Here is a 144179-nt window from a genome sequence, read left to right on the forward strand (position 1 = left end):
CTCCCACCAGCCTCCTCTGGCATGGACATCACATATAAACTACCAACTGCGAGAATAAACAGCTTTAGGGAGTGTATATATAATATATCATTACAACAAATGGTTTTTGTGGTTTCTCCCTCTACTAGTCTCTAGAAGCAACAGAGTGTACTCCATCTAGCACGCTGACCTTTCCAACAGCCAAGCCTTCATGAAATATTCATAGATGCTGTTGATGTATTAGGATATGCAAAATACGGCCTTTTTTCACTGGCACTCAGCACAAGGCAAAACCATCCTTGAGGAATCATGGTAAATGCTGCATGAGCCCTGTTTGAGAGTTATGCTGGCTTTGATCAGATTCTGAACCTTTATATACAAAATGAAATAGAACAAACAAAAGCATTGAATGTCTCACATGGACGGCCTCCAGATTAGAATGAATCATTTAAAAACTAAGCAGGACAGATGGATTTTTTGAGCAGGTTTTCTTTCGTTTTTCTTCTTGTAATACCTGATTATTGGTTAGGAGGAGAGACGGGAGACGGCCGAGCACCATTACAGAATCGCTATTCATACAATTAGCAAAAAACGACATGTGGAAATATGATCCATTTATTTTCCCCCTGTTTGAGGTAGGAACATTCATTTTACTTCATGTAAATCCTGTTGGGGCAGACAAGAATGGTTTTGGCAAAAAATAGAAAATAGAAATGGTAAGAAGCAGGCTTTATGAGTTAAGACACTTTTGAAACAGAACTAAGGTTTGAAACAGAACTAAGGTTTGAAACAGAACTAAGGTTTGAAACAGAACTAAAATGTCAATCCAGCTACATAATGCAGTGACCTAAATGTATATCAAATCAACAGTTGCGAGCCCTGGTGTGGATGAAGTAATAGAGCAAAGTAAATGGTTAAAAATAAACATTGTACAAGACTTTTGGAATATACTCAAGTTCCAGTGTGTTTATTAATTCAATATCCACATAATTGCCCGCTCATTAAAACTCATTTAAGGGATAAAATAAAGACATTGCTCAGTTCCAATACCCATAAAACCATTCCAAGAGAACGAAACACTTGGACACCTGCCCCAGATCATCATTAGGGAAAAGGGTCTAAAGGGCTTTTTCTTGATTGTAGGTCAAATATCATCATCATCAATTCAACCAGGGTGATTCATTCTTCTCTGATCTCAAGACAAATCCCTCAACTCCTCCAAGATGATTGATTTGACTTAGTATCTTGGTCCAGCGACTGATGCTTTTTGTTTCCTTACAGGGTCCTGTTCTATGTTCTCCTTACAAGTCCCTCCCTCCCTGATTCACTTGGCTTCAAGACGTTTTCTCCCGACTGAACACAACCCTGGGTCGTGATCATTAGGGCAAACCGTAGCAAACCATTTTTCAACAACAAACGTAAATCTGTCTTCTTATTGGACAAGTCGAGGTAGTTCCTTTTGTTTTTCAACCTTCCTTTGGGTGCCAACTGAACATGCCTCTGGTTTACTGTGTGGCATAGTTGTCCCCTCCAGCCCCGCCTCCAGCAACACCCACCAGCATGTTGTTCTTGGGGGAGCAGCTGTCTGGCTCCATGGTCATCACCCTGACAGAGTACCCATGAGTCTCCGCTGCCCAGGAGCGGTCCAGGTCCACCAGGCCCATGCACTGTTTACCTGGAGGAGAGGGGTCAAAGAGCACAGTGATGATGTCCCTGATTGAACAATAATGGAGTTCCTTTATATTCCACACACTGGCAACTAAGAGGTGAATTGCAGTGCAGAGACACAGTACATAACTACAACAACTGACAGAAGGCCCCCAGCGTCTCACAGTAGAATTGTCTTTGTTCTAATAATTCGAAGAATTTGCCTTCATATTACTACGGATAAACAACGTGAGTCCTTTGTGGATAACACCCTTAGGCCTCTTCTGTACAGTAGCAGCCTTTCATTCAGTTTATTGAGGCGGAATAAGAGATGAAGACATTCCACCAGGATCTGTTCATCTTTCCTTATATGACCCTCATTCTCAACATTCTCCTGCAGACGCTTCCTAGACCGGCCTCTTCAGTACCAACGACTCTCTTCTTGCCGATTAGTACTTTGGGATCACTTCCACTGACACTCTCCTATCAAAGCTTGCTTTAAAGGCAAAAGCCCACTAACCACATTACGCTGCTCAGTGGCTCTGAAGCAGACCCAGACAGACAACAAACGCGTCTACAGCACTCGAGTCTCAGACGGACCGACGCTCAGATCTGACAGGCTCGGGGAATAAGGAATAAGATCAAAGACGGTAAGTGTGAGTTGAGGAGAGGTTGAGGAAGGGGTGTCTTGGTGGCGACAGCACCCCGCCAGCGGAATATTCCATGACAGGAAGTGTCAGGTAGGGAACGTACGAGGGCGGTTCAAAGTGAAAACACAACGGGGAGTACCTTCACTAATTATTCACAAGTATTGAATGTGCTGGTATAGAATATGTTTTGCCTTTAAAATCAAGATGAATAAGATTCTATGGAAAGGGGGCCCTGATCCTAGATCAGCAAGACTACTCAGAGGCACTTTTTAAATATGGACCCAGGTACTGAAGGGAGTATCAGTTTGATGGAGATATACAATAATATCCCCTTTGACTTTGCGGTCAACATGAATCGGTGCCATTATGGAAAAAATGACATTAGTGGCCTGTTTGTGTTAAAAGGTGCTCATTTATTTGGGGGTCAATTGTTAACACAATGTGTGTGTGTGAGTGACAGTGTGTCACCTATTAAGCGTCGTTCTGAAGGCAGCTGGACAGCTGTCTGGTCTGCGAAGCGGCAGAGGATCATGTGCTCCTAAATGGAGGGAGAGCAGAGAGAGCGGTGAAGGGAGAGCACAGAGAGAGCGGTGGAGGGAGAGCACAGAGAGAGAGATGGAGGGAGAGCACAGAGAGAGAGATGGAGGGAGAGCACAGAGAGAGAGATGGAGGGAGAGCACAGAGAGAGAGATGGAGGGAGAGCACAGAGAGAGAGATGGAGGGAGAGCACAGAGAGAGATGGAGGGAGAGCACAGAGAGAGAGATGGAGGGAGAGCACAGAGAGAGAGATGGAGGGAGAGCACAGAGAGAGAGATGGAGGGAGAGCACAGAGAGAGAGATGGAGGGAGAGCACAGAGAGAGAGATGGAGGGAGAGCACAGAGAGAGAGATGGAGGGAGAGCACAGAGAGAGATGGAGGGAGAGCACAGAGAGAGAGATGGAGGGAGAGCACAGAGAGAGAGATGGAGGGAGAGCACAGAGAGAGAGATGGAGGGAGAGCATAGAGAGAGATGAAGGGAGAGCACAGAGAGATGGAGGGAGAGCACAGAGAGAGATGGAGGGAGAGCACAGAGAGAGATGGAGGGAGAGCACAGAGAGAGATGGAGGGAGAGCACAGAGAGAGATGAGGGAGAGCACAGAGAGAGAGCACAGAAAGAGAGGTGGAGGGAGAGCACAGAGAGAGAGGTGGAGGGAGAGCACAGAGAGAGGGATAGAGAGAGAGCACAGAGAGAGAGATGGAGGGAGAGCACAGAGAGAGCGGTGGAGGGAGAGCACAGAGAACACAGAGAGAGAGAGATGGAGGGAGAACAGAAAGAGAGATGGAGGGAGAGCACAGAGAGAGAGATGGAGGGAGAGCACAGAGAGAGGTGGAGGGAGAGCACAGAAAGAGAGGTGGAGGGAGAGCACAGAGAGAGGTGGAGGGAGAGCACAGAGAGAACATAGAGAGAGAGAGATGGAGGGAGAACAGAAAGAGAGGTGGAGGGAGAACAGAAAGAGAGATGGAGGGAGAGCACAGAGAGAGAGAATGTTAACTCAAACTCACAGCTACAGCTAAAACTCATCAGCTGACACACCAATATATGCACACAACTAAGTTGCTTTGGAAAAAAGCATATGCTAAATGGCATATTTATTAAATGTTTTATTTACACAGACTTCAACCAACCACAGCATTAGAATGTTTGTTCCAGGTTTTCCTGAAAGTCATACTGTACATCATTAGAGCCACATCTCTGACCTCTGGGAGGATGAGTCTCCTTCCTGCTCTTACTACTTCCTAATTATTCTTCCGCAGAAGGTAAAAACACCAAAACCCAGGGAACAGTAGGCATCTTCTCATGTCTTTCTTTATCCACCATCTAGTCATCTTCTACACCTCTTTTTCTACAACCCCCAACCCCAGGAGGACACTAGTTATCCTCTAGCTCTAAGTGATTCCATTCTTCACTGTGGAAGGATCAGGACAGTACCGTCCTAGCCACGGTTCAACCACTCTGACTCAGCGCCAAGCACCAATACCTCACATCATTAGCGTTGTATTACAGCCACGGAGTGCTATCTGTCATGGTGCTCCGCTGTCAGTCTGTTCAACTAGCTCAGGGGGGAAGGAGTTCACACCCGAGACTGTGATTGGTTGGTCCACTGTGTTACAGTAGCAGTGAAATGCCATATTGGTTTCTGTTAGGCCAGTGGCTGTGTTGGTGGCTAAGGTCTTATAGTGAGGTGAAGAGGAAATTCAGCAACTCTGAGGACAACTGAAGTTGATGAAAAAAATCTTCATTTTGGCCTTCATCTGGGTTTTAGAGTGGAAATAACGTAGTCGCAATAATACAGCCTCTCTTCGCTAAGACGAGGAGCAAAACACTAAAGGAAGCACCAGATCAATAAAAAAGTGGTCAGAGTAAGCAGATGCTAAGCTACAGGACTGTTTGGCTAGCACAGACTGGAATAGCACAGACTGGCTAGCACAGACTGTTCTGGGATTCCTCCGATGGCATTGAGGAGTACACTACATCAGTCGTTGGCTTCATCAATAAGTGCATCGATGACATCGTCCCCACCGTGACCGTACATACATACCCCAACCAGAAGCCATGGATTACAGGCAACATCCGTCCGCACTGAGTTAAAGGCTAGAGCTGCCGCTTTCAAGGAGCGGGACTCCAACCCGGAAGCTTATAAGAAATCCCGCTATGCCTTAAAACGAACCATCAAACAGGCAAAGCTTCAATACAGGACTAAGATTGAATCATACAACACCGGCTCTAACGCTCGTCGGATGTGGCAAGCCTTGCAAATCATTACAGACTACAAAGGGAAGCAAAGCCAAGTGCTGCCCAGTGACACGAGCCTACCAGAGGAGCTAAACTACTTCTATGCTCGCTTCGAGGCAAATAACACTGAATCATGCATGAGAGCACCAGCTGTTCTGGAAGACTGTGTGATCACACTCTCCGCAGCCGATGTGAGTAAGACCTATAAACTGGTCAACATTCACAAGGCCAGACGGGTTACCAGGACGTGTACTGTGATCATGCGCTGACCAACTGGCAAGTGTCTTCACTGACATTTTCAACCTCTCCCTGTACGAGTCTGTAATACCAACATGTTTTAAGAAGACCACCAACGTGCCTGTGCCCAAGAACACTATGGTAATCTGCTTAAATGACTACCGACCCATAGCACTCACGTCTGTAGCCATGAAGTGCTTCGAAAGGCTGATCATGGCTCACATCAACACCATTATTCCAGAAACCCTAGACCCACTCCAATTTGCATACCGCCCCAAAAGATCAACAGATGATGCCATCTCTATTGCACTCCACACTGCCCTTTCCGACATGGATAAAAGGAACACCTATGTGAGAATGCTATTCATTGACTACAGCTCAGCCTTCAACACCACAGTGCCCTCAAAGCTCATCAATATGCTAAGGACCCTGGGACTAAACACCTCCCTCTGCAACTGGATCCTGGACTTCCTGACGGGCTGCCCCCAGGTGGTAAGGGTAGATAACACATCCGCCATGCTGATCCTCAACACAGGGGCCCCTCAGGGGTGCGTGCTCAGTCCCCCCCTGTACTCCCTGTTCACACATGACTGCACGGCCAGGCACGACTCCAACACCATCATTAAGTTTGCCAATGACACAACAGTGGCAGGTCTGATCACCGACAACGACGAGACAGCCTATAGGGAGGAGGTCACAGACCTGGCCGTGTGGTGCCAGGACAACAACCTCTCCCTCAAAGTGATCAAGACAAAGGAGATGATTGTGGACTAAAGGAAAAAGAGGGCCGAGTACGCCCCCATTCTCATCGACATGGCTGCAGCGGAGCAGGTTGAGAGCTTCAAGTTCCTTGGTGTCCACATCACCAACAAACTAACATGGTCCAAGTACACCAAGACAGTCATGAAGAGGGCATAACAAAACCTATTCTCCCTCAAGAGACTGAACATATTTGGCATGGGTCCTCAGATCCTCAAAAAGTTATACAACTGCACCATTGAGAGCATCCTGACTGGTTGCATCACTGCCTGGTACGGCAACTGTTCGGCCTCCGACCGCAAGGCACTACAGAGGGTCGCGAGTACGGCCCAGTACATCACTGGGGCCAAGCTTCCTGCCATCCAGGACTTCTATACCAGGTGGTGTCAGAAGAAGGCCCTAAAAATTGTCAAAGACTCCAGTCACCCTAGTCATAGACTGTTCTCTCTATTACCACACGGCAAGCAGTACCGGAGCGCCAAGTCTAGGTCCGAGGGGCTTCTAAACAGAATCTACTCCCAAGCCATAAGACTCCTGAACACCTAATCAAATGGCTACCCAGACTATTTGCAGCCCCCCCCCTCTTTTACACCGCTGCTACTCTCTTTTATCATCTATGCATAGTCCTACTACCTACATGTACATATTACCTCAACTAACCAGTGCCCCCACACATTGACTCTGTACCGGTACCCCCCTGTATATAGTCTCACTGTTGTTATTTCACTGCTGCTCTTTAATTACTTGCTACTTTTATTTATTTTTCTTATCTGTATTTTTTTAAACTGCATTGTTGGTTAGTGGCTTGTAAGTAAGCATTCTGACTAATAAAAAGTGATTTGATTTGACTAAAGGAATTAGTTGAAAATGAAATAGAATCGTTAATCATATTGTGATGATTCGGCACAGAGGGAGGTTTAGAGAGAGAGAGAGAGAGAGAACTTGTATGTTAATTGCCGGAAAATGAATCCGGTTGCTTAAAATGGAATATTGATTTCTCTTTCCAGACAGCAATTACGCGATCAACTATGTGGCCAAGTTTCTTTGTCAAAGTTTCTTTCAAACTAGACAGAAAAAACAGAGATAAATGACACACACGACTTTCCACCACATACCCTAAATTCAGTGTAAAATACACCAGCAGTATTTTAAGATGGGGAGAAAAATGATTCTTTCATCTGTAAACTAAATCTTTTAAGACCTTGGATTTCCTGCAGAGAATAGACCATTACCAAAATATACTGGTAGTAGTCCGTTTTCAGACACATCAACTGTCACGTTCCACTTGTCATGGCAAGGCCCTATAGCAGGCCTCCGTTGATTAGAGCAGTGAGAGGCCATACATCAGGGATCATTGACTAGATTCAGTCGCGGGATTCTTTTTTTCTTGAGTAGATGGTCAGGGGGCTGGAAGATAATTACACATCATTGGTAGACTATAAAATGTACTGCAAGAAGCCCAAGTAGATACACTAACGTTTGGGGTCACTTAGAAATGTCCTTGTTTTTGAAAGAAAAGCAACATTTTTGTCCATTAAAATAACATCAAATTGATCAGAAATACAGTGTAGATATTGTTAATGTTGTAAATGACTATTGTAGCTGGAAACAGGTGATTTTGTTATGGAATATCTACATAGGCATAGAGGTCCATTATCAGCAGCCATCACTCCTGTGTTCCAATGGCACGTTGTGTTAGCTAATCAAAGTTGATCATTTTAAGGCTAATTGATAATAAGAAAATACTTTTGCGAAGTTAGCACAGCTGAAAACTGTTGTTTTGATTAAAGAAGCAATAAAACTGGCCTTCTTTAGACAAGTTTCTGGAGCATCACTTCATTAAATAGTACCTGCAAAACACCAGTCTCAACGTCGACAGTGAAGAGGCGACTCCGGGATGCTGGCTTCTAGGCAGAGTTCCTCTGTCCAGTGTCAACGTCAACAGTGAAGAGGTGACCCCGGGATGGCCTTCCAGGCAGAGTTCCTCTGTCCAGTGTCTGTGTTCTTTTGACCATCTTAATCTTTTATTTTTATTGGCCAGTCTGAGATATGGCTTTTTCTTTGCAACTGCCTAGAAGGCCAGAATCCCGGAGTCACCTCTTCACTGTCGACGTTGAGACTGGTGTTTTGCAGGTACTATTTAATATAGCTGCCAGTTGAGGACTTGTGAGGTGACAATTTAATGTTATTTTAATGGACAATGTGCTTTTCTTTCAAAAACAAGGACATTTCTAAGTAATCCCAAACTTTTGAACGGTAGTGTATATTTGACTAAACATAATCATTTCAAACCTTGCTTACATTTGTTAATTACCACATACAGCACATGGCCTAAAGTATGTGGACACCTGCTGGTCCAACATCTCATTCCAAAAGCATTCATTTGGAGTTGGTCCCCCCCTTGCTGCTATAACTAATAGTTGTACTAGTTCCCATTCTGACAGACACCTTGTTAAGTTCGCTGATGACACTGCCTTGATCAGCTTGTTGCATGATGACGAGGAACATCATGGCCTGGTCCTAGATTACTTTGTAGAGTGGTGTGAGGAATCACACTTGGTTCTCAATACCAACAAAACCAAAGAGACGTGCATAGACTTCAGGAAGCGTATAACACCTACCTCCGCAACATCTATCAGAGGTCAGAACATAGAGATTGTAGAGGAATACAAATACCACGGTGTCCTCTTGGACAATAAGCTTCAGTGGAGTAAATATACAGACCTGATCTACAAAAAGAGCCAACAGAGACTGTTCTTTCTCAAAAAGCTGGGATCTTTTAATGTAGACTGTACTATACTGACTATTTTGTACAAATCTTTCATTGGGAGAATTTTATCTTTTTGTATTGTTTGTTGGTTTGGCAATGCCACTGTCAGCCAGAGAAATATGCTGAGAAGGATTATCACCACAGCAAGCAAGGTACTTGGAGTCAAACAGACAGGCCTGGATGAGATCTTTAAGGTCAGGGCCCTCCCTCCCCAAGGTACTTGGAGTCACACAGACAGGCATGGATGAGATCTTTAAGGTCAGGGCCCTCCCCAAGGTACTTGGAGTCAAACAGACAGGCCTGGATGAGATCTTTAAGGTCAGGGCCCTCCCTCCCCAAGGTACTTGGAGTCAAACAGATAGGCCTGGATGAGATCTTTAAGGTCAGGGCCCTCCCTCCCCAAGGTACTTGGAGTCAAACAGACAGGCCTGGGTGAGATCTTTAAGGTCAGGGCCCTCCCTCCCCAAGGTACTTGGAGTCAAACAGACAGGCCTGGATGAGATCTTTAAGGTCAGGGCCCTCCCTCCCCAAGGTACTTGGAGTCAAACAGACAGGCCTGGATGAGATCTTTAAGGTCAGGGCCCTCCCTCCCCAAGGTACTTGGAGTCAAACAGACAGGCATGGATGAGATCTTTAAGGTCAGGGCCCTCCCTCCCCAAGGTACTTGGAGTCAAACAGACAGGCCTGGATGAGAGCTTTAAGGTCAGGGCCCTCCCTCCCCAAGGTACTTGGAGTCAAACAGACAGGCCTGGATGAGATCTTTAAGGTCAGGGCCCTCCCTCCCCAAGGTACTTGGAGTCAAACAGACAGGCCTGGATGAGATCTTTAAGGTCAGGGCCCTCCCTCCCCAAGGTACTTGGAGTCAAACAGACAGGCCTGGATGAGATCTTTAAGGTCAGGGCCCTCCCTCCCCAAGGTACTTGGAGTCAAACAGACAGGCCTGGATGAGAGCTTTAAGGTCAGGGCCCTCCCTCCCCAAGGTACTTGGAGTCAAACAGACAGGCCTGGATGAGATCTTTAAGGTCAGGGCCCTCCCTCCCCAAGGTACTTGGAGTCAAACAGACAGGCCTGGATGAGATCTTTAAGGTCAGGGCCCTCCCTCCCCAAGGTACTTGGAGTCAAACAGACAGGCCTGGATGAGATCTTTAAGGTCAGGGCTCTGCTCAAGGCTCACAAAATCATTTTAGACCCAAGCCACCCCCTGTACCGTGTTTTATTGGTATGTAACTGTTATGAAAGTTGTATTGGCAATTTTGTTTTGTATTTAAACGCCACTTTAAACGTGTACATGACACTGCAACAACATTTCCCCATGGGGACAATAAAGTCAGTAATAACAGCCTCCGCTCTGGGCCGGCAGGTAGCCTAGTGGTTAGAGCGTTGTGAATCCCCGAGCTGACAAGGTACAAATCTGTCGTTCTGCCTGAACAAGGCAGTTACCCCACTGTTCTCAGGAGGCTGTCATTTTAAATAAGAATTTGTTCTTAACTGACTTGCCTAGTTAACATAAAAAATAAGAACTATTCTGGGAAGACTTTCCACTAGATATTGCTGCAGGGACTTGCTTCCATTTAGCCACAAGAGCATTAGGAGGTTGGGCACTGATGTTGGGTGATTAGGCCGGCTCGCAGTCAGAACTCTAATTCATCTCAAAGGTGTTCGATGGGGCTTTGTGCAGGCCAGTCAAGTTCTTCCACACCTATCTCACCAAAACTATTTCTGTATGGACTTCACTTTGTGCAAAGGGGCATTGTCATGCTGAAACAGGAAAGGGCCTTCCCCAAACTGTTGCCACAAAGTTGGAAGCACAGAATCGTCTAGAATGTCACTATGCTGTAGGGTTAAGATTTCCCTTCATTGGAACTAAAGGGCCCGAACCATGAAAAACATCCCCAGATTATTATTCCTCCTCCACCAAACTTTACAGTTGACACTATTCATTGAGGCAGGTAGCGTTCTCCTGGCACCTGCCAAACCCGTTGGACTGCCAGACGGTGAAGTGTGATTCATCAGTCCAGAGAATGTGTTTCCACTTCTTCAGAGTCCAATGGCGGCGAGCATTACACCACTTCAGCCGACGCTTGGCATTGCGCATGGTGATCTTAGGCTTGTGCTCAGCTGCTTGGCCGTGGAAAACCATTTCATGAAGCTCCCAACAAACAGGTATTGTGCTGATGTTGCTTCCAGAGGCAGTTTGGAACTCTGTAGTGAGCGTTGCAACCGAGGACATATGATTTTTACGCAATACGCGCTTCAGCACTTGGCGGTCCCGTTCTGTGAGCTTGTGTGGCTTACCACATCACGCCTGAGCCGCTGTTGCTCCTAAAGGTTTCCACTTCATAATTACAGCACTTACAACTCTAGCAGGGCAGAAATTTGACAAACTGACTTGTTGAAAAGGTGGCCTCCTATAACGGTGAGCTCCTCAGTAAGGCCAATGTTTGTGTGGCTGAAATAGCCAAATCCCCTAATTTGAAGGGGTGTCCTAATACTTTTGTATATATAGTGAATGTCTCTCTATTATGTGTGGGAACAATTTGGAACAGATTTCCAAAATTAAAATCACTTGGAGCTGATTTAATGTTGTTTTTAAAGTCTTAAGTCCCCAAAAAAATATATATATATTTTTTTTTATTCAGAAAACTTGGGGGCCAAATAAAATCAAATGCGGGCCAAATTCGGCATGCGGGCCGGCAGTTGGGGAACCCTGCCTAACATCATTAAGATATTATGATGTCATCATCTCCTACCAGTTCAGTGCACTGTCAGTGTCAAGTGATAAGACTTAGGCCCTGTTCTGATACTCTGAAAAGGCATCCTGTCTTCCTTGAAGTAATTACTGATCTGACATAGGGCCTTGCTTTTACTACCAAACATTGATGACTCCAAGGAAGGGAGTGAAGTAAGGATGCATCTGTCCTCCTGTGCGGCTTCGTTGGTAGAGCCTTGCAACAACAGGGTTATGGGTTCGATTCCCACAGAGGACAAGTACATCTGCTAAATTACTCAAATGTACATTTGGAATAGTATTTGAACTTCCGCCGACCTCAATCAAGACATGAACTTAGTCAACATTCAGTCTCTTGACCGTCGATCTACTCATGATGATTAATGATGTGTAATGAATAGCACTAAAAAAAGTTGTATAAATTATTATTAGTATTAGTGGTATTGTAACAACGTAGTTCCTGTTAAAGCTGGTTTTAGTTCCCAGGATACATTCAGGATAAATCAACAGGAGAGCTATTTCTGAGGTCAGATAGTTTATTCTCTCTACCTCCCCTTCTCACTCTCTCCCCTCCTCTCTCTGCAAAGAGTCAGCGAATGGAAAAGAACATGACTAGGACTACACTTAAAATTAAACCGTGTATGTGTTTTGCATCTAAAACAGGGCTCTTCTGGAGTCTATTAGGTTTTCAGTAATGATATATATATATATATAAATAACCTCTTGTAATTCCTGGCAAGGGAGCAACAGCTTTCAGCACGAGTGTAAATTATAATGTTTTATAACTGAGGGGTCAAACCTGTTGTAACATGTGTAGGAGAACACTGTTCGCAATCACGTTAAATAAAAAAGACTAATTAAATCTGACTTAGTTCAATCTTCGCTGCTGATATGATATGCATCCAAACAAATAATACATTGCGTGGGAAATCTAACCCTCATTTGAAATGAATTGAACCTACCTTGTAACTCAGTGTCTCCAGAAACCTTTTGCTGCAAAAAAAGAGAGAATTTGAAAGAAGTGAGATATTTTGGGAATAATGCTTAGAGAAAAGACCATTCAAGTGTAAAAACTTTTCAGTAAATCTGCACATTGTGCTTTTCTGTGGGACAACTATTTGTATTGCATTGTACTAGTGTCTATTGTTTACACTGACATTCACATACTAAGTCCACCTTCTTTTGTCTTGATAAGTCATGACAAACTATCTTCTGATGATAAACTCCATACGTGACAAAAAACCAAAACAATGCTCATTTTGAGCAAGTTCTTTATCCGACGTCCTGGGAAACAGGCAGTTTGATTGTGATGTTAAAGAGTAGCGAGAAAGAGCTTAAAGCTAGCTAATAATCAACACGGCACCAAAGGTCACGTCACGTCACGGACACTCAGTTGAGGACTCTAATGTTTCACTTGGCCGGCTATAGCCTCTCGGTCACATACTCCATAGCTACGTACTGTCAAAATGATGTACACACATCCTGAGCAGGTGCGGAATATAAAAAACGCAGGTATTCTGCAGACAACACTTCAACACTTGGGGATTTAAACTTGATATGTTGACTCTTGGTGAAAGTTTGTCTTCGGGACCATAACCTGAGGATGAACTAGTTAAGGCGGTGGTGTAGTGCAGAGTAGCATGAATACTGACACTGCTACAGGGCCTGCCTCATATCTAGTAACAGCCTTTAGCTATGCCAGTAGCAATGATATACCACAACCTTCAGTGCATTCTCTCTTTAGAATAACATGTTTTGTGGTCATTGAGGCCTTTGTGTTGTCAACATGTCATGCATCCTTCCTCCTAGTTCTCATACCAGCCACTTCACACACCAGTCAGTCAGAGTGCTGTCATGGCAACAGGAACAACAGTACAATAAACTAGCTCCTACATTTTTCTCCCTCTCCCTTCTGTTCATGCCCTCAAGCACAATTCACACTCTTCGGATCGTACCTCAGCCTAGGAAAATATCAAGGCATCAAACGCATAAGTTATTTCGGCTCGGCCCCAGAATGAAATGAGCAGAAGACATTTTCGGAGTGATCAGTGATTCGTGTTCGCCAACTTATTTGGTTATGCAGTGTTTTTTTTACCCTGTCATTTTGTGACAGCAGCCCTGTACTGAAAGATCATTATCCTAATGCTGATTGAATGGACTGAATGAGAGAGCAGGGTGACACAGAAGTCGTAGATGCTGTGGAAGAGAACATAAGCCAGAGACCAACGCAGATAGAGGAGGCAGAGAGGTACAAATGAAGATGGAGAGACCGGTGGAGCGAGAGAGAGGGAGAGAGAGAGAGGCAGAGAGGTACAAATAAAGATGGAGAGAACGGTGGAGCGAGAGAGAGGGAGAGAGAGAGGCAGAAATGGTGTGAGATACAGTCGATAAAGATAACAGAAGAAGATGGGTAAGGAGGCACACGATAAAGACAACTCAGACAGATCGACAGACATTGAGACAGAGAGACAGGCAGAAAGACATACATTGAGACAGACAGGCAGACAGACCTCCTGGGGAAGGTGAACTTCAGTGTGTTCTGGACGAAGCCGTAGCAGCAGGGGCTGACCACGAAGGTCGCTCCCGCCTGGATACACTGCTCTACCACCATGTCTGTCGCAACGCCACACGCATGGAGGGCCACCTGGAGACACACACACACACACGTTAAAACACAGGCACACACATTCACACACGTTAAAACACAGGCACACACACAAACGGTCACACAAATTTGTTAAATATTACCTAATCAGAACACCCTCTTTCTCTGCATCCATCGCATCATCACGGTACGATACACCTCATTGGAAAACATCTATCAAAACTAACCCTGAGTCAATAGGGAAAACAAACCGAACCGTTTGGCGAAGAAAAAAAAACCTCACTGATTAACTAGTTAAAGAAGCCGTTTGATGCTGAACGTGTGGAGTAAACAAACTTTTGAGTCGTTTAGCAGTGGCGGCACGGAGGGACCGGGTTTCCTATTGAGCAGGTAAACTGTGCCTGTTGCTCTGCATCTCAATACACATTACCAGAGGAGTGGTTAGAGGATGCTGGGTGGAGAGAGAGAGAGAGAGCAGTGGAGAGAGAGATGGACAGAGAGAGATGGAGAGAAAGAAATGGAGAGAGAGCGACGGAGAAAGAGCGATGGAGTGAAAGAGACAGAGAGAGAGATGGAGAGAGAGAAATTGAGAGAAAGAGACGAAGAGATAGAAATGGAGAGAGAGAGACAGAGATAGAACCTCTGGGACTCTACTGTAGCAGACTGTTTTCCTAATATCCTTGTCCTGGAGGCCCACTTCAAGTCGATATCCATTAGTACAGTGTTAGATGATCCGTTGACAAATTGATTCCAGAGTGTTAGTACTTTCTGAAATACATCAGATAAGCGGCATGGTTGGGGTACTCGAGGAGAGGTTTGGTAATCACTGGATTAGTAGATGTTGATAACTCTGAGGAGAGCCTCTTCGACTGAGAGCTAAGACATTTCCATCCAAATCCCATAACATCTATGGTAGGTGGACTTGAGCACCAGGAACCATGTTTAGTTGGGATTAGGTTGGACCAGGGCCATGTATTTAGAGAGTTGGGCCAATGAGGTTTCTGCATTATGAAGCATTTACATGACACTTCAACATTCTATGGCAGCCATGTTAGCTCCCCATTAACATTACAGGCGGAAAATGTAAACAATGCTATGTAACTATCTGAATGTCGAGAACTAGAACAAAATATATAACATATAACTAAATATTATGGCTCTGGGTAGTACTTATCAGCCTACTGTTACTACATGTAATTCTCAATCAGCACCCTAGCATTGGAGCCCAGTCAGAAACACTAGCTAGCTAACTCCTAAGTATTTCTCCAACGTCATCAGCTCTGAATGGAGGATTCAAAATGAGGTGTTGGGAGAACTTCAAAAAGATCCCCAGAGACAAAGTTCGAGATACTACATGTTGAGTCGGCCACGTCCACGTACAACAGATTCTGTTCAATGTGCGAGACAGCCTCTTCCAAGACTTAAGATTCGAATTATAGCAAATCGCTAGAGAGCGATTAACGACCATTCTTTCAGGATGAACGTCCCCCAACGTTACATTAAGTCCACATCACATGTATGGTGGCAGGCTGACTGCTGTAATCCATCACAGCTCTAATATATACCACCTGCTCCTTCACATCCATGTCACAGCTTGGCTTTTCTCTGTGGATTCTGACATTTCCCCAACTAGAAAACCGCAGACAGATTTTTGTATACGCTCTCATTCTGTGGTCGCGGCAGAAGGCTTCAGAACACCTCAGCCAGGCTTTTCCAGGGAGAGTTGGACGAGCTCCTGAGAAATGCACTGCAGCCTAGAGATTTAAGGGACCTTAATCGTCCTGTTGTTTGGCTGCCAATGTAGCGCCGGAGCATCTCTCCTCCCCCCGCCACCCCCCGACCACACTGGGGCCCTGCAGTACCTTGGCCTGGGTTGGCCCGTCTTTGGCATGACTATCTGGAGGCATCGTTCCAGTCACGTAGGGGAACTAGAAGATAGGTACTCTATAGAGGACCAGAGTGCTGGAATGTTAGATGCAACTCTTTAAGCCAGGGTTCCTTAGTCTTTTGTACTGGAGACATACTGTAGATTCAGGTTTTCATTCCAACAACATGGCAGCATCTCGTTAAACCTATTTTACCAGTGAAGGGGAAATCCCTGTAAAATGGATGTATTGAGGTCAGTATAGGCAAAGTATCAGAAGTAGAATGGCCGACAACAGCAATACCACCAAGACCACCAGCGACTTCAGCACGTGCAGCGTCAGCAGAAAAGAAAAGATTAAGAGTGGAAGCTAGTAGCCACATATTGGGAACACATTCCGCGGCATCCTTCTGCCTTTTTATCGTCGGCCATCTTGGAAGCTATCCCTCCTCCTTGTAGTAATGTGATAAAGATGGAAGTCCTTCCTACCAACCAGACCAGAGGAATGTTGTTGTTGGCTGTTTTGCATTTCTGAGGAGGAAGTTCTGCATACAAATTCCAAATGTATTCTTTGTTCTTGAAACACTTGGAGGGTACTACTCTGTGTGCTTGTATTGGTTACTTACTCAAGAGGGAATGTTGCAAAGGAAAACACAGACACACCATGTGATTATACAAGACTAAAGAAACAATTGGAAAACTAGACTAAAGAAAGGAACTGTCCACGTGGGGAGAGCCTGTTTCCATTAAGCCAGAGGCTTCTGTGGAGGCCGGTATCAATTATAGATTAATGCGAGCCGATAAAGGATTGAGGATTGTTTGGGAAAAAGCACTCTTTATTAGTCTCACCCATCTTTTGAGGGGTGGGTGGGAGGAGATCTTCTAGAAGATTCTGGTCCACAATATTTTTGTTCCCCCTCTCATCTTTGCATGAATACAACTTCTCTTCCTAATGAATAACAACAGGCAGTGGGCTGAAATATGAGCTCTGAAACTCATTATTCACAGCTAATACATCCTGGTCCACACACACACACACACACACACACACACACACACACACACACACACACACACACAGTCTCAGAGTGAAAAAAAACACTTCACGGTTAACCACGGCAATATATCACACCCCGTGTGCATCGGTGCTTATTACCTCTGGTATTGAATTAACATTTTTCCCCGGTATTACTTTCTACACATTGTGGATCATTTGCACTCTTATCAAATACTGTATCATAAATGATGTACTTGTCAGGGCTATAGGGGGCTCTGTCAGTGATGAGCAGAGATAACCTACCTATCGTACCTACCGCACAGAGCAGCTTTGCTTTGACTCCCACGGTTCTAGTCTACTCAGAACCTAAAACTAATCTACCCTTGCTGGGTGGAGAGGGCTAGGGAGGGAGAGAGAGGGGGAAGAGAGAGCGTGGTGGAGAGGGCTAGGGAGGGAGAGAGAGGGGGAAGAGAGAGAGTGGTGGAGAGGGCTAGGGAGGGAGAGAGAGGGGGAAGAGAGAGAGTGGTGGAGAGGGCTAGGGAGGGAGAGAGAGGGGGAAGAGGGAGAGAGAGAGTGGTGGGGAGATAGAGAGGGGGAGAAAGCAGAGAGTGAAAGAGGAGAGAGAATGAAGGGAGAAAGATGAATAGATACTGCGATAGAGAGAGGAAGAGGGAGTGAAAGAGAAGAGAGAGAATGAGAGAGGGAAGATGAAGGGACAACACCGAAGACTGACGCAGCTCCAGATCAGATTTTCTCAGCAGTATCCAGACGTTACGCTCCACTACTCTGTTCCTCTGGGGACCTGGCTCAATGTTTCTCCCCAAGGAGAGGAGTGGTGGTGAGGTGTAGGCCTCAGCCATCACTCTAGTACAAGGAGAGGAGGGATACACTGGTGGATATTCTATGAGATGAGATCTGTGTAGGACAAACCCTCGTCTCCAACAGCGCAGCTCTGATGCCAAACTGATTACACACCTGGCCCGGCACACGCCTTGCTCTTCCAAAATGAGAGCGCAAGCCTCCATGGCTAAGAATAGGGAACAACCTAATTAGCCTGAGTAAATGACTATCTAGGGCTATAAATAGAGTCATGTATAATACTGTGATTATTCAGCATGATGGGCTGCACCTGGGGGTGAGGGAGTGGGCACTAACTGACAGCACTAAATAATATGCCGTGCATACACACAACGGACAGGTGCACACGCACGTACACACACACGTACACTCACTACATGGCTGAGTCCACACAGATAGTGTTAGAAACTCTGGGCGATTAAAAAGTTTAAACTCCTCTGCAGAAAACCAGGGGAATTGTTTCTCAATAAATCTTTCTCCTTAATGCATAAACACTTGCCAAAGGTCTCTCCACCTGTGTGTGAGGGTGTAGAAAAACATTCCCTGACAACAGTAGATACCAAACACACTCCCCAACCCACACAGTACTGTGGAGAGGGTCTCCATGAAGTGGCTGGTCTGGACCTGTAGCTAGGCCCTAGTTCTAATAACAGCAGGTATAAATATACCTTCTATTGGTGCCACAGACAGAGATATGGGAGGAGGAAGCTTTCAGCACAATATACACTATATATACAAAAGTATGTGGACACCCCTTCGAATTAGTGGATTCAGCTATTTCAGCCACCTGTTGCTGACAGGTGTAAAAATCGAGCACACCGCCATGCAATCTCCATAGACAAAATTGGTAGTAGAATGGCGTTACTGAAGAGCTCAGTGACTGTCATCATTTGCACCGTCATAGGATGTCACCTTTCCAACAAGTTAGTCCGTCAAATTTCTGCCCTGCTAGAGCTGCCCCGGTCAAATGAAAGTGCTGTTATTGTGAAGTGTAAACGTCTAGGAGCAACAACGGCTCAGCCGCAAAGTGGTAGGCCATACAAGCTCACAGAACGGGACCGCTGAGTGCTGAAGCGCGTAGAAATCGTCTGTCATCGGTTGCAACACTCACTACCAAGCTCCAAACTGCCTCTGGAAGCAACGTCAGCACAATAACTGCTTGTTGGGAGCTTCATGAAATGGGTTTCCATGTCCGAGCAGCCGCACACAAGCCTAAAATCCCCATGCGCAATACTAAGCGCTGGCTGGAGTGGTGGAAAGCTCATCGCCATTGGACTCTGGACCAGTGGAAACGCATTCTCTGGAGTGATTAATAACGCTTCACCATCTGGTAGTCCACAGACTAATCTGTATTCGGCGGATGCCAGGAGAACGCTATCTGCCACAATGCACAATGCCAACTGTAAAGTTTGGTGGAGGAGGAATAATGGTCTGGGGCTGTTTTTTATGGTTTGGGCAAGGCCCCTTAGTTCTAGTGAAGGGAAATCTTAACGCTACAGCATACAATGACATTCTAGGCGATTCTGTGCTTGCAACTTTGTGGCAACAGTTTCAAGAAGAAGAAGAAGGCTCTTTCTTGTTTCAGCATGACAATGCCACTGTGCATAAAGCGAGGTCCATACAGAAATGGATTGTCGAGATTGGTGTCAAGATCGCTGTGGAAGAACTTGACTGGCCTGCACAGAGCCCTGACCTTAACCCCATCAAACACTTTTGGGATGAATTGGAACACCGACTGTTATCTAGGCCTTATCGCCCAACATCAATGCCCGACCTCACTAATATTCTTGTGGGTGAATGGAAGCAAGTCCCCGCAGCAATGTTCCAACATCTAGAGGAAAGCCTTCCCAGAAGAGCGGAGGCTGTTAAAGCAGCAAAGGGGGGACCAGCTCCATATTAATGCCCATGATTTTGGAATGAGATGTTCGACAAAGAGGTGTCCACATACTTTTGGTCATGTAGTGTAGTGTACCTTCTATTGGTGTCACAGACAGAGAGATTGGAGGAGGAAGCCTTCAGCACAATGTCTGTCTAGTCTGAAACTCTCTACGATGACTCACTGTCTGAACACCTCGTAACATAATATACCTGGGAGAATAGATGGACATAGAATACATTTGACATTTTATTTTCAAAAAGATATCACTGCAGATACTGAGATGAGCGAGATGCAAGACTTGGCTCACACACAGTATCTGCACACGTTCGCTTCACACATTCACAGTGGAGAAGTTGAGCCTGGCCTTCAACGCTCTTAGTTGTGGAAATACACCAACTACGCTGTTTCTTTCTGCATCTACGTCATATCACAGTCTACCTTCAACATCATGTTTGACCTCTTTTAGGGAGGGACTGATAGACAAATATAAACCTCCTGGACCTCAGCCTGGGGGATGCAGGGAGAAACAACAAGCCTGAAGTACAGTACAGATTCTAGTCTGAATCTCAGCTATGATGACTCACTATCTGAACATCTAGTAACATAATGTACTGGAAGGAGAGACGGCCATAACGTGATTTACATTTAAACATTATGTTTCACATATTTTAGAGACATGATATACTATAACATAATAGACATTTAGTTTTCCAATCAATTATTATGAACGATGATCTGACACTTGATAGTTAAAGGTGAATGTTTTCATTGTATCTGTCCCTATCAAATAAATACATGATTAACACCAACACTTAGCATCTAGGTTTAATACACACTCAGGCCTTACAGTTCATTTGGGACGGGGGAGGTTACTTCCTGCCCTGGTTAACCCTGACTGAACTCTGACCTCACCGTGATGAGTGAAGTGACACAACGGGGAAGTTAGCATCCAAGCTGGTTGAACCAAGCTAATGAATTCCTAAATCAAACAAGCACCTGTTCTGTGGCCAACACAAGCAGATCAAAATAGACCTGATAATAGCGTAATTAACGACAACTCGTTTAATTTGGGACTAATTAGGCAGTTCAGGTCGTTAGAGGGCCGCTGTTATTCGATTCTGGCAGGAGAGGAGAGGAACTGAAATACACTGCGGGAGACCCACACACACACACACACACACACACACACACACACACAGTAAATTGTAGGCTCTAATCTCATCTGGCCCACAGACTGTGTGGAGGAGAGAGCAAGTGAAGTAACTTAGAACTGCTGTAGCAGCGGCTCGCTGAGTGAAATAAACCACAATCACTATTATCTAGCACAGCAAGGGAGACTTGTGTGTGTGTGTGTGAACGAGCAACAAAACACACATACACACACACACTGGCTGATACAGATGCAAACGAGTCAACTGGCGGAGTTAGATGATTCATGTGGTCAAAATGAGAGGTCAACGTGATAAACGGTGCAAATAGCTGGGGAGTTGAAACATTGTGCCTTTATGATAAACATTTTCCTCTTCCAAACGGTTATTCCTTCTAACCTCTGCCTGAATCGCACATATTGCTCCTACATCTTTTGGCAGGGTGTTTGTTTTCGCTCCACTTCAACGCTCTGCAAAGTAAGCAATTAACAGGAAAATGTGTTTTCTTTTCAAAGTATTGGAGGAGGAGGCCGGGGAGAAAAAGGTACTTCTAATGAAAATGGAGCACGGAAAAGCTTGGTCGTAATGTTCTTCTGATAGAATCCTCAGAGAAGGGAAGGACACGGTCCCCAATATAATCAACTGGAGAACAGAAATTACCAAAATAAGCAGTAAAAAGTTTCTCTCTCAAACGTTCAAATGTGGGCTAAACTTATCCCAAAATAAGTCCCAGTTCTGGTAAATCATTCGAAATCCATAACTGAACAAAAAAGGAATCCTGCTTCTCTACCCTGTGACAATGTAGATAAGACACTTTGAGAGCAGCAAGGCTGTGGACGATTCCTTTCGTGTGCAAACTGAGTATTCTCTCAAGTGTCACATTGACAACTTGAGAAGATGAGCCATCTAGAAGTACTGGTGAAATCAACCCGTTTGCTAAGCTGTACAGTAGTAAGTCTCATGGTGCACAGTAAGTACGTCAGGTAAAAGACATGGAATGAGCTTCTATATTAATGCCTGTGTAGTGAATATGAATGTCTCAGCGGGTTAGACTAGCATAGTTCTGGCAACACCTTGTTGTGGGTTTGATTTCCTTATAGGACTCACAAACTGCATGTACGTGCCACTGTCAATGTCGACAGTCCTGTAAAAGCATCTGTTAAATGATCAAACACAAGTTGTAATATTCATCTGTACTCACCCCTATGTGGAAGGGTCCAGTGAAGTAGTCCAGGTTGGCCTGGATGAAGCCTATGTTGGTCAGGCCCAGTTCAGCACTCCTCACCTTCCCTCTAACCAGAGACTCCTCCTTGTTCTCTATCAGGATCACCTGCAGTTAACCACACAAGATGACCTCTTACATTTAGCTAATCAACTCGGGTTCTCTGTATGCACGCATGACTAATTCCCTTTGGATAAAAATGTCTGCTAAATGGCATATTATTTATTTATATATTATTACCTCTTACACTTTTCTAATCTAATGTTACTCTTAGTTGACTCTTACCTCCAAGGTTATGAATAGCTTACTGGACAGCTATAGGCTAAAAGTCTAAGATTTATTTGGGAATAAAATACAACTCTACAGTGTAAAATAATTAAATTCTCCTACTAAGACTGCTATTTGTAAAGAAATGAATGAGATACGACATGCTCGAAAATCAAAAATTCTCTGGAAAAACACAACACGAATGTGTAACTCTGTATCAATTATGTCAAGCCACCCTAATGCGAGCAAATGGCGAGCTAGTTTCAACTTGGTAGACAAGACAGTAGTTTGAACGTTCAACCTACCTGGCAGTCGGGCAGCGTGTGAGCCAGAACGATCCCGACGTGGCCCTGGAAAAACGCAACACGGAAAAAGACAAGACAAATACATACAGAGGAAAAACAAAGCTCAAAGAGAAGCCGAGCACATCAAAGGGCTTGTGTGATCAGTAGCGGCCTACCGCTCTGTCCATTCCAATATTGACCCATTACCCACCCAGTCAGTGCTACTGCTGTGAAGTGTACTGTACACTCCCTTCATCACTCCACTCCGTCTCCCTCCTGTCTGTCTGTCTGTGCATGGAATAACAAGGGTTTTCAAAAAGAGAGAGGGGAAAGAAGAAGAAATGCACCCTTTCATCCTGATTTCTGACAGACAGACTAATGAGGACAGAGCGACAGAGGGGGATGGAAGGATCGAGAGACGGACCGAAGGACTGACGGACGTACCCCTCCGCTGCAGAAATCTACCACGGTGTCCCCCGGTCGGGCCAGCTCCGTCACCATGGCGACCAGGTTGTTCAGCTGCTGCCGTTTCCTCGCGGCGCGGACGTCAGACATCTTCCCTGCAGACAGAGCTGAAGATTCAGTAAAAAGGAATGGTGTGCTTATGCAATATAATTATAATATATGCCATATTCATCAGATGCTATAATATTGGTGTCCCCAGCGGGAATCGAACCCGCGAGCCTTCACTAACTTATGTAAGTCTCATATAAGTGAAATAAGAAGGTATTGGATGGAATGTTAATATCAACATCTTCATATCTGTACAATACCAGAAGTATTTGCTTAGTTTCAATGTTTGTGTCACACCCTGACCATAGTAAGCTGTTTATTCTCTGTGTTGATTGGGGCGGGACAGTGACTTGGGTGGGTCATCTAGGTGAAATGTATGTCTATGCTGCCCTGATATGGTTCCCAATCAGAGGCAGCTGTTTATCGTTCTCTGATTGGGGATCATATTTAGGTAGCCATTTCCCCATGGTTATTCGTGGGATCTTGTCTACATTTAGTTGCCAGAGTGCACAACAGTAGCTTCACCTTTCGTTTGGTTGGTCGTTTTTGTTCAGTGAGTTTCGGTTGATTAAAATATGTGGAACTCTAGGCACGCTGCGCCTTGGTCTACTCCTTTCAACGAACGTGACAGTTTGACTGGAAGATGAATCAACATTATCCAGTCACAGTACGGTCTATTCAGGTGGGACATATTTCCTGTTCTCCTTCAAACATGTTTGAATTGCTTTCTTTCTTCTACCCTTTCTTTCTGTCTTTTCATTTCAGGAAGGAACCTTCATTAAAAAAAACTTTTATTACCCAGGAAGATGCTCTCTTTTCTTCATATGAGTGCAGAAGTGCCAGACAGCGTTCCTATTTCATGTGTTCCTGCTTTGAAGTGCACAACATTGTCACACTGTGTTTTACAGGCAGAGAGCTATGATGATACAGTACATGCCGTAATCCAGCTACAAGGGCCACTCATCATCATCCCTACATCAACAACAGTTTCTACCGGCCAAGTGCAAAACACAATTCAACAGGGTGAAACAAAACAAGCGACAGAGCCAAAATGGAGTGAACTTTTCTGCTACTGCAAAGAAACAGAGCCACTTTAGTGGTATGCAGCCTCGCAGGATGTACGTGATTAACGCAATACACATTTCTATCCCCGTGTTCCTCCTCATCCAACTCCTGTCTCTCGTTGGCGGCGGTGAGCCAAGCGTGGCGTGAATCTGCGGTACCGTTTCTGGCCCATAAATCTTGAGTGATGATTGCTTCGTTTACCCCGGTGCCATGCTATGATACCCGCTGGAATATCAGAAACACATTAATGGTGGCCTTCCCTTCTCTCCCCAGATCACTGCCGCCTCCGCAAATTGATATACGGGCGACGCATACACACACACACACACACACACACACACACACACACACACACACACACACACACACACACACACACACACACACACACACACACAGGCGGCTGGCTGAGAGAGAGAGAGAAGCGACGACAGTAGCGGCGGGGTACGCCTATATTCTCGTCACGCTAATACAAATAAGGAATTTCACAGCCCTTGCCCTCGCCATCGTTATTTACCTCGCACCGCTTCATATTAAACCGGCTCCCAGGAGTACAAGACAATGGAAAAAGCAAAGAGAGGAGCACGTCAAAAACCACGGGGTGGTATTGACCAGGTAGCAGCAGCAACTTTTCATTTAGCTGAGTTATTCAGATCCACGTCTGTTCTCGGCTAAATAGCCCGGCCTCCTGTGAGGCCTCCTGTGAGGCCTACTATTGAGCGCTTTTATGCCGTCGGATTGGAGGAGCACTTCAGGGTCTTAATTGACAATTGCCTTGCGCGGTGGGATGACAGCTGAAAGAAAACGCGCTGAAAGCCGAATGATAAACCTGGGACGTGACGAGTGGTACAATGCAGAGAGATGAGATGAAGGCAGGGTGAGTGTGTGAGATACCGAGGGGCCAAAGCCCAACAATAAGGCTGACATGAATGATAGTGTTTTATGAGAGGCCAAGTACAGAGTAGAGACGTGGCTCTGGGGCCAGTTCAGTAGGATTCAACACTACAGAGTATTCAGGTAAAAATGCATTGTGTAGAAGAGCCATTCCTCTCTTTCATGTAGAATGGGGAATCATGTTAACTCTACACAAGACATTTCTATCACCACTATTCGGGTACGGGTCTGTGGGATGGTAGGAGAGGTCATTTCGTGGCTCACCAACAGCCACTCCACTGTAAGCATGAAAGTGTTGATGAAGAGGGGGCAGCACTAGACAGAAGTAGAGAGGCTATTGTCCAGTACAGACAGAGACCTGGACCTGGGTCTTTCATCCTTCTTTATCCTCCTCTCATCTGCAGCAGAGAGGAGTGACAGTGACCCACATGGCCCAGGCTGAATAGCCGTAATTGTGCAACCAGCAACTTCCATTCTGCAACACCCAGCAACTTACACACAGCGAACCGTTCTCACACAAATAGAATGAGAATGGAAAGAAACTTTACAAGTAGGACAAATATAGTATGAAATAGCAGTGAGTGTTTACTAACGTAGTTATTACACTGTAGTTTGGCTGATGAAGTTGTGATTGTGTTTTTGCCTTATTTACAGGTGAATTAGCTAAAGGGTATTGAGGAACCACAGCAAAGTCCAATTCCTAATTTAGAGAGATAAACACACAGGCTGATCTATTACACTGTTCTGTGGCTGGTTTCCTACAATGTCAGCACGTATCACCGAGATCATTCACACACACACTTTATGCAGCCGGGGGAAATTACCTAACGACTCCTATAAGTTTACCCATTAATCTCCCTAATCAAGTGTTAATTAAAAACCTTAAAGGACATATCAATTTCAAATCCTTAGCTTGTAAGGAAGCACTAATCCTATCATTTATTTAATTAACTCTGAACTACTGGTACTCCAGTAAGGTTGCATGGTGCACCTGGTAGCCTGAAGTGATTGGCTAAGGACAGAGTGTCTGTCACTCTGCACTACTATGTCTATCAGTGCTGGAAAGATGTAATATCATATCAGCATGATGTCAAGTGCTATCACTCAGCAGCATGTACTCGGTGTTATACCAATGGCATGTCTCCCAGGAACTGTGTTTGTGTGTGTGTGTGTGTGTAAACTCTGTCATCATCAGCTCCAGTTCTAACCCCACAGGGGATTATGCTACTCTGTTACAGGGAGGGGAGACTTCCGATATGGAACACCACAAGATTCCCAGTGCTCTGGATGGAGATTACGACAACAGGGTAAGGTGAGGCAGGGTATGGCAAGGCAGGGTAAGGTAAGGCAGGGTATGGCAAGGCAGGGTATGGCAAGGCAGGGTATGGCAAGGCAGGGTATGGCAAGGCAGGGTAAGGTAAGGCAGGGTAAGGTAAGGCAGGGTAAGGTAAGGCAGGGTAAGGTAAGGCAGGGTAAGGTAAGGCAGGGTAAGGTAAGGCAGGGTAAGGTAAGGCAGGGTAAGGTAAGGCAGGGTAAGGTAAGGCAGGGTATGGCAAGGCAGGGTAAGGTAAGGCAGGGTAAGGTAAGGCAGGGTAAGGTATGGTATGGCAAGGCAGGGTATGGCAAGGCAGGGTATGGCAAGGCAGGGTATGGCAAGGCAGGGTATGGCAAGGCAGGGTATGGCAAGGCAGGGTATGGCAAGGCAGGGTATGGTAAGACAGGGTATGGTATGGTAAGGCAGGGTATGGTATGGTAAGACAGGGTATGGTATGGCAAGGCAGGGTATGGCAAGGCAGGGTATGGCAAGGCAGGGTATGGCAAGGCAGGGTAAGGTAAGGCAGGGTATGGTAAGGCAGGGTATGGTATGGTAAGGCAGGGTATGGTATGGTAAGACAGGGTATGGTATGGCAAGGCAGGGTATGGCAAGGCAGGGTAAGGTAAGGCAGGGTAAGGTATGGTAAGGCAGGGTATGGTAAGGCAGGGTATGGTAAGGCAGGGTAAGGTATGGTAGGGCAGGGTAAGGCAGGTTAAGGTAAGGCAGGGTAAGGTAAGGTAAGGTAAGGCAGCGTAGGGTATGGTAAGGCAGGGTATGGTAAGGCAGGGTAAGGTAAGGTAAGGCAGGGTATGGTATGGTAAGGCTGGGTAGGGTATGGTAAGGCAGGGTAAGGTATGGTAAGGTAAGACAGGGTAAGGTAAGACAGGATAAGGTAAGGCAGGATAAGGTAAGGCAGGGTAAGGTAAGGCAGGATAAGGTAAGGCAGGGTAAGGTAAGGCAGGGTATGGTAAGGCAAGTCAGGGTAAGGTAAGACAGGGTAAGGTAAGACAGGGTAAGGTATGGTAAGGTAAGTCAGGGTAAGGTAAGTCAGGGTAAGGTAAGACAGGGTAAGGTAAGACAGGATAAGGTAAGGCAGGATAAGGTAAGGCAGGGTATGGTAAGGCAGGGTATGGTATGGTAAGGCAGGGTATGGTAAGGCAGGATAAGGTAAGGCAGGATAAGGTAAGGCAGGGTAAGGTAAGGTAAGGCAGGGTAAGGTAAGGCAGGATAAGGTAAGGCAGGATAAGGTAAGACAGGGTATGGCACAGGAAGATCTCCTTAGTTTGTTTTAGGAAGAGGACCGTTGGGAAGTTGTGAAGAGGGTCATTTAATTTCAGCAAGCCATGACACCCACCATCTCAGATTGCACTGAAATGGTTTCTGTAGTTAGAAACAGATAAGACTATTTGATTTATCTTTGAACAAAATAATGTTTCAGGAATGCTAAAATATCGGTTTCTAACTACAGAGAAATGGTGTTGAAATAGTCTTTCTAGTGATTTTTGAGGTGGAACGACTCAAGGGCAAAGCAGACACACCCTGGGAAGGGCGAAGCGCCAGCCCTATTTATAACTATCTAGGACCTCAGGCGTTTTCCTGGTTTCCTTCGTCCCTTTGTTGACAGAGGCTTTTTGGGTATGCGTGAGCACACCTGAAACATTCTGGCTGGAGTTGGAGGCTGCAGCGAGAGGGTGTATAATTAATTTTAGAATGACGGTTGTAACAACATGGCTGCATCCCATTCACGCCCTGAGAATTTTAAATGGGAGTTTTTATTTAAGGTTTCCGGATCTAATAACCCCTAAACAACGGCTGCTCGCACTAATTGCGGTTGCTTGGCTGCCTACTTAAGACTAACAAGTGCTAAAATAGCCTTATACACCTGTAGTTACAATGCTCTCTCCCTTGTGGTTGTGCACTCCAAAAAAAACAAGCAATTCCTTATCAGTTAATTAATTCACTCTGTCTGAAATAGCCTACAGCCTTCAGCCATTAATCCAATCAAATACTGCTTCTAATAAAATAGAATACAATATTCCTGGTGTTCTGGTTTAGTGTGATAACGAGTTGATATTTTCCTGTCGTTTTCCCAGCATGCACCAGGTCATGATTAGTGCACATGCTGGACTGGACTGTGGTACACCCAGCCAAGACATCTCCTTTCCCATGAAATGAGCCAAACCCCATCCCACACTCTCTTCCAATTCCCCCCTCATCTCTGAAATTAAAGCTAGACATTTCACTCTTTTCTTGTTTTGGCACACACTCAGGGTCAGGCTGGGCCTCTTACGTCTGCTCTGAAAAATGGGTCAAGATTTGGACACCCAGCTTGACTAAAAGCCTCACAAACTCGCTTTCAAAGTCCGGGAAGCTCATGAATAGCAATGTCTGTTTTAAAGGGTGGCCCCGGCACCGCATCTCATTAAACCAATCGATTGAGATGATAAATAATACTGGTATAAATCAGCTGTAATAGCAGGTCTCTCTGTGATCTGAGCTACCTGTTTTGCTGCAAAGGATTTACTCACAGCCTAGTCAGAGAAAAACATTGCATCGACACAAAATATGACACAATAGTGATTACTGCTACTGCCTTGCAAGGAGAGCTCTGCTAACACTGTGGAAGTATAGGTTTGGTCAGCCAGTACATGTTATATAGATTTCCCCATGTACAAACCCTCCTAGCAGACAATAGGAATGTATGCAGGCTTTATGTTGACTACAGATCCAAGCATGCTGCATAACTATGATGATTCATGCTGCTTAATCTGAATGAGGGCAACCAAAGGTGACGAATACCTGAGGGCTGCATCACGTCAGACTATGCTGCCAAATAAGATTGGGTGTCGGTTGTCAGGTTGGGGTTGCCAGGTTGGGTACAGGTTATTAGGTTGAGGGCAACCTCCAAAGGGAAAACATGCCTGGACTGTAAAATACTGTAGTTTCTGGATGCTCTGTCTATGCAAGGTGGTTTAGTAGAAGCCATAATAATATGGTGGTTCTTGAAAACAATGGTAGGTTACTCAACCATCTTCGTTGTAATTCCGGAGGGATTGTGGAGTGAAAGGAGGACAATCTACATATTGATTTATGCACTCCCCCCACAGCTACATTCCTATTTGGTTTCAAATTCAGAGCCAATTTAGAAACCAGTCGCAGCAACAACAGTGAAGTATATCATCAACAGCCTGCGACTGTCATCAGGCGAGGGCTCAAAACAATCCAAAGCCGACACCTGTGTGACAGGTGGGACCACATCCCACATTCTACCACTGACTTCATCTCTATCATTATCATCCATCTTATGGACACAAGGACAGAAGAAAAGACAGTGAAAGAAAAACAGACACCGCAGTGACTTCGAAACACAATCTTACGGTCGGAACAGACGTTCTCATTTAGACTCACCGAAGAGGCATTTATGGCAGGTACGTGCTTTTGGGAAAGAAACAACTGCTTCCATTGTAAAAACAGAGTGACAGACAGAGACATTACTAAACTAGCATAAGTCAGTCGTAGCACAGGAGCTAGCCTATAGCATAGAGCCACTAGCATAAGTCAAATGCGTAGTACAGGAGCTAGCCGATAGCATAGAACAATCTGTTGAGCAGAGTGTGTTGTGCAGCCAAAACAACAGTGGAGGAGATGAGGACAAGGGCAGCCAACCAGAAGCCACCGTCGCCGCAACATACTACCCAGAAACCCTTTCTCCTCTAGTGGAGCAAGATGGAGGTCATCCAACGGAGAGGAGCGCGGTCACAGTCAGTCACGTACGCTCGGCGGCAGTAGAGACGGATGTGTGTGTGGCCACCCACAGAGACAGTGGCCACCCACAGAGACAGTGGCCACCCACAGAGACAGTGGCCACCCACAGAGACAGTGGCCACCCACAGAGACAGTGGCCACCCACAGAGACAGTGGCCACCCACAGAGACAGTGGCCACCCACAGAGACAGTGGCCACCCACAGAGACAGTGGCCACCCACAGAGACAGTGGCCACCCACAGAGACAGTGGCCACCCACAGAGACAGTGGCCACCCACAGAGACAGTGGCCACCCACAGAGACAGTGGCCACCCACAGAGACAGTGGCCACCCACAGAGACAGTGGCCACCCACAGAGACAGTGGCCACCCACAGAGACAGTGGCCACCCACAGAGACAGTGGCCACCCACAGAGACAGTGGCCACCCACAGAGACAGTGGCCACCCACAGAGACAGTGGCCACCCACAGAGACAGTGGCCACCCACAGAGACAGTGGCCACCCACAGAGACAGTGGCCACCCACAGAGACAGTGGCCACCCACAGAGATCCACCACTTTGTTTATTGTTGCTGCTGTATGAAATGCAAAGTCAGTCCTCTGTCTTCCTCCCCCTTGACTTGACCCCCTAGACGTCATTCTGATCACATAGTGGGTTAGCTAGTACACCTGTTTGGTAAGTGTGATGGGATCTGATTGCGGGTCTCTTTCTGAAAGACGACCCCTGTTGTTTAACCTTAGACTGAGTTCTGCTATGTGAGCAGACTAGCTGAGCAGTAACAGGGTTGCTGGTGGTGTTGTATGTTTTTGAGAAAGAGAACTTTGCCATAGATCTGTTCTTGGTGGTGATAATGACAACTGGGCAGGCAGCCAGAGAGGACAGCCAGAGTGAGGCCTAGGGGATTCTTAGCCTTGGATGGATGCCAGGGGGGGGGGGGGGGGGGTCACCTTTCCCAGTAGGGCCTCCCTGCTGGGGTTATCTAGTCAGGCGAGCCTGGGGATCCACGGGGCCGGCCTCTGGGCTGACACACTGACAGGCGAGCAGGATCCCTGCTGGCTTTTTTTCCTGGCACAGAGCCTTTATTTTTTCCTTTTCTGATGCCATAGCGCTGTGACGGGCCTATGAGATGCAGCGGAACTCTGACGGGGCCCTATCAGATTGATCAGAACATAAACAGTGGGTAGCCTCGCTAGGGGGCCCTGTGTTTAGATCACAGGGACCTGGATGAGTGCTCCCACCACTACCGTCAGAGAGAGGAAGATGCTGGTTCAAAGACAAAACAGACTGGGCTGACATAAGTATGCATACATAAATAATTTAAGTAGGCTAACAATGCATATAGGCTATATTATTCCTTCTACGTAGCCTATTCATATTCATCAGCACTGATCACGTCAATGTAAAAACAGGAAGCATGTAGCACAACCATATATAATCGCATAAAAACAGCATACATCCAAGTCAGCTTTAAATAAACTAAGCATGGGCTATATTCCTTTAATATATTATTTGCAAGCACTAGGCCTACTGCTCAAGTCAGTGTTCCACAGGAAGCACACATTATATCCATGAGGAAAATTACACTTTAAAAGTGTAAAGTTGTTCTATCAACTTGGCTAAGTGATATTTCAGGGTTTAGAGAGAGACCTTTATAACACTTTCACGCTCAATGCCCAAGAACAGATTTTTCACACCACACAACCACTTAAGTCAAGGTTAACAAGCAGAAGAGAGTACTACGCCGACATTAACAGAGGCAGAAACACTGAAAAGCTCACAGGGGCAGGCTTGGGCAGTATACCGTATATACCGGGGTATTTGGAAAAAGTCTAAACTCTTAAGTTTTTCAATACATGTGGATATTTGTAGCTACTTTTCAAGTTATTAGCTGCAGTCAACTTGTGCAAATACGTTAGGAGATGAAGCAGATTGTGTTCTTCAATTCACCCGTCACATTATTTGACATTATGAGGCTTACCGTAGTTCCCCAGAGCAGTTGAGCCAGTCACGTGTTTGTTTGTAAATAGCACAACGGGAGAAAGCAGGAGCCGGGAAGTCCATAGCATTCTATATCTATCGGCGAGTCTGTTGTGCGTCGCGCATGAGGTGATGAAGTTACAATTTAGTAGTGAATTGTATACAAGTGTAACTTATAATGGCTTTCTGCCAAAAGTCAAAAGAGAGCTCTGGATGAGTTCTGTACAGCTGCCATTTTTTCTCCTCCATTCTTCTCCCATCTGCTCCATGTACACATGCAGGCTTCTCCTCCATTCTTCTCCCATCTGCTCCATGTACACATGCAGGCTTCTCCTCCATTCTTCTCCCATCTGCTCCATGTACACATGCAGGCTTTTCCTCCATTCTTCTCCCATCTGCTCCATGTACACATGCAGGCTTCTCCTCCATTCTTCTCCCATCTGCTCCTTGTACACATGCAGGCTTTTCCTCCATTCTTCGCCCATCTGCTCCATGTACACATGCAGGCTTCTCCTCCATTCTTCTCCCATCTGCTCCTTGTACACATGCAGGCTTTTCCTCCATTCTTCTCCCATCTGCTCCATGTACACATGCAGGCTTCTCCTCCATTCTTCTCCCATCTGCTCCTTGTACACATGCAGGCTTTTCCTCCATTCTTCTCCCATCTGCTCCATGTACACATGCAGGCTTCTCCTCCATTCTTCTCCCATCTGCTCCATGTACACATGCAGGCTTCTCCTCCATTCTTCTCCCATCTGCTCCATGTACACATGCAGGCTTCTCCTCCATTCTTCTCCCATCTGCTCCTTGTACACATGCAGGCTTCTCCTCCATTCTTCTCCCATCTGCTCCTTGTACACATGCAGGCTTCTCCTCCATTCTTCTCCCATCTGCTCCTTGTACACATGCAGGCTTCTCCTCCATTCTTCTCCCATCTGCTCCATGTACACATGCAGGCTTCTCCTCCATTCTTCTCCCATCTGCTCCTTGTACACATGCAGGCTTCTCCTCCATTCTTCTCCCATCTGCTCCTTGTACACATGCAGGCTTCTCCTCCATTCTTCTCCCATCTGCTCCATGTACACATGCAGGCTTCTCCTCCATTCTTCTCCCATCTGCTCCTTGTACACATGCAGGCTTCTCCTCCATTCTTCTCCCATCTGCTCCATGTACACATGCAGGCTTCTCCTCCATTCTTCTCCCATCTGCTCCATGTACACATGCAGGCTTCTCCTCCATTCTTCTCCCATCTGCTCCTTGTACACATGCAGGCTTCTCCTCCATTCTTCTCCCATCTGCTCCTTGTACACATGCAGGCTTCTCCTCCATTCTTCTCCCATCTGCTCCTTGTACACATGCAGGCTTCTCCTCCATTCTTCTCCCATCTGCTCCATGTACACATGCAGGCTTCTCCTCCATTCTTCTCCCATCTGCTCCTTGTACACATGCAGGCTTCTCCTCCATTCTTCTCCCATCTGCTCCTTGTACACATGCAGGCTTCTCCTCCATTCTTCTCCCATCTGCTCCATGTACACATGCAGGCTTCTCCTCCATTCTTCTCCCATCTGCTCCTTGTACACATGCAGGCTTCTCCTCCATTCTTCTCCCATCTGCTCCATGTACACATGCAGGCTTCTCCTCCATTCTTCTCCCATCTGCTCCATGTACACATGCAGGCTTTTCTGAAGGAAGAGCAGCATCACAACTTTGTTCATTTGCACAATTTATCTTGTTCACTTTCACTTGTAATTGTCCACACTCACCAAAAACGACATTTGGTAAGTTACTAGCTATGCTTGTATAACTTTATGAGCTGGATTTGCCTGTCTTTGCAATTCGTTTATTTATTTGTTTTCACTTTTTTTTGCTCGTTAGCATTTAGCTAGCTATGTGATTTCGCAATTAGTTGGTGACAATTTTGTTTGCATTATGGTAAAAGAGGCCTAATGGGCTTTCTTGCATTTTTAGCACCCCCTTGTGTGCTATACTGATAGTACAGTAAATCCCAGGATGAGAGAATGACGGTAATATGTGAAAATCTGGATTCCGCCCAAGCCTACACAGGGGTAGAGTGGGGACTGCTTCATCCAAAATCGAGGATGAAGAATTCAACTAGCCAGGGTGAGGACTTGCATCGATTTCCTGCCTGTTAGCAACACATGTGCGTAGCCATTGAGATGGAGTTTCGATCGCCTTGTAAAAAAGACACATTCGCAAACCCAGTGATGGAAATAACAGACTGCTCATAAAAGACCTACAGGAACAGCATGCATGTAATCCAACAGTTAAAACTAACCTCAGACTTGCTCCTAAAAGGCATTGGCCAATTTTGGCCTCAGTCCAGGAGAAATATCAGGGTGGATATTCAGAGTGTTTGTGAGAGACCGTTGCAAATTTGTCACGCTAATTGCTGAGCAAAAACCCTGTGAAGGGTGGAGATAATCCATTTAAGAACGGTCGAGTCAAAAACTGAAATAGCCAAGCCAAGGCTTATTTTGTTGTATATTAACAAATAGTAGCTCGACCAATGTCTTTGTGCAACAGGTGTGCTTGTCTTCCAAACGCTGTGTTGCAGGCCCATGCTCAAATCTACAAGGATACAAAATAAATTACTTTACATCTATTAACATTCCAGAGCTGAAGCAAGCAAGAGCCTCCTTGAAAGATGCAGAGAGAAAAAAATCTCACAATCCAAAGCCTGCTGGAGGAGGTTTGTGAATGACCTATGTTATCCAAGGAGCAGAAGCTTTTACGTAACAGTCAAAATGATTCTGTGAATTGTGTGGAAAACAAGCTTGAGCACAACTACCGCTGACAGAATAGTCACTGCCTGCTAGATTTCCTTAGCCTACACGCTATGACAAAACATTTTCCATAAAACCCTGTTCCCACACCAGTATAAAGTCAACCAAGTTTAGGTCTAATTACGTAATACAAACTTAAAATTACACCCAAATTATCTCCATTCATTGTAATTCAAGACCCCCCCCCCCCGTACATTTCGAAGCAGCCAGCCAGGCATATTTTCCTTGTTTGTTTAGCTTGGGTGGTGTTGGCAGCAGGAGCCGCTTGGGCTTGCTGCCTCTAGAAATAATAACCGTCGCTGAGCAGAGACAGATAAAGACTTGTTAAAGAGAGTTGTACTGTTTTTAAAAGACACCTTCAACACCCCCGTTATATGACAAGTCCCTTACAGACGCCCAATGTTTCTTTTAATGGACGCCACAATATCTAGTCGGCAGCTACTGATTATCACCTTGGCATTCCCACAAAACCCTTCGCTCTCTCTACTCCTCGGCCATTTGAGATTTGAAATGGCTTGCTTAGTGAATATTGATGTGTATATTGATGTATATGCAGGACTCGCCTGAGAAAGAGGCCTTGGTCTCAGCATGACTGCATGTGGAAATAAAGGTTAAATAAATTGTGTTGGCACGGTAAAAACGCTACCCACGGGAGCGAAGGTTCTCACCTACTTACAACCATATGGTCGTTATTAGGAGAATCTATGAACCAGGAAGACAAAAAGAAAAACTATCTTGGTCAATCTCGAGGGTGTGTTGATGGCAATCTACGAAGGCGAGGAAATACGTTTTCACAGCACTCCCCTGGGAAAGTGTGATGATTTAACCAGAATCACAGACATTCTGAAAGCACTACACTACGAGGGACACCATAATGGGTAGTGGTGATACAGTCCAGTAGATACTGTAGATGTGCAAATCTGACTATGGACAGTCACAAACCCACAGATCTTAGCACAGCAATCAAAAGTGGTGCAGAACTACATTTTCACAGCATTCCTCAGGGAAAGTGAGATGTTTTAACAAGAATCAGACATAAATTCCCAGAAAGCCCTAGTCTGAGGGACACCGTAATGGGTGCTGTGGTGATTCAGTACATACTGTAGATACAGGCTGTAGATAGATACTGTAGCAATGGGAAGTCCACTATGAGAAGCCACAAACCCACAGACCATAACTGCACTTGAGCTTCTGAGGCATGTGAAACAGCTTAACGCCAACCAATACATAACAATGGAAGTATTACCTATGATTTAGATAACGGGGTTAAAGACCCTGTTAACTGTTGTACTGGTTTGGAGAAGCACACATTTACACTCTTAAACACGGATGAGCACAATCAGAGAAAAGATGATCATTCCTGCTCGGAAAAGCTAAAACTGTTGACAAGTTGTCATCGGAAAATGTTTGCTTTCGCACATGTGCTTTAGTCAGTGAAACGTTTCAGTGTCGTAGGATGAGAAAGTGGTGAGAAGAAAACAAAAAGGTAACTGAAGTAAAAGGAGAAATAGCTTCTCACCACGCATCTCTCAACAGCTTGGGAATGTCTGTCAAAACATCGACGGTTTCGTTCCGCTTTAGCCAACGGCACCGTTAAAAAGAAACATTTTACAATCTACACTTTGACACAAGTGTAGGAAAACAAATCCTCTGTGTCCCTGACTGTGTAGGTGGCAAAACAATATTCTGGGAATCACAAACGTCTTACAATTAGAATATGGAAAACATGATTGCACTTAAAAACATTTATTGATATCGCTTCTTCATGAGAAAGATTACAAAAGACTAAAAGGATAACAAGACTGGATTGAAGGGCGAGTTGAGAAATTGAAGATATGCTCAAAACAATTATTTACACCATCCCATCTGTTCCAAACAACACTCTCACTAACAGCAAATCTTCCAAAACTGAAATGAGCTGCTAGCTAAATCTGGAACAATGTATATTTTCTCAGGTTTACTGAGGCTGTTTTTGTTGTACATTGTCCCTGCTCAAAAAAACTCTATAAATAAACCCAATAGATACAACTCAATAAATAAATAAACCCCTTCATCCCATCAATGCCCACCCAGACCTGGGAAAAACATCACCATTACCCACAGATCCTGTCAGCTTTACTACAGTAACCCCCTGTGTGTTTTGTTTGGGGTACATTCATCCTTTAGCAATCTTTGGCTCTGTTCTTCATCGCCCTAGATGTCAGTCAATGAGTAAGTGGCGCGATGCTGCAGTCTTTATAGAGACCAGTAACCTTTGGGAATTTCCCCAAAACCCCAGGCAGCCGGTGGAGGCTGTGCTGAGCTAAGCTCTAACCCCAGGATCAGAGAAGGCTGGCTGGGCTCCAGACCCTGTCCTCCTCCCCTCCCTCCGCTGGCTGGTTCTCAGACGGGAAAGGCCTTGGCAAGGCTGCTAGATCCAGAGCCCCTCTGCTGGGAGAGATAAAGGGATTCTGCCACCGCCTCCGTGGTCATTAAACCACCCATCAGGAAGAGACATGGCTGCCCAAAGTCAAAGACAGATGAAGACAGAGTGAGCTATAGGAAGAAAAAGTTGCTCAGGCCTGGCTCTCTCAATCTCTCCCCTCTGTCCCTGAAGTCTTGTGGGGGGGCACTCTGGCAGGCCTCTTCTATTCTACCTCCTGTCAGGCTCTCTCCCTCGCTCCCTCTCTTTGCTCTCCCTCTCTTTGCCTGAATTCATTAGTCCTTTAGCACACACATTTGATATCAGGGAATGAGCCACTTTGTCTGGATACCGACCGATTTCCTTATTAGGAACCTACATTTCTAAATGCCTCGGCGACGTCTGAATATAATTTGTTTTTAAGGCAAGCCAGCCGGGGATAATGGCCAATTGGTCACAAATGCTACATGGTGCCCTTTCAATAATTATAGAAGGGGATTTGGATGAATCAGTATTCCAATACAATGTGTCGCCAGCATACAAAAGGGGAGAACTTTAAAAGGAGACGCCATTACTCAGTTTTCTTGCACTTCCTCCATCCATAAATGATTTCCCATCTTTCTCAACTCGTTTCTGTTGGAAACAAAATGGCCGCCAACTTGAATTCTCAGTGCAACAGAAGGAAACCAGCCAACTTCCTGAAAAGGAAGTTCCTTAGTTAGAGAATGTTCTATCCAAACTGAAGCTGTGCAGCCAATCACCTTTCACGCCTGTTGCTGTTATGGAGACGAAGGCTCTAGCAGCTCCATGGAGAAGTGACATCTGTTTGTTTTCAGATCCACTGAGCCGCATGCAGATGTAGACCTGTTTCACACTCCTAGACCAAACCAACAGGTATCAATTTACACACACACACACACACACACACACCTTGTGACAACACACCCCTATCGGTGCCTCATCGGGACAGCAGTGTGGTGGCGTGAAGGAAGACCAAACTCAAAGGGAAGTGAAGGTGTGGATATAACACACACACACACCTCAAACATGAATGAGAGAACATCCACACACAGCCCATTGTTCTAGCCTCTCTACTGTGCCGAGTATGGGGGCGCCAGCAACCCCTCAACCGCAAAAACCCATCTAACCACGTTTTTGAAACCGTAAAACATTGTCATAGAGCCTTTGCAATTTAGCACCACTGAAGTTCAAACCCAAGACATTCAACACACATCACCTGTTGCATTGTTCTTCTTGCCTGTCGGTTTGAACCAAAGACATTTTTTAAAACTAGGCAAGTCAGTTCAAATTTACAATGACGGCCTACCCCAGCCAGATAGTGCGCCGCCCTATGGCACTCCCAATCACGACCGGATGTGATGCAGCCTGGATTCGAACCAGGGACTGCAGTGACTACTTTTGCACTGAGATACAGTGCCTTAGACCGCTGCGCCAATCGGGAGCCCACACATCACCTGTTGCATTGTTCTTCTTGCCCGTCTATGAGATTCACAATAACAACGCTGTAAGTTTAACCCTGTTAAATAATGTGAGGAATGCTAGAGACGACACCAGTTTGTGGAGGGGTGAGAGATGAAGGGAGGAAGGGAGTGAGAGAACTCGCTCCGACACTGCTGACGCCAGTTAGAAGGGGAGAGCAAGCACAGCATCGAGACAAGGAGTAATAATACATGGTGTGATTGGCGCAGTGTGTCAGAGCGACGTATGTGGGCTGCTAGAGAGGAGGGAAGGAGAGAGAGAGTAAGAGAGGGGTAGAGAGAGTAGAGAGAGAGAAAGAGAGAGAGAAAGAGAGAGGGGTAGAGAGAGGAGACAGAGAAGGGTAGAGAGAGGAGAGAGAGAGAGAGGGATAAGGAGAGAGGGGTGGGTAGAGAGAGAGATTGACAAGAGGAGACAGAAAACATGCGCCCCTCGCTCTTTTTCGCTCTCTCGCTTTCACACACACATACACACACACACTTTCTTGCTGCAGTGTGCCATACTGTGAACCTGCTGAACTCACACAAACCCCTCCTGCTGGTCTGTGACATAAATAATGTAAGTAACATAAATAAGGTGAACTGTTGCTACAGTTACCAAGGGATAAGTCTTAAACAACGGCATTTCTTGAGCGAATCAGCTTTACCTCAAAGAAGGCGGCTCCAGTAGTACTCTTTAGTGTGGCATTAGGCCTCCACCAGACACGTAGTTCTACTCAGGCATGCACTGGGATTCCACTAGGGATGGAATCATGACAACTGCCTGGCTTGAGTTGGGCCTTGGAGAAATGTCCACAGACTGGTGGCATTTATTTCCATACCTATCTCATTTTTATGTCTCTGTGTCCAGTTTGAAGGAAGTTGAAGCTATCTGTGCCGGTGAACTTCTAGTCATTTCGCTAACGCAAATGCCGCAATGCCTTGCAAAACTTCCTTCAAACTGCACGCAGACATAAACATTGTATCTTTGAGTACATCGAAGTCTGGGTAAGAAAAAAAGGGCTTAATTGCCCAGATCTCACACTATCCCTTTAAAGCTACAGTACCAGTCAAAAGTTTGGACACACCTACTCATTCAAGGGTTTTCCTTTATTTAAAAAAAACTATTTTCTACGTTGTAGAATAAGAGTGAAGACATAAAAACTATGAAATAACACATATGGAATCATGTAGAAAACAAAAATAAGTGTTAAACAAATTAAAATCTATTTTAGGTTCTTCAAAGTAGCCATCCTTTTCCTTGATGACAGCTTTGCACACTCTTGGCATTCTCTCAACCAGCTTCATGGGGAATGCTTTCCACATATGCTGAGCCCTTGTTGGCTGCTTTTCCTTCACTCTGCGGTCCAACTCATCCCAAACCATTTCAATTGGGTTGGGTCATTATCCTGTTGAAAAACAAATGATAGTCCCACTAAGCGCAAACCAGATGGGATGGTGTATCGCTGCAGAATGCTGTTGTAGCCATGCTGATTAAGTGTGCCTTGAATTCTAAATAAATCACTGATAGTGTCACCAACAAAGCATCCCCACAACATCACATCTCCTCCTCCATGCTTCACGGTGGGAATCACACATGCTGAGATCATCCTTTCTCATACTCTTCGTCTCATAAAGATGCAGTGGTTGGAACCAAAAACTCAAATTTGGACTCAAGACCAAAAGGACAGATTTCCACCGGTCAAATGTCCATCGCTTGTGTCTCTTGGCCCAAGCAAGTCTCTTCTTCTCATTGGTGTCCTTTAGCAGTGGTTTCTTTGTTGCAATTTGACCATGAAGGCCAGATTCAGGCAGTCTCCTCTGAACAGTTGATGTTGAGATGTGTCTGTTACTTGAACTCAGCATTTATTTGGTCTGCAATCTGAGGTGCAGTTAACTCTAATGAACTTATCCTCTGCAGCAGAGGTAACTCTGGGTCTTCCTTTCCTGTGGTGGTTTTAAAAGAGAGCCAGTTTCATCATAGGACTTGATGGCTTTTGCAACTGCACTTGAAGAAACTTTGACATTTTTCATATTGACTGACCTTCATGTCTTAAAGTAATGATAGGCAGTCATTTACCTTTGCTTATTTTAGCATTTCTTGCCATAATATGGACTTGGTATTTTACCAAATCTTCTATATACCATCCCTACCTTGTCACAACACAACTGATTGGCTCAATTAAGAAGGAAAGAAATTCCACAAATTAACTTTTAACAAGGCACACCTGTTAATTGAAATGCATTCCAGGTGACTACCTCATGAAGCTGGTTGAGAGTATGCCAGGAGTGTGCAAAGCTGTCATCAAGGCAAAGGGTGGCTACTTTGAAGAATCTCAAATATGCCTTATATTTTAATTTGTTTAACACTATTTTGGTTACTACATGATTCCATATGTGTTATTTCATAGTTTTGATGTCGTCACTATTATTCTATAATGTAGAAGATAGTCATAATAAAGGAAAACCCTTGAATGAGTAGGTGAGTCCAGACTTTTGACTGGTACTGTATGTTCTGGATGAAAACCACAGCTTGATGCTTTTATTGTCTGGTGGCTGTAAGATACAAAACGAGTTCAGACAGTGTCAATGATATTCATCACATATAATCAAGGAAGTAGAGACAGCAGGGAAAAGGACTTTTGTAAAGTCAAAATAAATGCAGATTTTCGGAACGCGACACTTTGGTTGGTATGTGTTTTTCAAGACGACACTGCTTTACAAATTGGTTTGCAGGGAACTCGACAGTTTCGCACAAATAATTTATTTTGATCGTAGTGTAGAGGATAATCAGGAGCTCATCATCTCACTTCTCCAGACACAGTGGGCCTCGATTGGCGCGACACGTAGGCGGACCGAAATTGGATACTTGAAAGTGTGAATGTGAGCAATGAAATGATTTACTCTTCACTCAAAACATAATGTTGTCACAGACCGGCACAATCTCAAAGTATTTTTTTCCCATTAGTCCACTGTTGATAATGTTTTACATGTCAGCAGTCAAGTTTTCAAGATCTTGGAGTTTCAAGAAGCAAAGTGTCACCGGCCACATCCTCATGATGATGCAAAATGCATGATTCATTAGAAATAAATACCAAAAGATAGTGGATTTCCCCTTTAAATAAGAGAACTTTATCGATTGTCTGTTTCACGTACTACTACTGTACAATGCTATTGATGTTATCATGGAAATTTGTACAATGAGCACAAATTATACAAACAGACTCAAAGCCTCTCTTATGTTCATTAGAATCCTCTGTTGGTTGAAGAATCGTCTGTTTGAAACCACAACAGACGGAAAGAGATGAGGAAGCTGTCTCTTTTGGGTTAATGCCTCGGAGTCACTCACTCAGAGTCACAGCGGGTGTCCAGACAACCTTGGAGAATCATTAATCAAGCAAATAAATGGTTATGTGAGCTAGGAATTATGGGTAGAGAGAGCCGGAGTGTGACCACAACAGAGAAGACCTATAGTTATGGAGCTGGCACCACTGGTACCGACCATTAAAATAGGAGGTTTTCATGATGAGAACAAGTGACAGGTCTTAAAAAGGGGGGGAAAGAGGTCTTGGCGTGAGGAAAGGGCAGCACCTTTCTGTGTGACCTTCTGTAATGAGCAGAATGACAGCACTTATTCACACATTCTGACACACAATTATAATTATCCCTTTAGAATCTGTGAGAGGTCTTGGCATAAGGGGAGAGAGAGAGAGGTCTTGGCATAAGGAGAGAGAGAGAGAGGTCTTGGCATAAGGAGAGAGAGCGAGAGGTCTTGGCATAAGGAGAGAGAGCGAGAGGTCTTGGCATAAGGAGAGAGAGAGAGAGGTCTTGGCATAAGGAGAGAGAGAGAGAGAGAGGTCTTGGCATAAGGAGATAGAGAGAGGTCTTGGCATAAGGAGAGAGAGAGGTCTTGGCATAAGGAGAGAGAGAGAGAGGTCTTGGCATAAGGAGAGAGAGAGGTCTTGGCATAAGGAGAGAGAGAGGTCTTGGCATAAGGAGAGAGAGAGGTCTTGGCATAAGGAGAGAGAGAGGTCTTGGCATAAGGAGAGAGAGAGGTCTTGGCATAAGGAGAGAGAGAGAGAGGTCTTGGCATAAGGAGAGAGAGAGCGGTCTTGGCATAAGGAGAGAGAGAGCGGTCTTGGCATAAGGAGAGAGAGAGCGGTCTTGGCATAAGGAGAGAGAGAGCGGTCTTGGCATAAGGGGAGAGAGAGAGAGGTCTTGGTATGAGGAGAGAGAGGTCTTGGTATGAGGAGAGAGGGGTCTTGGTATGAGGAGAGAGGGGTCTTGGTATGAGGAGGGGTCTTGGTATAAGGGGAGAGAGAGAGAGGTCTTGGTATGAGGAGAGAGAGGTCTTGGTATGAGGAGAGAGGTCTTGGTATGAGGAGAGAGGGGTCTTGGTATGAGGAGAGAGGGGTCTTGGTATGAGGAGAGAGAGGTCTTGGTATGAGGAGAGAGAGGTCTTGGTATGAGGAGAGAGAGGTCTTGGTATGAGGAGAGAGGTCTTGGTATGAGGAGAGAGGGGTCTTGGTATGAGGAGAGAGAGAGAGAGGTCTTGGCATAAGGAGAGAGAGAGCGGTCTTGGCATAAGGAGAGAGAGAGCGGTCTTGGCATAAGGAGAGAGAGAGCGGTCTTGGCATAAGGAGAGAGAGAGCGGTCTTGGCATAAGGGGAGAGAGAGAGAGGTCTTGGTATGAGGAGAGAGAGGTCTTGGTATGAGGAGAGAGGGGTCTTGGTATGAGGAGAGAGGGGTCTTGGTATGAGGAGGGGTCTTGGTATAAGGGGAGAGAGAGAGAGGTCTTGGTATGAGGAGAGAGAGGTCTTGGTATGAGGAGAGAGGTCTTGGTATGAGGAGAGAGGGGTCTTGGTATGAGGAGAGAGGGGTCTTGGTATGAGGAGAGAGAGGTCTTGGTATGAGGAGAGAGAGGTCTTGGTATGAGGAGAGAGGGGTCTTGGTATGAGGAGAGAGAGGTCTTGGTATGAGGAGAGAGAGGTCTTGGTATGAGGAGAGAGGTCTTGGTATGAGGAGAGAGAGGTCTTGGTATGAGGAGAGAGAGGTCTTGGTATGAGGAGAGAGAGGTCTTGGTATGAGGAGAGAGAGGTCTTGGTATGAGGAGAGAGAGGTCTTGGTATGAGGAGAGAGAGGTCTTGGTATGAGGAGAGAGAGGTCTTGGTATGAGGAGAGAGGTCTTGGTATGAGGAGAGAGAGGTCTTGGTATGAGGAGAGAGGGGTCTTGGTATGAGGAGAGAGGGGTCTTGGTATGAGGAGAGAGAGGTCTTGGTATGAGGAGAGAGAGGTCTTGGTATGAGGAGAGAGATGAGAGAGAGGTCTTGGTATGAGGAGAGCAAGGTCTTGGTATGAGGAGAGAGGACTTGGTATGAGGAGAGGGCAGCACCTTTCTGTGTGACCTAAGGAGCAGAATAACAGCATTTATTCACATATTCTGACACACAATTCTAATTATCTTCATGGAGTCTATGAGAGACATACTGTAGTTTTCTTTCAAATGAAAGTGATCTACAATTACATTGCTGCTGGCATAAGGCTTATGATGCTTCAGATTACAGATGCCACTTCTAAATCACAACAAAAAGGACTGAGGCATAACCTGTAACCACTTTAGGGTGCTGACTATTTAGTGAAATAGTTTTCTTTCAACATTTCTCTCTTACAAATGACGTTTCTATGATCACTTTAAAGACATTAGGCAAAACCATTATTACTTATTTCAGCTGGCTTACTTTCTAGGGGAGAGTGTCTCCGTATACCCCAAAGCTCACAGTCTCAACATGCGACAATTGGAAGTAATTAATTAATCATGAGTCTAGACTGGTGAGAACAGAGTAACCTAAACCCTCTGAACGCTTAGGGGAGCTCCAGGCAGTTTTCCCCTCCATCACTGTGAAGAACAAGTGCTTATTGAGCAAAACAAAACTGGGAATCGGAAAGAGGATGAATATTCATGATATGACATTCGCGGGGAGCAGACGATGATTCCAAACGCACACAACCCGTGGTGCTGCGTTCAAATGTAGCCGTCGACTCAAACCTCAAACGGTTTCAACAAACAGTGAAATTCGGTTGAAATGCCCCTGAAATCCACCTCAAGGGAACCGGTTGTGGTTGAACTGCCCCTGAAATCCACCTCAAGGGAACCGGTTGTGGTTGAACTGCCCCTGAAATCCACCTCAAGGGAACCGGTTGTGTTTCAACTGCCCCTGAAATCCACCTCAAGGGAACCGGATGTGTTTCAACTGCCCCTGAAATCCACCTCAAGGGAACCGGATGTGTTTCAACTGCCCCTGAAATCCACCTCAAGGGAACCGGATGTGTTTCAACTGCCCCTGAAATCCACCTCAAGGGAACCGGTTGTGTTTCAACTGCCCCTGAAATCCACCTCAAGGGAACCGGTTGTGTTTCAACTGCAATCCCAGAAATAAAATGCCAATTATCCACCTAATTGGGTGTTTAAAACCTTGGAGTCTCTTGTTGCTCGGTCCTAGTTGTATTGTATTGGGATCTTTAAATAGCCCATTTAAAGCCTTAGAATGAGTTTAATTCATTGAATATGGGTAACAAAATGGACCTTTTCACATTTACCCCTGAGACTGGTTTGGCAGGAGACGCCTGGGGACGAGCACCTTTTGACAAGTATCTGCCACGTAGGCAGAGTTCCTCCTCTACCTCCCTCTCTCTCTCCCTGTTCCCTTGTCACTCACACCCAGAAAGAACCCCCACATCCCATCCACCGCACACCCAGAGACAGACAGAAATATATATGAGCGCACACCACACACCGATGCACACACACAAACTCAACACACTCACACACGGGTAGATAGAATAATACACACACGTGCAGGCCCACACACCTTCTGACAGGGGAGTCATTCTATGTTCCCAGTAACACAGACTTCACCCCAGGGGCCCTCAGACGGACAGCTCTCTGACAAGTGATGATCAGACAGACTCCTCTACTCTCAGGCAGGTTGAGCCTTAGACCAACTGTATAACAGCATAATGTACAGAAGAGTGTGTGTGTGAGAGAGAGAGACTACCCATCGCAAAGATTGGCTGAGAATTGTACATTCCTATCTTAATGTGCATTGGGCAAGTTTTAATGGTGGTGGAAAATGTCTGTGAAAACAAGCGATAATACAGTATATTCAGAAGGGACATAATCTACACACACAGTCTGTTGGTGATTGCTGCTAACATCTCCGTCAAACTGACAGCATCTCAGCCCATTCTAAATATGGGCTTTTCAAAGAAACGTATTCATTCTTTATCAACTGTCAGGCAGTCTTCCTTCAGAGAACTCCCATATGTGACTACCTAGACTCAGGCAGTCTTCCTTCAGAGAACTCCCATATGTGACTACCTAGACTACACTAACTCCTACCTGTTTATGCTGTATAGGTTTTATGATCAAAACAGAGATGAATATGATAGATATTCCCTTGGAAAATCCATAACAAGCATCCAACCGTAGCAGCAATCAAGAGTTATTTTCTGGCCGGGTCTATACCAATACATTGCCTTTGATATGTCTTCCTGCAACACACATCACAGGAGGTCCTAATAGCCATGCCGTATGACTAGTTTGGTAGCTCATATCACAAGGTGTGCATCCCAGATGTGAAAATACTCATCGGGTTCTTCACAAATTCTCTCAGTATGTATTGGACTAGATGTGAAAGCGTGGGCTAAGACAAGTCTACTGTTCTGGAGCTAAAATGACAAAACAGAGGATGTTTTTCTTTGCGTGGGTGGAAGGAAACTTTGCTGAGATTAAACATTTTGGTGGAAAATTTAGTCAAATACTGTCCCATCTCAGGTCCAGCTGTTAGAGACTTGGGACTGTTTATATATAACCGATGGGCTAAAAACTGTAGCGATCAGCTCAAGAGGGGTACTGTTAGGGTCGTTCCACATTGGAGTCCATTTTGGGTAGTGTGTAGAGGTCGACCGATTATGATTTTTCAACGCCGATACCGATTTTTGGAGGACCAAAAAAAAGCCGATACTGATTAAATCGGCCGATTTATGTATATAAACTCAGCAAAAAAACTTTCCTTTTTCAGGAACCGGCCTTTCAAAGATAATTCGTAAAAATCCAAATAACTTCAAAGATATTCAATGTCAAGGGTTTAAACACTGTTTCCCATGCTTGTTCAATGACCCATAAACAATTAATGAACATGCACCTATGGAACCGTCATTAAGACACTAACAGCTTACAGACAGTAGGCAATTAAGGTCACAGTTATGAAAACTTAGGACACTAAAGAGGCCTTTCTACTGACTCTGAAAAACACCAAAAGAAAGATGCCCAGGGTCCCTGCTCATCTGCGTGAACGTGTCTTAGGCATTCTGCAAGGAGGCATGAATACTGCAGATGTGGCCAGGGCAATAAATTGCCATTTCCGTACTGTGAGACGCCTAAGACAGCGCTACAGGGAGACAGGACGGACAGCTGATCATCCTTACAGTGGCAGACCATGTGTAACAACACCTGCACAGGATCCAAACATCACACCTGCAGGACAAGTACAGGATGGCAAAAACAACCGCCCGAGTTACACAAGGAACGCACAATCCCTCCATCGGTGCTCAGACTGTCCGCAATAGGCTGAGAGAGGCTGGACTGAGTGCTTGTAGGCCTTGTTGTAAGGCAGGTCCTCACCAGACAACAACGGTCGCTGGACCAGACAGGACTGGCAAAAAGTGCTCTTCACTGACGAGTCGTGGTTTTGTCTCACCAGTTGTGATGGTCGGATTCGCGTTTATCATCGAAGGAATGAGCGTTACACCGAGGCCTGTACTCTGGAGCGGGATCGATTTGGAGGTGAAGGGTCCGTCATGGTCTAGAGCGGTGTGTCACAGCATCATCAGACTGAGCTTGCTGTCATTGCAGGCAATCTCAACACTGTGCGTTACAGGGAAGACATCCTCCTCATGTGGTACTCTTCCTGCAGGCTCATCCTGACATGACCCTCCAGCATGACAACGCCACCAGCCATACTGCTCGTTCTGTGAGTGATTTCCTGCAAGACATGAACGTCAGTGTTCTGTCATGGCAAGTGAAGAGTCCGGATCTCAATCCCATTGAGCACGTCTGGGACCTGTTGGATCGGAGGGTGAGGGCTAGGGCCATTACAGCCAGAAATGTCCGGAAACTTGCAGGTGTCTTGGTGGAAGAGTGGGGTAACATCTCAAAGCAAGAACTGGCTAATCTGGTGCAGTCCATGAGGAGGAGATGCACTGCAGTACTTAATGCAGCTGGTGGCCACACCAGATACTGACAGTTACTTTTGATTTTGACCCTCCCCTTTGTTCAAGGACACATTATTTGATATGTTAGTCACATGTCTGTGGAACTTGTTCAGTTTATGTCGCAGTTGTTGAATCTTATGGTCATACAAATATTTACACGTTAAGTTTGCTGAAAATAAATGCAGTTGACAGTGCGAGGACATTTCTTTTTTTGCAGCGTTTATTTGTAATAATGACAATTGCAACAATACTGAATGAACAATGAACACTTATTTTAACTACAGAAACTAAATCAATTTAGTCTCAAATAAATACTGAAACATGTTCAATTTGGTTTAAATAATGCAAAAACAGTGGAGAAGAAAGTAAAAGCGCAATATGTGCCATGTAAAAATGCTAACTTTGAAGTTCCTTGCTCAGAACATGAGAACATATGAAAGCTGGTGGTTCATTTTAACATGAGACTTCAATATTCCCAGTTAAGAAGTTTTAGGTTGTTATTATAGGAATTATGACGTGTCAACTATTTTTCTCTACACCATTTGTATTTCATATACCTTTGACTATTGGATGTTCATATAGGCACTTTAGTATTGCCAGCCTAATCTCGGGAGTTGATAGGCTTGAAGTCAAACAGCGCTGTGCATCAAGCATTGCTAAGAACTGCTCGCAAACGCAGTAAAGTGCTGTTTGAATGAATGCTTACGAGCCTGCTGCTGCCTATCACCGCTCAGTCAGACTGCTCTATCAAATCATAGACTTAATTATAATAAACACACAGAAATACGAGCCTTTGGTCATTAATGTGGTCAAATCCGGAAACTATCATTTCGAAAGCAAAACTTTTATTCTTTCAGTGAAATATGGAAACGTTCTGCATTTTATTGAAAGGTTGGCAAACCGAAGTCTAAATATTGCTGTGACATTGCACAACCTTTAACGTCATGTCATAATTATGTAACATTCTGGCAACTTAATTACGGTCTTTGTTAGGAAGAAATGGTCTTCACACAGTTTGCAATGAGACAGCCGCCCCAAACTGCTGCATATACCCTGACTCTGCTTGCACTGAACGCAAGGGAAGTGACACAATTTCCCTAGTTAATATTGCCTGCTAATACGCAGTTTTAAAAATATATACTTCTGTGTATTGAAAGAAGGCATTGATGTTCATGGCTAGGTACATTTGTGCAACGATTGTGCTTTTTTCGCGAATGTGCTTTTGTTAAATCATCACCCATTTGACAGAGTTGAAGTGGGCTGTGATTCGATGGTAAATTAACAGGCACCACTTTGATTATATGCAACGCAAGACAAGCTAGTGTCTGTATGTAGCTTCGCTACTTTTATAGCCTCACTACTGTATATAGCCTGTCTTTTTACTGTTGTTTTATTTCTTTACTTACCTATTGTTCACCTAACACCTTTTTTGCAATATTGGTTAGAGCCTGTAAGTAAGTATTTCACTGTAAGGTTTACACCTGTTGTATTCGGGCGCATGTGACAAATAAACTTTGATTTGATTTAGTTAACCTAGTAATATCATCAAACGTGTGTAGTTAACTAGTGATTGTGAAGATTGATTGTTTTTTACGAGATAGGTTTAATGCTAGCTAGCTCCTTACCGTGGCTCCTTGCAGCCACAAGGTTCTTTTTGATGTAGCACTCCCGTAACAGGTGGTCAGCCTGCCACGCAGTCTCCTCGTGGATTGCAATGTAATCGGCGTCCAAAAAGGACGATTACCGATTGTTATGGAAACTTGAAATCGGCCAGGCCGATTAACCGGTCGACCTCTAGTAGTGTGTCACCTCATTGTAACATTGTCATAAAGAGCACATGTTAAACTTTTCCCATTTCAAGAGGTTCAATTAAATAAAGTGGTTATATTAGGTTCCAAATAAAGTAACAGGGAATAGTTGTATTTAAAAAGGAATAGTTTCACCATATTCAAATAAAGTAACAGGGAACAGTTGTATTTAAAAAGGAATAGTTTCACCATATTCAAATAAGTAACAGGGAACATTTTTTTTTTTTTTATGAAGTTTTTGGGCCTCCTGTGCTTGCGGCGTCCCATAGGGCGACGCACAATTGGCCCAGCGTCGTTTGGCTCAGCGCGCTCTAGGGACTCATTGTAGCAGGCCGGGCGGCTATTATTTCACCTTTATTTAACCAGGCAGGCTAGTTGAGAACAAGTTCTCATTTACAACTGTGACCTGGCCAAGATAAAGCATAGCAGTGTGACACAAACAACAACAAAGGGTTACACATGGAATAAACAAACATATAGTCAATAACACAATAGAAAAATAAAAAAGTCTATATACAGTGTGTGCAAATGAGGTAAGATAAGGGAGGTAAGGCAATAAATAGGCCATAGTGGCGAAATAATTACAATTTAGCAATTAAACACTGGAGTGATATATGTGTAGAAGATGAATGTGCAAGTAGAAATACTGGTTTGCAAAGGAGCATAAAAAAAAAAATAACAGTATGGGGATGAGGTAGTTGGATGGGCTATTTACAGATGCAGTGATCTGCGAGCTGCTCTGACAGCTGGTGCTTAAAGTTAGAGAGGGAGATATGAGTCTCCAGCTTCAGTGAACCAAACAAGGCAACAGTAAACATGTCATCCCCAACGAATGATGCAGCTGTGGGGGACAATAATAATCTTCAGAAATGACTGTCAAAGCAACAAAATAACTAGGGCTTTACAATGATGGTGAAAACTTGGAGACATTTTGTGGTTAAATGGGTTCAAATCTTCCTTCAAGTCGCAGTGTGCGCACAGAGGGAGGTTCGTGCTGTTGTCAAAGCAACCGCACCACATTTAACATCGGTACTTCACCTCCACTTACACCTTCACTAAGCCAACACCCCCACCCTGACAACACCTTGGCCTCCACTTACACCTTCACTAAGCCTACACCCCTGCCCCGACAAGACCTTGGCCTCCACTTACACCTTCACTAAGCCTACACCCCCACCCTGACAACACCTTGGCCTCCACTAACACCTTCACTAAGCCTACACCCACACCCTGACAACACCTTGGCCTCCACTTACACCTTCACTAAGCCACCACCCCTGCCCCGACAAGACCTTGGCCTCCACTAACACCTTCACTAAGCCTACACCCCCACCCTGACAACACCTTGGCCTCCACTAACACCTTCACTAAGCCAACACCCCCACCCCAACAACACCTTGGCCTCCACTAACACCTTCACTAAGCCAACACCCCCGCCCCAACAACACCTTGGCCTCCACTAACACCTTCACTAAGCCTACACCCCCGCCCGACAACACCATGGCCTCCACTAACACCTTCACTAAGCCTACACCCCCGCCCTGACAACACCTTGGCCTCCACTAACACCTTCACTAAGCCTACACCCCTGCCCTGACAACACCTTGGCCTCCACTTACACTAAGCCTACACCCCCGCCCTGACAACACCTTGGCCTCCACTAACACCTTCACTAAGCCTACACCCCCATTCCGACAACACCTTGGCCTCCACTTACACCTTCACTAAGCCAACACCCCCGTTCCGACAACACCTTGGCCTCCACTTACACCTTCACTAAGCCAACACCCTCACCCCGACAAGACTTCAGCAACAATGATCCTAACATTAACTCCTTGTACCAAAAGAGCTCGCAATGAGAATAATGTTATAGACATGACAGCAATGTGCCTCTCTCCCTCCATCCATCCATCCATCCATCTCTCTCCCTCCCCTGCCTCCTCCTCCGTTCCTCCATGCGTGGCTGCAGGCACGGCACCTCCTCCATGAGTTGGCTGCAGGCACGGCACCTCCTCCATGCGTGGCTGCAGGCACGGCACCTCTGTTCCTCCGGCCCAGACAGCATCCCTAGCCGCGTCCTCAGAGCATGCGCAGACCAGCTGGCTGGAATGTTTACAGACATATTCAATCTCTCCCTATCCCAGTCTGCTGTCCCCACTTGCTTCAAGATGTCCACCATTGTTTCTGTACCCAAGAAAGTGAAGGTAACTGAACTAAATGACTATTGACCCGTAGCACTCACTTCTGTCATCATGAAATGCTTTGGGAGGCTAGTTAAGGATCATATCACCTTTACCTTACCTGACACCCTAGACCCACTTCAATTTGCTTAACGCCCCAATAGATCCATATCTGGACATGAGGAATGCCCATGTAAGAATGCTGTTCATTGAGTATAGCTCAGCCTTCAACACCCTCCAAGCTCCTCATTAAGCTCGGGGCCCTGGGGTCTGAACCCCGCTCTGTGCAACTGGGTCCTGGACTTCCCGATGGGCCGCCCTCCACCCACAAAGACAGTGGTGAAGAAGGCGCAAGAGCACCTAAGGCCCTCACAAACTTTTACAGATGCACAGTTGAGAGCATCCTGTCGGGCTGTAACACCGCCTGGTACGGCAACTGTACCGCCCGCAACCGCAGGGCTCTCCAGAGGGTGGTGCGGTCTGCCCAATGCATCACCGGGGGCACACTGCCCTCCAGGACACCTACAGCACCTGATGTCACAGGAAAGCCAAAAAGATCATCAAGGACATCAACCACCCGAGCCACAGCCTGTTCACCCCTCTATCATCCCGAAAGTGAGGTCAGTGCAGGTACATCAAAGCTGGGAACGAGAGACTGAAAAACAGCTTCTATTTCAAGGCCATCAGACTGTTAAATAGCCATCACTAGCCGGCTACCACCCGGTTACTCACCTTGCACCTTAGGGGAAGCTGCCCTATATACATAGAATCACTGGCCACTTCAATAATGTTTACATACTGCTTTACTCATTTCATATGTATATACTGTATTAGAAAATGGGTGGTTCGAGCCCCGAATGCTGATTGGCTGTAGGCATGGTATATCAGACAGTATACCACAGGTACGACAAAACATTTGGTAACCAGTTTATAATAGCAATAAGGCACCTTGGGGGCTTGTGGTATATGGCCAGTATACCGTAGTATATTGATCGTATACCACACCCCCTCAGGTCTTTTTGCTTAATTCTAGTCTATGCCACTCCAACATTGCTCGTCCTAATATTTATATATTTCTTATTTCCATTATTTTACTTTTAGTTGGGTGTGTATTGTTAGATACTACTGCACTGTTGGAGCTAGGAACACAAGCATTTCGCTACACCTGTAACAGCTGCTAAATATGTGTATGTGACCAATAACATTTGATTTGCTGCATGGCTGCAGTGACGGCACCTCCCTGCTCATTTTTCTGCTGTCTCCTTGTGAGGTGGTGGTAGAAGACTGGGTGTGTTTGGTGAGGCGCTGACAGGCGTTGAAGGCCCAGTCACTACAGGTCCCTGACAAATGGTCTGTCTCAACTCCACTCTGACTAATTACCCTGTCTCAGGAGCACAGAGGGAACCTACCTACACTACAGCCAGCAGCAGCAGTCACACGGATCTCTTTAGAGCCTCTGTTCATCAACTAGAGTACCCAACAACATCAAGTTTCTCTATGATTCACCCACTCAGAACGGTCACACTGCCCACACTACTTAGCTCTGTTTAGCAGTGTATAGGAGCAGAGAAAGAGAGCAAGACAGAGAGAGAGACACACCGAGAGAGAGAGAGACACACCGAGAGAGAGACACACACCGAGAGAGAGACACACACACACACCGAGAGAGAGAGAGAGAGACACACACACACACCGAGAGAGAGAGAGAGAGAGACACACAGAGAGAGAGAATGTGGGTATGCTTGAGTGTCAATTTAGCAAATGTCTGGACTGGAGTGTATATAAAGAGATAGCATGTTGGGGTGATAAGGAATGCATGACTGGAAAGGGAATGACAAGTGGAATATTGCCAATGTCTGGACAGTTATGTGAGAGGTTGGAGGTAACTAAAATAGCTACATCATCCAGAGCCGGTTGATTTCAAGTTCAAGTGTCTGTGTTAAACTACTTCTGAATGAGAACATGTTCTGTTTTCGATACTGTCTGCTGAATTCATTGGAAAGAAACCGGAGGACGGTTGTCGGAACACATCCCGTATCCGCCCACTGGCCGGAACCACACAGACACAACGACAAAGGAAGGAAAATTCTTATAACAGACAACACTGACCACAACATGTACCTTCACACCCACACAACATCCTTGTTTGAAATCCAAGATTCAGTTAGACAGAAAGGACAGGAACAACCTGAGAGAACAATCCTGCCATTTTATCACAGACAACAGTTTGGGGCATCTCAATAGTTTGAAGATGCTCCTTCGTCTTCTCTCCTTTACACAAATAAAGGACATGATGCCACTGTAGTGTATTGAAATTAGTTCAGTGTAAGGTGGGATGCATTTCCTCACTCTATTACCCACTGAACTGAACCCACTGCTGTGTGTGTGTGTGTGTGTGTGTGTGTGTGTGTGTGTGTGTGTGTGTGTGTGTGTGTGTGTGTGTGTGTGTGTGTGTGTGTGTGTGTTCTTGCTATCTGTACACACACATTCCTCTATAAAGACCTTGATGTACTCCAGCTGCTTTACCGCACGTTAAGATGAGCCGTAAGCATGACACACATGTGAATGTACAACACATACACACACACACACACACACACACACGTGTAATAGAACCCCTTCACGCTGCGCTAGAATAACACTAGCATCTATCATCCTCATTAAGGCACACACACACCTCATTTATTAGCCTTCTCAGCGTATAGTAAACACACTAATAAGGAAAGTGCTCGCTCGCCCCCTCCACCTCCAAGGAGAGACTAATTTCTCCGATTGACTCGCGACACCTGGGACCTGCAATCAACCCTGCTTCCACCGCCCGTCCGTCAGACACGGCTGCCACGGCAACAGAGCCGCCACTGTGTTCCCAACGACGGCTCTACGGTCCGAGGAGTGTGTCCCTGTCCCGGTGACAGGCCTGTCTCACTTAGACCGAACCACACTGGGAGAATACATCACAGCACCGCTTCAGAAGTCATTAGGGGGGGCTCCTTGGAGAACGCATTACGTCTCGGAAGGCTCAGCTGGTCACAGACACTTCCACTGATTGTGTGTGTTTTTGTTTGAAAAGGGGCGACTCGTTGATGGAACTCACCAAGCCAAAGTAGTAGTGATGTTTTATGCAAACATTTATGCAGCGTGTACCGGGATGCTCCCGCACATATCAATGGTGTTTGATATGGCTTTCTGGCTCAGTAAGGGTGATTGGATGAGGAAAGGGAAGGAGAAAAGGATGGAGAGATGGATGGACGAAGGGAGACAGGAAAGGAGAGAGGGAAGAGGGGAGAGGGATGGAGAGGAGAGATGGATGAACGAAGGGAGACAGGAAAGGAGAGAGGGAAGAGGGGAGAGGGATGGAGAGGAGAGATGGATGAACGAAGGGAGACAGGAAAGGAGAGAGGGAAGAGGGGAGAGGGATGGAGAGGAGAGATGGATGAACGAAGGGAGACAGGAAAGGAGAGAGGGAAGAGGGATGGAGAGGAGAGATGGATGAACGAAGGGAGACAGGAAAGGAGAGAGGGATGAAAGTAGTACCTTCAGTTGGGTTGACGGCCTCCGGTAAGCTGTCCCAGGGGAGGGTCCAGGAGGGGCAAGGATGAGGTGAGAAGACGGCCTCAATACCACTCTCCTGCGGGAACACCCACACACACACCATCAAGGTTACCATAGAAACTTGTCTCTCAGAGCCTACAGGGTCTTTCCGGTTTCAACCAGCAGTAATGAAGTGGTTTACAGAGTAGGGAGCACTCCTCCACCCTGACCGCCGTTAACCCTGTTCCAATCTGAAGAACCACCTGAGGACAAAGGACGCTTTTTCTTTCCAATCCTTTTTTTCTCTCTGGTTCTCTCCCTGTAGAGAAACACGCTGTCTGTTAAGTTGGCCTTGTTACTCGGCTCATAGGGGGATGGAGGTGTTCTCCAGAACTGAAGAGATGTATATTACAGGTAAAGAGATACGGATGGGGACAAACACTGCAGCTTTGAACACTGGCCTTTGGATACTGGATGAAAGCGTTAGGAAAGCTTAGTTCACAAAGAACATTCCTCGTCAAAAGTTAGCAAGATATTAGTGTTATACAGAACTGCCTTTTATCTTTCATTGGTACAAAACAATGCCCTCTTTCTTCAGGCATAAAAAAGGGCAGTTGTTTTCTAAACGCCATATTAAATCACCAAGGACATTCTTCATCGAAATCAAAAGCTTTGAGCTAACCTTCCTTGGCAGTTTTTTTATTGTGATTTTTTTCCATTAAAATAATGGACTTCATGGAAATAAATAAGTATGAAAATAAGGGCATTTGCTGTATGCCTGAGGCAGTCATTCAGAGGGAAAATCACAAACTATAAAAATGACCTTGAAGAGGCTGCCTGTTTTGTGTCATTGTTGGGTAACAAAAATAAAATGGCCTCTTGAACCAGTTCCAAGCTGGTGCACTACAGCGTAGGAGACAGCAGGTACATACTGCAGAGATACATTTGGAAACTGTCACTCTTATTTCTCAGTGCACTTGGCAAGAAGCCTTTGGAAGCCTGGCACACACACACACACAGAGCTGGGGGAAAGAGGCTCTAGGACTGACAGACATCACTGGGCGTGTCAATCTTCTCCCTCACTACAGTGTGTGTGAGTGAAATGGGAAGACAAGGTGAAGCAGCTCTGTATACAATTATATTCTCAGCTTGACAGTAGGAGGTGATTCAGATTGTTTGTGTGGTGGACAGATGAGGACATATGAGATGTAGTGCTGTAGATGTAGTGCTGGCTTTGGTAAGCAGCAGTCAGGGATAGCACGTCACCCTGTTGGAGCCTAGCCCTCTCTCTTTCTGTCTTTCTCTCTCTCTGCGTGCCCTGGACTGGCCTCGACACACACAGGCCCCTTGGCTCCACCAAGGCCCCAGACCGTACAACAGCTGCACTCCAGTCCTGCCGGTGACGACCACACAAACACATGCACACACGCACAAAGCCAACCAGCACCGAAATCCGTCTGGGCAGGCGAGGGACGGCAGTATATGTGTGTGGGCAGTATGTGTGTGTGTACGTTCCTATGTCAGTGCATGTTCCAACTGTGTGCACCTGTGCCTACTCCGTAATCGACCAGGGTTGAATATCACATTCTAAGAGGGCAACTTGTTATCAACATTTACGATTGGCTGATGCACTTCCTGCCGTAGTTGGCCAGCAAGAAATCTCTGATTTATACTTGGGACCTGCCGTGCCAGAGAACAGTGAGGGTGTTCAGTGTTAGGAAGGTTTGAGCCAGCTGAGAAAGCAGTTTCCTGCCTTGACAGCTGTGTCAGTTTGTGTCCCACTGAAACCGCTCCACCATAACGTGTTCCAGGCAGCCATTTGGAGTCCAGCGCTAACCGTGCTAGTAATTACACCCTGAGAGGCTGTAGGCTATATTGAGAGTGTGGAGTAATGATGCTAGCGGGTGTGTACTGAGCAGTGGTGGTGCTTTTTTGCAATTACTACAAGCAGGACAGTCTGGCTGTAAAATGTTATTATTTTTGTATTGGATTCAGTGTTTTTATTCAAATCAAAGTTTGAGGGGAAAGTGAAAGATGGGCACTACAGTGTAAAGTGGTGGCAAATATAAAAGTGGCCTATGGGACGGAAATTACGACTTCAATTTGATTACCTGTCAAACAATTACACAGCAAATCACTATTAAAATGCGGTTTACACTTGGTCTAATGACATGTCTGTAAACAATTAGAATGCGACAAGTGTAGCTGGTCAAAACGAGATTTAATGTGGAATGTCTGTAGACCATCGCTGTGACTGTCGGTTCCCTTGTTGCACATACATGAAAACAGGTAATGTCTCTACGACAGTCGGTTCCCTTGTTACAGACATGAAAACAGGTCATATCTCTGCAACTGTTGGTTCCCTTGTTGCCACAGACATGAAAACAGGTCATGTCTCTGTGACTGTCGGTTCCCTTGTTGCACAGACATGAAAACAGGTCATGTCTCTGTGACTGTCGGTTCCCTTGTTACACAGACATGAAAACAGGTAATGTCTCTACGACAGTCGGTTCCCTTGTTACATAGACATGAAAACAGGTCATGTCTCTGTGACTGTCGGTTCCCTTGTTACACAGACATGAAAACAGGTAATGTCTCTACGACAGTCGGTTCCCTTGTTACACAGACATGAAAACAGGTCATGTCTCTGCCACTGTCGCAACGTCCGTTGTCCTGGTTACTGGGCAGCAACAAATCCATCTGTGACAAGAGGTGGCAGGAGTTCTAAAATTGACAGACAGAATGACCTACTTTTATTTCGTCACACTCACAAGCGTAAGCAATTTTACCTTGCAGGTAATGATGATGTTGTGTTGGGTTCAATTTCCTCAATGAATAAAAAGTAGCTATAACGTTACTCTGTTCATTTTTGTAACTGGCTAGCCAGCTAGCTATTTAGCCAACAAGCTCGCAACGAACCAAATCATTGTTTAGAAAGTACCTTTGAGTTGCCTGGCTGTCGTTTTGTGTTTATCATTTTTCATAACGACAATGTCAAGTTTGATGTTGGACGAAAATATAATGTTCATTATGTCACATTGACAACAGTCCACAAACATCGATAGACCAACTGCAAACCAGCCTTTAAAGTAACAGAACGCAACAGCAAGGCCGCAATAATCTGCGAGAAAGCCTTCAATTATAGGAAGTGGGACAATTTTACAACCAATTGGAGTGCATAAATCCTTTATCGTTGCAGCTCAGGGACAGGCAGTGGGATGAGGGAGAACCCAATTGGGGCAGTTCTGTGTGTTTGCGCGCGCGATGTGCCTAGAGGCATTTAAGAGAGAGAAAGGCGCTGCTGCTAGAGAGCATGTGAGTTTTTACCACTGACAGCTTTCCTGAAACCTTCAATGTGCCTCATCTAATCCTCCCAAAAAGAGATGGTGGAAGGCATGAGGGGAGAGTTGACAGAGAGAGGGGGGGGGGGGGGAGAGACCGGGAGGGGGGAGGGGGAAGAGACCGAGAGGGAGTGGGAGAGAGATTAAAAAAAATATTCAATTACTTTGAGTTTAGTCATTGTGGGCCTGGGGCCCCCAACGAAGTGCACCTCCTTCATCGTCATCTCCAGGCTTTCCTGATTTGCTTGGCTGGACTGTTGTGTTTCGGCTATGGTTGGGGGGCCGGTAGTGAAGGACTTGCGGGTGGAGAGGGGCATCCCACAGGCCTGGGCCGCCCTGGGGACCCCGGGGACTTCCTGGACCTGGAGGTACCAGCGCAGCAAGAGAGGCAGCTGGGACAGCGCGCTGGCGTTGTGGCTCTGGAGGGAGCTCTGTTGAAGAGGAGGAGGAGGAGGAGGAGGAGGAGGAGGAGGAGGAGGAGGAGGAGGGGAAAGTGAAGACAATGGCCTGAGTCAGCTAAGTGATTCATCAGAAGTGTCATCTGCACTGAACCAAGAGCCCAGGTTCCACCAGGCTGATCCCCTCCACTCATCACCCCTCTGGAGATGGAGGAGAGAGATAGGCACTAAGAAAGGCAAGGGTTGGGAGAGAGAGATGGACAGCTGTAGAGGGGTTTGTGTGTGTGCGTGTGTATGTTAGTTATTCTATCCTTGTAGGGACCTAAAATCCCCACAAGGATAGTAAAACAAGAAAATGTCTCCCTCTTGGGGACATTTCCCACATTCCCATGAGGACAAAGGCTATTTTAAGTTTAGGGGTTAGGTTAGGGTTACAATTAAGGTTAGGATTAGAATTGGGGTAAGGGGCTAGTAGTTAAGTGTTAGGGTTAGTGCTATGGTAAGGTTTAGGGGTTGGGGAAAATAGGATTTTGAATGGAAATTAATTGAAGGTTCCCACGAGGATAGAAGAACATAACGTGTGTGTGTTTCCAAGAGAGAGAGAGAGAGAGAGAGTGAGAATAGAGAGAGAGGGAGAGGGAAACAGACAGAGCATGGAAAGAGGTGACAGTAGATAAAGCCAAGGGTCTTTTATCTGGCTCTCTGTCCTGTGGATCTGTGGATAGACAGCGGTGGCTGTGTGGGAGAAGAGAGGAGACATGCTAGGCTGAGTGTGAAACTGGAAACCACTGGAGCACAGCTGACCCCTAAGAGCCTCATTGTGAGAACTTCACTTCATTCCAATCCCAGGCTATACAGCTATGAGAACAGGAGGAGAGATGGAAGAGGAGAGAGGTGTGCAGAGGAGACCCTGTTGACCGCTTGGCTCCAAGGCATAATAGATCGATAACTAACACCCCGTGGTGGCATCTCATAAAAACCCTAAACACTAAACAAAATATGGGAAATCTATAACTAAAAAGTTCCCAGGAAAATTCAGCTAGGGGCAAATTAAAATATCTTTATTTTACAAACTAACTTGATGATGAACTACAGTAAGTGATTGGCAGCAAATCTCATCCTTTCAACACCACTCTCGCAACCTAATTTCTCACATCCGAAATTAGGCTCTGACAATGACATCATTTTAAAATCAGCACGTCGAACCAAGCATGATCCCAAAGCCGGTTCATTGAAATGCGTATCAACCAACTACATTTAAAATAGACCTATTTGTCATCATCCACAGCCAGGTGGACCACCTTTGAGAATAGAATCTGTGCTGACACACACACACACACACACACACACACACACACAGTCTTAGGAAGGCACTGTTCTACCTGCTTTCCACTGTATAAAGCCTCTGTGGGTGTACAGGTACCACCTGATGAGACATTCAATGTAGAAGGGCATCATTTCAGAGGCCTTCATAATATGGTCGACATGGCAACAGGTGTAAGTACTCAAATGAGGTAGCAGGTGATGACAGGGGACAATAGGGTAATATGCTACTGTTAAAATAAAATGTGCCACACACTCAGAGCTACCACTTGTCTAAAACTAGCATGGAGACTAAACAGGCCTGGGAAATGCATGTTTCAAAAAGATTGAAGAAACACGATTGCAAGAGAAGTGCTGGTAGTTTACATATTTAGTGACCAGCAGAAGGGAGGCTTGGTCCGTGGAATATAAATCAAGTGCATAAAGCAAGAACTCTGCAGCCTGAGTCCCAGATCTGTTTGTGCCGTTTTGCCAGTGACAGCAATGGAGTTGGAAAGACAGCACAAACTGATCTAGGACTCAGGCTAAGAGTTCTAGACTAACTTCCCTTCAAACATATAACTAACAGATAACCTCCAAGGGCCTTCCTTACCAGGTATTGATGGATACAAGGCAGCAACACCACATCAGTCAGAGTGAAGTACAGTCCCTCGGCAAACACATGCTCCAGCTGTGGCAGCTCTGTGGTCTTCACTTTCCTGATGTCAGAGCTCTCCCTAATGGTCGTGGACAGAACTGCACCACTATCCACATACAGCTTGGCCAGGGCTGCTTGGAGTTCTAGCCCGTTGGCGGACTGCGAATCCTGTGGCTGGGTGACGTCTGTCCCTTGGTCCTCTTGGAGGTCCTGAGAGATTTTCTTCTGGTGGTTCTTCTGCTGCTGCTTGAGCTTCTGCCGGCGGATCTTGTCGTCGTTGTGCACCTTGACGGGCTCGCCTAGTGTCTTTTCAAGGTTGAGGAGGGCAGAGGGGAGGTGCAGGGATGGGTTAGTGGGCTGCCGGAGATGGGCCTCCACGGCCGAGGGGATACTGAGCTCACACAGCCTGGTCCACTGGCTCACCTATAAGGGAGAGGAGGAACATGCATTCATTTTGACTAATATTTGTGGCATTGGTGTAATGTAGAGTTGTATTTTTATACAGCAGTACTGTGTGTCCAAGGCAACTAGTAAACAAGTTTATCCCATCTTATTCACTAGCTCATAAACAATCCCTCTGGGAGAATATAAGATTCAATTGGTTTTCCAATGGGAAAGCTCCTACTGATGTGTGACAATTTAATTATGCCTAGAAACAAAAAAAAACGAATGTAATCTATACACAAACATAATCATTCGTAGTTTTGCCAATGGCACTGCATGCATACCATAATAATTGAGTGTTGCCCCTTACCTCAGCGCAGGCCTTCAGACAGGTCTTCTTGAACCCTAGCAGTGATGCTGCATCCTTCCTTCTGGGGTCTGCCTCACAGGTCCTGTCTATAATATGCCTGAGCACCACAGCCAGCCCGGCCCTGCAGTACCTCCCAGTCTCATCCAGTACGGCGGGGAGACGGCAGCCCCTCACCAACACAGGCAGGTCCTTGACATGGACCATCGAGACAGCTAAAGACGTTGGTACCTGTCGAAGCAATATCGTTGTTACACATATCGATGTTGACATGTATTCATTCACCTTCACTATATTGTGTTAAATAGTTGACTGAAACCTGCTCAGTAAAGTTTTCCCAACTTCTTTGCCTGTCATTACTGTCTACAACACAAAGCAAATCGACAATGACAAACCTGTGACTTCCAGGATTGTGAGCTTTGTGTGTCAGGCTTGGCAGAGACGAGGAAGACTTTGAATGATGTGCACTCGCAGTAAGACAGGAGGAAGAGTGAGATGGAGGTGTGTAGGGGAACAGAGGGCTGCTCGTTTTGGGATGATAATTCCAGGTAGAGACACTCTGGCTGCTCCTGATGTGGGTCTGTCTGCGTCATTGTGACAGGAGGTACTCAATGGGTTGAATATTGGTGTCAATCAAACCTGTAAACACGACAAATGGTATTTTGGCAACAAACTCTGACCAAAGTTAGCTGACTAAAGTTAACTCCATACATCTCAAGATGTATGTCTATATCGTGAAGTAGAGTTTAGTCTGCTAGACTAAAGTTGCTAGCTAAGACTAGCATATGCTTGCATATCCAACGTTAATTTACCTACTGTTAGCTAGGTAGTAGCTGTCTAGCTAGGTATACATTTAGCTAGTGCTCTACATAGTTAGCCCATGACTCGTTTCTGCTGTTCTGACAATCAAGTAAACTATGATACATTGAAATTAGCTACTTACAGTACATGTGAAGCTCACAGTGCACGTTGTTATAGTAAGCACGTCACTTCCTCAAGTCAGTTCCACGTGTAACAGTCAATACAGACCGACCTGATCAATGGTACATACTTCAATTAAATGTAAACATTGTATTACAAAATGATGTATACACTATATAGTTATGGTGACGTATTTTGAATACAGTCTAGATAATCAAAATATGCTACGGGTAATGTCGAGGTCCGTGCAACAAATTAGCTTGCTTGTTTCTTCGGATATATTTAGTGGATGGACAAGAATGCCGCTAGGAAATAAAGGCGTTTCAGCTACAGTAGCTCAAATGAGACTTGTTAAGTTACTGTGAATACGTACGTGTCATAATAACCACATTGGTGTGAGAAATACACGTTAAAGATATTTGAGAGTAAGGTAAGGTAATCAAACATGACGAATATCAACTAACCTTTGCTAGCTTATTAGCTAGCTAGCTACTTGAGCTAGCTAGCAGGTTTCCCAACCAAGGCTAACGTTAACTTAGCTACTTGGTATAGCTAGATAGCCAACTGGACACCTTGCTAGACACCTTCAGAAGCTGACAGTCACGTACAAGTCAGAATTTCTTACCTAGCATTATGTACATGCAAGTTAGTGTAGAAGCAGTTTACCTTTGTGTCAATAGTAACTAGTTGGTTATGTTTTCTGTCTAGCTTTGCCGTCCAACAATATCACTAAAGTTACTCACTAGCTGTGAGATCACCAATTAGCCAGTACTATATTTATCAACTGGATGAGGCCAAAAACAGGTAGGGCCTATAGTCACAGCATATGCCATATTCTACATATCCTTTCTATCTACAGTTCAGTGTGATCATGGCTGCATCAGTGAGTCTGGAGTTGGACCCTGTCTTCCTAAAGGGACTGGGATACTTGCACTCAAAGAACAAAGACTCTGTGGATAAACTCCGAGCTCTTCTGGATGAGTCTCTATCAGGCAGAGGGAGTGATTCCTCTTACCGCTCATCACTGAAGGTATGGACTATTGTAGCTTAGTTGGTAGAGCATGGTGCTTGCAAAGACAGGATTGTAGGATCGATTCCCAGGACCACCCATACCTACAAAAATGTATGCACACGTGACTATGTGGCTTAGGATAAAAGGGTCTGCTAAATGGCATATATTATTATTATACTATATGGCATTCATTCACCTCTCTTCAGAACATGATGTTGTCATAATTTTACAGGCTGGCGTGATTATATTCTTATGATGTCATCACATGGGGTTTTGACAGTAGTCTAAAGGGAATCCATAGACATACATGATCGAGGTGTAAAATATGAAACCTTGCCTTGCCTAGGCCCCTGTGTCTTGCTTTACCCGTGTCAATCGTTATCATTTCAGACATCCCTTCGCTGCCGCTTGTCTCTAGTTCTTTCAGTCACTCCCAACATTTGTATCCTGGAGAAGTAGCTCTGAAACCTCGTGTTTAAAAAACAAACTTTATTTGTCACCTGCGCCGAATACAACAAGTGTAGACCTTGTATCTATCAACAGGAGGTGGAGGTGACGAAGGTGTCCGTGTCCAAGATGAGCATAAATAAACAGGACTCTAAGTCCTCCTGTAGCTCCTCCTCTTCATCTAGCAGCAGCAGCAGCAAGTCCAGCAGCTCAGAGAAGAGCAAAAAGGAGGTGGAGAAGAGGCCTTCAGACAAGGTACGAAATGGAATGGATGCTGTGCCTGAGTAGGGGATAGGGATTTATTCATGATCTAGGCTAGTTAGTTCCAGAACCAAACCAGTACTGCAAATCATGGAAAACACAACCACAAAAAACACGTGTAATTGTTCGTCATACATAATGTTACTACATTGAATTTTAAGACATTCATCCATATTCCAGTAATTCCATTCCTTTTGTTGAGACAATCTAGAACCAAACATGCATGCACAATTATCCACTGTACATACATAATGTTATACATTGAATACATAATTGGAGTAATTTGTTCAGTGTGACATATCTTCAGTTTGTTGAGATGACACAGAACGTAAACCGTCACGTAAAGGTCATACGTCAACATTTTAGTATGAAATCCGTATTTGTTGAGGTTGAAATAGAACATATCACCTACATATCAACTTTATAAACCTTCATAACACTGTTATATAACCTTCATAACACCTTTATTGCACTTTCCCTTTGTCTTCCAGGTGAGGGTAGAGCCAGGTGAAGGACCTGAGCCGTCTAAGAAGCCTCGCCTGGAGCCCAAGCAGCAGGAGAACCGCTCGTCCCCCGTCACAGTCCAGCCCTTCAAAGACATACCTCTACCTGACTTCTCCAACTTCGACGCGGAGACCAACGCTGACGACTTCGCCATGGAGATGGGGCTGGCCTGTGTGGTTTGCAGGTAGGTACCCGGACGTTTTTGAATGCCACCTGGGTCGCAACTGAAAACGAAAAAGTCCATGTAGTCTTTTCCTGTTTGTCCTTTTTTCCCATTTGGTGCCTGTGAACACTACGTCTAACTCTCAGTGATGAATGACTGTATGTACTGTGTGTAATGTATTTTCATTGATAATAAATCAATCAATTAGTTTCGTGTTGATGACCTCAGGCAGATGACGGTGACGTCGGGCAACCAGCTAGTGGAGTGCCAGGAGTGCCACAACCTCTACCACCAGGACTGCCACAAGCCCCAGGTGACGGACAAGGACGTCAACGACCCACGCCTGGTGTGGTACTGCGCCCGCTGCACCCGGCAGATGAAACGCATGGTAAGAGATGGATAGACGACAAAGTCATCCTGGCTGAGTCTGAAATGGCACCCTATTTCTTACATAGTGCACTACTTTTAACCAAATCCCTATGTGTGCTTGTCAGAAGTAGTGCACTATATAGGGAATAGTGCCATTTTGGACGCAAACCATGTGAGCAATACTTATAACAAGGGGTGTATTCAGTGAGTTGAGACCTTCTGAACGTTGCAGATAGAAATGTAATGAACAGAGCTGAAACGATTTCTTACTCTAACTGACAGACAATCATCTATTTTCTACACAATACATTTCTATCTGAACGTTCTGTAATGTTGTACACTCCCAAAAAGGGTTCTTATGCTGTTGTTGTTTTTCCTGCCAGGCCCAGAAGACCCAGAAGCCTTCACAGAAGCCGACACCAGCCGTTGTGTCAGCAGCCCCCGTGGTGAAGGACCCTCTGGTGAAGAAACCGGAACTCAAGGTCAAACCCGACACATCCAGCACCTTTCAGGCCTTCAAACGAACTGAGGTGAAGGTAAGCATTACAACACCAGAGCTGCATATTTGAACTACAAGTCATATTTAGGTTAAATTACATTTTTCATTAAGATATACCTTGTCTAATGCAACCTGATCATGTAATACCCAGACATTATACAGCATTACATGGCATACAGTGCAATAGCCTTTTCGAAGATGGCGGACATTTAGGTTGAATGTAAAGACTAAATGTTTATATGTTGTCATGCAAACTGACCATGTGTGTAATACCTGGACATTATACTAGGGGGAAAGGATCAGAGTTATTTTGATATGCTTAGGAGTATTGCATCTCTAACGCTTGTTTCTTTCCCTCCTAGGCATCTGCAGCAGTATCTGCCAACCCCTCCAGTAGCAGCGGCTCCTTGCAGTCGGGAAGCGGCCTCACAGGGTGGGCCGCCTTCGGGGCCAAGACCTCCGCTGGCCCTGGCGCCAGCACCAAACCTGGCTCCTCAGGGCCAAGTGGAAGTAGCAAGACCTCCTCCACCTCTACCCCCCCTGGCCAAAAACCTACCGGACTCTCCGGGCTGGCCAGCTCTAAGACGGGCGGAGGACTGGGTGGCAGTGGCTCCAAGATGGCGATCGGAGGAGGAAATGGAAATAATGGTGATGGTGGAAACGGCTCCAGCTCTGTGCCTCTGAAGCCTCCTCCACCTCTGACCCTGGGGAAGCAGACCCTAAACCGGTCCTCCAGTGGGGAGAACCAGGGGAAGGGGACAAGTCCTGGGTCCTCTCCCAGTGGGCCTCAGCCCAGCCTGGGAGGGAACAGCGGAGGGTCTGGGGGCAATGGAGCAGGGAATGGGAACGGTAACGGGTCGAAGGCTGCGGCTGAAGCGCCAGGGGGTGGCAAGGCGCCCACGTCCCAGGAGTCTCAGCTCAACGCCATGAAACGCCTGCAGATGGTGAAGAAGAAAGCGGCTCAGAAGAAGCTGAAGAAATGAATGGAATGAGAGGAGTAGTGAGGGAAGGAAGAGAGAAGTGTGTAAGTAAGATGTTCGAGGTGGAAGTTGTGAATGGGAGTGAGTGCCAGAGCATTGAATAAACTAACGTGGATGTAACCGTATCCAATTGAATACTTGAATTTCATTGATGTATGAAATGCTGCTGGAGATACTGTTAGTGGCTATAATGTGCCTCTTCGTTCTGTCCAAACTCAGCCACATCACAGAAAATTGTGAGGGGGCAAAATGTAATAAAATGTATTATTTTTTATGACATAGTAGAATTGTCTTTTTTTTTGTGAGAATAAATCTCAAGTCTGAAAAGGACATGAGATCATCAGCAAGCAGTCATCAAATGAACAAGCTGTTAATTGAACAGGATCAGGCACCACTGATAAAGACTCTTTATTCATCACTGATGAGTGATTTAAAATATACACATTACATGGAGGAATTGTATAACTCTAAAATACATGATCTCTTTCAAAATACATTTGCTTGACATATATTAGATATTAGAATAAATCATTATTTTCATTGGGACGACACACATTCACAATATAAATTAATCAACACTGCAGGCGGCAATACTAAGTGCTCAGCACAATGATAGCTCCATTCTTCGTGCAAAACGCATATATGCAATAATCTTAACAGTCATGATCTTTTGATAATTACATTGTCTGGTCAATACATTTTTTTTTATAGACAGACAGATTACAGTAAAATCCTATCCCATATCGACCCTATGCCTGTGGAGATTTGATAGGATATGGTAATAAATCTACCCTGATATGCTAGCTGGAATTTCCACATTGTTGCTACGGTACAACTATCAAATGCTCTCAAATCTCCACAAGGAGATTGAACAGAGATTTGGCCTAGTCCTTGTGAGTCTCTATTAAAATTGCATTTTAGTCCAAGACTAGGCTAAATCTGTGTCTGGGAAACCTGCCTGTAGAGGCTAGGAGTCCATTTGGGACTGGGCCTTCTTAATCCCAATCCATTCCTTTATGCGTATGACATTTTGCCGAGGTAGTTGGCTGGGACGTAGCCCTTCTGTCCGTTGGCCTCGGCCAACCACCAGTCCTTGTTGCCTCCCAGGTCGCTGAACTTGAGGATCCTCACATGCTGGTTCTCCTGCATGGTCAGCTCCTGGTCGCAGCGTGCCTGGAACCCGTACACTGCATAAAACTGGAGAAACAGACAGAACATTCACCATAGAGCAGTTATTGTACCATGCATACAGTACACGGGATGCTGATGAGGGTAGAACGGCTCATAATAACGTCTGGAACAGAGCAAATGGAATGGAATCAAACACCTGGAAACCATGTGTTTGATGTATTTGATACCATTCCACTAATTCAGCTCCAGTCATTAGAATGAGCCGGTTCTCCCCAATTAAGGTGCCACCAACCTGTGTGGTGTCGTGGAGAAAATGTTTGGTTCATGTTCCTCAGAATCTGACCCCAAACAAATTGGTCAAGTGCCCCAACATACAGTTATTTACTCAATTAATTTGCAATTCAATCTGATGACACTTTTAAATCCAAAACGTGTCAAGGTATTAGTTCATTGCGACAGCACAGCATATTCCATTGGCAAAATTTGCTGTACCAGTCTACTGAATTCAGTGTGGTATTTCCTTAATTCACCAGTCGGTGTCACTGTTAGTCCATCAAAAGAAGATCCAGACCCCCATCACCACTGTCGTCCCCAACCCAAACCCAAACCCACCATCACCAATATCCATTTACAATCTATATTAACCGCCTCATATTCTGATGGAGGTCAAAAGCGTCCTCCCAGGTCGCAGCAAACCAAGACATAGTAAGAACAGAGCCTGCCCAGCGGCTGCTAAAGGGACTAATGTTGAGTGACTGCGCTGGTGTCGTATAAATGTTATTCACTCCATATAATCTCTATGCGAGATGGAAGTGTGACCCTAAACCTATCAGAGCCAGACCTAACAGGCACAAACACACCCCACCCCAAGGCTTCCAACAGGCCTAAGAGAGTGGGTTTTCAAATCATCTGCACTATAAACCAGCACACTTTACTTTTTTACTGCTCCGTGCAATAACCACCCTCATATTTCATACCACGACTCTGTCATACCACGGCTGTCATACCACGGCTCTGACGAGGCCTTTACAGGCATCTCTATAAGCTAGTAAAGATACATTGCTTGCTTAGTTAATTCCTTTTTGTAGATTGTTATATTAGCTTGTGATCTGTGTATTTCCTGTGCTTTGCTTTCAATGTAATCTTTATTGTTTGTAAATTACAATGTGGCCTGTATATCAAATAAACAATTTTGAGGTGTTGTTCTATTCATTCTATTGAGATTGTTATGTCAACTATGTAAAGCCTACTGAAAGGCACACCTAAGCCCTCTGTTTACCCTGAGCCCTGACAACTGAACCAGGATCGGTCCTCCCATTTCATAATGCACCTGTCACTTAGACACATATTATAGAAGTTTATAAATTGCCTGGCTGGGCTGATGACACAGTGGATTGCGCAGTCAGATGGAACAGAGTAAATAGGTATTTTAACGTCATAGATTTAGCCTGTGGTAACTTGTGAATTAGACACTGTCTGGAATGTGGATTTAACCAATCAGCATTAGAACCACCCGTTATATAAAGATATATAATGCTACATAGTGCACCACTTTTGACCAGAGGCTGTATAAAGAGTAGGGTCCATAAGGGTTCAAAACAACCCTTCTTTAACCTAGTGTTACCCCACCTGCTGGTTGTCTGGCTCTGTGTCCACATCCTGGTGGATGTCTGGCTCTGTGTCGCCCTGTAGGCTGGACGGGGTGGAGCATCTGTCAAGCGAGGTACTGGAGGTGTTGTAGAGGCTGAAGTTAGGTATGCTGCTCCGGCTCCGTATGCTGTTGTTCCTCCCGCTGCCTGACACAAACAGGCTGAGGTTGTCAAAGTCCTCGTCCAGCACCACGATGGGCTGCTGGGGCTCTGTGATCCCTGTACCTGTACCCTGACCTGGTCGACCCTGATCCCTGTTGGGGTTGTACTGCTTCAGGAAGGATGAGTACACGTATCCCTGGGTACCTGGGAGAGAAGGAGAACAGAGGGATGTTTGTGTCTGTCAGACATATCTGGGTTCAAGTAGTACTTGAAATCTTCTAGGTGCTGTGATGAATGTGGGCTTGAGCCTGCCTGGAGTGCCAGATGGGCAGGGTTTTCACTTTAGGAACTATTCCATTGATTCACAAAGTATTTGAAAGAAAAGACTATAGGCTGCTATTCAAATCAAACGTTATTTGTCACATGCTATGTAGACAACAGGTGTAGACCAACAGTGAAATGCTTACTTACGGGTCAACAATGCAGAGTTAAAGATAAGGGAAAAATAAGTCTGTGAGAGAGCTAGGTGCAGAGAGGCTCAACAAATGCACAGGTGGTTGGGTTGCATGTGAATAGGGTTCTTTGTGAGACTGGGTGTGCTGTGGGTAAGTCACAGGGAGATCGGTGTCACTGTCAACGAATGAAGGATGAAAGAAAGAATTGTGTGATTGCGCGGTCTATAAACTGCCTATAATACAAAGGTTTCCTTAAACCGGGCGTATTGTTGCAATGGGAAATAGTAGTTTTGTTTACTGCATTGGTAGCATTAATATCGACCATATAATAAACAGCTTCTTATGAAGACTAGTAGTCCCAGTGGATGAAACAAATCTGTGAAGTAGTTTCAGAATGCAGTCGGTACTGAGAAACACACACACACACACACACACACACACACACACACACACACACACACACACACACACACACACACACACACACACACACACACACACACACACACACACACACACACACACACAAACCTTTCTACAACTCCTTGCAAAAACTTGGCTGATTTGAGCCTTGTTATTCTGGAGTACAGAGAAGCGCGGCAGGCTGCTCCTTTCTCCTCCTCAGCCTGTGTTTCTCAATGCCCCCAGGGAGAGGCTTTGTACTCTAAGTAACTCTGCTTACAGCGAAAGGCGGCTCGCCGCAAACAACTGGCAGGCACTCAGTGCTAGATGACGCGCGGTGCGGAAAATACATGGTAACAAACTCTTTGAGTTGGCCTTGTTGTGAGGCAGCAACTCTCTAGAGAGTGAGAGAGACAGAGAGAGTCGGTGAGGTTAGTTTGTTCCAAGTATCACCGTGACATCACAGTCAGAGGCCTCTGGGAATTTCCCCAGCAGGCTGGCTGACTTGTCAGCTGTGGTAGGTTAGTAATCAGGAAGTGAGATGTGTATCTATCTACAAAACACACCACAGGACAGAAGAGCGAGGAGTTTAGTTCAACAGTAGTGAGGGGGGATGTTTGTCTAGAGTTAGGTCATGTAGATCAGACCTGTAGGATGATGTACTACAGTACCCATAATGCAAAAGACACCTGTACAACGGACATAAACTGAGAGCATTATGTCTACATTACATAGACCTTAACGGTTGAAGTAGTGAATGAAACATCCTCTATTTGGGCGGTCTATCACAGCTAGTTTAGATAAAAGTGCAATTACAATTTTCTCATACAGAACAAACTTTTTATTTTATTTTTTACCTTTATTTAACTAGGCAAGTCAGTTAAGAACAAATTCTTATTTTCAATGACGGCCTAGGAACAGTGGGTTAACTGCCTGGGCAGAACGACAGATTTGTACCTTGTCAGCTTGGGGATTTGAACTTGCAGCCTTTCGGTTACTAGTCCAACACTCTAACCACTAGGCTACCCTGCCGCCCCTATTAGGGGGGCATTAGGGCTGCGACAATATCTGTAATATATTTGCTCCATGGCATAAATGAAAACACTTCGCGCATCAAACTCTTTGGTCCTTTTAAAAACCCGCTGCATGTCAAATAAATAAATGTGACTGGATGACAACATAATGTTTGTTTCCAACATTAGAGCTGATTTCTAAAGAAGTTAAATCCGCTTTGTTTTTTGTTTCCTTGCCACAACAGTAACGAGTATCACCATACTGGTATCGTCCGGCCCTAACAAGAATGGTACATATCCAATAACTAAGCCACTGTAGCAACATGAGACAGGATGATCCAAGAGCGTCACATCACATAATCCAACCTATAATAATGAACTTACTGCCCGTGTCAACCAGCCAGCGGCCCCGGCTCCCCAGGGGGTCTGTGTCCTCCAGCAAGCCCACCAGCTCCCCCTCCAGCAGGCTGACATCCTGCTCCTGACACCCGTTACAGTTCCTCTTCAGCTGGAACAGCCTGTCAGCTGGATACTCGTCCAGCAGCCTGGCCCTGTTGCCCTCTGTCTGACGCTGGATCTCTGGGACCTGTGGAGGGGGAGAAGGGAGTTAGGGTGATATGAGCCGAGTCATCAGTGTCCCAATGGGGGAGTGGGGGAATGATCGCTAACGAGCCCCATTGGGTTGTTGGGGGTGGGTGGTGAAGGGTCTCAGGAGGGGAAGGTGGTTCGAAACCGATCCAGAGGAGTCTTGCACTGTTCAGATACAAGCACATGTAAGAGTACGCACACACACGTACACACAAACACACAGTTTGTCTTGGGGGAGTAATAACTGGAGTAGCGCTGGGGTTGCCAAGCGCTCTATTTAATCCCAACCCAGAGAGCTCGGCAGAGTCTGGTGGCTCCGATAACTTCTCCAACATTGTTCTTTAATTGACTTTTAATTGGTTCAATTAAACAAATAAGGGAGCCAATCCTGGAATAGGTGGTGAGGCTGTGGGGTAATGCTGCTTTTACCTAGAGCCTACTGGCATTACCACAGATAGCTGGCTCAGTGAGGATACTCCAAGATGTGTTTGTGCTGTCTTACCAACTACTAATGTCATTGGCATGAAAACAGCTATACAGCACAAACACATCTGGGACCAGGCTAGCCTTTAATTACCTTAGCTTATCACATACTGTAGTAATAATGGGGGATACATTGAGGCAAGTCTTTCCAGCTTTCAACCATGTTTTCTTCCCAAACTTACAGCTAAAATTTTCTTTGTTTTCTCGAAGCTGACTTTGCGTTCTATTAGAGTCTGTGCGTTGTCCTTGACGACAGTCAGGTTGTTGAGCTCTTCCATGATGCTGCTTTGGACTTCACTGATGTTGGACAAAGGAGCCTGGACAAATTAAAACATTTAATCATACTTTATCATACTTCAATGTGTGGTATTTTGCATGAACTCACAACACACCACAAATCCTTTCCCTTTCATACTGCAAAATATATTGCTGTTCAATAAAAGTCGCCCCTCTATTTCACCACACAAAACTCCACTCCATCCCTCAATCTCCCTTACTCCCCCTTCCCGTCCTCACCGGTAGTTGCTGTATGGAGGGTGCGTGGTGGCAGGCCGTGTCCATCAGGCCTTTCAGCAGGGTCACCAGGCAGAGGACACAGTTGGACAAAATAGTATGGGCGGCCATGTTGAATCTCTGCAGCTCCTCCACCAGCTGAGCATTGAGGGCTGCGTAGTCCCGCCGTGCCGCAACCTGGCCCTGTAGAAACAAACAGATTTAAACATTTTAGCAAAGACCTTTATAGCATTCTGAAATTGGCATATTTATTTAACATTTATGATTTTTTTTTATTGTAACAGATAAAATAATTCAGTTTTTAATGAGAACTGTTATAATACTGAAAGACCAATAAACTAAACTCTCAATAACATAATTATTAATATTGTCGCTAAAATGCTATAATCCCTATAATCCCTACAAATGCTATAATCCTTACAAAATGAGCTTCAATATTACATTTAGGTATGTTCATACTAATAGGTTAACGGAAATTGTTGCTAGGTAACATGATCGCTGCAAACGGAATCCTTGTTGAACTCACCTGGTCCTCGGATACAGGTGATGGAGAGGAGGAAGAAGAAGAGGCAGAAGACGTGGAGGAGGAGGGAGAGCGCTCCAGGCGGCTGCAGTAGTCCAATAGTTTGTCGTAGCGTTTCTGGATGAGTTTCTGCGGGGCAGCGAACATGCCTTGGAGAGAGGAGAGGGGTGCCAGGACCAGATGTGCCATCCTCTCTTTCTGAAGGGATCATATAGGGAAGCAATTATGGAGAATGAGTGTTTTTCCATACATTACATGAATCTTGCCCTGGAGACAGCTCTGCAGAGGGGTCACTAGCTGACACAGCCACAAAGTCATAAAATCTGATTTGAAACCTAACCTTAACTACACTGCAAACCCTAATGCCTAACCCTAACCTTGAAGACCAAAAAGCAATAAAATTTTTCATACATTTTTACATTATAGCCAATTTTGACTTTGCAGCCGACCCACCTAGCGGACATCGTTCAGGTCTGCCTCCAGGGCAAGATTCATGACAATAAACATCAACCTGCGTTTTTGGTGTGAGATCACACAAACATACAGGGAATTGAAATACTGTAGGGCATTTATTTAGCATAGATTACAAAATAGAGGCCCTTGTCTCATTATATATGATTGTGGCTGTGGGAATCAATCAAATGAGGCACGAAATGGCCTACAAATTGGTCTGTCGCAAATAGTTCTGCCATCTGCACTTTAGTTTGTATAATCTCCTCTGAAAACATCTTGCCTTGCACAATTCGAATAATGATGTGCCTATTTCGAATAGTAACAAAAGGCATCTTAATGAAACTCGTTGATACAAAAGAGCACCCTTATTCTCCACCCAGAGGGCAGGTGCGTTGCAGTTTCAGAGGCTAGTTGCTGTATGAGCTGTACTGAGCTATTAGCGCTGTTAGCTATTAGCGCTCATTAAAGTCTCTGTGGGCCCTCGAGTGGCTCCTCATCCTTCACTGAGAGCACCAAGTAACACAAAGAACTCTATTCAAAATGCTCGTTATCTCGGAATGAGCAACAGAGCTATCCCCACAGAAAGGAGGGCAGGCGGCAGAAGAGAGAGATGGGGGGGAGAGAACCATTAAGCGGGAGAGAGAGACAGAGGAGTGTGAGGAGAGTGCAGTTTTAGAGGGGTAGAGGGAGAGATTAAATGTTTCACCAGGCGGGAGTGGAAGCCGAAAGGTTGACTGACAGATCACTCACTCACTCTGACGGAGGAGTGTAGAGAGAGAGAGGGAGCCGTGTAAGCGCAGGAGGGCACAGCTAGGGCATGCAGGCCCCACAAGTGAACAGCGTCCACGGAAGAAAGGATAGACAGGCTGACAAGCAGGAGAGAGAAGAGAGGAGAAGAGCCTGAGAGAGATGGAAGACGAAAGAAAGGAACAAATAGTTAAGTTGTCAAAAAAGAACACACAGCTCCTCGACAGGAAATAGTTTGTATTTACTGTGAGAATAGGGTATCCAAATGTAGAGTCAAACTTACAAAGTGCTTGTATGGGTTGTTGCCGTTCTTCAGGTGCTGAGTACCGTTTGTGTCTATTTTGTCTGGATCCTTCATGATGTCCTCCAGGTCTGCAGCATTCTGGACCGCGACACCTACCATCTCCTACAGAACATGTAAAAGACACAGTCACTATTGCTTTCCATGGGTATTACTCCGGTATGTCAATATTATTCACTGGAACATTGAGATTGTCTACACCACCTTATTTGTTCTAAATATTAGGACATTTTCAATCCATCCATCAATCCATCAATCAATCCATCTATACATTTATCAATCCATCAATCCATCAATCCATCATTCAATCAATCCATCAATCCATCTTTCCATCCATCAATTTATCAATCCATCTATCCATCCATCAATTTATCAATCCACCCATCCATCAATCCATCAATCCATCAATCCATCCATCCATCCATCCATTAATCCATCAATCATCCATCCATCAAGCCATCCATCCATCCATCAAGCCATACATCCATCAATCAATCCATCCATCCATCCATCCATCAAGCCATACATCCATCAATCAATCCATCCATCCATCAATCCATCCATCCATCAATCAATCAATCAATCAATCAATCCATCCATCCATCAAGCCATCCATCCATCCATCAAGCCATACATCCATCAATCAATCCATCCATCCATCAAGCCATACATCCATCAATGGCTGGTACATGATTACCTGTATGTGTATCAGGTAACAGTGGACGTTCTTGACTAGTTGTCTCACTGCTTTCTCCAGACTCCTAAACAGCTTCTCCTCCTTGTCGAACACCTCATCTCTCACCTAGAGAGGAGGGAGAGAGAGAGAGAGAGAGAGAGACAGAGAGAGAGAGAGAGAAGGAGTTTACTCAGTGGTTCAGATAATATTGACCTTTCCAGCTCCTTAGACTAGTATTTACTTTTTAACGAAGGCAGCTTGTTCTATTGATAACCTCAAGACAAAAATAGGTTTTACACAAATGTCCCCAAATTGTGGTTATGTCATTAACACATGAAGTGTATTTACTCACATTCATATTGTAGAAGTAAGTGTAGAGTGGGAGAGGTGTAGCAGCTAGTTATTTACCTGTGGCTCCACACCTGTGAGGATCTTGAGGTATCCTGTGAGCCTGTCAGACTTCTTCCTGATAGAGTGGATGCTGAACTTGTTCAGTTTACCCATGAGTGTCCCCCCATCCTCCTCGGTCCTCTTGTACTTCATCACTACAGTATGACAGAGAATCATATGTAAAGGACAAGACCAAGTTCGGGGAGACACACTGTACAATTAGGAATTAGAATACTAACGTTAAAAATAACTTAATAGGATCTCTATGGTTGAAGCACTGAAGGGGTCCTGACATTTAGTAATGGGATGTATAGCATGGTAATAACTGCCATACAGTACAATACTTTAATTGCTTCCAATCTTAACTACAATGTTCTGTGTTCTATAAAATGTTCAATGTAACAAGGATTTATGTCAGTTTCACCACACATTTTCATCACACATTTCTCCATCTCAGACTATCGCATATTTAGAGCTGTACCGATGTCCTTCCTCCTCTTGAACTCGTTGATGTTGACGTTGATGATCTTGGCGGCGGTCAGAGCCTCCTGGAGGGGCTTGTTGTCAGGGTGGTCGCTGGGCGTGGCCTGCCACAGCTCACCGAGCAGCAGAGGGTACTTCATGACCCGCTGGACCGGCTTGATGAGCAGAGAACCCATGTCCAGAAGGTTGGGTTTCCCCCTGAAGACCACCACACAGCTTGATGTTAATAATAATGTGACGACACTAGAGAGGCAAAAAAAGCTTTACACAAAATTCTGCCGATTTTCAACAGAAATTGCCGCGGAAATTGGAAAAAATCCCAGCAGATTTGTTTGGGTTACACATTATTACACAGTTAATAACACATACTAGAACAGTTAACATGTTAGAGCATGGCACTTGTAACATCAGGATTGTGAGTTCGATTCTCGGGGCCACCCAGGCATTAAATGTATGCATCCAATGACTAAGTGGCTTTGGATCAAAGTGTCTACTAAATGGCATATATTATTATTACGATTCCACTGACAATAACACAGGATGATACAGTTAGTTACACATAATTAGTCTGTCAATTACATTATACATGTAATAACATTACACTGACAATAACACAGGATGATACAGTTAGTTACACATAATTAGTCTGTCAATTACATTATACATGTAATAACATTACACTGACAATAACACAGGATGATACAGTTAGTTACACGTAATTAGTCTGTCAATTACATTATACATGTAATAACATTGTTATACTTAATACTCATTTAAACCACTGAAAATCAATATGGGTAGGAGGTATATTTTCATACTATAGTGTTAATTATTCAAAAAATATTCTTACAGGAACGATGATACAAATCTGGTGTACTTACTCTTGGTCGTATATCCGCCTGCAACGAGACACAAAGTCATTGGTTTAATAAAAGTAGTTATGGCCAACAGTATAAATGCCTCTTTGGGAGGAAATGCTTTATTGATGAATGAGGGGGAAGTATCAAGCAGCGACTCACTTCAGTGATAACACACAGGTGATGAAATGTTGCTTTATTCCTTCCTCTTTCTCATAGGACTTGAGTAAAGAGTTGGCATCGTCGTGGTGATAGCAGTAGATTTTATAGACGTCCTCCAGCGCTGCTTTGGCCTGAATGAACACTTCCCCTACGGTGGGAAAACAAAACGCCATACATTTGAATTAACCCGTATTAAATCAGTCAACCTGAGTGGCTTATTTAGAAATGTGGCATATTATAATGGCAGTATGGTCAAAACAAGGGTCATGTTCATTAGGTCACTCAATGGAAATGTTTTTTTTGTTTTGTTTTGAAAACGAGAATTTACCTTTCTTACTTGACCAGGTAAGTCCAGGTAGTCCCCTCCCTGTTTCAATCCATTTTATTCACTAAGTTTCCTTTATGAACACGACTCAGGTGACTGAGGTTAAACAGAGGTCAGAGGTCACCTACCTATGACTAGTGCCTCAGGGTCGGGCTCAGCTGTGGCCTCCTGCAGCCGGTGGAGCAGCGCGGCCGACACCTCACACACTGTCTCCATGTTAGTAAACAGACGATCCACGTCCACCACCTGGAGACACACACAGAGAGAGACCTTAAGACACATAGCCAGTCATCCATACACTTCAACGTTCTGTAAAAACCCTATAGCCTATGTTAGCCTAGCATGATCTCCCCCAAGTGTAGATATCCCTATTGGGGCAGTGGCTATCTTGGGTAGAGCACACGCCTGATATTCGCTACACTGGTGTCAGAAGTGGGCTGTGTGTAGTTCAAACACCATGCATCGTCTTTTGAAAATCACTCCATAAACCAACTCTGCCTGAACAACGAACAATACAACATTCACTACCAAGCAAGGTAACACAAGGTAACCACCCCTCTGTATCTCTGTAAGCAGATGATATCACCCACTGAGTACTCTGTCTGCTTCCTCGTTACCTGTCTGTCTCTGAGGGGCTTGACCACCTCTCTGATGCAGAGCTCCAGGTCGGTGAGGAAGTCCCTCTCCGTCTGCACCAGCTCCTGGATGACCTTTGACCTGCGGCTCATCTTCCTCAGGCGGACCTCCGCGGGGTCGAGGGCCGGGGAGGCCAGGATCGACGACAGGGGGGACAGGGGCGCCATTTTCTCTTAAGGCAGGCACAGGGATAAGTTTAGGATGTGTGTTGGATGGCACGGTTTTCTTCTATGCGGAATATACCCACTGGGCACAGAAGTCAATTGAATGTCTAGTCTATGTTGCTTCAATGTAATTTCAATGAAATGACGTGGAAACAACGTTGATTCAACCAATGTGTGCCCATTGGATAGTCTCTGTCTGAGCAGATAATGTACAAAATATGACATAACACAATAACATGTTGAGATATGACATGATCATTGACACAATAAACGCGTTAACTACACATCATATATCTACACATCAATTAAAATGTGAGATCTGTTTAAAAAGGGGCCGTATCAAAAGATCTAAAGTAAAGAGAGAGCACACATGTACAAGAGCCCTCTGCATGAAGTTGTATTTACATACATGGGCATGGTATGTAATGCATGAGAAAACATCCATCTCTCCCAACACCGTGGCCTGACTTCAACCCTCCCAAACCTCCCAACCCTCTGCCAGTGTTTCACGCTGATCTAATTGCTTTGACTGAACACCGACCAGCCCCATTAGCATGCCTGTCAGGTTCATCTCCTCTTTTTTCATCCTTCTCTTTTCTCTCTTTTTTTATCGCCCTGCTCCCCCTAATCAGTCCCTAGCTGGCAGTGCTTTGCATGGCGGGTGAGGAGAGTGTGTGTGTGTGTGTGTGTGTGTGTGTGTGTGTGTGTGTGTGTGTGTGTGTGTGTGTGTGTGTGTGTGTGAAGAGGAATGTTTCCTTTCCGGGTCTGCTGCCTAATCGACCTCAACACACCACTTCCCCCTCTCCGGGAGAGAGATAGAGAGGGGGGGAGAGAGATAGAGAGGGAGGGAGAGAGATTGAGAGGGAGATTGAGAGGGAGGGAGAGAGAGATAGAGAGGGAGGGTGAGAGATTGAGAGGGAGGAAGAGAGATTGAGAGGGAGGAAGAGAGAGAGATTGAGAGGGAGGGAGGGAGGGAGGGAGGGAGGGAGGGAGGGAGGGAGGGAGGGAGGGAGGGAGGGAGGGAGGGAGGGAGGGAGGGAGGGAGGGATGGAGGAGGGAGGGAGGGAGGGAGGGAGGGAGAGAGAGAGAGGGAAGAGAAAAAGAGGGGAGAGAGAGAGGAAAAGAGAGAGTGTGTGTGGAAAGAGAGAGAGAGAAGAGAGATGGAGAGAGAGAGACAGCGACAGAGAAAGAGACAGAGTTGAAGGAAGAAGAGAGAGCTGTGTCAGGTTACTGAACTAATTGTCTCGCTGATGTAATGCCACGGCGTGTGCAGGCATTCCATCTGCTCCAGCTGGGGGGGATGCACCTGACACACACACACGCGCACACACACACACACCATCCCGCTACACAAACCAACCCCACCCCCAGCACACATCAAGACAGTCAACAAAAATCTGACGCACAAACACCCACACACCACACCACACTCATACATGCATATGCGTACACATTACACACCCAGCACCCTCACAACACACCCCTCCCACCTCTTCCCCACTTCTCAGTCTCACACTCCTACCAGTGCATTCATGTCAACACAACCCTGGTATTCACATGTATACATGCAGTACTAAAACGGAACATTCAAAATCTTTGACATTGGAGAGCTATTTGACCATTTTTCACAGAGAGGTGGAATGAGGATATGATGGTGTCATGTCCTTGGAAGGGCAGGAGAAAAGACAAATGCCATGTCAAGCCCTCTAAAGCTGCAAAAAGCTAAATCGACACCTTCACCCCTCCTGGCTATCAGGTTTCAAAGGCCCCTCCTAAAAAATATAATACCTTATAATTCTCCCTAAAAGAATGATGGTCAATTTCTATATTTTGGGGAGGCAGGTAGCCTAGTGGTTAGAGTGTTGGGCCAGTAACCGAAAGGCTGCTAGATCAAATCCCCGAGCTGACAGGGTACAAATCTGTTTTTCTGCCCCTGAACAAGGCAGTTAACCCACTGTTCCTAGGCTGTCATTGTAAATAAGAATTTGTTCTTAATTGACTTGCCTAATTAAATAAAGGTTCAATAATGTCAAATAAAAATTGCTGTAGCAATTCAAATGACTTGACATCACGTAAAAGAGAAGCATGTTAATTCATTTAAAAAAGGGTTCAAATTTAAATAAATGTGAATAAAACGTATGTCACATTACAACATAACATATTAAATACAATATAATGGCTATTCAAGAGACTCTGCTGCAAGTGACAAGAAAGTGCAGATTCAGTGGCAGGGCTGAGTACCTTCTAGCCTAGCTCCCTGCCTGGGTAAGACCTGAGACCTTCTAGCCTAGCTCCCTGCCTGGGTAAGACCTGAGACCTTCTAGCCTAGCTCCCTGCCTGGGTAAGACCTGAGACCTTCTAGCCTAGCTCCCTGCCTGGGTAAGACCTGAGACCTTCTAGCCTAGCTCCCTGCCTGGGTAAGACCTGAGACCTTCTAGCCTAGCTCCCTGCCTGGGTAAGACCTGAGACCTTCTAACCTAGCTCCCTTCCTGGGTAAGACCTGAGACCTTCTAGCCTAGCTCCCTGCCTGGGTAAGACCTGAGACCTTCTAGCCTAGGTCACTGCATGGGTAAGACCTGAGACCTTCTAGCCTAGCTCCCTGCCTGGGTAAGACCTGAGACCTTCTAGCCTAGCTCCCTGCCTGGGTAAGACCTGAGACCTTCTAGCCTAGCTCCCTGCCTGGGTAAGACCTGAGCCCTTCTAGCCTAGCTCCCTGCCTGGGTAAGACCTGAGATGTTCTAGCCTAGCTCCCTGCCTGGGTAAGACCTGAGACCTTCTAGCCTAGCTCCCTGCCTGGGTAAGACCTGAGACCTTGTAGCCTAGCTCCCTGCCTGGGTAAGACCTGAGACCTTGTAGCCTAGCTCCCTGCCTGGGTAAGACCTGAGACCTTCTAGCCTAGCTCCCTGCCTGGGTAAGACCTGAGACCTTCTAGCCTAGCTCCCTGCCTGGGTAAGACCTGAGACCTTCTAGCCTAGCTCCCTGCCTGGGTAAGACCTGAGACCTCCTAGCCTAGCTCCCTGCCTGGGTAAGACCTGAGACCTCCTAGCCTAGCTCCCTGCCTGGGTAAGACCTGAGACCTTCTAGCCTAGCTCCCTGCCTGGGTAAGACCTGAGACCTTCTAGCCTAGCTCCCTGCCTGGGTAAGACCTGAGACCTTCTAGCCTAGCTCCCTGCCTGGGTAAGACCTGAGACCTTCTAGCCTAGCTCCCTGCCTGGGTAAGACCTGAGACCTTCTAGCCTAGCTCCCTGCCTGGGTAAGACCTGAGACCTTCTAGCCTAGCTCCCTGCCTGGGTAAGACCTGAGACCTTCTAGCCTAGCTCCCTGCCTGGGTAAGACCTGAGACCTTCTAGCCTAGCTCCCTGCCTGGGTAAGACCTGAGACCTTCTAGCCTAGCTCCCTGCCTGGGTAAGACCTGAGACCTTCTATCCTAGCTCCCTGCCTGGGTAAGACCTGAGACCTTCTAGCCTAGCTCCCTGCCTGGGTAAGACCTGAGACCTTCTAGCCTAGCTCCCTGCCTGGGTAAGACCTGAGACCTTCTAGCCTAGCTCCCTGCCTGGGTAAGACCTGAGACCTTCTAGCCTAGCTCCCTGCCTGGGTAAGACCTGAGACCTTCTAGCCTAGCTCCCTGCCTGGGTAAGACCTGAGACCTTCTAGCCTAGCTCCCTGCCTGGGTAAGACCTGAGTTATTGAAATAAAACAGGTCCACAAAAGAGGACCAGCATGTTGTTAAATTAAGCACTTCTATCACAATATAGTCATATCATGGGTCAGTGTTTGATAGAGCCATAATGTAATAGTCTATGTTGTCCCATTAGCCACCATTATGCTACTGTATTATGCTGGTGTGGTTGCAGGCGCAGGGGTTCCCATGAAAGAGAACACCAGGCTTGGCTATTGAAAACGATCTAACGTACGGAAGGCCTTGACACACAAGAACCCTGACGGATCACGTAACGCCACAAGGAAAAATGACACGTTAGATGCCCCCAGTCTCCCCATTGCAGAATACAATAGGATTGAGAATGTCATTGAAGAAAGGACTGAGTTCAAGTCCATTAGGGGAATAGAGGTGGAGCCTCAGAGGAAGGGCAAAAGGGCCAATGCTAACAGCTGGTGCAGTTATTAAACCACTGGCTCTGGGTTTAGCTGCGGTTTGTATAGGATACCTCACTGAGTTGTGCTTGGCTCCAGTCATCTCTCTTAATGGCCCACATGTGAGAGCTGGGCCTGAGGACAGTAGCTAGGTTGATAGGGGCTATTTGTACCCCGTAGTACGGACACACTATCTGATGCAATAACAAGACACAAAAGGCCCTTGTTGAGGCCAATTCACACACACACACACACATACACACACACATGCACGTACGCACGCACGCACACACAACACAACACACACGCACAAACACACAACACACACATACACACACAAAGACACACACACATGTCATGCATACCAATTGACCAGTTTGTCTTATGAATATTTAGATACTTAGTAGTGGATGACTGTTCACAGCTTTCAATAACTCACTATAAACTGAGGAGGTGAATTACTGTATGACACTAGCCAGTGTGCAATATCATATCAGGGTGGTAACGCTTTGTGACTGACCATAACTTCTGGTTGCTATGGACCTTGAGGCCAGGCTTGATCAACCTGTTTCACAGCAGACAGAATGATAGAGGAGAACTCAGTGTTCAGGAACAACTCGCACACTTCCCCATGTGACGCCACCATTATGTCAATATTTGCAATGTACCTGTACACTTATACTCAAGGCAGCTTGTTTAGCGTGATGGAGAAACCCTTTAAAGTGGGCGGTGGCGGTGACGATCAGTTTACTGAAAACAATCAGCTGTTTGAGAACTGAGTTGTGACGCTTGTCCTTGGGCACAAGTCAAGAAAACAGAAAGTGGTGATAGGCAACGAGTGCCTGTGTTTCAGGTAAACAGTGGATGTGCTGACAGGACAAGGAGTGTCCTACATCCCACTCTGTTCACTACTTTTGACCAGATCCCTACGGGGGCTGGATCCCTATGGGCGCTGGATCCCTACTGGCGCTGGATCCCTACGGGGGCTGGTCAACAGTAGTCCACTATAGAGTGAATAGGATGTGTCGGTGTTTCAGGTCAACAGTAGTCCACTATAGAGTTAATAGGATGTGTCGGTGTTTCAGGTCAACAGTAGTCCACTATAGAGTGAATAGGATGTGTCGGTGTTTCAGGTCAACAGTAGTCCACTATAGAGTGAATAGGATGTGTCGGTGTTTCAGGTCAACAGTAGTCCACTATAGAGTGAATAGGATGTGTCGGTGTTTCAGGTCAACAGTAGTCCACTATAGAGTGAATAGGATGTGTCGGTCTTTCAGGTCAACAGTAGTCCACTATAGAGTGAATAGGATGTGTCGGTCTTTCAGGTCAACAGTAGTCCACTATAGAGTGAACAGGATGTGTCTGTGTTTCAGGTCAACAGTAGTCCACTATAGAGTGAATAGGATGTGTCTGTGTTTCAGGTCAACAGTAGTCCACTATAGAGTGAATAGGATGTGTCGGTGTTTCAGGTCAACAGTAGTCCACTATAGAGTGAATAGGATGTGTCGGTGTTTCAGGTCAACAGTAGTCCACTATAGAGTGAATAGGATGTGTCGGTGTTTCAGGTGAGAGGTTGAGAAGCTGAGAGGTAAAGTGTGTCCTATTCAGCACGTCATTATAATACAAAATAGTTTAAATGGCTCTTTAGATGGTTAGATGGGAGATTGACGGTATTGTTTAATTGAGTAAACTAATGCCCCTAATTGACATTAGCAGGAGTGTAGGTGACCATTGTTCCCTTGTTGAGTAAACCTACAGAACTAGTGGCACAAGAATCTCTACATAGTTAACCTCGTATTTTCTGTAAGGCATCCAGTGACTACTTGGCTGGTTGGCATTTATTAGGATGACTCATGTACTGGAGGCAGCTCTGCAGGGTAATCATTAGCTGGCACAGCCACAAAGTTGTAAAATCTTATTTTAAACCTACCCCTAACCACACTGCTAACGCTATGATTAACCCTAACCTTAAAATAAGCTGCTTTACATTTCAAGAATTTTTACAATATATAGTCAATTTTGCAGCCCTGTCTCCAAGACAAGATTCATCCCAACAAACGTCAACCTGCGCCTGAAGGTCTACATTCCAAGTGCGTGACAACACCTGATGTAATGTAGTAGAGGAAGGACAGGTGAGGTGAGTTTTTGCTGATGAGACACACTGACTGTCTGGAAAAAGTGAGAGAGGCTAAAAGGACACTGCTTACCTGCAAAATGACAAATGAAGAAAGAACCATGACCTTAACCCTGACCTTAACCCTGACCTTAACCCTGACCGTAACTTAATTTGAACCAATTCTGAAATGAAATATTGGTTTGCAGGTCAGGAGTGTATCTAGCTATGTTAGCCATTATGACGACCAGTAACGATACTTTAGTTCAATTTTGAGCACAGATTGTGTTAAAATAAAAACAATCTTATGATAAATGTATAAGAATTTGACTTTAGAGAACCTCAAGGCTGACCATGTCGTGACAGCCACCTTGACATTGTTCAGGCTGTAGTAGCACAGTAGTAACACTGGTGTTGACACGTGTCCATATATCTGGATGTTCACACTTCCCCTTTAAAGTCCCAGAGACCACACACTGGTTTAATAATTAAATGTTTCAGTCAGTGATAGAAGCCCTGTTGTAGTTCACTCATACTAGGTTTACTTATCCGGTTTAATACTGGGCCTGTAGCTACAGTATAGCCACTCTTCCGTGCTGTAAGGCTACTGTGGCTCGGTTGGAGCACGGTTTGCATATGTGACCTCATCCCTGCGGGAATAGCTTGGTGCTCCCTCAGTCACATAACAACACAACAGGTGCTCGGCAGAAGCATCCATAGCTACAGTGCCCTTCGTCTATCTGGCTTTCACCCTCGAGTCACACGTCCACCTCTGGAATCTATGGCGCTACGGTTGATTTGCTGAACGTCTATAAATGCTTCCCTGTTGAAAGTCAACAGACATGCTGTTGACGTCTTACTAGTAGTCTATTGGTAGTTTGTTGAGTATCCATCTACAGATGGAATATCCAAGTAAAGTGTCACCTTTTCTTTTACAAAGCACTTAGGAGGAGAACTTTCTATCGTCCAAGTCAACAGGAAGCTATGAGATGTTAAAACCTGAGCTATAGCTAACCTAGTTTCCATAGTTATGACCTCAGGGGATCCAATTACCTTTAAGTTTGGCACTGTACTCCGTTTTGTCCGACTGACTCCTCCGCACCAGGGTCCCAAGGTTGATGTCACCTTTAATGTCGGCGGCGGTGTCATCGTTGGCCACCACGATGGTGTCCGTCTTCCTCCTCTCCAAGTGCATGTAGCGCAGGAAGTTAGGCCTGGTTCTCCTCTTGACCACTTTCTCTTTTTCCTTCTCTTTCTCACTGCCGTTGTTGGCCTCCTCTTTGGGATCCATTTTGATCAAGAAGCCCTCTTCTTCTCCCCCCGTGCTCTCTGTCCAGCCAGGGAGAAAGAGAGAGGGAGAGAGGGACGGAGGAAGAGAGAGCCTGAGAAGTGCAACAGGTGTACTGTACTGCACTACTGCCAACGCCACACAGGTACTGTGGCCCCTCCCTCTCCCAGGCACCTGCCCTGCCATACCTGTCACAGGAGAGCTCTGTGGCCCCTCCCTCTCCCAGGCACCTGCCTTACCTTACCTGTCACAGGAGAGCTCTGTGGCCCCTCCCCCTCCCAGGCTCCTGCCTGCCATACCTGTCACAGGCGAGCTCTGTGGCCCCTCCCCCTCCCAGGCTCCTACCTGCCATACCTGTCACAGGAGAGCTCAGTGGCCCCTCCCCCCCAGGCTCCTGCCTGCCATATCTGTCACAGGAGAGCTCTGTGGTCATGCCCCCTCCACTGCTGTACTTCATGGCCCTGCACCCTCCACTGCTGTGCAATGCAACGTCCCTGGGAACACCTGCATCTCTAGAGGGAGATAGAGGGATAAGAAGGGAGCAGTGGAGGAGAGAGGGACTATGACCACTTCACTAACAAATGTACTATTTTGGTTTTACTAAAGAGAAGGGTCTCAAGGGACAACATGCAAAGCTAAACAATGCATGGAAAACTCTAGATATTACATTGGTTACAGTATGCTTCAAGACAATTAGCCAGCATTTCTACATTTTATTTGTAATGTAAATGATGGTTATTGTTTCTTTCCCATTTGAAAACCTGGGGGTCTATATCTAAAGGTGTTTACTATTCAGAAAACACACAACAAAAATACATCAAATATATAACCAATAGATAACCTTTATTTCTGAGAGCTCAAGGAATCCCACATCCATGTTCATGAGATCATTATTTCCCACCAACTGTAAAATTAGATGCATGAATTCAACAAGTGGGTCTCTGTGGGAAAAAAGTCTGTTCAAATGTCAATTAAGTGATTCATTGCAGCAGATGCTGCACTTTAGGCAGATAAATATTGAAGGATAAAAACAGAATGCACGTAATCCACATGTTCACAAACATACAGCATATTCTTCATATAAGAGAAATGTTGACGATAACGCTTAAACTGGGTCCAGGAGGGCTACAAGCTATAACTAGGGCCCAGAGTTTTTCCTGGTTAGGTCACTTGGTCAGGGAAAAACCCTGGTCCTAATCATACTGTATATTAACAATGATGAAAAGGGGGTTGGGAAAAGTTAGCTTACCTTTATAAGTCAAGGTTAAGTCAAGGTTAGCTTACCTTTATAGGTCAAATCTCTTCTGAACGACAGCAAAGTAAATAGGGGATTAAAACGAGAGCACAGAGCACCAGGTAAAAGTGCACAGTGAGGAGGGAGGAGGGTTTTTAAAGTGTGTATACTCATCTGCGTACAGCATTTGACCTGTGTTGACCCTTCCTAATCGGCTGGGCTAGCCAATACGTTAGCTACAGTAAACATTGAAAGCGATCAACAGTCATGAAGCACTGACTGCACTTGAGAGAAAGAGAGAGGGGCATAAAATAGTGTAATTTAAACATCATGTACTCTATACAGTATGTCCAGTAAATGAATGGGCCAATCTGAAAAACACATTTTATTGAACCTACAAATGATTTGATCACAGTAACACCATGATACACACGGTTCTCACTCTGCTGATAAAACTGCCATACATTAGTTTCAAGTTTCAATGTCACATGCACAAGTACAATGAAGTGCCATTCTTGCAAACTCAAAACCCAACAACGCAACAATGCATTATCTTTCATACTTCAGACAGATCTGGTTCAACAGGTATATTGGCCATACAACAATAAGCTACAACAATGGTTTCTAGACAGGTAGTGAATTCCATGTTGAGAGGACAATGAATGGAGGCATCATTTCCCTCCCCACTGAAGCACAGGGCAATAAAGGCTCATATTGTGTTTCCAGCTCACTGTGTAGTGTGTTGTAGGACACCTGTTAGTTCTCCATTAGACTGTGTTGCTCCCTGTCAAACATCTCGTCGACTCCAATGATACTCCACTCCAACTCCATCTTCTTGACAATTTAGTAACAGAGTAGAGACTGTACCTCTGAATTACATTTCAAAAGAATATATGCAGCTTTTACAAAACAGAAAAAAACAAAGGCACATGCATGATATTTAATCACTTGACTTATTTTTTTAATCAAGGTCAACACAGTGACATACACTAAAGTTACAAAATGCACTGTAACGTCGACTCAGAGTATTCAAATACACATGGTAAATATTACACATCAGGTTGAATTACATTTTTTTATTCCAGAATAATACTTTCCCCTTGTGTGCCAAGCCTGTTCAGTCTGCTGAAGTTCACATGCCCTGGGGGAGCTTGTGGAAGTTAGGTAACCGTGGGTGTGGACTGAGGTTCCGGCTTGGCATGGGGCTGCTATGCTGCTCAAAGATAGACTGGCTACAATGACTTCACACATGAGAGAAAGGGATTGTCAAGAAGTGAGTCACATCTCCCTATACAAACAAACATATTAACTCAAGATAAAACACTCAATAAATGCGGTAAAGAGGTCAATGGAACTCGACCAGAACAATGGAAATGCCATGGAAACGTGTGGGGGAAAGATCTCACATCTCCTCATTGCCCCCCAGCAAAATTTGCCTACATTTAGGCTATTGTTTACATGTGTATTTCACACTATATTGAGGTATAAATCAGAGTATAATACTTGTATGGATGTCAACCCCAATACATGTTCATGTCATCGTCACCAATGAACTGCATTACAGTTAAAAATGACTTTGAGTATCACCACCGATTTCTCTATGCTAGCTATGCTACCAGCTTATGTGAGCAGTAGTTAGCATTTAGCAGTCACTTCTTCTAAACCTGAAAAGGCACTACCGGTACTTCTAAATGTTCAACATGGTCTCAGAGTATTTTGTACAATTCTGTATGTAAATCCGAGATACTCCATTTAGTCTGATCTGTTTCGTATGGTAGGTTACGAATTATAAATATGTTTCGTATGGTAGGTTACGAATTATAAACTGGGTGGTTCGAGCACTGAAAGCTGATTGGCTGACAGCCGTGGTATATCAGATCGTATACCACGGGTATGACAAAACATTTATTTTTACTGCTCTAATTACCATGGTAACCCGTTTATAATAGTAATAGGGCACCTCAGAGGTTTGCGTCGTGCCTAAGAACATCCCTTAGCCGTAGTATATTGGCCGTATACCATACCTCCTTGTGCCTTATTGCTTAATTGTAATTTGCACAATATGTTACAAATTTGCAAACCGTACAATATGTTACGAATTTGCTAAACTTATGGCCTCCCGAGTGGCACAGTGGTCTAAGGCACTGCATCTCAGTGCTAGAGGTCACAACAGACCCTGGTTTGATTCCAGGCTATATCACTACCGGACGTGATTAGGAGTCCCATATGGCTGCGCACAATTGGCCCAGTGCTGTTAGCGTTTGGCCGGGTTAGGCGGTCATTGTAAATAAGAATGTGTTCTTAACTGACTTGCCTAGTTAAAGGTAAAGGTTCAATATTAGTTTTTTTTTAAGTATGTGTTATAAATTCTAATTTGTTGTGGCTAACGTTAGCTAGGTGGCTAGCCCTAACAATAGCTAGCTCTAGGGATTAGGAGTTAAGGTTGAGGGTTAGCTAAAAGGGTCAGGGTTATGGGAAGGGTTAACTAACATGCTAAGTCGTTGCAAAGTAGCTAAAAAATAGTAAGTAGTTGCAAAGTTGCTAATTAGCTAAAATGTTAAAGTTGTCCATGATGAGGTTCAAACACACAACCTTTGGGTTGCTAGACGTTTGTGGTATACAGCTACATTGTGGGCCTGTTAAAATACATCAATCATGAGTCATTGGACAAATATCCACTTTGTTAAATCACATTTGTTGAATGTGCGCCAATCCGGTGTCCTTCTATCCCCCACGGTCTGCGTTCCAATTACGTCTTTAACGCATCTATGTCTCAAGTGACTCCCTCCAACAGATTACTGAAGGTCAACATACGGGTCAAAGTCAATCAATTCTTCTATGTGTGTCGTGATTAAAGCACAGCGCCTTCAGAAAGTATTCACACGCCTTGATTTTTTCCAAATTTAGTTGTGCCTGAATTTAAAATGGATTAATGTAGATGTTTTTATCACTGGCCTACGCACAATACCCCATAATGTAAAAGTGGAATTGTGTTTGTAGAATTTTTTACAAATTAATTACAAATGAAAAGCTGAAATGTCTTGAGTCAATAACTATTCAACCCCTTGGTTATGGCAAGCCTAAATATGTTCAGGAGTAAAAATGTGCTGAACAAGTCACATAAGTTTCATGGACTGTGTGCAATAATAGTGTGATTTTTTGAATGACTACCTCATCTCTGCACTTCACACATACAGTGCCTTCGGAAAGAATTCAGAACCCTTGACTTTTATCACATCTTGTTAGGTTACAGCTTTAATCTAAAATTAAAGAACATTTGCTTTAATACTGAAAAATGTTCTCTGTACCTCATGACAGAACTGCAGGAAATAAGGTTTAAAACCTGCAAAAAAATGTCCATATCTGTGTATGTATGTGTGTGATTGTATTTGTTTACATCAATAGTATATTTATGAACATGGATACGCTTTGAGATTTCAAACCAAGGACGGGTGCAGCTTAGCCTACCGCCCGCTGGTGTTTATAGCACTGATGTGTGCATCTTTTGTTTGAACAACCTGTGAGGCAATATGACAATAAAAGAAGACTGAGGGGAGGGAGAAATAATGAAATGGCTGGTGTGGGTGTTTGTTTATCGAAGAACGCTCGCTGGGCACAAAAACAGCAGATAAGGACTTTGGTCTCTGTGGCTTCGCCAGCTTAATTACTAGCTTCCAGAACCATTACACCATTCAGGATGTGCTAGAGATGAGAAACACAAAAGCTAGGGCACTACAAAGCCAGATAGGGCCGTTACAATGGTGGCCATAAGGAGGTCCCCGTCGCTAGAAGGAGGTTCAGAAACTAGTGGGCAGATTAGACAGCTAGAAGATTGGCTGCTGGGGATTTGAAGTTGAGTTGTCAGTGTCATAGCTTTAAGGAAAACTGGACATTAGCCTACAATATAGCCTAAGAAACTACCATTGTGGAATGAAATTGTATGAATGTGTTATTTAAGCAAAGGCACGAGGGGGTGTGGTATATGGTCAATATACCACAGCTAAGAGCTGTTGTTACGCACAACGTAATGCAGAGTGCCTGGATACAGCTCTTAGCCGTATATTGGCCAAATAGTTCAAACCCCCGAGTGCCATATTGCTATTGTGGCTTTCAGCGAATCAGCATTCAGGGCTCGAACCACCCACTTAATGTGTAATTAGTAGCCTAACTATGAAAAAACAAATGCTTTGCAACAGAATCGGCGTAATGAAGTCCCCATGTCTGTAATTGTATTTTTATTGTACTTTTATTTTTTTTCTAGCCCATATATTTTTTTAATTAATATCAGTCTATGACATTTTCCAAGATGGTGGTGAACAGGGCCAACCTGCATAACATTTTCATGCTACACAGGAACAACTTAGTGAGCTCGCCATCTACTCTGACATCGACCTCAAGAAGCCCCCCCCCCCCAATGTCAGAGTTCAGCACCTCCCAAAGGTCATGTAGTGTGTCATAAATAGTCCTATTTTTTTGTTGTTGAAGAGATCTTTGTAATCAAAGAAAAATAAGTTAATACCACCAATCATCAATTGTTTGTCAATAGCTGCACATATCACTTGGGGATGAGAAAGTGATTGCTTGAGTATTTGGGCCCAATTAGTGCCCATGTATGTAATGTTAAACAGGGGTTGTCTTGGCTGCACTGTATTCGCTATTACGAACAAAAATGTGATTCAACACATCAACAGATAGAGCCACGTCGACCAACACAGTCAGTGTTGCAACACAGTCAGACTTTAGTCTTTGTGGTTGTGAGTGACAGGGGAAGGGGCTTGACAAGTCTTCATTCTCCCATTAATGGATGTCAGCCATTTTCTTTTGGCAAAGGTCTCCGTCTTCCATGTTCTCCTTCCCTTGAGGAATGCCCTTGGCTGAAGATAGGGGGCGGTAAACGATAAGGTAGGAACACATTCAGGAGCAACGCAGCATCGACGTGGGGAAATACTCAACGGGAAGCAGGAACTAAATGAAAAGAAGCCACTATCATGCGTTTGCTTCTGCGCTCTTCGCTATGGTACACATCGGCATTTCTTGGTTCGCATACTGCCTTTAAAAGCGAGCTTGTCACACAAGCGATTACCTCATATCTGATAAAAACGATGCATTATCAAACCGAAGAGCGAGGACGACCGAACTCCTCTGACTACAGGATATATTTTAGTAAGTTATTAGCCTACCACCATGCAAGACATGGTAGCTCATTCCTTCACCGACGACCAAAACGTGGCCGTTAGTTAGGGTAAATAGTACGGTATTAGCTAAGGATACATATTTCACAGCTGGTTTAGTAACTTACAATTATGGCCGCATGGCATGGTTGCATTCGACACATTTGAAGTTGTGAGCCGTGTTCTGACTGAAAAACATCCACAATAATAGGTCTAACATGTTGTTGGATTAACGCTACATTTAAATACTATTAGCTGCAACACTTTCCATTTTACAGAGCTCTTGAATTTTGGAAGGACGTGTTTTTGGTGGCTACAATGTTGCTGTTCCCTTTACCTTTGTCACGTGTTCTGTCATTAAAGACTTGTTACAAGTCGCCACAAAGTCATCCGTTTTCGCTTTTTATACGGTCTGGCTGGTAGGCTGTCACATTACAAGTACAGGACTGATATATAATGAAGTCACATTTGAAATACTATTTTCTTTCTATGGGTATATATGATGGGTTGTTAAAATGTGCTCCAGTGTGACATTAACAATGGCAGGTTTAAAGACAGGACCCCATTGAATGTTTTCATATGCAGAAGACATTGATGGGGTATTCCGTTTTAAATTTGCTTTGTGGACCTCTGTTCATACAGGTCAGTGTCACCCATCTGACAGTTATAACCATTGAGGGGGTAGGGCATGTTGTCTTTAGTGTGAACTCCTCCTGATAATAAATGCACTCATTTACAGAGAGCGAGCGAGTGGTCACACCTGTCGGTTTAAAATGTTACTTAAAGGGCAATTCTGCCATGTTCAACATCTCCATCACCAAACTAGTTTCTACATGTGAAACAGTGTGTTACTATGACCTGTGCTTTAAGATAAGAAGAAAGGTCCAAAAACAATGCTTCTCTGTGACATCACAGGGTAGGATTTAAAAGTGATTTTCAAATAGAGGATATTTTATTGCTCCTCACAACTTTTGATCATGTGATCAGGTAGAACTAACTTTATATATTTTTTTTTATTCTACAAAATGTAGAAATGATCAGTTTTCACACGTTGACACTGGTATTATAATGAAAATGTGGTTGAAAAGGGGTGGAGTTAACCTTTTTGAAGCGTTAAAGTGGAACACTATTGCATTGCTACATTTTTCTGTGTAGGGGCCTTACATTTTCTGTACCTACCAGTGGAAGCTCCTCGGGAGGACCGTCCTCAGTGAATTTCAATAAAAAAATAGTGAAACATTAAAGTTATCCATTTCTAGATAAAACTATGCTAAATATGTTCACATGTCACCGAATAATTTACTTTTTAAACACAGTTCTGCAATAAAGGTCTACAGTAGCCTCAGCAGCACTCTGTAGGGTAGCGCCATGGTGTAGTCGGAGGACAGCTAGTTCACATCCTCCTCTGGGTACATCCTCCAGTGTAACTGCTAAACTGCTTTCTGACTGTACACTGTACTGCATGATTGTAGCTAGCAGGTTTACTAACCCGTTAGTTCTAGCCGCTATGTTGAACGTGACATGACAAGGATGTAGGCTGTGTGTAGCGGTTATAGTGGTCATGATATGAAGGTTTAGCTTGGAAAGAGTTTTTTTGCCTGGTCACAGACAGCGGATGTGTTGTGCACTGAAGTCCATAAGCGAAGGGAAAAGATGAGAGGTGGAGATAGTTAGTTATAAGAAGGAATTGTGTATATATAACAGCAATGGGGATCATGCTGCTTTTATGTGGGCGCTATGAAAGTGAACTGTTTCTGTGTGATCGGGTGTATTCATTATGCCGATTCTGTTGAATAATTTCTTAAACGGAAGCAAACGGAATGTGGATAAAAATAACACATTTGTGACTGTTGGACTAATGATTATTCCCTAGATCAGCTAGATGCAGGCAAGTGTGTGCAAGGCGGGATTGAATGCATCACTGTCGGTCACCTTGATTACTCAAAATGATCTACGTTATAAACCTTTATTCGTTGGCTAGGTTGTAGCAGCCTCATGATGGTCACAGGGAAAGTGTGAGTTATGTATAGCCTAACTTATCGATGTTATCCAATATGCTGTAATAGAAAAGGCCATGTTCATTAAAAAAAAATCATCCTCAAAAAATGTCAGGCTCCCGAGTGGCGCTGCGGTCTAAGGTACTGCAAGAGGCGTCACTACATACCCTGGTTCGATTCCAGGCTGTATCACATCCGGCCCTGATAGGTAGTCCCATAGAGCGGTCACAATTGTCCCAGCGTCGTTAGGGTTTGGCCGGGGTAGGCCATCACTGTAAATAAGAATTTGTTATTAACTGATAAATAAAAATCCTCCCTCATCTTAAATGGCACCGACTGCCACTGGCACCTAGTAACACTATAAATGTTGCATCCAGCACTTGCGGTATACCAACAGTTCCAGAAAGGTTTGAGAATGATTACAGTCAGTCAATTTACTTTGCATGTGTTTTCTTCTAGAAACCTCTGACGGGAAATACATCTCTCCCTTTCATGATATTCCACTTATCGCCGATGGAGATCAGGTATGCTCTCGATGGTGCTACACATTTTGTTCAATCTGGCTCTATTCTTACTTGGTTGTTGTAGCTTTTATGAAACCGGTCTAAGTGATGCAAGGAACGAGTCAATGTTTCCATATATCCTTTTTGCATGTGGAAATTATAATGGGTGTGAGTATGGAACCTTTTAGGCAGGCATTTTCAAACAGAAACCACATACATTGTCATTGATTTTTGGTGCGTTCAAGTGCTAAGAACACGTGTCAAACTCATTCCAAGGAGGGCTGAGTGTCAGCGGGTTTTTGCTCCACCTTTGTGCTTGATTGATGAATTAAGGTCACTGATTTAGTAAGGAACTCCCCTCATCTGGTTGTCTAGGTCTTAACTGAAAGGAAAAAACAAAAACCCGCAGACACTCGGCCGTCCTTGGAATGAGATTGACACCCCTGGCTTAGACAGAAAATCTTTGAAAAAGCATGATTTTATCTGACAAAGAAATATGTTTATTGAATATGTAAAGGTTACGCATACTTCTCAGCGGGTTTGTCAATAGTAAGGTGACCTGCAAATGTCTAGCCATTTTGTAGCACCTCACTTGCTGGGTATTATTCCTGTCAGACAGTCTACTATTAGTGTCTGGAACCTCATACGTGATGTCAGATATTGTGTAGGTCTACCAAATATGTCTTTATTTTTAATGTAATTTGTGTCTTACTGAAGGAAAATGATGTGCCATCTAAAAAACTGAAGAAGAATGACAATGAGGTATTTGCTCATGCTGACATCTCTACTACAAACAAAGCAAAACAATTGAATCTCTTTAATGAATGCTGAACGCCTTGATTATATTATCTTTGATATAGTTCATATTTTGTTTTACAGGTTCTGTATAACATGATTGTGGAGGTGCCTCGATGGTCCAATGCCAAAATGGAGGCAAGTATTGTTTTGGGAGCCTGTCAATGTTTCTTTAAGTATTAATCTAAAACTATGGTGTGTCCATATACATGAGGATCTGAGACAACCACCGACATAAAGAAAGGCGGTCGACTTTTGTCCGTCGAGGTTTGTTGTCCCTCCTTGACTGATCCAAACATCGTTGAGAGCTTTCTGACGTGCTAGCACACTGGTCTTTGACTAGAAACAGCCAGACAATAGATTAATAATGCATCTGTCTTAAAAAGAAAGGTCCTATAAATATCATCTTCCCTTAATTTATAATGATGTCCTTGCACCAGGCAACTTGTTAATGATATTTAAGCACTTCAGGCAGAGTGAGAGAGAGCTGGAGCTGTGTGAACTTTGAAAGTTGATGGAAAGGTCATCTCACAGTCTCCAGCAGTGGCAGCTGATGGAATAGTAGAGGAGAATGAAAGTGCAAACTGTGTTTGTGGGTACTATTTATTTTATGAGGATTTTAAAATGGACGCCCTTCTGATGTCACTGTCTCAAGATGGTAAACTGCTGACCCAAGTTTAGACTGTCATTGTGTGTTAATGATGCATCTTTCTTTTAGATTGCAACCAAGGAACCACTGAACCCAATCAAGCAGGATATGAAGAAGGGCAAACTCCGATACGTGGCCAACGTGTTTCCTCATAAAGGTTACATCTGGAACTACGGGGCGCTCCCACAGGTGAGACCTCTGAGTTGATCATCCTGCTGTTGCGTTACGGAGTTGATCATCCTTCTGCCGTGTTACGTATTTCACCATCCCTCTGTTTTCTTCCAGAGTTGAACAAAATCAACAACTGGAGAGATTCTAAATGGACATCTATCCCATTGTTAACCCTATTCGCTAGTCCTTCAGCGGAAAACACTAGAACGTCTCAGTGGAAACTCGACTGCCAGTAATGCATTTCTTCTTTCATCCTCCGGCAGTATTGATTTGGCCAAAGTGAATGACTAATACAGGCGGATACATGGAAAACACTTCACGATTCATAAAATGGGTCTTGTTGGTGAAATCCACAGCGTGTGGCCCTGAGCGTTTTCATATACGAGTGCATTAAGCAGCCTGCCCCGCGGACATCATTGATTTTCCCATTACTTATTATTATTGTCTGCTGCCCTCCCCACTGGCTGAGAATGATGCACTGTGGTCGGCTCAACAAATTTGACAGTTCATCTCACGATGTTCGACATGCCGGTATACAAACAGTGTTTACAGGGATAATGGTGTTAGTGCTGTCTCTTCTCGTGTTGAAATAGACATGGGAAGACCCGAACCACACGGACAAGGACACCAAGTGCTGCGGTGACAACGACCCCATAGACGTCTGCGAAATCGGCACGCTAGTAAGACGGTCTAGACTTTGGCTAAATCATATCCAAGAATATTAACATTACTTGTATGTATGAAAGTTAATTAAGTCAGTTAATAGTTCATTTACCAGCAATATGTGTCTAGACATTAAAATGAAGCAATAAGGCCCGAGGAGCCGTGGTATATGGCCAATATACCATGGCTAAGGGCGGTCTTACGCATGACAAAACGCAGAGTGCCTGTATACAGCCCTTAGCCATGATATATTGGCCATATACAACAAACCCCTGAGGTGCCTTATTGCTATTATAAACTGGTTACCAATGTAATAAGAGCAGTAAAAATAAATGTTTTGTCATACCCGTGGTATACAGTCTGATATACCACGGCTGTCAGCCAATCAGTATTCAGAGCTTAAACCACCCAGATTACAATATGTATATAAAGTAACTCGTGGAACATATAATGTAATACATGTTCATGTGTAACATGTCATGTATATTGTACTTTTACCTGAGGAGTTGTCTGTCTTCTTACCTGTGTCCTGCAGGTGTGTTCCCCAGGTCAGGTGATCCAGGTGAAAGTGCTGGGGGTCCTGGCCATGATCGACGAGGGAGAGACGGACTGGAAGCTGATAGCCATCAACGCTGATGACCCAGAGGCCCCCAGCCTTAACAGTCAGTCTTAGGAACTTGTTACAGTACTTCAGAACATCACTGCTGTAGTAGACATTTTAAACAGCGTCGAACACATATTAGGCTCCGTTTGCACAGCATCCAATCCAATTAGTGCTAAAAAAAAAATATCTGGTCTTTTGACCAGTCAGATTTGAACATGATCTGATGTCTAAGGATTGGATCTGACTGGTCAAAATACCAATTAGTGGAAAAATGATCAGAATTGGCCTGGCCTGTGTAAACCCAGCCTTAGACAAATTATCTGTAGCACAGTATCCATTAACCTAGTGTGTTTAATCTCAGTATTTTAAATTTTTGTAATTTAGCAGTCGCTGTTATCCAGAGTGACTTACGGTAGTGAGTGCACACATTTGTCATATACTGGTCCCCCGTGGGAATCGAACCCACAATCCTGGCGTTGCAAGCACCATGCTCTACCGACTGAGCCACACAGGACCAGCATATGTTTAGAATCACAGTGTATCACGCTTGTATTCTCCTCAGGTATCGAGGATGTCCGTAAGAGCAGATCGGGTCATTTGGAGGCCACGGTCGACTGGTTTAAAAAATACAAGGTGCCAGACGGCAAGCCCGAAAACCAGTTTGCGTTCAATGGACAGTTCAAAGACAAGGTACATAGAGTTTCTCCATTAGGGCCACATACTATATATTAAAGCATAATAGCTGGTATATATCGTACTATTTTCCTGAATGTGTTCTAGTCCAGTGCCATGGTAGTTACTTTAATAGGAGGGACTCTGATGGTGCATTCCCTTCCCCAGGGATAGCAAATGATTAGTTTCTCTCTATTGTCCTTTGTCTCCCTCCGTTCCTCCTCCTCTTTAGGACTTTGCTATGGAGGTCATTAAGTCCACTCACGAGCACTGGAGGGCACTGGTGCAGAAGCAGACTAATGGTGGCGAGATAGATTGGTGAGGAGCGTGTGTGTGTGTGTTATCCCAGCAGGGTGTGTTAGCCCACTAGGGGGTGTGTGTGTGTGTGTGTTTCATCCTACGTTACACATAATACACTGCTCATGTGGTCGGTCAGCTAATAGCCCTCCAGCCTCCCTTATGGAATTACAATAAGCCTGCATTATATGTTCTTGATTTTTCTGTGTTGCTTGATAATGACCTAAGTTTCTTCTTTAACAACAGTAAAAACGTCTCTGTCTGTGAGAGCCCTTTCAAATTCACTGGGGAGGATGCCTGCAATGTGGTCAAATCGGTGAGAATATCAGTTCAGCTCTGTGTGTGCTGTAACTATAACTAAGCTTTGTGTTTTCAAGCAATGTCGTCAGGAGCATTCTTAGTATCGCGTTTGGATCTGATAATCTTGTGACATCATATCCTGTGCTTCCTCCTTAGGCTCCTGCTGGTGGCGAGGCACTTCCTGTACCTCCAGAAGGTATGTATCAAGTGACTGACTTGCTTGACAATGAGACCCATTTTAGCCACATGATTGAATTGACAAGAAATAAGAAATACATATATTCATATTATATGTGTATATATTACGTTCCCTTTTTTAATGTCACATTGATCTCCACTATTGTCTGTTACAGTGGACAAGTGGCATTTCCTTTCCAAGTGATTCTGGACTGAAGTCCTGCGACGTAAAAAGCGGAGAACTTTTGTCCAATGTTCAGATGAAGCACTTCAAGTACTGTATTGTTTTCTATTGTTACTGCAAATGTTTTAGTATTCAGCTGATTTGGTTATTCCCATCTAAATTTGTAAATGATTATATCATGTTTTATTGCATTATGTTTGAGACTGATGTTCTTGTACAGACAGACAGGCCTATTGTATTTTATTTAAAAGTGCCAAAGTGCATTTCAGTAATGGCTTGTATGCTATTGAAATTAGAAAACATTCTTTGATATTCATAATTTCTCAATTCGAAAACTACATTTGCACAGTTTTCTTTGTAAGGTATCCAATGGTTCGATCCACCTTCTTTTGATAAATAAAAGCATCCAGGTGTGAGACGCATGGTGTGCCTTCGATTGACATCAACAACATTTCCACTCACAAACATGCAGACCAAAATAAATATTTGAACCACTCAAATTCAAATGACAACTAGATGTGAAACTTAAAACGTGCTTTAAATAAATATACATTTTATTAAAAACACCCACATCTCAGCAATATCAGGAATGATATCATAAACAGCTTTCAAATAAACTGCATTCAGTACATTACAATACTTCCAGCATTATAACATTCTTAATTCCATGTTTAGCATACCAACCTTAAAGGGGAACAGTGGAAGCAGTAACACAAAAAGATGGAGGCAGAAAATAACCGTTTTAAAAACTTTAGTGTCTCGAACAGCAGAAATACCAACACGTGTACATTAAACTGCTAGCTTAACATAAGAGCTGTGCACTCTCGTGCGTTAGTCAAGCTCAAAGTCATTCAAGTCATGTTGAATCACACTCCAACACTCTGAAGCTTTTCAAGTATGGCTATGCTCGTCACCCGCTATGTCTCAGACACTCCTTTTCACAACCACAACCTGCTACTGTCGCTGGGTCCTGTACACTGAAATTCAACATTAGAATGTTCTATTCTTTTTTTTCACAGAAACTGCAATCCTTTACAAAAAACTATTAAGTGACTTTAGCTAACAGGAACCTTAGAGCTGTAAACATTGCTGTTTTTTGACAGTGAGTGCGGCAATCTACAAAACCCAGGAACATTATCTAACTGAACGTCCTGTGAACCTGGAATAGACTAAACAATAGATTTGAAAGAAGATTGCTGATAGAAACATGGGCCGTGGGTACATTTGACAAAATTACAAGAAACCTACACCTTTTAACATATTACAATAGTAGGTTGTTATTAAAAATCAACAATTGTATTTCCGTAATACAAACACATGGTATGTACAATGTGGCATAATTTATTTTAAACACATTTACAATAATCTACTGATTTTCTTATCTTAAATAAAATGTTTTGTAATATTTTATTACATTTTTTTTTCTGAAAAAAGAAGTGCTTTGGGAAAACGATAGTATAAATGTTAGAGTGGGGGGGGTTGTCACTCAGAAATAACCGTTGATTCATCATATATCATTCAAATCAAATGGAGAGAGATAATCGTAATATAATTGTTTAGTGGTTATAAATACATTTCACTATTAAACTATACACAGGCACACAGATGTGCATCATAACTGCCCTGGTCTTGCCTCACAGTAAAAGCAAACGCATCGCTCTTTACCTTGTCAATGCCATCATTTCCCTTTAATCAATTCAGTGCATATTATATGTTCAAATTTACTTCAAAAGTATACCACCAATCTACTAGCTAAAGCATAAGTTTAAAAAAAAAATGCAGGTCGTCAATGCCATATTTTTGCTGATAAAGTTTAGTTTTCTGTTTTTTAAGTGTGTGTATTTATGAGGGGGGGGGGGAGAAACCTGCACACTGCTCTTGCTAGTATCACTGCTCTTTATTAAGCTTTACATATCAGCCTCAAGGCCTTCATCAGATGGTTCTAACGAAAGCTCTGACAAGCCTTGAGGCCGATACGTAAAGCTTAAGAGCGGGGATTCTAGCAAGAGCAGTGTGCTGGTTTCTTCTTTTTTATCATCTCAACTGTTACCGTGCACTTGCAACAAAGATAGCTCAGATGTGCCAGTGACTTTTTTAAGGGTGTGTGTATACAGTACCAGTCAAAAGTTTGGACATACCTACTCATTCAAGGGTTTTTATTTTATTTTGGACTATTTTCTACATTGTAGAATAATAGTGAAGACAAACTATGAAATAACACATGGAATCATGTAGTAACCAAAAAAGTGTAAAACAAATCAAAATATATATTTTACATTCTTCAATGTATTCACCCTTTTCCTTGATGACAGCTTTGTACACGCTTGGCATTCTCTCAACCAGCTTCACCTGGAATGCTTTTCCAACAGTCTTGAAGGAGGTCCCACATATGCTGAGCCATTGTTGGCACACACATCCTCCTCTATGCTTCATGGTGGGGAACCACACATGCAGAGATCATCCATTCACCTACTAATCGTCTCACAAAGACATGGCGGTTGGAACCCAAACTCTCAAATTTGGACTCATCAGACCAAAGGACAGATTTCCACTGGTCTCTTATTATTATTATTATTAGTGTCCATTAGTAGGGGTTTCTTTGCAGCAATTTGACCATGAAGGCCTGATTCACATAGTCTCTTCTGAACAGTTGATGTTGAGATGTGTCTGTTACCTGAACTCCGTTGAAGCATTTTTCTGGGCTGCAATTTCTGAGGCCGGTAACTCTTAATGAAATTATTCTTTGCGGCAGAGGTAACTCTGGGTCTTCCTTTCCTCTGGCGGTCCTCATGAGAGCCAGTTTCATCATAGCGCTTGATGGTTTTGCGACTGCACTTGAATAAACTTTCCAGATTGACTGACCTTCATGTTTTAAAGTAATGATGGACTGTCATTTTCCTTTCCTTATTTGAGCTGTTCCTGTCATAATATGGAAATTCCACAATTTTTAACAAGGCACACCTGTTCATTGAAGTGCATTCCAAGCTGGTTGAGAGAATGCCAAGAGTGTGCAAAGCTGTCATCGAGGCAAATTGTGGCTATATAAAATATATTTGGATTGTTACATGATTCCATATGTGTTATTCAATAGTTTTGATGTCTTTACTATTATTCTACAATGTAGAATATAGTAAAAAATAAAGAAAAACCCTTGAACGAGTAGTTGTGTCCAAACTTTTGACTGGTACTCTTAAGTAATTCATTGGGATTCAAGATGGAGGCAAATCGCTGAATGAGAGATGAATTAGATGAATGTACAGAAATGAGTTGAAATATCCCTGATTTTGCTATTATATCAAAGCTTAAAGTTCAAGTAATTCTTCCTAGTAGATCGAGCATGAAGAAAGCAGTAAGCAATGAACTCAGCCTTGGTGGTGGCCTGAAGTCTGTTATTGTAGTTAACTTTTTTTTGAAAGTGACAACAAAGGAAGGAGAAAGAAATGCCTTTGTGTCATGCTCCTGTAATATTGCCAAACTAGTTCTGAGGTATATGGCAAGTAGGTACTTTAACTGTACATCATTCATTAGCCTTCTCAACGCCCCTAGAGTCTCACATTATGTGTTCGCATAGCAGGTTGAGTAGCACCACATGTCATTAAAATCAGTTGAAACCCAAAGAAATATAACTTTTTCTTTACAACACTCAAATCCTAAAGCGTTAAAAAAAGAGTAATTAATTTACTGTACAAATCTAATCTTTTATCATACAACTAGATTACAATTATTTAAAGATCAACCACAGCAAGCCAGCTGCCTTCGAAACCGTGAAACTGACATTTGAGCTAACCCTGTTTCATGTCCTACACCAAGGGAAGGTAAGGAACATGTTCACAAAACACAACAGTCGCATGACAACACGTAATATATGCACAATTCAGGTTTTTTCTGTGAACCTGTGGTCAAGAACTCTGAAACAGTTGCTGACAAAGTAAATAACCCTTGAGAGAATATGCGAGAATCACATTTTTTGTTGTTGAAACATTATCGTCTAAAAATGCACCCTTTTAGAATGGCTCGATTTACAATGTAAAGGACATGATAACAATTGTGAAACTGAAAGCACCAGAAAGTAAAATGTAAAAATTCGATTGGCATGATATTCCTACTGTTATACAGGTAGGCTACAGTAATTTAAATCAAGTTTTTGTGATAAATCTATCAATTTCATGTCTTGAAAATAATTCCTTTGTTGTAACTGTAGACGTTTTTGCACCAATGATCTGATCTGAAGGTATTATCAAAATATTTCACCTTCAATATCAAAAGTGCTTTTTTTTTGCTGATATTTTGTCGATTTTGTACAGTATTTTCAGTTTCATCCATTTTCACACAAATCATCTGGAGAAACGCGTTTATCTATGCAAACTGATTTGGTTCAAACATGAAGACATTTGAACAAAAGTGTATAATAAAGACACGCTCCACTTTTAGCACCGTTATTGTGGTGTGTCCACAAAGTTCAGTGTTTTTTACAGTATGTCAAGATTATATATATAAAAAACAATGTTTAAACGCTTAATTAGAAAATTAAAGCCACCAAAAAGAAACATTGTTTCCAGTAAATATAGAAGTCCTGATGTATTGGACCTGCAAAGCACCCGAGAAACGTTAACAGTGTGTATCTTGTAAAAGTAACCAGATAATAAATACTTCCTTAGTAGAGGGGGGTCAACCAACCAATCGGTAAGGTCCGAACTTTCAAGAGGTGACAAACCTGATGTACTCTATAACGTGGTACGACTTCCAATTGATCAAGTTCCTTCTCCCCCCACGCTGTGTGTTCTTCTGACACTGTTGCTTGCAGTCAGGAGAGAGAGGATGCTCTGTGTTTTGAGGCTAGTGGTGCTTCAGCTTGAGGTTTTAAGATAGCACCGTCAGTATAGCACCGTGAGTTTTAATTCTCAGTGTTATTCCTCGTGAGTGAACCCTACAGAACAGTATGAATATCTCTTGTCTAGATGAAGCGGCTGTACGGCCCTGTGACCTTGGTAAAAGCGTAGGGCGACGTGTTGACGTAGGTGTTTGTGGTGCACGACATGGACCTCTCCATGAGGGTCTGGATGAAGCGCTTGTACGGCGGCTCCCCTTGCTGCTCTGACAGCTCCGGGTGCTCCCTCTTCGCTCCCTTCTTAGTGCTCTTGCTGGGCGTCACTGTGGCGCCTTCGGCCCCGTTCCTCTCGGCGTCCTCATCCTTCTCCCTTTGCTTCTCGGCCATCTTGGCCTCCCACAGCGCCAGGCCGTGCTTCGCCTCGTTCATGTTCTTGTGCTGGTAAAACACCAGGGAGATGCGAGCGGGGTGGTTGCGTTTGGGGTTTTTTAGCGGCGTGGTGGCATGCATCTCCCGCTTGGCACACTCGATGAGGATGGAGCCATGGCTGGGCGCCACAGCCACCCCGCCGATCTCCGGATCCAGGAAGTTGTGCTCGTTGTCGGACCACATGGCAGGCTTCTCCTTGGGTGTGGTGGGCGTTGGCGGACCCGACCTGGGCTCCTGCTTGATCATGGGGGAACCCCCGTGGAGGTGTTCGTTGGGGAGCCCTGGGAACCCAGGTTGCGTGGGTGTCATGCACGGGCTTTGGAGACCCATCTCGGGCTTGACTTGCATACAGAAAGGGTCCTGGGGGCCGCCCGGGGGGAACATTTTGGTGCTCTGGGAGAGGTAGGGATTGGGGTACCCACCAAACTGATTGCCTTTGCTTACTGCTGCTGCATAGTCCAGCCCTGGGTGGTGGGCTGAGGGCGGCCTGGAGAGCGCATCCAGGTATTGGGCATCAGGGGCACCGCTGGGACCGTACGAGGGGGGACCGTAGGGGCTCATGGGGTGGATGCCGGACCTCATGCTGCTACAGTTGCTGTAACCATTGATCTGTAAACCGGGCTCACCATACTGAGGAGGGTAGTTGACCCCATAGCGTTGGTGCGCACCATACTGCTGCTGCATGTCGGGGTATAGCGCTCCTGGCCTCTGTTGCCGGTACATGTCCAGGTGCTTTGGGTTCGAGGTGTAGTAAGGGTGGTAGTTGTCTAAGGGTGAACCTCCGTTACACTGGTAACCCGGGTAGGGACTACCTGGAGTCATGGGGCTGGGATAAGAGCTCGGTGGATTCGACCCATTCATGTAAGAGGTGGGTATGTGCAAAGGGGAGGGGTAAGGGCTTGCTGAGGCTGGTGGCTGGGGGTACATGCTACCTGGCTTGGAAGTGCTTTGAAAAGGGCCGGGGTGGTTGGGGAAGCCGGCGTAGGGGCTGGCTGGATGGGGGGATCCAGGGAAGGCGTGAAGGGCGTTCTGGTGCTGGAGTTGCTGGAGGTGGGCGCCGAGGGGGTGACCTGGCGGCTGACCTGGTGGCTGGGGGGTCGTTCCCATGGCGCCTGGATTTGGACCTGGGAGAAGAGAGCGATGGAAACACGACTTAGAAACAGGCAGCTTAACTAGGGCCCGCTGTTTTGGGTGATCATGTCACATGACCTAGATTTGTATCTTTATTTTAAGTATTTTCCAGAAATGAGAATTACACCAAAAATGCAGCAATTGTCTGAGGATGGTGCTGCACCATCTGACATAAAATGGGACAGTTTGATGAAAAAGCTTGAAATGAAAGGTTAAAATCCAAGTCATGTGACAAAACACAGGGCCCTTAAGCATAACATATAAAATGCTAAGAAATACTGTAGACTGACTGTGTACGATATAACCAGTCATTATACAAGATGATGCCAAGTATGCATGTTGATCGATCTATAAAGATCCAATCTATTAGAGGCTGATGGAATGCTAGAAAATGCCGGAGGAGAACAACAGTATCGTCTGTGTCTTCTATTCTAAAATATCACTATAGTCCTCCTACATTAGCGTCTTGTGTCTGAACCCTGCTACACTGTGTACATCTCCACCCACCTGTCCCAGGAGTGCTCTGAGCTATGCTCTCATAAGTGCTACTAGATTTCAGCTTGGCCTGTAGGGCTTTCTCTGCCTTCGAAGGCGTGTCCGGTCCCCCGGCATTCTTGCTTGCGGCAGCCCGCTTGGCGTCCAGCTTCTTCTGCCGGCAGGACTTGGCAGGCTCGGAGAGCATGCGGATCTGGCGGCGGAAGGCATTGAGCACCTGGATGGCGCCCGTCTTGATCTTCTCCTGCTGGCCCTCTGCACTGCCAAATTCATCCGTTGGCGAGGCCTTGTAAAGGGGCAGCACATGGAGCTGCTCGTCCTCCGGAATCTTCCCGATCTGGCGGTTGTCCTCCTTGGTTAGCGTGCACACCTGGGATAGATGGTGGGTGGGAAGAGACAAGCTTGAGGGCTCTGTTTGCTTTTTACAAATGCTTTGACTAGTGTTATTTTATTTACATCTGAATATCCACTGGGCAGAGGCATCTTCTGATTAGTGCAGTATTTTTTTGTTTGTTTGTTTTCTTTAGCAAATTCAAACATTTGATACTGTGTTGACATTTTGCTCTGTCATATTTAGATGTTGGCTTACCACAGTGCTGCCCCCCTGCATGTTGTGGAGGTCTCTGTGAGCGTGAGCGCAGAAGTCCATACAGGCGGTGACCCCGGAGAACGGTCGCCCCTCCCCCTTTCCCAGACGGCAGTCTGGCGCCCTTTGCTCATGTTCCACCTGTGGATGAACAATATGGGAGTTAGTCACTGTCTGCAGACAGGTGGCGTCATTCCTCAGGCGAGTCACTGTACTAGTGTAGATAAGTGGTTCTATCTGGCGTTAAGAGAATGTGGGTTATTGGGTTAAGTACCAGTATGTCACAGAAATACCAGGTTTGTGTTCAGTTGAAAATGTTTTGAAAAATGGAGGTACAACTTGAACTTGTCCAATGAACACACAGATTTTCGTCTGTGGTTGCAAAACATTATGCTACGGCGTGCCCAACTGAACCCGACCCTCGGTGCAAAGAGAAGACATGGATTCCATTAGGGTTTATGTTACGAGCATAAAAATCAGTCTCACTAAATGAAACTAATCACTGTTCAAGCTAATAAATAATTTCACTTAAATGCTCCTGTTGGGAATGTGGCCCCTTTAAATGAATCCTGGGCAGGATTTTTTTTAAAGCTTGTGTTGAGTTGTTAATGTTGATTTAATGTTATACATGTAAAATGGCAGTACTATACATGGACGCTGCCCAGAAATCCTTACCTGGTTTTGATAGGCATCTGGTGCCAGGGTTTTGTATGTGGGGGCCATTAGGGTTGCCAGATTCTGAAGATTTTGCTCCAGCCTTTCTTCCTGATAGAGAAGCAAAACACATTATTTCAGTGTAGCTTTGTTTTGATGACTGGCAATGCATAATTAGAGTAACAGTAAATAAATATGTTTATTAATACAGTATGTACTGTATGCTTCACCTCTTTCGGGTCGTCCCCAGTTAGCTTGAATTTGCGTGGGATTTTGCTCCTTGCAAACTTGCAGCCGTTGTAGTACATGCTCCAGGAACAGCCGAAGGAGAAGGAAGCGCCACAGGCCTCTGGGTCCAGCCCCTGGCACGCACACGTCCTCCTAAACAACAAGGATGAGAGGAATAACTCTGTTATATAATTATACTGAACACAAATATAAAAGCAGCATGCAACAATTTAAACTATTTTACTGAGTTATAGTTGTTATATAGAAATCAGCCAATTGAAATAAATTCATTAGACCCTAATCTATGGATTTCACATGGGTGGGCCTGGGAGGGCATAGGCCCAGCCAATCAGAATGTTTTTCCCCACAAAAGGGCTTTATTACAGACAGAAATGACCCTCAGTTTTATCAGCTGCCCGGCTGGCCTCAGATGATCCTGCAGGTGAAGAAGCCGGGTGTGGAGGTCCTGGGCTGGCATGGTTACACGTGGTCTGCGGTTGTAAGGCCGGTTGGACATACTGCCAAATTCTCCAAATGACGTTGGAGGCAGCTTAAGGTCGAGAAATCAACATTCAATTCTCTGGCAACAGCTCTGGTGGACATTCCTGCAGTCAGCATGCTAATTGCACGCTCCCTCAAAACTAGAGACATCAGTGGCATTGTCTTGTGTGACAAAACTGCACATTTTAGAGTTGCCTTTTATTGAGTTGACTTTTATACCCAGAACAAGGTGCACCTGTGTAAAGATAATGCTGTTTATTCAGCTTCTTGATATGCCACACCTGATGGATGAATTATCTTCGCAAGGGAGAAATGCTCACAAATGGGGACGTAAAGAAATTTGAGCAATTACTTTTGAGAAATACGACTTTTGTGCATATGGAACATTTATGGGATCTTTTATTTCAGCTCATGAAACCAACACTTCACATTAACATTTTTGTTCAGCATATTTGTTGGGAGCTTATATTTGTCCTATTTCACACATACAGTGTGTATTGGTAATGTGTTTCTTTGCAAATGCTAATTCTCCCTGAGACATCCTATGAGAGTGAGGTCATGGCCAATGTCTGCCATTATCAACCACGATCTTAGAGCAATTAAGCTAAAGTGCCTTGCTTCAAGGCACATCAACAGATTTTTCTCCTTGTCGTCTCTGGGATTCCAACTAGCAATGTTACGGTTATTGGCCCAATGCTCTAACCAATAGTCCATGCTATTGTACAAAAATATAAACGCAACATGTAAAGTGTTTGTAAAAATCCCAGAAATGTTCCATATGCACAAAAAGCTTATTTCTCTCAAATGCTGTGTACAATTAAAACAATTATCTGTTAGTGAGCATTATCTGTTAGTGAGCATTTCCCCTTTGGCAAGGTAATTCATCCACCTGACAGGTGTGGCATATCAAGAAGCTGATTAAACAGCATGATCATTACACAGGTGCACCTTGTGCTGGGGACAATAAAAGGCCAATCTAAAATGTGCAGTTTTGTCACACAACACAATGCCACAGATGTCTCAAGTTGAAGGAGCGTGCAATTAGCATGCTGACTGCTGGAATGTCAAAAAGAGCTGATTCCACAGAATTTAATGTTGATTTCTCTTGAATGTTGTTTTCTCTACCATAAGCCGCCTCCAACGTCGTTTTAGAGATTTGGGCAGTACGTCCAACAGTCCTCACAGCCGCAAAACACGTGTAACCAAGCCAGCCCAGGACCTCCACATCCGGCATCATCACCTGCGGGATCATCTGAGGGTGGGGGGGGGGGAGTATCTCTGTCTGGTTCTGGCTCCCCAGTGGGTGGGCCTATGCCTTCCCAGGCCCACCCATGGCTGCACCCATTACCCAGTCATGTGAAATCCATAGATTAGGGCCTAAGGATTTTATTTCAAATGACTGATGTTTTTCTATGAAATGTAACTCAGTAAAATCTTTAGAAATTGTTGCATTTATACCCCTGGCACGCACACGTCCTCCTTAACAAGGACAAGAGGAACAACTCCTTTATATCAGGCACACATCCTCCTTAACAACAAGGACAAGGGGAACAACTCCTTTATATCAGGCACACGTCCTCCTTAACAAGGACGAGAGGAACAACTTCTTTATATCAGGCACACATCCTCCTTAACAAGGACAAGAGGAACAACTCCTTTATATCAGACACACGTCCTCCTTAACAACAAGGACAAGGGGAACAACTCCTTTATATCAGGCACACATCCTCCTTAACAAGGACAAGAGGAACAACTCCTTTATATCAGGCACACGTCCTCCTTAACAAGGACAAGAGGAACAACTCCTTTATATCAGGCACACATCCTCCTTAACAAGGACAAGAGGAACAACTCCTTTATATCAGACACATATACTCCTTAACAAGGACAAGAGGAACAACTCCTTTATATCAGGCACACGTCCTCCTTAACAAGGACAAGAGGAACAACTCCTTTATATCAGGCACACGTCCTCCTTAACAAGGACAAGAGGAACAACTCCTTTATATCAGGCACACGTCCTCCTTAACAAGGACAAGAGGAACAACTCCTTTATATCAGGCACACGTCCTCCTTAACAAGGACAAGAGGAACAACTCCTTTATATCAGACACATATACTCCTTAACAACAAGGACAAGGGGAACAACTCCTTTATATCAGGCACACGTCCTCCTTAACAAGGACGAGAGGAACAACTCCTTTATTTCAGACACATGTACTCCTTAACAACAAGGATGAGGGGAATAACTCCTTTATATCAGGCACATGTACTCTTTAACAACAAGGACAAGAGGAACAACTCATTGAATGCTATTCATAAAACTCCATGCTAGATTTACCAAGTGCTCCCTCCTAGAAGTACATTTGTCAAAACCATTAATCAACACCTACTATGTATTGTCATAGGCTTGGTTTAAATCCTGTGTATAAACATTTAATCAAACACATTCCTGTGAATTTATACATTTCCAAATACCAGGTGGTACGATTACCATTCCAAAAAAAGGTTTATTACGTACAGTTGAAGTCGGATGTTTACATACACATTAGCCAAATACATTTAAGCTCAGTTTTTCACAATTCCTGACATTTAATCAAATAAAACATTTCAGGTACACCCCCAATTGACTCAAATTGTGTCAATTAGCCTATCAGAAGCTTCTAAAGCCATGACATAATTTTCTGGAATTTTCCAAGCTGTTTAAAGGCACAGTCAACTTAGTGTATGTAAACTTCTGACCCACTGGATTTGTGATACAGTGAAATAATCGGTGTGTAAACAATTGTTCGAAAAATGACTTGTGCCATGCGCAAAGTAGAAGTCCTAACCGACTTGCCAAAACTATAGACATTTGTGGAGTGGTTGAAAAACTAGTTTTAAAATGACTCCAACCTAAGTGTATGTAAACTTCCGACTTCAACTGTATACTCCCAATATCTTAAGTCAAATATAATTGTAATTGTGAATATGTAAGTATGGATAATTGAGATTTATATAGGAGCTAATCATCGCTTCCCAGTGGGAAAGTGTAGTTTCGAGCACACAAAGAAACTCCTAGAACTTTTACTTATGAGTCAGCCTAGCAGTGAAAAATTACATTGGAAACCTGCAGTTAAGCCTGTCCGTCTTATGTCCCATGCCTATGTGAACAACATGGTAAAAGGAAAATAGCATGTCGATTTTGGCTAGCTGGGGGTGCATTCATAGTATACTACCGGCAGTTGTTTGATGACATGGTGAATGACATTACATCATGCTGAAACGGCACGCTATGCCATTACACATGCGTTCCTGTAGAGTGCAGACATTACTCCTCCTGTTTGAGCAGTTGAGACAGATTGAGACAGGTTGAGACAGATTGAGACAGGTTGAGACAGATTGAGACAGGTTGAGACAGATTGAGACAGGTTGAGACAGGTTGAGACAGATTGAGACAGATTGAGACAGGTTGAGACAAATTGAGACAGGTTGAGACAGATGGAGACAGATTGAGACAGATTGAGACAGATGGAGACAGATTGAGACAGATTGAGACAGATGGAGACAGATGGAGACAGGTTGAGACAGATTGAGACCGATTGAGACAGATGGAGACAGGTTGAGACAGATTGAGACAGGTTGAGACAGATGGAGACAGATGGAGACAGGTTGAGACAGATGGAGACAGGTTGAGACAGATTGAGACAGGTTGAGACATATGGAGACAGGTTGAGACAGATGGAGACAGGTTGAGACAGATGGAGACAGGTGGAGACAGATGGAGACAGGTTGAGACAGATTGAGACAGGTTGAGACAGATTGAGACAGGTTGAGACAGATGGAGACAGGTTGAGACAGGTTGAGACAGATTGAGACAGGTTGAGACAGATGGAGACAGGTTGAGACAGGTTGAGACAGATGGAGACAGGTTGAGACAGGTTGAGACAGATTAAGACAGGTTGAGACAGATTGAGACAGGTTGAGATAGGTTGAGACAGATGGAGACAGGTTGAGACAGATTGAGACAGGTTGAGACAGATTAAGACAGATGGAGACAGGTTGAGACAGGTTGAGAAAGATTGAGACAGATTGAGACAGGTTGAGACAGATTGAGACAGATTGAGACAGGTTGAGACAGATGGAGACAGGTTGAGACAGGTTGAGACAGATTGAGACAGGTTGAGACAGATGGAGACAGGTTGAGACAGGTTGAGACAGGTTGAGACAGATTGAGACAGATTGAGACAGGTTGAGACAGGTTGAGACAGATTGAGACAGGTTGAGACAGATTGAGACAGGTTGAGACAGATGGAGACAGGTTGAGACAGGTTGAGACAGATGGAGACAGGTTGAGACAGGTTGAGACAGATTAAGACAGGTTGAGACAGATTGAGACAGGTTGAGATAGGTTGAGACAGATGGAGACAGGTTGAGACAGGTTGAGACAGATTGAGACAGGTTGAGACAGATTAAGACAGATTGAGACAGGTTGAGACAGGTTGAGAAAGATTGAGACAGATTGAGACAGGTTGAGACAGATTGAGACAGGTTGAGATAGGTTGAGACAGATGGAGACAGGTTGAGACAGGTTGAGACAGATTGAGACAGGTTGAGACAGATTAAGACAGATGGAGACAGGTTGAGACAGGTTGAGAAAGATTGAGACATATTGAGACAGGTTGAGACAGATTGAGACAGATTGAGACAGGTTGAGACAGATGGAGACAGGTTGAGACAGGTTGAGACAGATTGAGACAGGTTGAGACAGATGGAGACAGGTTGAGACAGATTAAGACAGATGGAGACAGGTTGAGACAGGTTGAGAAAGATTGAGACAGATTGAGACAGGTTGAGACAGATTGAGACAGGTTGAGACAGGTTGAGACAGATTGAGACAGGTTGAGACAGATTAAGACAGATGGAGACAGGTTGAGACAGGTTGAGACAGGTTGAGAAAGATTGAGACAGATTGAGACAGGTTGAGACAGATTGAGACAGGTTGAGATAGGTTGAGACAGATGGAGACAGGTTGAGACAGGTTGAGACAGATTGAGACAGGTTGAGACAGATTAAGACAGATGGAGACAGGTTGAGACAGGTTGAGAAAGATTGAGACATATTGAGACAGGTTGAGACAGATTGAGACAGATTGAGACAGGTTGAGACAGATGGAGACAGGTTGAGACAGGTTGAGACAGATTGAGACAGGTTGAGACAGATGGAGACAGGTTGAGACAGGTTGAGACAGGTTGAGACAGATTAAGACAGATGGAGACAGGTTGAGACAGGTTGAGAAAGATTGAGACAGATTGAGACAGGTTGAGACAGATTGAGACAGATTGAGACAGGTTGAGACAGATGGAGACAGGTTGAGACAGGTTGAGACAGATTGAGACAGGTTGAGACAGATGGAGACAGGTTGAGACAGGTTGAGACAGGTTGAGACAGATTAAGACAGATGGAGACAGGTTGAGACAGGTTGAGAAAGATTGAGACAGATTGAGACAGGTTGAGACAGATTGAGACAGGTTGAGACAGATGGAGACAGGTTGAGACAGGTTGAGACAGATGGAGACAGATTGAGACAGATTGAGACAGGTTGAGACAGATTAAGACAGGTTGAGACAGATTGAGACAGATTAAGACAGGTTGAGACAGATTGAGACAGATTGAGACCGGTTGAGACAGATGGAGACATATTGAGACAGATTGAGACAGATGCTGCCAGTAGAATAGTTAATGCAGTCATTGTAGTTTTGGAATTGTTAGCTAGATTACTTGTTGGTTATTACTGCATTGTCGGAACTAGAAGCACAAGCATTTCGCTAACCTCGCATTAACATCTGCTAACCATGTGTATGTGTATGTGACAAATAACATTTTATTTGATTTGATTTTGTGTGCATTGACTAGAACAAGCTGTTCTACCTGACAGAGTGTAGCCACGTACACAGCGCTTTGGAGAACTAAATTAGTTAGCTATGTTATACATGGATTAGCCTGGTCCCAGATCTGTTTGTGTTGTCCTGGCAACTCCTGTGAATGGTCATTGTCATGCCAACAAATGACCATAGGAGTTGGCAAGACAGCACGAACAGATCTGAGACCAGGCTAGACACAGAGGGATAAAGCAATAGAATGTCTAACTGACTGAGTTTAGGATGATTCTGATGGACCAGCTTTGGGTCACAAACAACGCTATGACATGATAAGTGTGATCACTTCCTCTCATCAGGGGTTGGGTTGAATAGCCTTCAACTATCAATAATTCACCACCAGGTAACTCATCCCAGATAGGGTTTAGGGTATTGTAAAGTGAAGCTAACCAGGAGACAACAGAAGGGAGTGTGTGAATGAGCTGTTCTGTTCATTGGTATCAGGACCGGGACAAGCTGGCCTTTGATATTATGGTGTATCATCTGACCAAATGCCCAGCTAGTGTGTGTCATGCCTGGTCGTCAGTTAAGCAGGTATTGTTATTATATATCCCCTATCATAACTCTACTACCTTAGTTTGTTTTCAGGTATTATAATCAATTTGAAGTTGTACACTAAAACAAAATGATAAACGCAACATGCAACAATTTCTAAGGTTTTACAGTAACAGTTCATATAAGGGAATCAGTCAACGGAAATACATGAATTGAAATAATAAATATGCATCTGTTGGTCACAGACAGGCCTACCTTCATTTTAAACTGGTTGTACATTTGAATTAAAAACGTATTCTCCTGAGGTGGTCTTCCTGTTTTGAGTGTACTATTTTGCAGTGTACTGTATTTGCATAGCAGTAAGTAGCACAATGTGGTTGCAGTCCCCCTCAGTAATGTCTTGGATTATTGCACGTTTGTCCGTGTCAAACAAATAATATGACTAAAATTAGAAAAGGTTAAGAAAATGTGTGGGCTTGGTACAGCTGTCTAAACACATGTATGGTATGATTAGAATCAGGGGCGCAACTTTCATTTAAGAAGTGGGCGGTACACAATTTCTATATATTTTTTGTTGCCAGATGGATAAACTCTCCAAACAGTGTACCCCCGACCGCTCGGAGGCGCCCGCATCGTCCTAAAACACACCATTGCCTCGTTTAGGATCACATTCCAATGCTAAAACTGGGGGGGGGGGGTAACCCGTCCCCAGTGAACGTTGCACCCCTGATTAGAAATGACGATTTTAGAGGCAAAGGCCCTTACTCCTCGTTGATGGCACATCGTCGCTGGGTGAGGGCTCCGTGTCTCGTCAGAGTGTCGCTGAGCTCCATGTAGAGCTGGTCTGCCATGGTGGTGGGGATGCCGTCCCAGATCAGGATGATCACCACGATGCATGCCGCCTCGCACTTGTGGCGCTCCCGCTCACGCACCAGCACCAGGAGCTTCTCGTCCACGCTGCCGCGCCGGATCACCTGGAACACACCAATGTCTTGATTTATTTGATTTGATTGTAAATCTCATTGAGATGAAGTGCCTTTTTCCCAGAGGCATCTGGTCTGAGATCACAGAGAGATAGTACAGAAAAGATTCCCTTCAAATTACAATCTGGTGTGTTTTTACAATTGACCATTTTGCTCTAAATAGTAATCCTCGATTCTAATTTCGGCTATCCCAATTGGGTGGCAGGTGGCCTAGCGTTTAAAGCGTTGGGCCAGCAACCGAAAGGTCGCTGGTTCGAATACCCTAGTCGACAACGTGAACAATCTATCGATGTGCCCTTGATGAAGGAAAGGAACCTCTTATTAAGATGCCACCAACACCCATGACTTCAACTCTATTCTTAAACCAATAGTGTCTGATCAAAGTATGGAAGGTACACATTACAGCATCCCCAATTCAGAGTGATTCCTCCATATATTTAGAATTTAGTACCCTAATTTGCTCCAGAGGCGCTGTACTACTATGGCTGACCCTGTAAAACAACACATTTCCACACACCTATCTGGTGTGTGATAATCATTTAAAAAATGAATTTCGGAGATATTGTCATGCTTCATTCACACTTACCCATTTAGCAATGGGGCATCCCTGTGTACTCTTCCCTTCTTTACCTGTGTACACCACTTTTTCAATCCTGATGGCACTGCCAGTTAGCCCAGACCTTCAAAAGCAAGGATGATAGTTAGAGTAGATGCATGTGATATAGTAACAGAAGAGTGTACGGCAATAAAATGAGAATATGAACAACGTTTGTTAAGTGTGGGTGTAAATATGGGGTCTGTTCAGGAGTGTACAACGTTACAGAGCGTTCTGATTGTAACGTCTCCACATTAAATGTGATATATATGATATATGCCATGATATATATATATACACATACACATGATGACTGACAGGGGACTCTGTGTTGAAACCACAGTGCCTCCATCTTGGCACTCTCCCACCGTTGTAAATAATATTTTGGAAGCTTTAGAAATGCATTTATTAATATAGTAACAGAAGAGTGTACGGCAATAAACATTTTGTTTTTGTCATGTTTATTCTATTACAGACAACTTAATGCATACTTTTAAATTATATGATGTGACCTAAACATACAAATAAAAAAATAGAACATTTTCCTTAAATTATAATTTTTTAGAGTTCACTAATGTTACTGTCCCCACTACAACAACATAATTCTGTCCTTAAAACACTGTAGAATTCCATTCTTTCCTAATACAGCCTGCTCCTACTGGGGAGAACCAATATGGCATCAAAGCCTCTCAATAGCATCAGCAATCCAGGGCTTATGTACATCATTGGATATATGCCATTTAGCAGACACTGTTATCCAAAGCAGCATACATTCACACATTTTACGTACGGGTGGTCTCAGGAATCGAACCCATTATCCTGGCGTTGCAAGTGCCATGCTCTACCAACTGAGCTACAGAGGACCACAGTCACACAGCTACAGAGGATCACAAATGTAACAGGAATGGAACAAATACAGGCTTGATGCACGTATTCCCAGGTTAAATACTAACGTCATGATTTATATGCCACCATGTTGAATTCTGGTGAGTGGTATAATCAGGAAACTGTTACTGTAAGTATGGAGGTCATGTGACCAGAAAGTGATCCCAAAATGGCTCTGGTGTGAGAAAGGTTGAGTTGAAATGTTTGTTTGAAACCATGAAAAGTTCAGTAATTGTGCACAGAAATACCTGTTCCTATGGTTTATTTGCGTGTGAGAAAGCAACCGTTAAAATGTTTGTTTGAAACCATGAAAAGTTCAGTAATTGTGTATAGTAAAACCTGTTCCTTTGTATTATGTGGGATGACACGGGATAAAACAACCCACCTTGTCTCCATGATGTCACGGATGGCCTTGATATTCGGAGCGGAGCCCAGGTGAGTGTAATACGGCCCTTCGTCCTTCTCACTGATGGACTCTGTATCAAAACAAAGAAAGGCACAACCCCCCATACCCAAATTAGACATCAACCGACAAATAATCTCTGTGTGAAGACAGACATGAAATGTGACTCACCCATGCAGTGGCAGGAAGGGATATCATACTGGGTCTTGATAGGAGTATCCAATAGGTTTTTAATGGGAGTATCCAAGAGTTTCATGGGGGAATTCATAAAACTCTGGAGCAGGGGTTCCTGCTTGGGGGTGAAGTCTAGGTGGGGTCTTTTCAGCCCATTGGAGCCAGGGCGCCCCATCCCCATGTCCTCCATCCCACCCGACCCACCGTCCAGGTCCGCGTGGGTCGAGAGCACCGTCACAGCGCCAGACTGCTCCACCTTGACCTTGTTCGGTGACCTGATGACGAGGGACTTCCTGTCGAAGACTGGCGAAAGCTGATACTGTCTGAGAGTCTGCTCCATGGTGGCTAGGATGCTCCGCTGGGAGCTGCTCTGGCTCCGCTCACCGCAGCACGACGTCTGGGGCTGTGGATTGTACTCCTGCTTGACCTGGATGCCCCCCGCTACCATACCCATCTCCCGGCCCTGCTGTTGATGCTGCATCAAGGGCGGTGGTCCAGGCCCTTGGTGGTGAGGGTGTTCGAACCGCGGCCCATTCACCATCTTGATGGGCCGGACGCCGTGTTTGAAATCTACAGGGGTCTGTGGATGAGGGGGACCCAGAGACTCCCTCTCAGACTGCCTCTGTAGAAGATGCATCCGCAGGGCCGCGTGCCTCTGGAAGTCCCCCTGGGGGCCCCCGTGTCCCAGGGGTGGAGGCCCCCCCCTCTGGAACTGGGCGCAAGACTCCTGCTGATTCTGCTCCATTTTAGGATACATCTGCTGTTGCTGTGCAGACACCTGCTGGTTTAAAGCACCGTGTGGTAAGTGAGGTAGCGGTTGTGGGGGGGTCTGGGTAAGGGGGAAGTCCATGTGGTTGGGGTGTGGTTGTCGGAGGTGGGACGGCGGCTGCTGCTGGTGGGAGTATTGCTTGGGTCCGGGGCTTGGAGTGTACTGCCTCTGCTGTTGTTGTTGGTGCTGCTGTTGTTGTTGCTGCTTCATCTCCAGCTCCATCTCCATCTCCATGGTATTACTGCTGCTCTGTCTCCATGACGCCTGCTGGGACTGCTGTGCTTCGTTGGGCTGAGAGGGGTCTACAGGATTGTACCCAGGGTTGTTTCTCATCATAGACTGTATCTGCTGCTGGTGCCCAGGCTGGGGTTGACCACCCTGACCTCTGTAGCCTCCACCAGGGGATTTCAGCTTCTTCTCTAGCCTGATGTAGTCCTCCAGCTTGAGTTTGTTCAGCAGCTGTTGACCGTCCATCGTGCCCTGGTTGGGGTCCTGTGACTTTGGTGCGTTGACCGACTGCTGTCCGTCGTACTGAGATGGATGGGACAGCGGGCGCTGCTGCTGCTGTTGATGTTGTGGACGTTGTGGCGGCTGCAAAAAGCTAGGTGATAGTATTTCCTCTAGATCTGGGTCGCCTTCGCATAAGTGCTCTGGCTGCATGGGGGCTCGAAAACAATTCTCCCCTTGCTGCTGCTGTTGAGGAGGAGGAAGATTACACTGCTGCTGGTGCATGTGTTGTGTATGTGGCTGATGTTGAGGAGGAAGATTACACTGTTGTTGGTGCATGTGAGGTGGGCCTTTAGAGTCGGCCTGCTGCTGCCACTCTGGGGCAGTGTTGTGTTGGGCAGGAGATGCTTGGTGAGGCGACTGGGCCGGCCGCGGCTGCTGTTGCTGGTAGGCCCCTCCGGTGGGTCCTACGTCGAAGCTTTGTCCCCCCGTCTGGAACCTCCGTGCTGAGTCGGGCTCCAGCATCTGACCCCGGGAGTTTAGATCTATCCAGCCCATCTGGGAATTAGGGCAACCGGGATCTGCCCCTCCTCTCTGCTGTTGCTGGGTTGTGTCTTTCATCATCCCGTTTTGATGGGAGTGTTGGGGTCCAGGCTCACTGCTACTGGGCAGGGAAGCTGGGCCCATGGAGCCCTGGGGGCCCGTAGAGTCAGCTCCACAGGGGTTTCCTGTCTGCTGTTGCTGCATCCCATACTGTTGCTGCCGGCGCCTCCCCTCACTCTGCCCCATGCCTGGGCTGGGGAAAGGGCCGGGGCTGAACCCAATGGCCTCTTTTGTCTGCAGCGGAGTGCTCTGCTCTAGAGGGCTCGGGAAAGAGTTCTGATGGTTAAACTCCTGGTTAGGTTTCCTGTAAATGCCCTCTGTGTTGTTCTGATGTTGCGAGCCGTCAGCGGGCTGCTGTTGCGGGTGCTCTCCTCTGTAACTGTTAGAATACCCATTCACCATATACGGGGCGGCTGAGTTGTTATATCCATTGCTGCCTTGCCCTTTAGGGTCTGCTACCCCAGTCTGCTGCTGTTTCTCAGAGGCAGGCATCTGGGCTGAAATGGGAGGGAACCCTGAGGTAAGAGAGGTAGGTGACTGCGTCGTGGCATGTTCGGGCAGTTCAGGGAGTTCGTTGGTGAGTGAGCTAATGTCGTCGACCAACCCCACCTCCGGTTGAAACTCCTGCACGCCCGTCTGTGCTGCGATGGACACTTGTTCTGGGTAATACTGAGACAGAGTTTTCTCTAGAAGGTCACCAGGTGTGCCTTCAATGGAATTGGGGCTCACTGTAGCACCGTTAGCTATTTGCTTGTTCCTCGATAGTGAGAAAATATCCCCTCCATTTGAGAAAGTATTACAGTTTCTCTTATCCAGTCTTGTCCCATCGCAGTCAAACTCCCCAGGCTTTGTCAACTCTGGGAAATCGTCCATGATGTCCCCACCCTCCTTTTTGTCCCACATCTCCTCTCCATCCCCTCCATTAATCTCCAAATCCGATCTGAGTTTCTTGGCCTGGTGAAGGCCCAGTAAGGACTGGTCACAGAGCGCATGCTTCAGATCCCCACCATTGATCATGTTATAAGAGCCTTGGTCGAACAGTCCCTGCACTCCGGCAGGACTGCTGCAGTTCTCCCTGTGTCTCTTCATTGGGTTGATGACCCCTGCCACGGCCTTGTTGTAAAGGTTCCAGTTTCCATCCCCGTTGATCTGCTGATGGGCTCCTTCCGGTGACTGGGTGCCATTTTGGAGCTTGGCGGTGATCAGGTTGTCTGGTTGAGTGGCGGCGCTGAGTTGTGCTAGTATCAGACTTTCTTCCGTCTCCTGGCTGGCCTTTTCTGTTTCCATCTGGCCTGCTCTGAGTCCATCCACAGGGCTGCCCTCTGTGCGTCCTGCAGGGGAGACGGAGAGAGAGAGAGAGGTATTACTAACCATGAAATACAGAAACAACAGACGAACAGTCCCTTAAATGTGTAATCATAAGGTAAGATTACACATTTAAACAAAAAATGTGAATGGTGCATATAGCACTGATCTTGAATTAAGGTGGAAATGGGTATTTTATGATGATAGACTATTTTTATACAACCATCCTATGATTCGTCAAATGTAATCACTAGTTTCCACTTTCCCATAACATCACATTAGTTCGAAACGAAAGGGAAAAAACACACATTCTCTCCTAAATTGAATGGAATTGGATGTATTTATAAACACAGGACAAAACACATGTGGGCGGCGACACTTTGCATGTGGGCGGCGACACTTTGCATGTGGGCGGCGACACTTTGCATGGGGGCGGCGACACTTTGCATGGGGGCGGCAGGTAGCCTAGTGGTTAGAGTGCTGGGCCAGTGACCAAAAGTTTGCTGGCTCGAATCCCTGAGCTGACTAGGTAAAAACTTGTCGTTCTGCCCCTGAACAAGGCGGTAAACCCCCTGTTCCTAGGCTGTCATTGTAAATAAAAATTTGTTCTTAACTGTCTTGCGTAGTTAAATAAAGTGGCGGGAAACAGTAATTGAGTCTGAAATCATCGCCAGCCTGGGTCACAGAGTTGAGTCTGGGGAGTAACATGTTTACACTTGGTTCTGAGTGGATATCAGTTATGCGACATGAAGGAAGGCACAGAATTAAATGATCCTCAACTGGGTGGCAAGAAATAAGAAATAAGAATGCTGGGGGAAGGTTATCCCAGGACAACGTGCCGGGTCAGCACGGAGTGACACACACAGTGTGGGAACCAGTGCGGTTGAAACATTTTTACTTATGAAAAAGGAGGTCAGACTTTCTGTAATACTGTCCTGTGAGTTTCTGCCTCGTTGAAATCAGAGATGGTGAAATACAATCAGCTCCATTTCCCTTAGAAGTGCATTAAGTCAACCGAGCTAAATGTAAAAATACCACGAGGCCAGATGCATAATATTCCCAGTCTACGCCCATCATGCTGTACCTGATGGGAGAAACGCCAGTGAAGTTGAGGAATATATCTTCTGAATGTGCTGCTTTTTTTTAGACACTCATGAACCCATTGGCAGCCAGAGCAGTATGAGTGCTTCTCTGAGACAGACTTTTTCAGGCAAAACATTATTGGGAAGACAAAACACAACCAAATTATGCACGTTCACCCCCCTCTCCCAACCCCCCACCCCCGACGCAACGAGGCATTAGAAACTGTCTCTGTCTCGATACAGAGAGACGGCTCCAGGAAGGAAGGTGTCTCAATAAAGAAAGAACAGCCAGAGGCAGCTTGCAGCATTCTTTGCGTGCGCAGCATATTTACGACACAGCACACAGCTCCGAACCTGAGCAGCTGTCTTTGGGGCTCAGCTTGGCGGGTGAGGCTTCTCTCCACAGCTAGAAGCAGCCGAGCATGTTTACAGAAGAGCGGAGGGAGAGAGAGAGGAGACATACCAACGGCTCCTCTACTCCTCCACCATGCCTCTTTCTTCTCAGGCAGATGCTACTTGTATCAAACAAAGGGGTGCATGTGTCTGATCACATGGCTAGACACTGACCTCATTCCATTAACTGCTACACGCTGGGAGTTTATGCTATAGAATGACTTGTTGGAGGATAAGATGACACTGCCCTTTTCTTGAAGGAGAGGGTGGGGAATAGGTTTTGTTCCATTTTTTGCTGAGGACTGGTACCTTTTTTCATACAATATGGAAGAAAAAAATGTATATTTCTCAAAAGAGAATGAATGGGATCTTAAGCATTTATAAATTTGTAACGTATTGTACCAATTGGAATTTGTAACATATCATACAAAATGGATGACGTTGTGTACAATTTTCGGGGCCCCTTTTTGTCTCATGAGCGCTAATTTAAAAACTACTGGCTGAAATTATACAAAACCTCTGTATCATCACTTTTAAGGTATATTAAATATATTTGTTGCAGGTATAGTAAATATGTATATACACTGAACAAAATTATAAATGCAACATGTAAAGTGTTGGTTCATCTTTCATGAGCTGAAATAAAAGATCCCAGAGATGTTCTATATGCACAAAAAGCTTATTTCACTAAAATGTTGTGCACAAATTTGTTTACATCTCTGTTAGCAGAATTTATCCTTTGCCAAGATAATCCATTCACCTAACAGGTGTGGCATATCACAAAGCTGATTAAACAGCATGATTATTACACAGGTGCACCTTGTGCTGGGACAATAAAAAGCCCCTCTAAATTGTGCAGTTCTGTCCCACAACACAATGCGACATAAACAATTGGCATGCTGACTGCAGGAATGTCCATCAGAGCTGTTGCCAGAGAATTGAATGTTGATTTCTCTACCAAAAGCCATCACCAACATAATTTAAGAGAATTTGTCAGTACGTCCAGCCGGTCTCACAACCGCAGACCATGTGTATGGCGTCGTGTGGGCAAGCAGTTTGCTGATGTCAACGTTGTGAACAGAGTGCCCCTTGGTGGCGGTGGGGGTATGGTCAGGCATGAGCTGTGGACAACATACACAATTGCGTTTAATTGATAGCAATTTGAATTCCCAGAAATACCATAATGAGATCCTGAGGCCCATTTGTTTAAGGTATCTGTGACCAACAGATGCATATCTGTATTCCCACTCATGTGATACATCCCACTCATCAATACATTATTTATTTAACTAGGCAAGTCAGTTAAGAACAAATTCTTATTTACAATGACAGCCTAGGAACAGGTTAACTGCCTTGTTCAGGGGCAGAACAACAGATTTTGAACTTGTCAGCTCAGGGATTCAATCTAGCAACCTTTCGTTTACTGGCCCAACGCTCTAACCACTAGGCTACCTACCGCCGCTAGATTAAGGCCTAATGAATTTATTTCAGTTGACTGGTTTCCTCATATGAACTATAACTCAGTAAAATCTTTGAAATTGTTACACATTGGGCTTATGTTGCAGTTCAGTATATATTTATTACATCAATGAGTTCCACATTTTTCAAACTATTGAAACATGACTGAGGCTGCATCATGTAACAACGATATTCTCCTTCTGTAATGTTGATGTTTGAGACAGGCGGGGAAAAGAGGCTGGTAATATTACAGGTGGTAGATGGGAAAAGAGCTTACTATGCGTCGGCTGTTTAGCACTGCTATTCCTCACCTTCTGCCCCATTGTAATTTACAGGTAACTGACAGAACAAAGGAAACACTTGAGTAAATGAGCCCCATCAAAGACAGTATGTTGGCGTTTCCTTTATTTTGGCAGTTACCTGTATGAGGGGTGGTTGAGGCCAACTATCTTATAGGGAACTTGGCTTTCCCTTCCATATTGTCATGTCAGTAAGGCCATACTCTGGATAATATAACCCTGGTTCCACAGAGGTGTGAGTCCCTGGTAGCCAAGACAGACAGTCTACTCTGTCCTATACTGTAGTTATGAACTTTATCATATGGGATTAGAGGTATAGAGTTAATGCAAAACTCCTAGAGGGACGATTGGGCAGTCGCAGATATTGAATTACATTATGGATTTGATTGAGTTTACGGTTAGGCCGTTGTGACAGACAGTCAACTAAGTTCTCACTCTGGGCTGTCTATTGTTCACAAGGTCAAGCGATGACATCACGGCGGAGTCACGATCGGATAACACTGGATAGGCAGGAAATAAGATGCCTGATTCTCATATTATAATATGAGTCGGCCCCTGCAGTGCTCACACACCACATCTCACCCCCTTTGAGTCATTCTGGTCTGTTGTGACTTGACAACAATGCTGACTTGTCCTGCCCATTGCATCGCAATATCACCATCTTAGTAAACATCAACACAGCCAAGTCTTTGTCAAATTTTCAGCAGGCAAATTATGCTGATGTAGCATAATTACAGTATGTCCTTGTGCGGAGATATTTCAGAGAAGGGTTTCAGAGCTACTGTGCACCAACGGGCCTATCGTAGCTAGGTGAGAAGCCAGTTAAAGGCTGTTGAGGGTTGTATTGCATTGTGATGCAGGGAGGCATCTCTCTCCAAGAAGAGAGAGTGAAAGAGAAATACTGTGAACCTTCACTCTTCTCCTTTCCCCTTCACCCCCCCAACCCCCCCAGGGAAGCAAATAGAGATTCCAGCGATGGCATTGATTTCTGTCTGCCACACGCCATTATTAATGCATGTAACATCCGCAGCATCTGCGAAATAATTACAGCGCGCCAGGGCCAGAATCCAGCCACAGTCTAATCCATCATAATTATGAGCAACTCCTCTGCAGATGTCTCAAGGAAGAGCCGGCCGCGGCTCAAAAAGGAACGGACTTTTCTGTAAAATATCACTGAAAGAGTGTTTCGGTGGTTAGTTTGACGCGGTGGGGTTCTAATGTTTGTCGACAGCGCCATTAAGCTGGGAGAGGGTTGTCATCCCGCTGTTGAGATTTATGCTGTATCCCATTAGTGGAAATGAAGACTGTTCTCAGGACAGGTATGCTGCTTTTGACGAGCAGAAGTTACTTTTCATAGCAAGTTAGGAGAATTAACGTGGCAGGTTAGGGCAATTAAGTTAAGTTTAGGAAAAGGGTTAGGGCAACCAAGACTGTTGTCAGGGCAGGTCTGCTGCTATTGACTAGAGCCTTGTCATCCTGCCGCTGAGATTTATGGGACGTGGAAGACGAGGGGTGGTCGTGCATGGTGGTGTGGTGGCACAGGGCTGTATCTCAATAGTCTAAGATGGCTTCCTTTTGTCTTTCTTTACGCTTCTCCTTTCCCTTCATCATTGATGATTGGAGGCCCGGACTTCCTCAGATCACTGTTCTCTTAGGGACCACACACACCGCACGGAATGATGATCTGTTGTTTGTCTGCAGTTTGTTCGGCGCGGTGTGTTTCAGGGACCACCCTCTGGTGTACGTCTGACTGCTGACATTTTTGTCCTGTTCTACGTGTAGAATCAGTTTGCAAATTACGGCTGGCAATATATTCAGAGGTGCTAAGTACTCTTGGCTGGCAAACGCTACCGGTATGTCCGTGACTTTTAAAGCTCTCAAAACTCATGTCAGCAAAAATGTGTGTTTGAGGGCCACTAAATCATGTCCTTTCGTGCATGGAGCTCAGTGCAGGGGCCTCTAGAACGAAACCGCCATGGTCCGATAAGAAAAACATGGTCCCCAACCTTTGAAAAACATAATTGGATCCAGCTTTAGATTCCCATGAAAACTCTCTCCCTCCCTTAAAGAGCGTTCAGCTCTATATGAAGCTGAAGACTGGTGTAGAAAAAAAGGAGATTTAATAATTAATAGCAGTGGCCGCGTGGTTTGTTTCATTTGGCACAGTGTGTACGTGTGTGTTTGTGCACGTGCACACCAAGTCAGTGGGGTTGATGATCTGGAGGCCATTACAGTTGCTTATAATCATGCAAGAGAAGCTGTCATATCTCTCTCTCTCTCTCTCTCTCTCCCCCCCCTCCCCCAAGCCTGCTTATAATCATGCAAGAGAAGCTGTCATATCTCTCTCTCTCCCTCTCTTCCCCCCCCCCTCCCCCAAGCCTGAACTCCATTAGGGCAAGAGAAGACTAAAAACAACAGTGAGAAAAAGTTGTGTGTGCATACTGTATGTATGTGTATCAAAACTCTACTAATGCACATATTGATGTATGGAGAGCTATCTATTTATCTGTCTAAAATAAGGGTTGACTGATAGTAGATACGATGTGCTGGCTACAGCTCAGTACAGACGAGGTTGAGGCCAAGAGGAGAAATGGATATGAGTGTATGTAGAAAAAGCTCATATGTAACCGATTCAGCTCCACATGTGCTATATTCCGTGTGTCTGGCAGGAAAGGGAGTGCATGGGGTACAGTTCAGTTTGTATAAGTTTCTGAGAGGGAAGAATTTAAATGGGGCACCTGCTGGGGCAGACTGACAGGAAAAACGTAATTCATCATACCCGAAGTCTAGATGGAACGTTTTTTTGACTTCTATGCCGGGGGTCATAAGGTTCACACTGTAGTGTGCTTCCAGCACTCCCAATTTTTTACCCTTTAGTGAGAAAAAATATGGTTTATTATCACATACACAGGATAGGTGCAGTGAAATGTTGTTTTGCAGAGTCAGCTGTAGTAGTATGACGCCCCTGCAGCAAATTAGGGTTAAGTACCTTGCTCAAGGGCACATTGACAGGTTTTTCACCATGTCGGCTCAGGTATTCATTCAACTGGCCTAACCTGCTGCCCTATACTCCTACAGTTTCTGTTAGTCACAATACAAAGACATTTCTTTACAGAAAAAGTTACTCGTCCACTAACTTGAGGCGATCAGATCAAGCCATTATGGCTCATGTTTGCCCCCTCCAGCTATGCAGTTGCATTGTCTGTTGAGTTTATTTTATTTTAACAGGGACAGTGCACTTTAATCAACGTTTCAGTAAAAGTGTCGGTTTTAGCCAGCCAGCTAATTTTCAACCGCAGTCCCTGGGCAGGTTATTAAAAACAATTACAATATAGACAATCATTGAGCAGTGTGCACACGCAGAGCAACATAGGACAAGCAAGACGTAGCATAGAGACAGAGCAACATAGAACAAAAAGAAGCAAGACAAAATTCATAAAGGCAACTAAGTGTTTCCACACCTCACAAGCTACAGACAACAGACAACATGGAAAGCGGCAATACACAGTTAGGGATGTTGGGAAACAACAATAAACTCAGACTGGTGAAACTCAGAGCAGGCTGTCTGGCTGGGCATTAACAATGTCCCTCCCTGAGACTGTGTGTCATCCCTCCAGGACATTACCACCTCAGCACCAGACCCCCGGTGTTAGAGTGATAAATCACACACTAACGAGCCAGCCTGCGAGGAGAAAACAGGGTGCTGCTCTCCCTGTCACTCTCCCTGTCACAACAGAGGTGACAGACCAGCTGGAGGAGGAGTGAGAGGTAGGGCAATGGGAATTCTCAGGTTAACATCCAATCCACTCTGGTCGTGTCTCTCGTGACGTGAACATGCCCCCAAGTTCTGATGTTGAATTTGTCTCACGTGGCGTGAAAATGCCCCGAGCTGAGCTCCGAGTTTGAGTATAAAGTTGTTGTTGTGAGTAAGATGTCTATTGTCTACTTTAAGATTGAGTTTGTCTCAGGATCAGGTCGACAATGAAAATAAAATGATAACGGAGAGTTTCTAGTAAACTATCAATAAACAATCAATAGCTGTCAAGACTTGAGTAAGTAAGTATTCCTTGGACAAGTAAGCTTTGTCTGAGCCTGAATGGCCCATAGTCTTGACTAAAAAGGAATATAAGCAGAATATGACACGTATCGATATCCTGAATGAAACAATATGCCAGGGTTCCTCAATTGGCGGTCTGTGGGCCGAATCTGGCCCACAATTTTTCTGAGCAAATTTATTTAATTATTTTTGATGGACATAAAAGACTGTAAAAACACCAGCAAATCGTCTCCACGTGATTTTAATTTTGGAAATCTGTTCCAAAGTATTCTCACACATAATAGAGAGACACGTGATCGTATACAAATGCAAGCAAGGCTTGAAATTATTATGTTTTAGTCATATATTATATCTGTTTGGGTTTATTGCGGTCAATTAGCAGTCTACGAATGATTTGCAATTATGTTCTGGCTCCCTGACCATCCGCTCAAGATAAACCGTCCCACGGCTGTATGTAGTTGATGATCCCTGGTATTGACCATCTATTCTTGAGTGCATGTCCTTAGTTATGATGCTGGAAACACATGGTGAAGATCAGCCATTAATAAAGCTGATCTAACTAATGTAGTTTCACTCAGACTGAGGAGCTATTGGGACCCTTAAAGATGACGAGTCTTCCAGCAAGCTGCTGATGTGTGTGTGTGTGTGTGTGTGTGTGCATGTGTGTGTGCATGTGTGTGTGCATGTGTGTGTGCATGTGTGTGTGCGTGCGTATTGCTGAGCTAATCCCTTTCAGACACAGCTGGATGTACCGTGCTACGGACGTCCCCTCTCACCCTCCGCCATCATAATCAGAAGTGACAATGTCCCTTTGACCAACATGGGGGAACCCTCTTAGATAGCTTCACATATGGGCTCCAAAATACTTCAACATACTGAGAATTAATGAATGCCTAATAGGTATTGTCTTTTCATGAACCCAAAACGCAAGACTTAGACAAAAAATATGGTCCACTTGACGAAAAAAAAGGTATGGCCCCAATATAAACTACTGTCCCATGTGACTTTGTTTTGTTTAGTCTCCCTCTATGGAGTTAGTGTGTAAATCAGTAACTAAGTCAGAGGTAAAGCACTATCAGCGATCTGCTCGCAGCCCATGGCGCCCAGCCTCCCACTGGGCCAAGTCAGTGTGCGGCTTCGCTCCAGATCCTCGGGGACTCCGCTCCAAAGTTTAGTGTTTGCCGAGCAGAGCTGAGCTGCTTGTCACAGTTGGATACACCCACAACCACACAAAAAAACTCTCTCTCTGAGAACACAGATAACAAAGCCAGAGATCCCAGCTGAGTGCTGTACAAGCGGGCATGCACACACACAGTGAGAAAAATGTCCAATGTTGACTGTGCCTGGTTCCAAAACAATAGGGACAGATTGGCTGCATTCTATGTACTGCTAATTAAAAGGAATGATTCAGTCTTCCTATTTTAGCTCAGGAGTCTTCTGCATAATTTGAGAAACCAGTGTCCACAACAAACATATATTTCTATTGGAATCCATTGTGTTACAGAGCTTTACTGAAGATGCCTGATAGAACTTCACATTACTGATGCGTTTGATCTATTTCAAGTTTCTCTCTCCAGTTCCTAATGCCCACCAGGGAAAAGCTAGGTTTGTTATTCATTAAATGACTCCCTTTCTTTAAAGGTAGACTCAGCAATATGATGTCGATGCAGAAAGCAAACAGCATAGTGGGTCAATTTCCGCAACATCTAAGAGCGTTAAAGCGCGAGGCTCAACTTCTCCACTGTTTTGGTCCTGTGGCTACTACACAGTAACAGCCTGAAGCGAACCCGGCACCGTGCACCACAGACACTGTGTGTGACTGTGTGAGAACTAAGCGTTGCATCTCGCTCATCTCAATATCTGCAGTGCCACTCGTGGCAACATCATTCGCTGAGTCTACCTTTAAAATGGAATAAAAATTGAGCTAGGTGCCTTTGTCCCTCCAATGGTGTGTGCCCTTTGTTTTCATATTGTTGATTGTGTGCTGGGTTTTCTAGCGCATGCTAGCGTACCTGTAGACTTCCAGTTATTGCGCTAACGCTAGTTAGCATTGGCTCGCAAAACTACCAGAATCTTGCCAGAATTGCCAGATTGTTTGCAGTATCCCTTTATGCCTGAGGGTAAGGGGTTTGATACTGGCAACCGTCGGTTATTGCTGTTAGACAATGTAGACAGTGTGCGCACCAGTATCACTTCAGGACACTGGCAAAGGGACGAGCGTGCAACTGTAATGAACAAGACATTTTAAGCACTAAATGTAAGGATTGTGTGACTTATTCCGACAGGAGAAGATTACAGATGTTGTACTAGTCATGTAGGAACAATACTGTACTACTGTACTAGGCTACTGTACTAGGCCTACTGACTGTTTGTTTTGTCATGGTCAACATATGACTTAAAGCGGCGTTCAGCAGTTGAAACAATTACAAAGTTTCCTCCCGCTCCTGTTTCGGTAAAAAGCTGAAGGATGGGACTGGAGAAATGTAACCACTCTCAAATTTGTAGACAGAGCTATGTATGCAAGGACTGACCGTCCAAAATTATAGTCTTAACCATATTACAGGGCTATATAGTGTTTGTTTGCGTTTATTTAGTTAACAAACATTGGAGTAAAAAAAGCTTCTATTTTGGGTTCTGACGGGGTAAATAGTTGAACTAAATTTGAGGCATTTCTAAGTGAAATTCTGTAAGAATCGATGGGTACATATAATGAATTTATATATCCAAACATGTAGCAACTGCAGTTTCCCCCTTTAACAGAAGTTGTCGGTTTCCCTTAGTAGCCTATTCAATGAACAGAGTGATTCATTTTGGAATTTAACTGACACAAAAACTCTCCAAAATACGCTTGGCAGACATTTATCTCCACCCTAATGCTCTTTCGTTATGTCATAATCTCAACATTTCCCTCCAAGAAATAATCCATGTCTCTTTCAACGAGAGTTAAGTGCAGCAAAGTGCATTGCAGTGGACCCACACAGTGTTTTTGTTGTTTCAGAGAGAGAGAGAGAGAAGCAGCAATAGGAGAGGTGTGTTAGTAGACAGGGCCTATTGGCTGTCGACTTGGCAGCCGTACGTGACATTCACGGATAATGACAGCCGCTAGAAGGACCATGTCTCAGTTGGTCTCAGGTTCAGACTTGGGCAATAGTGGGGGTCAGAGACGGACTCAACATACAGACTCAACATGTAGGGCAATTCTGACAAATGCCAGAGGGGCTGGTCCATCGTTAGCCCAGTGGGCCTGTCTAAAGTCGGGTTTTAGCCCGGAAATATCATTATTTTTTCGCTAATAATGGGGGCCTTGAGGAAGAATGGGCCAGTGTGTTATACACTGGTGGGGTATAAGGACATGCTCTGGGTCTGTATATATAGTGTCTCAGAGTGCTGATCCAGGAACAGTTTAGTCTTTTAGATCATCATTTATATTATTATATGGACAGAGGCGACCTGATCCTAGATTAGCACTCCTTCTCTGAAAGGCATTGTGAGTAAAGGCCCAGAGCTGGAGATATTCAAGAAGGACTCGTAAATCAGATGCACACCCCGGCCGTCAAGCACCTTTTTCTTTGTCCCAGAATGGTCCCAAAAATAAGCCATTATCTCAAGTGTATGTTTCCCCTTCGTCGCCAATAGCTGCTTAACTATGTTCCTGTCTGTCGATACGAATGGGGAGCGCGCTTCCATAGAGGCTGTAAATTTTGGGGAAACGTTTGAGTCACTGCCAACCTTGTTAAACTGGATTACAAATCCAGCACTTCCAAAGTAACTTTTCTTAGTGTTTTATTGTCTTGTGTTTTTATTATTTCCACTTGATTTCCTCGTTTAAATGTGCCAAACACCTACGTAGTGAAATGTTATGCCAGGCCATGTGATTAAGAACACATTGGGGTGAACAAATGTGGCGTGTTTGTCTGTGTGCCCAGTTTTTGATTTTCTGTTGTCACGTTTTCCTTCAGTCAATGTAGTGATTGAGGTTTCAGATACCTTTGTTGTACAGTATCAGTCGAGGTGGACATTTAAAAAGACTAGAGAATTAACACATGCCATTTTGGACCATAGATGTTGTACTTGTAACCCAGATGTTTCAAGCGTTCAAGTCTCTGCAGGCACGGTCTCTCTCTCCTCTTTCTCTCTTTTTTTCTTTCTTTCTTTCTTTCTTTCTTTCTCTCGGTCTCGTTCTCTCTTTCTTCCGTTCTTCACCCTAATGCTTTATAATTACTGTGTGTGTGTGTGTGTGTGGGGGGGGGGGGGGGGTCACAAGGTAGACCACTGACCAGCCCAGGGCACTTTTGAAACAGCCTGCCAACAACTCAGTCACAACAGGACCTTTGTTAACTCATTAGTATAGTACTCCAGTACTACAGCCTGTCTGGTTCAAACTACACCGGACCGTATGTTTATCAAGCACTTTAGCTGGTTCACATATTTACATGTTTATTTGAACAACATGGTCTCTATGCACCATTACCACAATGGGGTCCAATTAGAAGTTGTCTCAATATTTAGAGTGGGACTGACCTCTCACCTCATACTGAACCAAGCAACACACACACACACACACACACACAAATGCATGCACACACACTTTTCACAAATTACTGTACATCTGACAGTCTAACGTTGAAATGTAGTCTTTGTCTAATGCAAATGTTTAATCTTTTCACAAAGAGATGTTCTGTTACTTCACCAGTACACCACTGTGAATAACAGACTGGCTCTACTGTATCTGTCTTCCCTCTGGTCTAGCCAGGCAGCGCTGGGCTGGTTTCAAGCTGCACACTAGCTGTAGGACTTGAGTGACACCAAATCATTGGCTTCCCGTCCGAGCTGTAATTGGGTCAGATGACTGGCGTGCTACAGCGGTTTAAATCCCTCACATAAATATAGACTGGAAGACTCGCTTGCTATGCGGAGCTCCCCACACGACCCCCCCCCCCTTCTAACTACATTACTCCCGAGTCCAACTAGCTCTTCCTCATGCAAACAACCAAGTGAGTAATCAAGAGTCCTCGTATGTTGATTACTTTACGTTACGTTGCTGTAATGTAAAGTAACAACTTACAATAAATTGATTGTATTGTAAAGTACCACTTTACAATAAGTTGCTGTAATGCAAAGTAACACTTTACAATAAGCTCTTATAGCTAAGTAGTAACACTGCAGTTACTACAGTAACAGCATAGTTATTTGTTAGTGTTACGAGTACTACAAGTATTACAGCAGCGTAATGCCAAGTGTACTGAGTTGATTCGGTCCATGGGGTAGTGCCTCAATGGTAATCCGCTCTGGATCCCTGGAACCTAAACACTGTAATACGGTGTTGGTAATAAGAGAACTCATGTTTCATTGTACGACAAAGCCCAACTATGCCTTTAAACAAATCAAAAAATTACAAGTAAACATTTCATTGTATCCTGACGAATAAACATTTACGATTTTGTTTTGGATCAGCACTCTGTGACACTTTATAAAATACAGGACCTGGACGATTAATGGAAAAATGTGCTACTTTCTTTGCAAGTTTTATTCTGACATCTAAGTTGCAAAATAATACCAGGCTCTGAAGTACTAGATTCTTTGTCGTGAAATATGAACTATTTCATTTTTTACTGGGACTCTTTTACGGCCTCCTGGAATCCACACATTATATTGACTCCTGTGGCAACAATACTGAACGAATGAACACATTTTAAGTGTAATACTAGAGCAATAGTATGCAAAAGTCAGGAATACAAAATACAAGTGAACACAAATACTATGTAATATAGGACGTAATAGAAGACGTTATATATTGAGAAATAAAACAATATACTATGTCAAGTAACAGTATACAGAGCCTTTTTTTATTTATTTTATTTATTTATTTCACCTTTATTTAACCAGGTAGGCTAGTTGAGAACACCTTTATTTAACCAGGTAGGCTAGTTGAGAACACCTTTATTTAACCAGGTAGGCTAGTTGAGAACACCTTTATTTAACCAGGTAGGCTAGTTGAGAACACCTTTATTTAACCAGGTAGGCTAGTTGAGAACAAGTTCTCATTTGCAACTGCGACCTGGCCAAGATAAAGCATAGCAGTGTGATCATACAACAAAGAGTTACACATGGAGTAAACAATTAACAAGTCAATAACACAGTAGAAAACAAAGGGGGGGTCTATATACAATGTGTGCAAAAGGCATGAGGAGGTAGGCAAATAATTACAATTTTGCAGATTAACACTGGAGTGATAAATGATCAGATGGTCATGTACAGGTAGAGATATTGGTGTGCAGAAGAGCAGAAAAGTAAATAAATAAAAACAGTATGGGGATGAGGTAGGTGAAAAGGGTGGGCTATTTACCAATAGACTATGTACAGCTGCAGCGATCGGTTAGCTGCTCAGATAGCTGATGTTTGAAGTTGGTGAGGGAGATAAAAGTCTCCAACTTCAGCGATTTTTGCAATTCGTTCCAGTCACAGGCAGCAGAGTACTGAAACGAAAGGCGGCCAAATGAGGTGTTGGCTTTAGGGATGATCAGTGAGATACACCTGCTGGAGCGCGTGCTACGGATGGGTGTTGCCATCGTGACCAGTGAGCTGAGATAAGGCGGAGCTTTACCTAGCTTAGACTTGTAGATGACCTGGAGCCAGTGGGTCTGGCGACGAATATGTAGCGAGGGCCAGCCGACTAGAGCATACAAGTCGCAGTGGTGGGTGGTATAAGGTGCTTTAGTGACAAAACGGATGGCACTGTGATAGACTGCATCCAGTTTGCTGAGTAGAGTGTTGGAAGCCATTTTGTAGATGACATCGCCGAAGTCGAGGATCGGTAGGATAATCAGTTTTACTAGGGTAAGCTTGGCGGCGTGAGTGAAGGAGGCTTTGTTGCGGAATAGAAAGCCGACTCTTGATTTGATTTTCGATTGGAGATGTTTGATATGAGTCTGGAAGGAGAGTTTGCAGTCTAGCCAGACACCTAGGTACTTATAGACGTCCACATATTCTAGGTCGGAACCATCCAGGGTGGTGATGCTAGTCGGGCATGCAGGTGCAGGCAGCGACCGGTTGAAAAGCATGCATTTGGTTTTACTAGCGTTTAAGAGCAGTTGGAGGCCACGGAAGGAGTGTTGTATGGCATTGAAGCTTGTTTGGAGGTTAGATAGCACAGTGTCCAAAGACACTGTATTCACACATCTGGACTTTTTCCACATTTTGTTGTTACATCCTGATTTTAAAATGGATTCAATTGAGATGTATTTATTTTTTGTCACTGGCCTACACACATTACCCCAAAATGTCAGTAGAATGATGCTTTTTGACTTTTTTTTCAACAAATGAACAAAAAATGAAAAGATGAGTATTCAACCCCTTTGTTATGGCCAGCCTAAATACAGTGTCTTCAGAAGGTATTCAACCCCTTTGTTATGGCCAGCCTAAATACAGTGTCTTCAGAAGGTATTCAACCCCTTTGTTATGGCCAGCCTAAATACAGTGTCTTCAGAAGGTATTCAACCCCTTTGTTATGGCCAGCCTAAATACAGTGTCTTCAGAAGGTATTCAACCCCTTTGTTATGGCCAGCCTAAATACAGTGCCTTCAGAAGGTATTCAACCCCTTTGTTATGGCCAGCCTAAATACAGTGCCTTCAGAAGGTATTCAACCCCTTTGTTATGGCCAGCCTAAATACAGTGTCTTCAGAAGGTATTCAACCCCTTTGTTATGGCCAGCCTAAATACAGTGCCTTCAGAAGGTATTCAACCCCTTTGTTATGGCCAGCCTAAATACAGTGTCTTCAGAAGGTATTCAACCCCTTTGTTATGGCCAGCCTAAATACAGTGTCTTCAGAAGGTATTCAACCCCTTTGTTATGGCCAGCCTAAATACAGTGTCTTCAGAAGGTATTCAACCCCTTTGTTATGGCCAGCCTAAATACAGTGTCTTCAGAAGGTATTCAACCCCTTTGTTATGGCCAGCCTAAATACAGTGTCTTCAGAAGGTATTCAACCCCTTTGTTATGGCCAGCCTAAATACAGTGTCTTCAGAAGGTATTCAACCCCTGTGTTATGGCCAGCCTAAATACAGTGTCTTCAGAAGGTTTTCAACCCCTTTGTTATGGCCAGCCTAAATACAGTGCCTTCAGAAGGTATTCAACCCCTTTGTTATGGCCAGCCTAAATACAGTGCCTTCAGAAGGTATTCAACCCCTTTGTTATGGCCAGCCTAAATACAGTGTCTTCAGAAGGTATTCAACCCCTTTGTTATGGCCAGCCTAAATACAGTGCCTTCAGAAGGTATTCAACCCCTTTGTTATGGCCAGCCTAAATACAGTGTCTTCAGAAGGTATTCAACCCCTTTGTTATGGCCAGCCTAAATACAGTGTCTTCAGAAGGTATTCAACCCCTTTGTTATGGCCAGCCTAAATACAGTGTCTTCAGAAGGTATTCAACCCCTTTGTTATGGCCAGCCTAAATACAGTGTCTTCAGAAGGTATTCAACCCCTTTGTTATGGCCAGCCTAAATACAGTGTCTTCAGAAGGTATTCAACCCCTTTGTTATGGCCAGCCTAAATACAGTGCCTTCAGAAGGTATTCAACCCCTTTGTTATGGCCAGCCTAAATACAGTGTCTTCAGAAGGTATTCAACCCCTTTGTTATGGCCAGCCTAAATACAGTGTCTTCAGAAGGTATTCAACCCCTTTGTTATGGCCAGCCTAAATACAGTGTCTTCAGAAGGTATTCAACCCCTTTGTTATGGCCAGCCTAAATACAGTGTCTTCAGAAGGTATTCAACCCCTTTGTTATGGCCAGCCTAAATACAGTGTCTTCAGAAGGTATTCAACCCCTTTGTTATGGCCAGCCTAAATACAGTGTCTTCAGAAGGTATTCAACCCCTTTGTTATGGCCAGCCTAAATACAGTGTCTTCAGAAGGTATTCAACCCCTTTGTTATGGCCAGCCTAAATACAGTGTCTTCAGAAGGTATTCAACCCCTTTGTTATGGCCAGCCTAAATACAGTGTCTTCAGAAGGTATTCAACCCCTTTGTTATGGCCAGCCTAAATACAGTGTCTTCAGAAGGTATTCAACCCCTTTGTTATGGCCAGCCTAAATACAGTGTCTTCAGAAGGTATTCAACCCCTTTGTTATGGCCAGCCTAAATACAGTGTCTTCAGAAGGTATTCAACCCCTTTGTTATGGCCAGCCTAAATACAGTGTCTTCAGAAGGTATTCAACCCCTTTGTTATGGCCAGCCTAAATACAGTGTCTTCAGAAGGTATTCAACCCCTTTGTTATGGCCAGCCTAAATACAGTGTCTTCAGAAGGTATTCAACCCCTTTGTTATGGCCAGCCTAAATACAGTGTCTTCAGAAGGTATTCAACCCCTTTGTTATGGCCAGCCTAAATACAGTGTCTTCAGAAGGTATTCAACCCCTTTGTTATGGCCAGCCTAAATACAGTGTCTTCAGAAGGTATTCAACCCCTTTGTTATGGCCAGCCTAAATACAGTGTCTTCAGAAGGTATTCAACCCCTTTGTTATGGCCAGCCTAAATACAGTGTCTTCAGAAGGTATTCAACCCCTTTGTTATGGCCAGCCTAAATACAGTGTCTTCAGAAGGTATTCAACCCCTTTGTTATGGCCAGCCTAAATACAGTGTCTTCAGAAGGTATTCAACCCCTTTGTTATGGCCAGCCTAAATACAGTGTCTTCAGAAGGTATTCAACCCCTTTGTTATGGCCAGCCTAAATACAGTGTCTTCAGAAGGTATTCAACCCCTTTGTTATGGCCAGCCTAAATACAGTGTCTTCAGAAGGTATTCAACCCCTTTGTTATGGCCAGCCTAAATACAGTGTCTTCAGAAGGTATTCAACCCCTTTGTTATGGCCAGCCTAAATACAGTGTCTTCAGAAGGTATTCAACCCCTTTGTTATGGCCAGCCTAAATACAGTGTCTTCAGAAGGTATTCAACCCCTTTGTTATGGCCAGCCTAAATACAGTGTCTTCAGAAGGTATTCAACCCCTTTGTTATGGCCAGCCTAAATACAGTGTCTTCAGAAGGTATTCACAAAAATGTATTGTTACAGCCTGAATAAAAATGTAATTGAATTGAGATTTTGTGTCATTAAAATGCTTATTGAAATTCTCAATTATAGTGGATTTTCAGTGGTAACAGTGTTTCCTAGCCTCAGAGCAGTGGGCAGCTGGGAGGAGGTGCTCTTATTCTCCATGGACTTTACAGTGTCCCATAACTTTTTTGAGTTTGTACTACAGGATGCAAATTTCTGTTTGCCTTAGCTTTCCTATTTGCCTGTGTATATTTGTTTCTAACTTCTCTGTACCCCACACATGCAATTATCTGTAAGGTTCCTCAACTGAGTAGTGCATTTAAAGAACAGATTCAACTACAAAGAGCAGGGAGGTTTTTCAATGCCTCTTTGAGCATGGTGAAGTTATTAATTACACTTTGGATGATGTATCAATACACTCAGTCACTACAAAGACACAGGTGTATTTCCTAACTCAGTTGCCGGAGAGCAAGGAAACTGCTCAGGGATTTCACCATGAGGCCAATGGTCATTGGTCATCGTTTCAGAGTTTAATGGTTGTGATATCAGAACTGAGGATGGACCAACAAAACTGTGGTTACTCCACAATACTAACCTAAATGACAGATTGGAAAGAAGGAAATATTCCAAAACAAGCATTCTAAATGCAACAAGGCACTAAAGTAATATTGTAAAAAGTTTGGCAAAGAAATGTACTTTTGTCCCAAATACAAAGTGTTATGTTTGGGGCAAACCCAACACGTCACTGAGTACCACTCTTCATATTTTCAATCATGGTGGTGGCTGCATCATGTTATGGGTGTGCTTGTCATCAGCAAGGACTATGGAGTTTTTTAGGATAAAAATAAACGGAATACAGCTATAAGCACAGTCAAAATCCAAGAGGAAAACCTGGTTCAGTCTGCTTTCCAACAGACACTGGGAGACAAAAATACCTTTCAGCAGGACAATAACTAAAAGAAAATCTAAACTGGAGTTGCTTACCAAGGCTACATTGAATGTTCCTGAGTGGCCTAGTTACAGTTTGACTTAAACTGGCTTAAAAATCTATGGCAAGACTTGAAAATGGCTGACTAGCCATGATCAGCAATCAACTTGACAGAGCTTGAAGAATTTTCAAAAGAATAATGGGCAAATACTGTACAATCCAGGTGTGCAAAGCTCTTAAACTTACCCAAAAAGACTCACAGCTGTAATCGCTGTCTAAAGTGTTTCTACAAAGTATTGACTCGGGGGTGTGAGTACTTATGTAAATTAGATACTTCTGTATTTCATTCTCAAAAAACATGTTTTCACTTTGTCATTATTGGGTATTGTGTGTAGATGACTGAAAAAAGAAAGAAAAATGTCATCCAATTTGAATTCCATCTGTAACATCAAAATGTGAAATAAGTCAAGGGGTATGAGCACTGTAATGAAGTAAAAAGTGAATAGTGACCTGCTGAGCAGCAAGGTAGAGTAGCAAAACTCTATGGTATTACATAATAGCAGCTGTGTGTGTGTGTGTGTGTGTGTGTGTGTTTGTGTGTGTGTGTGTGTTGAAGAGGGTGTGCAGAGAGTCAGTACGAGTCAACTTAGGGTGCAGGTGGTTGGCAGGTAGGTGGGAAGCCAGGGGTTAGTTGTTCAGCAGTCTTATGGCCTAGAGGCAGACACTGTCTCTGAACCTGTTGGTCTGAGCCCTGATGCTCCGATACCGCCTGCCAGGATAAGTTTGACCTTTAAGATCATAATGACTATCGGAGACCGATCTGAGATCTGCTCTACGGAGACTCTTTATGAATATAGACCCAGTGTGCTGGAGGTTTTGGGGGACAGATGTTAATTCACACAGGGCCATCTCACTGTGTGAACGATAAACCACCTCACACTTGTGAGTTGTGTCACATGTGCTCGTCGCAGAATCCCATGATGCACCTCCGATGGTCACCCATGCCTCTCTCTCTCTCTCTCTCTCTCTCTCTCTCAACATGTGAGCGGCTGGCTCTTCCAACAAAAGGCTTCTGTGTTTGCAGCACTCCGCAGTTAGTCTGCCTCCTCCCCCCTCCCCAAAACATTTGCATGCTGCATGGAATAGTGCAATGTTCTTTTTTCTCCAAACGCCTGCAACTCATTGAATCTGAAATTAAAATGGTTAGGCAGCGTCCCCCCCCCCCCCCAGAATCATGCAGACTCACTGCTGGTATACCAGACCTACCTGTTGGAGGCTCCCACTGTGTTCTCAGTGTTTGGGATCGGTGCCTGGATGACACAGTATACTAGCAATACTCCATCCTTCTGCATGAATGAAATGAGAATGTAGCATCAGCGAGAGCGTTACACTGAGGGGGGGTGTTATAGGGGAGGATGTTGACGCAAATTCCATCAGCGACATCAAAGCAGCCAGTTTGGCTCAGATGAAATCAGACCACAGATTGCTTAGAGCAGTCTAGTGATCTACAAGCACAAACTTCATGCTCAGGACACTGCTTCTTCCTGACTGTACAATGCTGAAAAAGCTCAACTTACTTACTTGAAGTAGGCAGCATATTCCCCTCACCTCCACTACGACATGCTCATGTTCAAGGATCTGTTGCCTGGAGACGTCCACTGCTCTATTGGTCACTCCATACATTCAGTATGAAACTGCCATCGTAGAAGTCTCTAACCAATCAGATTATCAAAGCCAATGACGTGATTCATGATCCGTGAAGGCAGGCTCTGACCCAACCCATCAGTTTCTGGGACCAATGAGAATGTTCAGAATGTGTTCGCATTCTACAAGACGTCGGGGAGGAAAGCAAATCCAGACTCATTATGAAGAGGAAATGGTAGTGGACGTGGCTGGCTAGTCAGGCTAAAGGATCTGACTTTAATATGCAAAAATATAAAAGATGAATTTATATTCTTGGTATACATTTTCCACAAACCCCATAGAAATCAAACAATGGAGTGGATAGTCCATTCAAGAACAGTATATCCAATCACTGTGGCTGCATTTCCCCTTCAATTAACAATAATTTCAACTGATTGCTGCCCACACCTGCCTGCCCGTCCAGCATCACTACTCTGGACGGTTCTGACTTAGAATATGTGGACAACTACAAATGCCTAGGTGTCTGGTTAGACTGTAAACTCTCCTTCCAGACTCACATTAAGCATCTAATCCAAAATTAAATCTAGAATCAGCTTCCTATTTCGCAACAAAGCCTCCTTCACTCATGCTGCCAAACATACCGTCGTAAAACTGACTATCCTACCGATCCTTGACTTCGGCAATATCATTTACAAATTAGCTTCCAACACTCTACTCAGCAAATTGGATGCAGTCTATCACAGTGCCATCCTTTTTGTCACCAAAGTCCCATATACTACCCACCACTGCGACCTGTATGCTCTCGTTGGTTGGTCCTCGCTTCATATTCGTTGCCAAACCCACTGGCTCCAGGTCATCTATAAGTCTTTGCTTGGTAAAGCCTTATCTCAGCTCACTGGTCACCATAGCAGCACCCACCCGTAGCACGTGTTCCAGCAGGTATATTTCACTGGTCACCCCCAAAGCCAATTCCTCATATGGCCGACTTTCCTTCCAGTTCTCTGCTGCCAATGACTGGAACGAATTGCAAAAATCACTGAAGCTGGAGACTTATATCTCCCTCACTAGCTTTAAGCACCAGCTGTCAGAGCAGTTCACAGATCACTGCACCTGTACATAGCCCATCTGTAAATAGCCCATCCAACTACCTCATCCCCATACTTTTATTTTTTTTTAATTATCATTTGCACCCCAGTATCTCTACTTGCACACTCATCTTCTGCACATCTGTCACTCCAGTGTTTAATTGCTAAATTGTAATTACTTTGCCACTACGGCCTATTTATTGCCTTACCTCCCTAATCTCACCTAATTTGCACACACTGTATATAGACTTTTCTACTGTGTTATTGACTGTACATTTGTTTATTTCATGTGTAACTCTGTGTTGTTGTTTGTGTCACACTGCTTTGCTTTATCTTGGCCAGGTCACAGTTGTAAATGAGAACCTGTTCTCAACTGGCCTACCTGGTTGAATAAAGGTGTTCTCAACTGGCCTACCTGGTTGAATAAAGGTGTTCTCAACTGGCCTACCTGGTTGAATAAAGGTGTTCTCAACTGGCCTACCTGGTTGAATAAAGGTGTTCTCAACTGGCCTACCTGGTTGAATAAAGGTGTTCTCAACTGGCCTACCTGGTTAAATAAAGGTGTTCTCAACTGGCCTACCTGGTTGAATAAAGGTGTTCTCAACTGGCCTACCTGGTTGAATAAAGGTGTTCTCAACTGGCCTACCTGGTTGAATAAAGGTGTTCTCAACTGGCCTACCTGGTTGAATAAAGGTGTTCTCAACTGGCCTACCTGGTTGAATAAAGGTGTTCTCAACTGGCCTACCTGGTTGAATAAAGGTGAAATAGAAAAAATACAAAAATATTTGGATATGAATTTAAATACATTAGAACATATTCCGAAGAATAAGCTGCTAAGCTAAACTGCTGTGTCTGTGTCTTTACCCTGTGGCCCCTGTCTTTAGATCAGGTGTCCCAGTGACCAGAGGCCATTGCTGATTCCTATCTGTTGTTGGGTAATTGTCTCTGCTCTCCCCTCTCAACGTTTCACCTTTTCTGATGTTACAGAGGGGTACATCAACATATGAATAGAGGAGAAAGGGAAGGTTTCTCACTGGAACTAATTGGTGTTTGTCTCAAGTCACTCAATAATGTTGTAAAATGATTTTATATAAAATGTTTGCAACACATATGCATTACTTAGTTGCTATTAAAACAAGGAATGTCCATGTGGGCATCTAGCTCCTTCCTCAAACCTGCAGAAATAAAATGGTCAAACTACACTACATAAACAAACGTATGTGGACACCCCTCCACCCCCGTTGCTGACAGGTGTATAAAATCGAGCATACGGCCATGCAATTTCCATAGACAAACATTGGCAGTAGAATGGCCTTACTGAAGAGCTCAGTGACTTTCAACGTGGCACCGTCACAGGATACCACCTTTCCAACAAGTCCGTTTTCTGCCCTGCTAGAGCTGCCCTGGTCAACTGTAAGTGTTGTTATTTTGAAGTGGAAACGCCGCATAGTGGTAGGCCACTCAAGCTCACAGAAAGGGACCGCCGAGTGCTGAAGCACACAGCACATAAAAATCATCTGTT

General features: G+C 44.6%; 5 protein-coding genes and 1 non-coding gene across 9 annotated transcripts in view; 2 read left to right on the forward strand and 4 right to left on the reverse strand.

The window, feature by feature from the left end:
* Positions 1-576: 576 nt before the first annotated feature.
* On the reverse strand, positions 577-63173 carry gstcd (glutathione S-transferase, C-terminal domain containing). Of its 3 annotated transcripts, none has more exons than XM_031814541.1 (13): positions 63062-63173; positions 62514-62757; positions 62122-62349; positions 61323-61790; positions 59174-59440; positions 55672-55765; positions 23112-23227; positions 22689-22733; positions 22096-22224; positions 14054-14187; positions 12506-12536; positions 2745-2814; positions 577-1654 (listed from the first exon to the last, which is right to left on the reverse strand). In XM_031814541.1, exons 2-13 carry the CDS (start codon positions 62709-62711, stop codon positions 1485-1487), a joined length of 1950 nt encoding a protein of 649 aa, XP_031670401.1. In that variant the 5' UTR covers positions 62712-62757; positions 63062-63173; the 3' UTR covers positions 577-1484. The 3 variants fall into 3 exon arrangements, with proteins under 3 accessions (XP_031670401.1, XP_031670402.1, XP_031670403.1); XM_031814542.1 differs by having other exon boundaries at positions 694-1654; positions 62931-63084; XM_031814543.1 differs by lacking the exon at positions 63062-63173 and adding an exon at positions 62935-63055 and having other exon boundaries at positions 694-1654.
* ints12 (integrator complex subunit 12) lies at positions 63073-67551 on the forward strand. Of its 2 annotated transcripts, none has more exons than XM_031814544.1 (7): positions 63073-63161; positions 63899-64069; positions 64595-64753; positions 65251-65447; positions 65655-65814; positions 66179-66331; positions 66657-67551. In XM_031814544.1, exons 1-7 carry the CDS (start codon positions 63159-63161, stop codon positions 67275-67277), a joined length of 1464 nt encoding a protein of 487 aa, XP_031670404.1. In that variant the 5' UTR covers positions 63073-63158; the 3' UTR covers positions 67278-67551. The 2 variants fall into 2 exon arrangements, with proteins under 2 accessions (XP_031670404.1, XP_031670405.1); XM_031814545.1 differs by having other exon boundaries at positions 63131-63469.
* Positions 67552-67648: 97 nt separating this feature from the next.
* On the reverse strand, positions 67649-88182 carry arhgef38 (Rho guanine nucleotide exchange factor (GEF) 38). Its single transcript, XM_031814540.1, has 18 exons — positions 88105-88182; positions 87662-87724; positions 87175-87332; positions 86586-86861; positions 79145-79335; positions 78656-78773; positions 78203-78350; positions 78065-78082; positions 77182-77381; positions 76719-76855; positions 76332-76436; positions 75617-75739; positions 74137-74331; positions 73614-73793; positions 73280-73414; positions 72411-72612; positions 70035-70360; positions 67649-68471 (listed from the first exon to the last, which is right to left on the reverse strand). The coding sequence occupies exons 3-18, from the start codon at positions 87275-87277 to the stop codon at positions 68289-68291; spliced, it is 2640 nt and encodes an 879-aa protein (XP_031670400.1). The 5' UTR covers positions 87278-87332; positions 87662-87724; positions 88105-88182; the 3' UTR covers positions 67649-68288.
* A 4771-nt stretch (positions 88183-92953) lies between these two features.
* Positions 92954-100653, forward strand: ppa2 (inorganic pyrophosphatase 2). Its single transcript, XM_031815123.1, has 12 exons — positions 92954-93217; positions 95682-95746; positions 96443-96487; positions 96605-96658; positions 97239-97358; positions 97934-98020; positions 98539-98665; positions 99170-99297; positions 99512-99597; positions 99823-99892; positions 100033-100072; positions 100230-100653. Exons 1-12 carry the CDS (start codon positions 93043-93045, stop codon positions 100256-100258), a joined length of 1026 nt encoding a protein of 341 aa, XP_031670983.1. The 5' UTR covers positions 92954-93042; the 3' UTR covers positions 100259-100653.
* On the reverse strand, positions 99048-99123 carry trnaa-ugc (transfer RNA alanine (anticodon UGC)). The gene has a single exon. It is a non-coding gene; the product is annotated as a tRNA-Ala (tRNA).
* Positions 100654-100769: 116 nt separating the features above from the next.
* Positions 100770-144179, reverse strand: part of tet2 (tet methylcytosine dioxygenase 2) — a 60748-nt gene continuing 17338 nt past the window's right edge. The window contains exons 2-10 of the mRNA XM_031815121.1: positions 118540-121692; positions 118351-118441; positions 117072-117165; positions 116268-116476; positions 108591-108741; positions 108382-108471; positions 107710-107847; positions 107133-107490; positions 100770-106618 (exon numbers count right to left, since the gene is read on the reverse strand). Coding sequence (XP_031670981.1) covers positions 105192-106618; positions 107133-107490; positions 107710-107847; positions 108382-108471; positions 108591-108741; positions 116268-116476; positions 117072-117165; positions 118351-118441; positions 118540-121648 — 5667 coding nt within the window. The 5' untranslated portion in view covers positions 121649-121692 and the 3' untranslated portion in view covers positions 100770-105191. The remainder of the gene's footprint in view (positions 106619-107132; positions 107491-107709; positions 107848-108381; positions 108472-108590; positions 108742-116267; positions 116477-117071; positions 117166-118350; positions 118442-118539; positions 121693-144179) is intronic.

This window comes from Oncorhynchus kisutch, unplaced genomic scaffold (genome assembly GCF_002021735.2).
Source record: "Oncorhynchus kisutch isolate 150728-3 unplaced genomic scaffold, Okis_V2 Okis07a-Okis12b_hom, whole genome shotgun sequence".
In the NCBI taxonomy this organism is placed as follows: domain Eukaryota; kingdom Metazoa; phylum Chordata; class Actinopteri; order Salmoniformes; family Salmonidae; genus Oncorhynchus; species Oncorhynchus kisutch.

Bases quoted from the DNA above. Each gene is read 5' to 3' on its own strand.
- ppa2 (XM_031815123.1), top strand. From the start codon at position 93,043: ATGCGTTTGCTTCTGCGCTCTTCGCTATGGTACACATCGGCATTTCTT. The intron at 95,747-96,442 runs GTATGCTCTCGA...GTCTTACTGAAG, and splicing joins TTATCGCCGATGGAGATCAG to GAAAATGATGTGCCATCTAA. The intron at 99,598-99,822 runs GTGAGGAGCGTG...CTTTAACAACAG, and splicing joins AATGGTGGCGAGATAGATTG to TAAAAACGTCTCTGTCTGTG.
- ints12 (XM_031814544.1), top strand. The intron at 64,070-64,594 runs GTATGGACTATT...ATCTATCAACAG, and splicing joins CTTACCGCTCATCACTGAAG to GAGGTGGAGGTGACGAAGGT. The intron at 66,332-66,656 runs GTAAGCATTACA...TTTCCCTCCTAG, and splicing joins TCAAACGAACTGAGGTGAAG to GCATCTGCAGCAGTATCTGC.
- gstcd (XM_031814541.1), bottom strand. From the start codon at position 62,711: ATGACGCAGACAGACCCACATCAGGAGCAGCCAGAGTGTCTCTACCTG. The intron at 61,791-62,121 runs GTAAGGGGCAAC...TCTCCCTTATAG, and splicing joins GTCTGAAGGCCTGCGCTGAG to GTGAGCCAGTGGACCAGGCT. The intron at 1,655-2,744 runs GTGACACACTGT...CCTCTCCTCCAG, and splicing joins TTCAGAACGACGCTTAATAG to GTAAACAGTGCATGGGCCTG.
- arhgef38 (XM_031814540.1), bottom strand. From the start codon at position 87,277: ATGAAGTACAGCAGTGGAGGGGGCATGACCACAGAGCTCTCCTGTGAC. The intron at 73,794-74,136 runs GTGAGTTCAACA...TTGTTTCTACAG, and splicing joins CACCTGTATCCGAGGACCAG to GGCCAGGTTGCGGCACGGCG. The intron at 68,472-70,034 runs GTGGGGTAACAC...CTGTTTCTCCAG, and splicing joins CAGAGCCAGACAACCAGCAG to TTTTATGCAGTGTACGGGTT.